The following is a 144,179-nucleotide window of genomic DNA, read 5'->3' as shown; positions in this document are numbered from 1 at the left end:
CTGATACATTGTATAATGAAACTAGAATAATTGAGCTACTTGTTCATTACAAAGCTCTCCAGCTGAATACCCTAAATTCTTCAGTGGCTGAGTGGGCTTGCAGTGAATTAACAACGTTCCTTTTAAAAAAAATAACTATTTTGAGGTAGTATACAATTACTTACAATAGAATTTTTTGTGAAGTGATACTAAATGTTTTTTTTTACTACAGTAAGGATCACACATTATTCGTTGTTGATAATGCCAGTGTAATTCAGAACAAGCGAAATGCTGGCCAAGGTGTTACACAGAAGTCCAGATGAGCTCCACTCTGGCCACTTTTCTCAGTTCCTGCCAGAGATCTTCCATGGTTCCCCTAACCTGCTGCCCCTGTCTCACAGACTCCTTGCCAGTTGCCTTGCCTGCACGTAACTGAAACACCAGTTTTCCCCCATGAGCTGGGAAGCCCCATAAAGGCAGAGACCATGTTGTATTAACATCCCTGCCCTCAAAAGCATATAGCAGAGTACTTCATCCATCGGAGGTTCTCAGGAATGTACTGTTGTTGGGTAGAGAGAGCTAGAATTAGGTGAGAGACTGGGGAATAAACCAAGTCCAAACTCAGAAAGACTGCTGCATCCTGCATCCCACTGGACGTGACTGAGGCAGTCCCCCCACCTTCTTCGCATTTCCTGGCAAGACTAAAGGGAGGGCCAGCCTAGTCAGAGCTGTCTCATCCCGTCTTGACTGGGCTTTAGGAAAGCTCGCCGTACCAGTCAATCACAAATTGGCAGCAAGGGGGTTTGGGGAGTGGAGAGAAGAGTGAGAAAAGAGAGAAGGGACACTGTGAAATGTGACCAGACCAACCAAGGACAGGCAGGCAGAAGCATGTTTCCAGGAGCATGGGAGCATTTGAAAGATCACAGGTTGCATTTGAGGACAACCAAGGAAAGACCCCTGGATTTCAAGAAGTTGCTCTATGACTTTTCAGTTGATTCCCAAGAAGTGAGGCTAGAAGCTAGACATATGGCAGGGAGGTAAGAGGGGCTGGGCTGGAGGAGGGGGATGGAGGTGGGGAGGAGAACAACAAAGACCACACATTTTCAGGGAGCAGGGGATAAAAGCTGGGGGGAGGGGAGCTGAAGGCTGGGGAGGGGGTGAACGCTGAGTTTTATTTTAGCAGCAACCCTCTGGGCAGCTGTTATGGCAGAAGAGGCCTTGAAAGAAAGAGTCTGAAGTTGGAAAGAAATAGAAAAGAATGGCTGTAGATTTGATATGCTTCTGTGGATCTCCCTGTCCCAAGATAAGATGGCACAGGCCCTTGATGGGATGGAAACCAGCCCTGTCACTTCTTTGCAGTGTGGACTGGTTGCTAAAAAAAACAAATGAATAAGTGGTGTGGATCCATTGACCATCAAAAGGACCCTGTCTCCTCTAAACTGGTGATCCCCGGGGCCCATCAGCCCAGGGACAGTGCCTTCCCTTGGTAAACTTCTTAAAACAAGGACATGGAGCTCAAGTCCATGTAAAGGACTGTCCTTTATGCTGAGATTATATTCATTTTTCATTTCTTTGGTTTTAAAATGTTCTTTTCTGAACATGAAACAATAATAGATCAGAGTTTGGGTTTTTCCCTCAGTGTCTTTATGTAGCAAAAGAAAAAAAATGCTGTTCTTTTCCGCCCCCCCCCCATTTTTGCCACCACCACCACCATTTATTTTTCATAGTCCTGTTTGTAAAATAAATTCTTGGGAACCATTGTTCTCAAACTAATATTTATATACCTCTAAAATATGGTACAATTATTTTCTAGGAAGTATTTCAAGAGTACCTGAGGAAAGACATTTAGGGTTTGGTCTCCCAGGTCAGTATTCACCACCTCATGCCTGTACCCCAGTTGAATTGTTTCCTACAGGGCTCACCTTGAAGATGAGTGGGAAATCAAATCTTTTCAACTCAACTATTTCCAAAAGGATCATGTGATGGCTCTTGTGTACACCTCCCTCCAGAGACACCAATGAACAGGTATGTGGTGGGAATGGAACCCCTGCCTCCCTGGGATCCAGACCTATAGACTTTGTCACCTAGTCTGGATTACTCTGAGGCCCTTATTAAGGGAGCAGATTTGCCCAAGGCCACACAACCAACTAGCAGCCGAGCCAAGACAAGAGAGGAGCCCAGTGTCCAAACCCCTAACCAGCCCTCTCTCATCTCCACCTGCTCCTAGCTCAGAATTATGGCAACCCCCTCTTGACTCCCAACATGCAAGCCTCAAGCCAAACAATGGCAGCCTTGACCCAGCATGCTATGCCTACCGGGTGGTACATGGAGTAGAATACCATTTTTTCCTTTGTAGTAATGGTTATTTGCCTCAAATGTTTAATGCCTTCCTGATTGTAGGATTCAGAGCTGCTACTGCAACCTGAATCCCCTCCAGGAGAGACCCAGGTGACACCCAGGGGTCACTTCAGAGTCCACCTCAGCCTCCACGATTTCAACAAGGCTTCCTGCAAATGCCTCCACTGCCCTGCTTCCTCCCTCACCTCATGATTCAGTGCCTACCCCCAAGGGTAGCATCCTATCTCTCATGAAGCAGATCTTACGGGAGTCCCAATTCTACCAATTGGCACAAAAATTCTCACAGTAGCCTGTGAGGCTGAAAGATCAGGAATTACAAACAAGAGAGCTTCTAGGGGCTGGCAGACCCAGCAGAGTCACCTCATACTGTGGCTGTAAGGGACATTGTGAAGGGGGCACCGTGGGGACACTAGAATAGGGGAGGACTTGGGCCACTCTGAGGAATGGGGGAAGGATCCCAGGAAAGCTTCACAGAGAAGACATTTGAGCTGGGCCTTGAAGAATGAGTTAGAGGCAGAGAGAGGACTTTTCAAATCTAACTCCCTTTGCCATAGAACCAACTCAGGCCAGAGAGCAAAGCAGCAGTACAGAGGAGACTAGCATTAAGAGCCAAGGAGGACTCACTAGCCAGGATGCAGCTACTGTTTGGAGTGGTGTAGAACCGAGTGGTGCTTCCTTACTGGTTTGGGTTATGCCCCACTTGACAAAATAAAGTCATCTGCCCACTGACTACAAACTAGGATTTAATGCCCAAATGCCATTAATGTTACTCTGTATTTTTTGGCTTATTTTTTTTAAGAGTTTGTGGAATAATTTAAAGTTTCATTGAGCCCATGATATGAAAAGGATAATAAATCAGCATTTTAACTATTATATTGGCAAGTTTGACAAGTTATATGGACATCTCACTACCACTTATGCCCTTGGGTAATGACATAACCACTTTGTGGTGAGAGTTATGAGGTGTGTCATGTGTGTTTTCATATGTATCACGGAAATTAACAAAGAAATCCAGAAATAGGTTCTTTGTGGAAAGAGCATTCACGTGGGATTCAGGAAGACTTGGCTCCTTTCCCCAGCTTGGCTCCTGGCACTAAGTATCTCATCTCTAACTACCATCCACTTCACTTTCTCATCTGTAGACAGGAAGCAGTTGCCTAGCGAGGGGAAAAATGGAATAGATGGTTTCTAAGGACTCTTGCAGCTCTGCCATTTCCAGATGAAATTCAAGGGATTCCTGTATCGAACAGTTGTCCAGAACATTCCTTTTCATGCCTATAAATCTTGTGTAATGTTTGCTTCTGAAACCCTGAAACCTTACATTCTCAGGAACCCTTAGCTTTAGTAGTTTGCCGACTCAAAAATTGCTCATCTGTTAATGCTTTAGCTGCTGCTGAGAAAGAGTCAGCAGAGCTGGGGAAGGGAGAAGAAGGAGCTGGAACCAAGGCAAAGAATAACCTCTGGGATAATGAAGCACTGCTTTTCCTCAAATTAGAAAATGAGGCCTGAGCTGACTGCAAATGTGAGCTTGTTCATACAGCTAGCAAGAAGCTAGGAAGCGAGGTGGCTGGGGCCAGGCCCCATCTGCCATCTCCGGGACCTTCTACCAACACAGGGGGCCCTTCCTCCTAAGCCCCCATGCATTCTTTTCCATTGTGGGTGGCATCTTCTGTCTGGTGGCGCCTGGGGTTCTTGCCATCACCAGGGCTTCCTTTTGATCCCTGGTTTACATGGCTTTCGGTTGAGCAAATAAACATATACTTGCCCCTGCCCCCAGCAAGACAAAGGCACTTCATTCACAGAAGCTGTTACCCAGCTGACAGATGTTCTGGCCTCTTTGCCCTGCAGCCAGGCATACTGCTGACCCCAAAGGTGAAAGGCTCTGTCACTCATTCTCATCCTCCGGTTGGCCAGTCACTAGCCAGGATCATACAAGAATTTTGATATTTCTCTTTCCTCTCATCTTCTGCCTCCACAGCTCTTAGTGACTCTTAGGACAGAGCTGATCCCAAAGTGGCCTTTGATCAGGTCAGCTGGGGCCTGGAAAAGTGGGCCATGTGATCAGGGTTGCCCTGCCATAGCTGCTCAAATCCTACAACCACAGACCTGACTGTGCCTCTGGAAAGACAAGGTCATGAGAAGTCCTTTCAGGGCACTCCCCCATGCGAAGAGGCAGAGAGCAACAAGCAGCCCCTTTGTAGGAATGTAAGGGCTAAGAAAAGAAGTGCCACCCTTCTGGCTGATCCTGACTTTGGGGCTCAGCAGTCTTCCTTTCACTTGTAGTTTACAGCCTAACAGGGACAACAAGACCTTCACTAACATGCTCTTCAGCTTTTAGAGTTTAGGGGCGTGCCCAACCAAATGGTCACTGAGCCTAGAGGAGGGGACATTGACTTCCAACAGGATACTCATGGAAGGTTCTACGGAGGTGGTGATATTTGAGCTGGGCCAGAGGAGAGGTAGGATTTTACTGGGCAGAAATGGAGATGGGAGGGCTCTCATTTATGCAGCTGCCTCTGTGTGAAGGCAGGAGAATGCAGAGCCAATCTGAGCATCAGGGAGCGTGGAGAAGCAGCCACTGGGGCAGGGCAGACCATGCCACCACAAAGTCACTCCTTCACTTTGTCAGTCAGCCTACCTGGAGTCCTGAGCCCATTTTGAGTAACACTCCTTAGACCCTTTTCTTCATAGACATTCACAAACAGGACTTTGAGGGGGAAGTGACCCCTAAGGAGTCAAAGGCATCTCCGTGATCTCAACTCAATTTACTCCTTTCTCTTGGCTTTTTTGGCAATCATTCCAACAAATGTCTGGAATCTTCCAACATTTTTCTACCTAAGTTACTCAATCCTCTGTGTTTTACCCCACCACAGCTAACAAAAAGGGTTACAAAGAGGCTATTAACTTGTCATTTAGAGCTAAGACTTTCCAGAAATCACTTTAGTGCTTTTCAAAGTCACCTCCAGGGTGCAAAAGAAAGAGGTGTGAGTCACCTGTGACAGTACTGAGTAAAACCGCCCCCTTGCTCCCCTGCCAATAGGCAAGGCAGAGAGTTTCAAGAAATAAGACCCTAAAGAGCCTGCTCCAACCAGATCTGCCAGGCCTGCAGCTCTTGAACCTCCTGTGCCAGAGTGCTGCAGAGTCTGAGCAGGAACACCACCAAGCTCCTCCTCTACCCCAGCCCTACCCTGGGAATCAGCTTATGCTTTTCCCTCCTACAAGGAACTGTTTTCCCCTCAAGTTACATCCATCTTCTGTGCCTTTTTAGTGGATCAGATGATCAGGGACCTCTGCTAGTACAACTGCTCTTTATTTGTTCAAAAAATATAATAAGGCAGACATTCCCTTTAAGAAAATCATCAGCCCTAGAAACAGTCAACAGTAGTAGAGGACTGACTGAATCGGATACCAGTATGATTGAAGGCCAGCAAAGTGTTATCAGAGAAATAGCAGGAAGGAGAAAGAGGCGAAGAGAAGTGAACAGAAAGCTAAGAAAGGAAACCATCTCCCTAAGGAAGATAATGCAGACAGGGTCGGCAGGGAGTGTTGGGGGCGGGGGGAGAGGTGCCTGTCAGAAGAGAAATCAGATCCAAAGAGACCTGCCACATTAAGGGTTGGAGAGACACTTTGCTTGAGCTTGGAATGGGCATGGAGAAGCTGGACACTGGAGGCAACCTACAAGGCAGACAGAGTCTGGAAAGACTGAGGAATATCAACATGGGGAAATCCCCAAAGACAATACCTCACATTGAACTTAGCCACATTTTGTCCCTTAATTCTCACTCCACTAGGGCAGACCCTGAGCATACATCTGAGAGGGCACAAAGCTTTCTTTCCAAATTAGGTCAGTTCAATCTTTCTGGTCCTGAGCTGACCAGAGGCAGGAGTCACCTCATTCTGGATGCAGGGACTACACCTCCAAGGCCAAGGCCCCTCCCGCCAAGCTTGGCTTATAAAAGGTCAAGCAGAGAATGGATGTTCCCTTCCTGCTCCTGAGGGTTCTCATGATCAGGGCCAGCCACCAGCCTGCAGGCTGACGTACTCTGGCTGACCCACCATGCCTTCCTTCCTTCCTTTTCTTATCTGGCCATCCAAGACATGCTACTACTTTCTCAGGCCTGAGTCTTCTGCTCTTCATACTTTGATTGACTAGACCTGATTTATCTGCCAGTTTTTTTTCCAAAAAGTATCACTGGGTTGGCTTCATCTTTCCAAGGCTAGGGTTACTGCTGGCTAAATTCAGCCTACTGCGAATGAGTAGAATCCTGGGAAAATACTGATTATATTTACACTTAAAAATAGAAGTCCAAAGGGTATGATGCCACCAAAGATTAAGAAAAAATTGTTCTTGAAATTTGTACAAGTATTTTAAAAAGAGTAAAATTTGTATAATGATTTCCCTGCCAAAGAAAAATGTTCACAGGATTCCTTCTGTAATCTCCAAAAAATGGTAGAGCTACAATGCTAAAACAGCAACAAGTGGAAAAAGGAGAACTAGGTTCAATATTGAAAGTGTAGACTCCTTAAATATATTTCCCCTTTTGTCTTTGTATTATCTTTTGCCCCTTCTTGAGCATTTGTTGTTGTTGTTCACATAAAGGAACACATTGCTATCTCCTCCCCACCCTGGGTCAGGTCCATTCCTTTCTCCCTTCTATCTGCCTACAGACTCTTCAAAACATGTGCCCATACTGTTTCTTCTGGCAGACATGAACTAAAACATTGGCCTGACATGTTTGCAAATTCAAGTTAACAGTCCTGAGCATCTTCACTCTTTGGGGTCCCACCTCCCATTCTACTGTGAAGCATCATTGCTCACTTGAGGGCATTCACTGATGGAAAGACCTTGCCTAGGCCCAAAGGTGTGTCATTGGCATCCCTTCCAAATCACACACTCATAGAATAATGGGGCTGAGAGTCAGCCTAACCATCCATGGAGAGCACTTGTTATTCCAACACTGAGTTCTCAGCTTTTAACCATTACTCCCTATAAACAACATCCTAGTTTCATCTGATTGATATTGGGCAAAATGTTAAATCAGGCAAAGTGTCATCCTTGGTGTCCTGTAAGTAGAGAATATGCCGAGCCTCCTTGGTCTCTCTCTCACCTTTCTCTAGCTATCTGCCCTACAGATCACAGTCCTGGGTGAAGGTGTCCATCACCATAACTAGCACCACCTCCAATCTCTGCCTGTGGGAAGTTCCCTCTCATCCCCCTAGGTCCAGCTCAAATGCGACATCCTCTGGCAGGCCTTCCTTGATGTCCAGCCTGCACCTTTCTCTCTTCTGACGCCCCACGCCTCTTGGAATAGCCTTTGCTCTGGTACTTGGCACCTAATACCACTAGATAGTAAGCTCCTCGAGGGCAGGATCCATGTCTGATTCATCTCTGGGTCCCCTGCCGGGCTGAGCCCGGTACACCCTCTCCAAAGCATGCAGAAACAAGCAAGAAAGGAGTGAGCCTCTAACCATGGCACAGTGTGTTCTGCCTGGGAGAATGGGCCTGTAGTCTGCCTCTTCCTAAGGTTGGTCCTTCCTCTTCCCTCCCCTTCTCAGTCCCAGCCATTCCTGAAGGACCTCTCTTCTTCACTGTCTTCAGCCAACTGTCACTGTGGGACAGAATCCTCTGGGAAGGCTTCAGCTGTTAACAGCTTAGAATGTTGTTGTTCCCAGAAGTCCCTGCACTGAACTGGGGATGGGGGAGAGGAGAGTCAAAGGAGGTAAGGGTGTGAACTTTCATTCCCCAATGACAAGTGCTCCTGTTAGAGGATTTAGGCATGACAGGCTGGGCAAGGGAGGAATTTGGGGGCTTGAGAGGGCTGTTTCTTAACACCCTTTCAATCATAGTCCTTTAGTATTCTGAGCTACTTTCCTTCTTCTACCTGTGTTCCTTTTAAAAAGATAAATGTCTTGGCATGAAGCAGCCCTTAAATAAAGAGTAATCATTCTTAGCATTGTCATTACTGATAAAATAAGAACATCAACAATATAGACCTATAAAAACACATACACATGAGTTCTTGGAGGTGCCACATTGGAGATGCAGATGGATTTTGTTAGGCAGAGTTTCTGAAAGGAAGGAGTTTTGAATCATCTCCCTCCCTGGTGGTGGAAACAATCTGAGCAAAGACAAGGAGGTGAAAACATCAGGCTGTGTGCGCACAGGAATTGGTCAATGTCTGAAGAGAGGGGCCTTCTTACAGATTGACGAGTGGAGCAGGTTAGATAGCAGGAGGCAGTGGGAGGGGAAAGGCCAAGTTGAAGGGAAACATGACAAATTCAACTAGGAGTTGCAGTTGCATGTGCTGGTGAGTCAGTAAGAAGAAATGTCCCCCAGGATCCTGAAGATCCCAGGCTGAGAGTGGAGAACTGGGGCCTGGGGTCACAGGTGTGAATGGATCTTGCAAAGCAGCGAGAGTGAGGGAAAGGGCAGGGTGCAGGATGCAGTGGGGTCACCACGTGAAAACTGTTGGAGGGGGAGGGGCGAACCTTTCAACCTCACCAACTGCAGCAGAAAAGTCCCGAAATAGAAGGCCAGGGAGGAAGACATAGGATGGAGGAAGAGAAGGTCATTAGAAATCTGAAGTATGCCGGAAAGGTAACTTTAAAAAAAAAAATATTAACATTGTCTTTATTTGTTATTTATAAAATTAACATCTTTACTGTATTTCTGGATTGGAAGATATATTGAGGGCTTGAAAAATGTTGGGTTGAAGTTCCTACTTAGCCCTATCTCTGGTGCTGGATTTGCAAAAGTGCATCCTTGTCTTAGGGGTGTTGTGGGAGTGATTGTTTTCTCTCTGTTAACCTCCCTTTAACTGCCAGTTAGTAAATCTTGCCAAATAAAATCAGCTTTACAGGAGTTCCTGTTGTGGCTCAGCGGTAACAAATCCAACTAGTATGCATAACGACACAAGTTCGATCCCTGGCCTCGCTCAATAGGTTAACGATTCAGTGTTGCTGTGAACTCTGGTGTAGGTGGCAGACAAAGCTCAGATCCCATGTTGCTGTGGCTGTGGCGTAGTCTGGCAGCTCTAGCTCTGATTTGACCCCTAGCCTGGGAACATCCATATGCCACATGTTCAGTCCTAAAAAGCAAAATCAAATCAAATCAATTCTAATCAAATCACCTTTATATAGTTTGTGCTTCTCCTCCATCATCACTAAGCTAACAGTTTTTTTAACCTTTTTTTGGGGGGTGGGGGGGCTCACCCATGGCATACAGAAGTTCCCAGGTTAGGGGTCGAATCGAAGCTACAGCTGTCTGCCTACACCACAGCCACAGCAAGCAGGATCCAAGCCATGTCTGCGACCTACACCACAGCTCACGGCAACACCAGATACTTATCCCACTGATCAAGGCCAGGGATCGAACCCACGTCTCATGGATACTAGTTGGGTTCATGACTGCTGAGCCACGACAGGAACCCCCTGAGCTAACAATTACTGCCAACTCTCAAAGGGAGACAGTTGTCCTTTCTAGGAGTAAAACTCTCTCCCTATCTTTTCCCAATCCAAGTCATGTTAATAATGATTTTTAGTGGATAATGAGATTATGAGGAATGTTTGTTTTCTTTATATTTTATATATTTTCAAAATATTACTTTGATAGTTCATTTGTTTTCTTTTGGGTTTTTTTTTTGGCTAATTTTTTTTTTTTTTTTTTTTTTTGCCTTTTCTAGGGCCGCTTCCCTCAGCATATGGAGGTTCCCAGGCTAGGGGTCGAATCGGAGCTGTAGCCATCAGTCTACACCAGAGCCATAGCAACAAGGGATCTGAGCCTCATCTGCAACCTACACCACAGCTCACGGCAACGCCAGATCCTTAACCCACTGAGCAAGGCCAGGGATCGAACCCTCAACCTCATGGTTCCTAGTCGGATTTGTTAACCGCTGCACCACGATGGGAACTCTGCTAATTTTTTTATTATAGTTGATTTATGGTGTTGTGTCAATTTTTGCTATATGGCATAGTGATCTAGTCATTCATGTTTATACATTCCCTTCTCATATTGTCTTCCATCATGGTCTATCCCTAAAGACTGGATAGAGTTCCCTGTGCTGTACAGTAGGACCTCAGTGCTTAGCATAGAGATTCTCATTTGTTTTGTTATGAAGGAAGATAAGTAGATTAGATGCAATTGGAGTTATCACTGTTAGAAAGTCTTCCAAGAGAATCCCCATAAGCCATAAAATTCCCTGTGTCTCCTCCAAGAGAAAATTCTCAGCATAATATTTAAGGTTTTAAACTTATTTGTTGAAAGATTCATGGACATAAACTTTGCAAGGTAAGATTCAGGGTTACACTTCAAAAGAGTTTACTACCTCTCTTCCTTTCCAGGTAGGATATTAGCCATGAGTATGATGCACTTCAGTGCATTGTAGGAAAATGTGATTTTGGAAGATTCCTAAGAATAGAACTGTAAGGGCATGACTATGTCATATGACTATGAGAAACTCAGCTAGCAATGGAGAAACGTCATATAATTAGGACAATCTCAAAACCAGTTTAAGCCACTGCAAACCTAACACATGAACACAAGGTGCTGCTCACTGGCCTCCACTGCTGCCCTCACACCCCCACACTCTGGGACAGCTGATGACTCCCTCTGTGTCCCCACTACTCTCTGCTTGCCTGCTGCTGGGTTTTCCATTCACTGATCCAACCTTTGCTGAGCACCTGGTATGTGTCCTTCATGTGCTTTGGCCCTAAGATGACAGAAATGGATGTGACAGTTCCCTGCCCTGAAGAGACTTATAAGCTGAGAGAAGAGGCACTTGTGCCAAGGTCACAGTATGACATACTGCTGCAGTCATAGGGACACATCCTGGGGGTTAGGGGGCACAGTTCCCAACTCTGCTTGGGTAAAGGCATTGGGGAAGAAATAAGGGAAGAGGGTCACAGAGAAGGGTACAATTATATTGATTCACCAGGCACACTGAAGAACCAGAGAGGAAAGCCAGGGGGCCACATCAAGGGAAAGGCTTGGGAATGATAGTTATCAGGGACCTATTCTGTCAAAATGTTAAATGGAAGCCTGAACCCCATTGACCTGGGTCATGCAGGAGAGAGATGGTAGGTAGAACTCTAGGATGGCCCCCAAGATTGTAGCCCCCTGGGGCACCTGTCTGTACAATCCCCCACCCCTTGGGATGAGTAGGACTTGTGAATATGATGTCATTTCACTTTCACGATTGTTATCTTATATTGCAAAAGGGATCTTGTAAACCAAATCAATGAATCTATTAAACTGACTTTGAGTTAACTTCAAAGGGAGTTACTCTGGGTGGGCCTGAACTAATCAGGTGAACTCGTTAAAAGAGTCCAGGCTTTTGCAGAAGTCAGAATGATTTCAAGCCACAGAGATGCTCCTCTCTTGGCCTTGAAGAAGCAGTCTACCCTGTTGTGGAGAGAGCCACATGACAGGGTATGGCAGGTGGCCTCTAGGAGCTGGAGTTGAATTTAACGAGCAGTGAGCTTGGCAGAGAACCCTAAGCCTCAGATGAGATTGCAGCCCCAGCCAAGACCTTGATTTCAGTCTGAGAAGAGGACCAGCCAACTCATACCTGGACTCCAGACACATGTGAGATAAATTCATGTGGTTTTAAGCCACTGTTTGTGATAGTCTGTGATATAGCGATAGAAAACTAGAACATCAGTAAAGGATAGCATAAATGTTGAGGGCAGAGGATGATGTAAGATCTGCAGTCCTGTGAGAATCGTGAGAGGTGCTGCAATATGAAGTCAAGCAAAGAAGTCTTGCCCTCCTCCTAAGGATCCTCACAGATTAAATCTATGTCTTTCCTTCTCGAGAGGAACACCCAGGTGAGTGGTGCTGGCTCTGAGTTCTCTTGCCCCACAAGAGAATTCAGAGATGAAATGTATACCCTCAGGAGGCATCAACAGCGAGTTTCAATCAAAATCAAATACTTCACTTTTGTCCTATGAAACTTGGAAATTTTCTTCCCTGAAATTTAGTTATTTCCTAGAACTTTCTTTCATGTTGTTACTTGCTACCAAAGGCACAACAACAGGCTCTACCATTTTGTGGTGCATTTACAATTATTTCAGTATATTAAAAATAAAAGCACAGCCATTTTATTTTTCCCCCGGACGAGCCAATATTTGGTTTTTATTTCTTCTTTAAAATAAAAATTTGAAGAGTCACACCAGTTTCTTTTGAACTGGTGAATCATTTCGATGTTTGAATCATTTTAAAGGATTCAGAGGGACTATTTCTTTCATATTGGAAATAACTAGAGGTTTTATAATATGCACAGGAAGGGCAAATAGCTTTGAAAAGAAAACCCTCCTTCTCTTTTTCTTCTACCATCTCAAGAGCCCTAAGTCTCCACTAAAAATAATAAAACGTTTTTAATGACAAAGCTATCTTTAAATGAAATTTCAAAGCTCTAATAGATTGTGCAATAGAAAAGTATATGTCACAATGCTGCTGTCACGTCCATATGTGGAAACCAATTACAGACATAGTAATACAGAATAATTATATGCAGCATGAGGGGTCCAGACAGAGCTGTAATTGCAGAGGAGGGGGAAATTGCCTAAAGACCATGTGACTAGCCTTCAGCCCATTTTTGAAGGAAGGATAATCTCCTACCAGTGATGAGGATTGAGAAGGGGAGGGCTGGGATGGGGGCAGGAAGAAGTTGGGAAGGTGGGAGGAGTCTAGGCATATTTGTGTAGCAATAAGTGAACTGGATGTATTGAAAGTAGAATTCACAGCAGGAAGTAGAGGTGTTTGGGAAAGCAAGCAGCTGTGGAAGGTTCTGATTACTGATTCTGGGAATTCCAGTCATGGCTCAGTGGAAACAAATCTGACTAGCATCCCTGAGGACACAGGTTCAATTCCTGGCCTCGTTCAGTGGGTTGAGGATCTGGTGTTGCTGTGAGCTGCAGTGTAGGTGGCAGATGTGTCTCAGATCTGGCATTGCTGTGGCTGTGGCCTAGGCCAACAGCCACAGCTCCAATTTGACCCCTCGCTTGGGAATCTCCATATGCCGTGGGTGTGGCCCTAAAAAGACAAAAAATAAAATTAAACAAAAAATTGATTACTGAGTCTGGACCTCTCCTGTATGCGATGGAAAGCCACTAAAGTCTTTTGGATCCAGCGAAAACAATGTTTCATGAAGATCCACTGTTGGTTGTGTTTGTCTGGATTGGTGGCAGGGAGCCTATTGGGAGTTTGCAGTGAAAGTGATAAGGACTGAGCAAGGCAGTGGCAAGGAGAGGTGGAGATGGCATTCAAAATGTAATACACACAAAAAATCAAAAGGATATGGTGCGCTCCTCTGGGGAATCTACTGACGTCACAAGCCTTCAAAGATTTGGCTGGGATCCTGTTTATTTGGTGGAGACAAGTGGTATCAGGCAACCTTCCTTTCTCTTTGCAGAGAAATATATATGGGCTTAATGTGACATTTTTACAGAATTAGCTCATGACTAATTGCGAACTTCAGAGACGAAAAATTTGTCACTTCTGGGACAGAGCATTGTAATGGTGTGAAAGGCTGCTTGCTCTGAGGCAAGTGTAAGGCAACTTTTAAAGTTGTTCTTTGGGTGCAAATTGATGCTGAGAGATGCTGCTCCAGCCCTAAGTTTCCATAGACTTCCACATATCTTCTTATTTAGTGCCCCACTAGGCTGTCAGTTTCCGGGTTGCCTCAGTTTCCTCCTCGAGAAATGAGTGTGATTAGCCCTTATGCTAACCTCATTTTCACCCTTGATATTTTGACATTGTTCTTGCCTCCATTCTTCAGCAGTCATGAAACGGAGCAGTCACCCACTGCCTCAGATGTGGATCTAGTGAATGAAGGAAATGGAGACACTAAGGGTAAGAGCTAAGTATCTACTGAGCACCCACGGTGTATCAGGTCCCCAGCTAGAAACTAATGGATGGAAAGTGCTTAGAACAGTGCCTGGTACAGTTGGGGTTCAAGCAATGTTCATTTCCTTTCTCCCTGTGATTAAATTAGAGAGAGGGCATGATATGGTGAGAGAAAAGGAGCCAGAAGGGAGACTGGCAAGGAGAAGCCATGTCTGGAGTGTGACCTGAAGCTTCCCCCGACCCTCCTGGAGCAGGAGGAGAAGCTGCCTCTCTCCTCTCACTTAGGAAGGAGAGATGCCTTCCACCTCTGCATGGAGGCCTGCAGGAGCCTAGGACAGATGACCCTGCTCCTCTTCTGCTTCTGAATAATTGCTTTCAGTCCTCTATCCCCACATCACCCTCCCAGTCAGAGGAGAAGGTGTCTTGGAAAATGATCCCTCCCTTACCTAAGCTTTTCTTCCTTTGCCTCATGGTCAGTTTCTGACTATTTTTTTTTAGAGAGGGACATTAACACTTGCTCGGCTTTGTAGTGGACTTCTTTCTCTCTTGGGAGCGTCCAGATCCCATTGGCAGGGGCAGGGGCAGGGTCTCTTTTCCCCAAAATCATCCTCAAAATTTTGCACTTGTTACACAGAAGACTGCTGTGGCTGTAGTGGTATGAGAAGGGAGTATAGTCAGACCCCAAAATCTCAGACACTGGTACAGTGGGGAAAACAGAATCCATACTCAGGAGACACAGACTCTAGTCTTGTTTTGCTCTTAAAACCTTGAGAAAATCATACCGTCCTTTGAGTCTTAGTCTCCTTGTCTATCACCTAGGAATCGCAAAGCTTATCACATTGGAGTGGATAAGCAATGAGATCCTGCTGTATAACACAGGGAACTATATCTGATCACTTATGTTGGAACATGATGGAGAATAATGCGAGAAAAAGAATGTGTGTGTGTGTGTGAGAGAGAGAGAGACTGGGTCACTTTGCTGTACAGCAGAAATCGACAGAATATGGTAAATCAACTATAATAGAAAAAATAAAAATCTTAAAAAAAAACAGCTTATCACAAAAGCTTACTGCATTGTGGTGAGGATGGCAAGATAACTGATACACAGAGCACCCTTGCTGACTTATGACACATACTTGTGCTAGTTAAATGGCTGACTCCTATTCTTCCTCCCACCTTTTCTCTTCTTTCCCATTTCAACACTTCTGGCCTTTCTTTGATGTAAAAAGGGAAGGTTAAGTGCTGTCAAAGTGAAAAGGAAGAAGAGGTGGGCTGAGGGAGACAGTTTTTCTTCCTTGTGAAGGATTATCTTCTTCTTCCCATCCCCCCCACCAGCTTTTTTTCCTTCATTTTAGGGCCGCACCTGCAGCTTATGCAAGTTCCTGGGCTAGGAGTTGAATCAAGATCTGCAGCTGCCAGCTGAAGCCACAGCCACACCAACATGGGATCCGAGCCACATCTGAGACCTACGCCACAGCTTACTGCAATGCCAGATCCTTAACCCACTGAGTGCAGCCAGGAATTGAACCCAAGTCCTCACGGACACTATGTTGGGTTCTCAACCCGATGAGTCACAATGAGGACTCCCCATTCTTATTTCTTAAAATACCAGATATCCATCTTTTTTCCAGTTCAAGTGCTTCTCTGGACACTCTCCAATATCTTCACTTCCCTTTTGAGTTCTGGAACCCAAAACCAGACTGTTCTCTAAGACTATATATAGTAGGCAAGCAGACTGCTACACAGAGTAATCTCTGGCATTTTGTAGAGTTCACAAAACTAGAACTAGTATGTTACACACTGTTTGGAAGAAGTGCTTTGTTGTTGGTTCCTCCCACAGGAGAGAGGCAATTAAAGATGCTTTTTGCAAATGCAAAGCGCTAGAATTGGGCTGGAAAATGCTCTCTGACAATGTGTTGTGGCTCCGGAGCTCACAAGAGGCCTTGAGAAAGATTTCAAGCTGGGGTCCTAAATTTCTAGCCCAAATTCCTTTTATTCCACTGGATATGAGCTCCTTGAGAGCAGGGACATGTTTGGCTGTTTTTGTACCCTGAGAATATAGTACACGGGGCAAAGAGTATTTTTGCTGAGTGAATATATCAAGCATCTACCCAAATAAGGTAGAAAACTTGGAGACATAGACTCCTGGGAGCTGGCGTCACCAGACCAGGGGATATAGGATCCCCAAATATAGGCTCCTCACTGCTGCCAGTGAGACTTAGAGGGGAGCTCCAACCAAAAGAGAAGAATTCCAGTTATGTTGCTAGATTATGGTTCCAATCAAATGGAGGAGGCACGCTGCACTATATCTCTCTTACTGATTACAACTACACACTGAAGAAAATGCAAAAAAAAAAAAAAAATCAACTAAGGACTCTGAAAAAAACAAAAGCAGAAGGTTGGGGAAAGAAAACATGCTGAATGACCAATATGGTAGCAAGTTTCCTGGAATTTTTCTCCTGGTTTTGACCTGTCCATGACTGCTGTACAGGGTCTTGAAACTGCATAGCAACAGTCATGGATAGCAACAACTCCAAGAAACAGCCGATTTTTCTGGCCAAATGACCGGGAAAAGCGGACCCTGCATGCTAGAGAGTATAAAAAAAAACCTGCTCTTTTTTCTCATATTTTTTCTCCTTTAGCTCAGCCTCAAGTCCAGATGCAGCCCTAAAACTGTAGTGCCACGACCATGCTAGCAGCTCAGGTACCTAAAGTCCGAGAGAAAACCTAGACCTCAGGATAGAGGAACTCAGATAAGTTCACTCAGATAAGACATAAATTTACATGAACTTACTATTATGTAAAGGGTGCAAGGGTAGTCCTCATTTTTCCCTCTTGTCACTTTGTCCTGAGGGCAGACAGTGGCATAAAACTTTATGACATTATCAGTGGCTACAACTCTGAGAAAGACTGCTGTCTTTCTAGCCAAAAGACCAAGAAAAGGGGCTCCTGAGAACTGAAGAATGTGAGGGACAACCTGCAGATGAAAGCCTGGGAAAATGCTATCGTATGTGAGAATCAACACAAGCCCTGGGCTTACCTACCAGGTGCATACAGCTTGGAGCACACCTAAACAGCAAAGACTCTGAAAACTGAACTGACAATGGAACTACTGCCTTCAGAAGGTGAGACTGAATTTGAGGTCTGAACTTAACTGATGTGCTTGCATGCTAAAGCAAAACAAAAAATCAATATGTTCTGATTTTAAAAAGACCTAGAGTCTCGTAACATGAAAATGTCTAGGTTACAATTTAAAATTACCCAACCTGATAAGAAGCAGAAAAATCTGATCATTTATCAAGGAAAAGACAAGATAATATTGGAATTACTAGAAAAAAATATTTTAAGGAAGTGATTATAACCAGCCTTCATTAAAAGTAAACATTTTTAAGGGGGTGTGCCCACAGCATGCGTAAGTTCCTGGGCAAGGGTTCAAACCCACTTCACAGCAGAGACCTGGCCACAGCAGTGATAATCCCGGATTCTTAACCCACTGAGCCACCAGGAAACTCCAAAACACTCTTGAAAGATAGAACTTCTCCATAAAAACACAAAAAAAATATTTTTTAAAAATGGAAAGACCCAAATGGAAATTTTAGAATTGTAGAAATACAGTATCTGAGAAAAAAAATTTACTAGATAGGCTTAATAGCAAAATGCAAATAATAGAAGAAAGAGTTAACAGCAGAGTTCCCATCGTGGCTCAGTAGGTTAAGAATCCAGCTAGTATCCATGAGGATGCAGGTTTGATCCCTGGCCTCACTCAGTGGGTTAAGGATTGGGCGTTGCCATGAGCTGTGGTGTAGGTCTCAGATGTCGCTTGGATCCCACGTTGCTATGGCTGTAGTGTAAGCTGGCAGCTGCAGTTCCGATTCAGTCTCTAGCCTGGGAATTTCCATATGCTGCAGGTGCGGCCCTAAAAAGAAAAGAAAGAAGAAAAAAAGCAACAGAAAGTAGCCAATCCGAAGAACAGAGGAAATGTTTGAAAAATAATGAGTAGTGCCTCAAGGGATATGTGGGAAGATATGAGATGGTCTAACATTCATACCACTGGAGTTCTTAAGAGAGAGGAAAGAGAGATTGATAGAGAAAAATATTTCAAAAAAGAATAGCTGAAGATTTCCCAAATTTGGTGCAAGGCATAAATTTACGGATTCGCATAACTCCTCAAATCCCAAACTCGATAAACTCAAAGAAACCTGAACTTAACATCCCACCCCTTCCCATTTTACTCCAGTGCCCTCCTCATCTGCCTCATCCCTAGAGACATCTGAGTGTTTGACCTGGGGTAATGGAAGGAGCACAAGGATACAAGACAGATACCTGGGGATTAATCCTGGCTCTGACTCTAGTGTGAGACCCAGGAAGAACTAGTTCCCCTGCCTGGGGCTCAGTTCCTTATCTGGAAAATATCAGGGTTGAGCTACTAATTTCCCTTCCAGCACTAAGATATCACCCATTATCCGTTCTCATGCATACTTTTTTCTGTTAACATTATTGGAGTTCTCCTGTGGCACAGCAGTTAAGGATCTAGCATTGTCACTGCAGTGGCTTGGTTTGCTGCTATGACGCTAGTTCAGCCCCTTGCCCAGGAACTTTCACATGACATGGGCATAGCCAAAAGAAAAAAAAAAAAGATTATTTATCAAAACCTAATGCTATGAAACAAGAGATCATTTTCCTGCCAAGAGTCTGGCACCCTTTGTAATGATGCAAGTGACTGAAATGGAGATGCTCACAGAACAGAAACAAAAATGGAGTTTCAGAGCAACCTGAATGGAGGTCAGCTTTCCCTAAGCAGCTTCTTAACCGAGACTTGAAAGCATTGTAGGAAACCTGGAGTTCATTGCAACAGAAAGGAAGCTCTGCAGAAAACTTTCACTCTAATGCACTTCCAAGTTTATATTTTTGAGCTGCTAAGGAATGGAATGGAATGCCACCACTGCCTCAGATTCCTAGTGTGACATCAAGTCCGACGCAGTAATTACCACTTATATAGCATCTTAGAGTTAACAGAGAAGTTTTCATTTCACACATTTTCTCATTTCATCCTTCCAACTACATTCTCTGAGGAAGAGGAGAGCAATTACCTCCTGTTTTCTCAAAGAACACAGTCTGAGAGAGGTTTTGAATTTTATCCCAGACCATCCACCACTATGCTGGAGACAGTGTCCACTCTTCTGCATCCAATTCTGTCCTCCCCTCCCACCATCAAGAACCAGAGGCCCTGGGCAATGCCAGAACCAAGCTGTGAGGTAGAGCTACCGGGCCTGAAGCCAGTTACCCCACTTTAGAAGGGCAGGATGTAGTAGATTAGGTCCTCTCAGCTCATTCCTCCCAAGGGGAACAGTGTTGAGAGTTGGCTCCAAGATGCTCTGTCCCTTTCCCATTCCCTCATTGGCCTCTAGCCAGGCTGCTTGGCTGGAGAGGCTCTCTGCTATTAGATACAGAGAGTTCATCATCCCCACACCCTGCATAGGAAGGCTTTGTTGAAATTGTCTTTCCTCCTCTCCCTTCAGCGCTTGTGAATGTGCTACTTGGCTTTAAGTCAAGTAGGCTTGGGGGGGGTGGGTGATTGCTTCTTCAGGTTACCACTGAGGGGCTTTGAGGGGCTTTGAAGTGCTTTGCTGCATGGCCCCCACATCTGCTTCCAGCCGGCTCTCCTCTCTACCAAGGAATTTCTGTCGCTTCCCTTTCCTGCACATTTATTCAGCCTCCACACTGCATTGATGTGCCCAGAGGTCATCTTTCCCTCTCTGCATGAGCCATTTTCGGCTCATTTATTCACACTTTGCCCCTTCATTTTCAAGAAAAATACAAAGTAGTCTTTTTGAGTGTGATAACTCTGAGTCATTGCATCCTGTCATCATTTCAGAACAAAAAGAAGTCAAGAGGTGGGTGGGTTCATTTCATCTGGAAAGGCAGTAGGCCTTCTCTTCTTTGTTTTGCCCTTAATGACTCATTCAACCTGAATCAAAGCTGAATAGTCTTGGCCTTGGAACAGGAGGAGGCTGGGGATAGAGGGAGCAGAATGTAAGTATAACATAAGCTGGGGCCTTGGGCCCAAATCCGGGAACCACATCCATGAAGCATGAAGTGAGCAGAAGTGACTGAGAAAATAGATTGTCGGATGTGCCATGTGATGCCCTCGCTCATCTATGGTCCTGGTTCTTCCCTCAAAATCTCCCATGAGAGGTTTGCAAAAGGATGGGGCACATGACTGCACTGTAACTATTTCCCTGAATCACTGTGCTTTCCTACCTGTGCATTGGAGTCTTGATTAGGGAAAGGAAGTTTGACCCTCATCCAGCTTGGGTATCTAGAGAGGTGAGAGAGGAGACTTTTTGGTGACTGCCTTAGGTCTGGATCCCTCCTCTGCCATTTCCTGGCTATGTGACCTTGGAATAAGTACTTTAATCTCTGTTTTCTCTTTTGTAAAAAAAAAGGAATAGTAGTACTTATCCTGATGAATCTCGTGAGGATACAGTCGTAACCTCTGCAAAGTGCCAAACAATAATGCCTGTTGAAATCGTTATCTCCCGGATATCCCTGACTCACATATAGGGTGTGTAAGACAGTGTGCAGGTTGGTTTGGTGGCCTTGTATAGTCATTTAATCTCCCTCAGTTTTTTCCTTTGGTAAAATGGGGTAACATATGCTTTGCAAGAGAATTTTGAGCATTATAAATGATGGCATGAAGAATTCAGCACAGCTCCAGGCCATTGTGGCTCCTTAAGTGGTGCTACTGGTCAATTAGAGATTATAATTATTTACTTCAGGGATCGCTGTCATGGGCCAGTACCCCTAGAAAGGGGTCTCTGACACGACTGCAGCTGTCCTCAGATCAGAGCCAGTGCCAGAGGCTGGAGTAGGACCAAATCAGGAGGTCCCAGAGGGTTTTGAGCCACAAAGGCAGGACCAAGGTGTTGTCAGCTGAAGCTAGTTCCCAGAGGTGTGGGGCAAGGTGCCCAGATAGGGCATGGCACCTGGCAGGACACTTGCCCCCCAAGGTCAGAAAAGCTGATCCACACACCCCCTTATACAGCTGTGTCTTCCACAGTCTTGGGCTCAAGAAGACTTCCTAATTGGTTCCACAGGCCTCATTCACAATGCCGGCTACTAGGCAGGGTTCTGAAGAGGTCTAGAAAGAGTGAAGCAACACCCCAGGACAGTAGCTCTCAACATGGGGGTCTGGGTTGCTGTAAAAACCCACAAGCATAATAGCATTCCTTTGGGGAAAGGAGGGCCTTTTCTCTTTTTCCTGGTGGAACCTGGGATCTGTGGAGTTTTAATCATACTGGGCTATCTAGTGGTCCACAGATCTCTTTGATGTTCCAACACAAAGAACTCTGTACCACTCTGAAAAAGCAATGAGACTCATCTCCCTAGTCCCTCCCTCTGACAAAAGTTTTAGTTGCACCCATGAAGACCATCTCTTTGTGACTCTGCTAGGAAAACCACAACCAAACTCTCTTCTAAAAAAAAATCACACACTGTTTTGCCTGAGTACTCTTACTTGCATCGTTTAGCCTGTAATGTCCTTTCTATTCACCAGAATCCTACCCATACACAAGACCCAACTCCAGCCCCAACTCTTCCAGGAAGCCCTCTAAAATCTTTCTAGCTCATGGATTATCCCTTCATGAAGACACGCGGTCATGATACCATTTTCTTTCTGGGTAGCTCTTATTTCCTGGCTTTGTTTGTTAGCATCTGTCTTTGTTATTTTAACTTTTTTCTCTGTGAAATGTTGGTTTCCTCTGTCTTTCTAATTTCTTGCTTCCAACTAATCACCAAAAACTGTTGGTTGTGCCTCTCAGAGATATCTCAAATCCATCAACTTCTGTCTATGTCTCAAGGCCATTTTCTGGTTCAGGCCACCATCACTGCAAAGCCTTCTAAATGGTTTCCCCACATCTAGACCTACCCCTCCAATCCATTCTCCATCCTGAGGCTAGAGGACTCCTTCTAAAATAAAAATACACCTCAAGCACTTTATCCCACTGGCCTCTAGATAAACTCTCCAATAGGCCTTTCCAAGTCCTTCACTTACTGGTCCCTGCCCACCTTTCCAGTCAAATTTCTCAACATGCCCCACCCAGCACATCCACCGCCATCACTGAGGCCTGTCCCACTCTTGTTGTGATAAAGCCTCATCAACTCTTCACACACAGCCCCTTAGACATTTTATCTGAAATAGTCTTCCTTTCCATCCTCAGTGCCCTTCACACATCATTCCCTTGGCTTACACATCCCCAGTCTTCAAGTCTCCAATGTTAGCTCACCCACTAAGCCTGCCCCCCCCCCCCGCCCCGCACACACTAAGACCCCAGTTTAGGTGACAGATCTGGAGTGCCTTGTCCCCTCCCCATCATCATGTAGTTGCCTGTTTATTGGTCTCTGTCCTCCACTAGTCTATATGCAATTTCAGAGCATGAACCATATCTGCACAGTTTCCTGTCATATCCCCAGTGCTGGGTCCAGTATCTACCTTTAGTAGATGCTCAAGAAATAATTTTTTTTTCCTTTTTAGGGCCATATACATGGCATATGGAGGTTCCCAGGCTAGGGGTTCAACTGGGACTGTAGCTGCTAGCCCCATACCACATCCACAGCAATGTGGGATCCAAGCCACATCTGCACCCTACACCACAGCTCATGGCAATGCTGGATCCTTAACCCACTGAGCAAGGCCAGGGATCAAACCTGTGTCCTCATGGATACTTGTCACATCTGTTTCCTGTGAGCCATGATGGGAATTCCAAGAAAGAATTTTTCAATGAATGAATGAATGAAAAGAAGAATGAATCTGTACATCCACATCTTCAAGGGCAGCAACCATTTCTTAACGCTTCTCTTTAGGACCTCATTCAGGACACTATACATTCTTGGTACAAAGAAAAGGAGGTAATTATTTGCTGTGCACAAAAAAACCCTCATTATTTAAATAGCATGCTCCTCTTTTTCTTGATGTTCCCCTCTCTCCATTTAGAAGGCTTTTTGAACTGCACACTAGCAGGAATGCAGCTGACAACATGATAACCTAGATTTGCCTACAAGGGTGCTGGATGAGCAGCATCCCCATCCAGGATTGGGGAACCCACAGAGTTCAAGGCTTCCTGAGCCTGAATGGGCCACTCCTCACAGAGGAGCAGGAAAATCCTTGAAAGGGTCCAGAAGCTCAAGTTCTATTCCTGGCTCCTTATTAGTCAGCTATGGGACAATGGGCAAATCACTTAGCCTCTCTGGAGTTCTGCTTCCTCATTGGTAAAATGTGGCAAGGGGGAAGGGCCAAGAATGTATCTTTACTTGTAGCTCTGAGTTATCATTCTATGAAAAAACATTCCCACCAGAGGTGAAGAAGAATCAGGCTATTTCCAACCTAAAGATCAGGATGCCCGTACCAATTCAAAGAAGGTAAGCGTTTTGTAATCATAATCTCATCTATTATATGAGGCTTTAACCTTGGTAGTAAGCTTTCAGAATTTTTATTATTTTAATAACTATGGCAGAGGCAACCATATGGGTTTGTCAGTATCTATGCTTCCCCTCTTCCCTGTCAGTTTTATTAGAAATAACAATACGCCCAGTTAAAAACTATTATCCCCAGCTAGAATGATCATGTGACTGAGTTCTAACCAATAAGATAATATTGTAGAAGTCACTTGTAGGGTCCTGGAAGCCTCCCTAAAGGGAGAGAAGACATTTTTTGTACTCTTTCTTCCCTTCTTTCTTCTGGCTGAATGAGAATACCATGTCTGGAAATTGGCAGCCATGGTGTACCATGAATTAATGTGCAAAGAATGGTGGAGCCACAGGACAGAAGAATGGGTCCCTGATAACCTGCAGCCACCGTCCACTGGGCTACTTCTGTTGGACTTCTTTGCCATGAGAGAAAAATAATTTCTATCATATTTAAGCTACTATTATTTTCATTTTCCTGTCACATACAAACAAACCTAATTCTAATTGATAAAATAATCATCTAGTTTATGCAAGACCCTGTGCTAAATGCTGTAGGGGATGCAAAGATATATAAGATTTAGACACGAAACCTGGGCAAGAAGCTTCTGTCTAGGTATGAAGGAAAGGACAGGTTTTGGTTAGCAGGGCCATGGGGGCATGAAGAGGATTTACAGGAGATGAGACCAGGGAATATGATGGAAGGAGTTCGAACACCAGGCTAATGAGGTTGAATTTGATCCCGTGACAGACCAACAGAGCAGATAACCTTGCCCCCAATTTGCAAATAGTGAAATTCGTGCCTAGCTTAAAGGACTTGTCCAAGGTCACCTAGCCAGGGGGTGACAGAGCCAGTCTCAATTCTTTTGACACTTGGTCCAGTGTCATCCCCCAGTTCTATTCTGCCTCTGAAATAATGTGGGGCAGAAAGAGTAGGAATAGAGGTTTTCCACTTTGACATATGCAGGGAATCAGTTGGTGTACCCCTCCCGTCACCCCTAAACTTCCAACAGGAAGCTTTGGGGATTGCAAAAAATCTGGAATTCAGACCTACCTTTAAGTCGGAGGACCCTCCCTGGGCCCCCTACTTAGCCACCCCCATGAGGTTGTGTGGCCAGGGTACACCCTTGCTGCATAATAGGTACCAAGGGTCAGGCACAGTGCTACATACTCTACATACATATCTAATTTACTGTCCCCAATGGTGAACAAAAGTTATAGTACCCAACCCTGTTTTACAGATGAGGAAACAGAGGCTCAGGAGTTCCCTTTGTTGCTCAGCAGTTAATGAACCCAACTAGTATCCATGAGGATGCGGGTTCAATCCCTGGCCTTGCTCAGTGGGTTAAGGATCTGGCGTTGCCATGAACTGTGGTGTAGGTCACAGATGCGGCTCAGATCCTGCACTGCTGTGTCTGTGATATAGGCCAGCAGCTGTAGCTCCCAGTTGACCCCTAGCCTAGGAACTTCCATATGTCATGGGTATGGCCCTAAAAAGCACAAAACAAACAAAGGCTCAAAGAAATATAGCCAGTGTTGCTCAGTTGATGGCAAAGTTGAGGTAAAAAGACATGTTCAACTCCATAGACCTGTTCTCAGCCCCACGTTCTAACATTTTCCTAATCCCTGCCAAGGCATGGAACAGTCTCCTGTCCTGCTCAGGCTCTAAGGACTTACATTTGACATGACCGGTACCAAGGATCTCCTGCCAGTTTCCAGCTGTGTTCATTCTGCCTGCAGCCAGAGACAGCATGTCATCCAGGAGTCACACAACCCATGTTCTGCACATGACCATGTATGAGTAAGGGATCTCCTGAGTAGAGAATGGGCCCACAGATGCCCAGAGCTCTGAGACCTCAGGCCTCCCAAGGGTCTGAATCTTGGTTGGTCATGGGGCAGGAATATCAGAATCCTCCCCTTCTTGGTTCTAGAGTTCACAGATTCCAGTGAGCTGTTTCATGGGATCAGGGACACTCCATTCTTTGTATCCTTCCTGTGCCTGTCATGGTTAGAATGCATTTGTTCTGGTTCTCACTGACATTCATTCAATAAACAGTTGGTCCACTGGAACTGAATCTCCTATTGTTGCCGGCATTTGGAAAGTTGAGTGTCATTTTGCTGGTCATACATTGTGTATCTTTCCAGTAATATGGCATGTCCAGTATTCAGACATGAACCACATGTCTAGCTTTCTTCTGGATATTCCACAAGAAACACCCTGAGATGTAGCCTGCAGAGCTGAAGGTGATAGATGAATCTCAGTCCCTCTGCATTCATTGCCCAAGTACAAAGGGCCAAGCACTTTGTCAGTCTTTGTCCTGGGCTGTCCCCAGGTCACCCAATTCTTTTCTTACACAACCTCCCTCCCCCCTGGCCAAATAGTCGCTGTTTCTTTCCAAGCTCCACCAAGGTTCTCATCCCTATACCCTCTCCCCTAATCAGGCCAAAGATGGAATATGCTCGCCTTATTATAACTAGATATATCAGGTATAGCCTAAGTGTAGTAGATTTTAATAGTTATTAATAGAATAACATTCATTTCCTTATAACACTGTAATCAGCATTATTGTTCTCAGATACACCACTTCAAGTATCTGAAATCACACATGAAAGTAATTTAAAAATTATTCCTAATAAAGTTTTCTGAAGATAATAAGCAGATTCTATCAGATGCCAAAAGCACATGCAATTCTCAAACATTTTCACACATTTGTAGCATGGTAAAAATATCTCACCAGAGCGAGCCAGTCCCCATAACCCATCATTTGTCACCAATAAATAACAGCTATTTAAGCAGTTGGAGCCACATGATTTCAAAAGCTCATTGCTTCACTGGCTGCAGCAGTTTCAAGAAACTCATGCCGTCAGTGTTTCATATAGAGCAATACCTTGCTTTTATACATTCTCCCTAGAAAGAATAAAGCAGCTGGTGGGCACAAAAGGATTTTGAAACACTATACCTCACTATACATGTTCTAGATGTTCTTTTAGGCAGGCAGCAATAGAGGTTGGCCAAAGTCATGCTGGGCTCTGAATAAAGCTGTGTGATCTCAAGTAGATCAACAGTCTCCCAACATGAGGTTTTTCATCTGTAAAATGAAAATGATAATAATGCCTCCCTACTGTGAAGTTAAAATGAAATCAGGGATGAGAAATCTCTTATAGACCGTGAGACAACACCCAGGCATTAGTCATTTTTTCACACATTTACTTTTTATAGAAAGAAAACTTGATGAATTCTATTATATTTATAGTTGTACAACCATCATCACAACCCAGTTTTACAACATTTTCATACCAAACACCCAGCCCATCCCTATCACCCCCTAGCCTGTGTCCTTTAGTAGCCGTAATTTTTTCAAAGTCTATGAGTCAGTTTCTGTTCTGCAAAGTTTATTGTATCCTTTTTTTAGATTCCACATATAAGTGATAGCATATGATGTTTGTGTCTCACCATCTGACTGACTTCACTTAGCATGATAATTTCTTTTTGTTTTTTAGCATGATAATTTATAAGCCCATCCATATTGCTGCCAATGCCATTATATCATTCCTTTTTATGATTGAGTAATATTCCATTGTGTATATGTATCACATCTTCTTTATCCACTCCTCTGTCAATGGACATATGGTTGCTTCCATATCTTGACTATTGTATATAGTGCTGCAGTGAGCATTGGAGTATGTGTATCTTTTCGAGTCACGGTTTTCTCTGGATAGATGCCCAGGAATGGGATTGTAGGATCAAATGGTAATTCTATTTTTAGTTTTTGAGGAACCTCCATACAGTTTTCCATAGCAGTCGTACCAATTTACATTCCCACCAACAGTGTAAGAGGGTTCCCTTTTCTCCACACTTTATGCAGCATTTATTCTTTTGGAGAGTTTGATGATGGCCGTTCTGGCTGATGTAAGTAGTACGTCATAGTAGTTCTGATTTGCATTTCTCTAATAATTAATGATGTTGAACTTCTTTCATGTGGGTTTTTTTTTTTTTTTTTTTTTTTTTGCCATTTGTATGTAGTCTTTGGAGAATTGTCTGTTTAGATCTTCTGCCCATTTTTCGATGGGGTTGTCTGGGTTTTGTTTTTTTTTTTTTTTTGATGTTGAGCTGCAGGAGATGTTTATATATTTTGGAGATTAATCCCTAGTCAGTTGCTTCATTTGAAAATATTTTCTCCAATTCTGTGGGTTGTCTTTTCATTTTGTTTAGGGTTTCCTTTGCTGTGCAAAAACTTTTAAGTTTAATTAAGTCCCATTTGTTTATTTTTGTTTTTATTGTCATTACTCTAGGAGGTGAATCTGAGAAGATATTGCTAAACTTTATGTCAGAGAGTGTTAGGCCTATGTTTTCCTCTAAGAGTTTTAGAGTATCTGGTCTTATATTTAGGTCTTTAATCCATTTTGAGTTTATTTTTGTGTATGGTGTTAGGGAGTGTTCTAATTTCATTCTTTTGTGTGTAGCTGTCCAATTTTCCCAGTACCACTTATTGATGGAACTGTCTTTTCTCCATTGTATATTCCTGCCTTTGTCATATATTAGTTGACCATAGGTGCCTGGGTTTAATTCTAGGTTCTCTATCATGTTCCAATGACCTGTATTTCTATTTTTGTGCTAGTGCTATATTGTTTTGATGACTGTAGCTTTATAGTATAGTCTAAGGTCAGTAGCCCTGATTCCTTCAGCTCCATTTTTCTTTCTCAGGATGGCTTTGGATATTCTGGGTCTTCTGTGCTTCCATACAAACTTTAAAATATTTGTTTTAGTTCTATGAAAAAACGTCCTTGGTAATTTGATAGGGATTGCATTGAATATGTAGATTGCCTTGGTGGTATAGTCATTTTGACAATATTGGTTCTTCCAATCCAAGAGCATGGTATATCTTTCCATCTATTTGTGTCATCTTTGATTTCTTTCATCAGTGTCGTATAGATTTCAGAGTACAGGTCTTTTTTTTCTAGGTAGGTTTATTCCTAGGTATTTTATTCTTTTTGATATGATGGTAAATTGGATTGTTTCACTAATTTCTCTTTCTGATCTTTCATTGTTAATATATAGAAATGCAATCAATTTCTGGGTATTAACTTTGTATCATGCAACTTCACCCTATTCATTGATGAGCTCTAACAGTTTTCTGATAGCATCTTTAGAATTTTCTAGGTATAATATCATGTCATCTGCAAACAGTGATAGTTTTTCTTCTTCCTTTCCAATATGGGTTCCTTTTATTTCTTTTTCTTCTCTGATTGCTGTGGCTAGGACTTCCAAAACCGTATTGAATAGTAGTGGCGAGAGCAGACATCCTTGTCTTGTGCCTGATCTTAGTGGCAATTCTTTCATTGTTTCACCACTGAGAATGACATTAGCCATGGGTTTGTCATATGTGGCCTTAATTATGTTGAGATAATTTCACCATTGAGAATGATGTGCTCACTTTCTGGAGGGTTTTTATCAGAAATGAGTGTTGGATTTTGTCAAAAGCTTTTTCTGCATCTATTGAGAGGATCATATTTTGTATTCTTCAGTTTGTTAATGTGGTGTTTCACACTGATTGATTTGCAAATATTGAAAAATCTTTGCATCCCCGGTATAAATGCCACTTGGACATGGTGTACGATCCTTTTAATGTATTGCTGGATACCATTTGCTAGTATTTTGTTGAGGATTTTTGCATTTATGTTCATCAGTGATATTGGCCTGAAATGTTCTCTTTTTTTTTTTTTTGTGGTATCTTTGGTTTGGTATCAGGGTGATGATGGCCTTATAAAATGAGTTTGGGAGTGTTCCTTCCTCTGAAAATTTTTAGAATTGTTTCAGAAGGATAGGTGTTAGTTCTTCTCTAAATGTTTGATAGAATTCACCTGCGAAAACATCTGGTCCTGGACTTCTGTTAGAAAAAAAAAAATTTGTGTGTCTTTTTAGGTCTGCACCTGCAGCGTATGGAGGTTCCTGGGCTAGGGATTGAATCAGAGCTGTAGCTGCTAGCTGAAAAAAATCTGCTGATAACCTTATCAGGGTTCCCTTGTATGTTATTTTTTTTCTTTTTTTTCTTTTCTTTTTTTTTTTTTTTTTTGTCTTTTTGCCATTTCTTGGGCCACTTCCACGGCATATGGAGGTTGCCAGGCTAGGGGTCCAATCAGAGCTGTGGCTGCCAGCCTATGCCAGAGCCACAGCAACATGGGATCCGAGCCATGTCTGTGACCTACACCACAGCTCACAGCAACACCAGATCGTTAACCCACTGAGCAAGGCCAGGGATCAAACCCGCAACCTCATGGTTCCTAGTCGGATTCGTTAACCACTGCGCCATGACGGGAACTCCTGTTATTTTTTTTTCTTTTCTCTAGCTGCTTTCAGTATTTTCTCTTTGTCTTTAATTTTGGTCAGTTTGATTAATATGTGTCCTGGGTGTTCCTCCTTAGGTTTATTTTATTTGGTATTTGTTGTGCTTCTTGGATTTGAGTGAGTGACTCCTTTTCCATGTCAGTGAAGTTTTCAGATATTAGCTCTTCAAATATTTTCTCTTGCCCTTTCTTTCTTCTCCTTCTGGTACCCCTATAATACAGATGTTGATGCATTTAATGTCATCCCAGAGTTCTCTTAGGCTGTCTTCATTTCTTTTCAATCATTTTTCTCTTTTCTGTTCCTCATCAGTGATTTCCACTAGTCTGTCTTCCTATATTATTCTTTTTCTGCCTCCTGTATTCTGTTCTTGGTTGCTTCTAGTGAATTTTTTATTTCAGTTATTGTATTTTGTATTTCTGCTTGCTTAATCCTTAAATCTTCTATTTCTTTCCTCAGTGTTTCTTTTAATTTACCAATCTTTGCCTTCATTTCCAAGATTTTGAACCGTCTTTACTATCATTACTCTAAAGTCTTTTTCATGGAGGTTGGTAATCTCCAGATCACTTAGCTGTTTTTCTGTTTGTTTGTTTTTTGTTTTCTTGTTCCCTTATCTGAGTCATAATTCTCTGCCCTTTCGTTTTGTATAGATTTTTGGTGTGGTCTCCTTTTTGCAGATAATAGTGTTGTAGCCTCTTTTGCATCTGATGTCTGCCCCCCACCACCACCCCTGCCCCACTTTGTGGCTGAAGCTGGTGTGGGGGCTTGCTGCAGGCTTCCTGATGGGAGAGACTGGTGCCTGCCCACTGATAGGTGGAGCTGATTCTTATCCCTCTAGTGGGTGGGGCTTTGCCTCTGGGTGTGATTAGAGGTTGCTGTGTGCCTGGGGAAGGGGTCTTTAGGCATCTCGTTTACTGATGGATGGGGGTGTGTTCCCTCCTGGTTTGTTGTTTGGCCTGGGGCCTCTCAGGCCTGATGGGTGGGGCCAGATTTTTCCAAAATTGCTACCTCTAGAGGAGTTCATGCTGACTATTCCCAAGACCTTTGTCTCCAATGTCCTTCCCCCACAATGAGCCACAGTCACCCTGTTTATCCAAGAGATCCTCCATGAACCACAGACAGATCTGGCCCAGATTCCTATGGTGTCTCCACTTTGCCTTGGGACCCAGTGCACCTGAAAGCCTGTGTGCACCTTTAAAGAATGGAGTCTCTGTTTCCCCCAGTCCTGTAGAGCTCCTGTGCACAAGCTCTGCTGGTCCTCAACACCAAATGCTCCATGGGGGCTCCTTCTCCCAAGGCCAGATCCCTAGGCATGGGAACCTGATGTGGGGCTCAGTACTCTCACACCCATGGGTGAGCCTCTGCACTATAGTTACTTTCCAGTCTGTTGGCCTCCCACCAGTGGGTGTGGGGTTCCTTATATCATGTAATTGCCCCTCCTACCATCTTGATGTGTCCTCCTCTTTGTCTTCTGGAGTAGGATATCTTTTTTGATAGTTTGCATTCTATTTTGTTGAAGGTTGTTACACGGTTGTAATTTTGCTGTGTTTATGAGAGAAGGTGAGCTCAATTCCTTCTACTCCACCATTTTAATCCCACCTCTCCTTCACACATTTACTTTCAATCTTCAAGATGCTAGGAGCTAGATATTGTCATTTCCTCTTATAGACGTGGAGACTCAAGTGAATAAACCCTGTGAGGGCATGAGGTCCAAACCCAGACTTCCCTGTCCAACGCTCTTTTCCCTCTGTGTGAGGGCACAACCCACAGCCCCATCCTTGCTCACCATTGTGTCATGAGCCATTGACTTTAAGTCTGGGAGCATATCAGTTGTAAAGAGCCACATTTTGAGGGAGGAGGGACCAAAGGAAGCTGGTCAAGCCCCTGAGGACTCACTGGCCAAGAGCCCTGCCCCCAGGCCCAGTGCCTGACTTCCCCCAGTACAAATGTGTTTGCCAGGCCTTTGGGGAGTACCTGCCTCCACCCTAGCCCTGGGCTGAGTAAGCACTGGGGCAAGCAGCTGGGATTCAGTGGCACCACCCTGAAGAGCCTTGTTATCTGGCTGAGGCAAGAACTTAGAGACACAGGTAAGCAGAAATCCAACATAAAATGGCACATGATCATGGGCCAAGTGAGTTGGGAAGACAGAATGACATTCCCAGAGGCTCTGCTTGGGAACACTGGCAATTACTCAGGCTCTCTGTGGCCCCAACCAGCCGAGAAACTCCTCAGTTTGTGGAGACATGGCATCTGCCTCATCCCTCTCTTTCCTCAACCCCACTCCTGAGGTCCCTCAGCCCTATCCCTTCTTGACCCCGAAGTTGTCTCCCTCACTGGTCTACAGGCTCCAGAAGGTCAGAGAGCCGACAGTTCCATTGCCAGACTCTCCAGACCTGATCCAGAGTCAGTCCTCAGTGAACATGTACTGAGTTGAGCAGACATAAACAGAGAAGATGGATAGCACTAGGAACTCATTCTCTGGCCCTGGAAGCCCATGAACTAGCGTGCAGGTCAGTGGGACCCTGTCCTGGGCAGGGGGAGGTCTAGGCCCTCGTATAGAGGAGCTCCCTAGAAGAAAAGAAAGGGAAATCCATCAACATCCTGTGAACTACATTAGGAGAAATGCTGTTTAGAAAAGAAACTCAATCAATGAAATTCCAGAGAGTAGCACCTAAGCCAGGGAGCATGCTCCTCCCTTGTGCCAGAAGTGAGAAGGTGGAGCTGCATGCAGCCCCATTCCAATGCCTCTATCTGTGTGGCCTTCCCACACTGAGTGCCAGGGCAGCTTCCTAGACTGAGCAGAGAGGTGCAACCACCTTCCTGTCTCCTTGATTTGCAGGGTGGAGCTCATCCGTGAGTTTTAAGTGCCCTGGCCTTTACGGAGGAAGGTAGACTGATTGCCAGGCAGCATTCTTATCCTGATCTGCTGAGAACAGGAACAGGCTTTCTATGAAATGTGCAGCCATTTACCTTATTTAGAAGCACCAAAGGAAAATTAATATACTACATTATGCAAATGCCTCTCTTTTTTTGTATACTGTATTTACAGAAAGGAACTGCTTTGGTGTTTACAGAGAAGTCTGTTGTAAGAGTTCATTGCTGCTGCTGCTTCTGCTGCTCATCACCCAAGCAGGAAAAGCAAACTGGAAATACTCAAATGTCAGTAACCCACCAAATCACTTAAAAATATATCCTAGCCCCCCTTCGGTTGTCATATTTTTAAAGTCTAGGAAGAATAGAGAACTTTCTGAGGAGAACTTGTCATAATCTAAAGCTCGACAGCATGTTTTCCACCTTCTCTACCCAAACTCCTTCACCTTAACTTAGCAAGTACATTCAGTTTTGGAGGAAACTAACTCACTGTGTGGCCTTGGGCAAATCCCTGAAAGCAGGACCTCTACGTTTTTTTTCCACTGTGGAGCCCCTTTCAGTTCCATGAGTCCATAAACCTGTGATGTCATTAGGAAACAATGCAATCCCTAGAATTATAGGTCTGCAGGGAACACAACCCACTTCTGGCTGAATTGTTCCTAAACTGCTGCTTACATAGAGGTTCCAAACTTGCAAGCCTCAGTAATGTCTCCAAAGAATTCAGTGTTTTCTTCAGTACCAAATGACTGCTGGAACCACAAGGGCCCTGAACAGGCCTTAGCTGGCCCAGTAAAAAGAAGGAAACTGACCTTCTACTCTCTTTCTAAGCTTTCTGTTCCAGTGGCCTCCTGGGCTACCTGCTCTGGACTCTTCCCCGCAGCCCCACCACCTCAGAGTCCAGGCCCTTGGGTAGCCCGCAGTGGCCTGCCATGCCTGGCTTGTCTAGCTCTCTCCTCCCCTGCCTGCCGAGAAGCTCCTTCTATAGGGTCCACACTCAGGTGGGAAGAACCCAACTAATGCACCCTTGGGCTTAATGCTTCCTCGGGAATTAAAATTCAGATGTCTCATAGGAGAAATAAAGCCATTACATTCCTACAAAAATTAATTTTAAAGAGTGCAGCCAGAGGCATCAGAGATGAACCAAGAGAGGGAGACGTTTTTGTGGCATGGGAGACTTCCAAGGCCAGATTTCTGAATTTGGGTTTCGCTCTACCCTTTCTTAAAACAAAACAAAACAAAACAAAATCTGTTCTCCTGGGAAATTTATTTACTTAACCACTCCAAAATCCAGTCCAATTTTTATGACTATAAAATGGCTCTGGAGTCTCTGACCTACCCCCACAAGATCATGTGAAAAGCCTTGCAAACTGTGTAGCTCAGCACAGACCTGCCTGTCCACACCCTGCACCAGCTCCTCTGCCAGTGTGTCTGGAAGCAGCCTCTAAGTGGGCTCTGTCTCAGCTCTCAACTCAGAAGCCCTGCAGAAAAGACAGATGTGGGGGGTTGCGGGGGAGAGACCAGTGCTTTCCTTCCAGCCTTCCCCACACCTCCTCCCCTCCCCACCTCCTAATCTCTGCAGGGATTCTGCATGTTGTTTTTATGTGTGGATCCTTGCGCTCTAGAGAAAGCACTCCAAATCTCTGAAGCCCACAGGCTGAATTTCACCATGGGCAGCATTTATGACACCATCTGTAACAGGACCCCAGGAGACTGCAGGGCAGAAAGGTAGAGGGTCTGTGTCATGGATAAAACCAAGAGACAGGGGGGATCTGATTTGCTTTTTTTTTTCCCACGGTACAGCAAGGGGATCAAGTTATCCTTACATGTATACATTTTTTCCCCCACCCTTTGTTCTGTTGCAACATGAGTATCTAGACATAGTTCTCAATGCTATTCAGCAGGATCTCCTTGTAAATCTATTCTAAGCTGTATCTGATAACCCCAAACCCCCAATCCCTTCCACTCCCTTCCCCTCCCATCAGGCAGCCACAAGTCTATTTTCCAAGTCCATGATTTTCTTTTCTGTGGAGATGTTCATTTGTGCTGGATATTAGATTCCAGTTATAAGTGATATCATATGGTGTTTGTCTTTGTCTTTCTGGCTCATTTCACTCAGTATGACATTCTCTAGTTCCATCCATGTTGCTGCAAATGGCATTATGTCATTCTTTTTTATGGCTGAGTAGTATTCCATTGTGTATATATACCACTTCTTCCTAATCCAATCATCTGTTGATGGACATTTGGGTTGTTTCCATGTCCTGGCTCTTGTGAATAGTGCTGCAATGAACATGCGGGTGCATGTGTCTCTTTTAAGTAGAGTTTTGTCCGGATAGATGCCCAAGAGTGGGATTGCGGGGTCATATGGAAGTTCTATGTATAGATTTCTAAGGTATTTCCAAACTGTTCTCCATAGTGGCTGTACCAGTTTACATTCCCACCAGCAGTGCAGGAGGGTTCCCTTTTCTCCACAACCCCTCCAGCACTTGTTATTAATGATGGCCTTTCTGACTGGTGTGAGGTGGTATCTCATGGTAGTTTTGATTTGCATTTCTCTTATAATCAGCGATGTTGAACATTTTCTCATGTGTTTGTTGGCCATCTGTATATCTTCCTTGGAGAACAGTCTATTCAGGTCTTTTGCCCATTTTTCCATTGATTGATTGGCTTTTTTGCTGTTGGGTTGTATAAGTTGCTTGTATATTCTAGAGATTAAGTGCTTGTCCATTGCATCATTTGAAACGATTTTCTCCCATTCTGTAAGTTGTCTTTTGTTTTCTTTTGGGTTTTCTTTGCTGTGCAAAAGCTTTTCAGTTTGATTAGGTCCCATGGGTTTATTTTTGCTCTAATTTCTATTGCTTTGGGAGACTGCCCTGAGAAAATATTCATGATGTTGATGTCAGAGAGTGTTTTGCCTATGTTTTCTTCTAGGAGTTGGATGGTGTCCTGTCGTATATTTAAGTCTTTCAGCCATTTGGAGTTTATTTTTGTGAGGGTGTGAGGGTGTGTTCTAGTTTCCTTGCTTTGCATGCAGCTGTCCAGGTTTCCCAGCAATGCTTGCTGAATAGACTTTCTTTTTCCCATTTTATGTTCTTGCCTCCCTTGTCAAAGATTAATTGACCATAGGTGTCAGGGTTTATTTCCGGGTTCTCTATTCTGTTCCATTGGTCTGTCTGTCTGTTTGGATACCAGTACCACACTGTTTTGATGACTGTGGCTTTGTAGTATTTCTTGAAGGCTGGGAGAGTTATGCCTCCTGCTTGGTTTTTGTTTCTCAGGATTGCTTAGGCGATTCTGGGTCTTTTGTTGTTCTATATAAATGTTTGGATTGTTTGTTCTAGTTCTGTGAAAAATGTCATGGGTAATTTGATAGGGATTGCATTGAATCTGTAGATTGCTTTGGGTAGTATGGCCATTTTTACAATGTTGATTTTCCCAATCCAGGAACATGGAATATCTTTCCATTTCTTTACATCTTCTTTGATTTCTTTGATTAAAGTTTTATAGTTCTCGGCATATAGGTCCTTTACCTCCTTGGTCAGGTGTATTCCGAGGTATTTGATTTTGTGAGGTGCAATTTTAAAAGGTATCGTATTTTTGTATTCCTTTTCTAATGTTTCATTGCTGGTATACAGAAATGCCACTGACTTCTGAATGTTAATCTTATATCCTGCTACTTTGCTGAATTTATGAATCAGTTCAAGTAGTTTTGGGGTTGAGTCCTTAGGGTTTTCTAGGTATAGTATCATGTCATCTGCATACAGTGACAGTTTTATCTCTTCTCTTCCTATATGGATGCCTTTTATTTCTTTTGTTTGTCTAATTGCTGTGACTAGGACTTCCAAAACTATGCTGAAGAGCAGTAGTGAGAGTGGGCATCCCTGTCTTGTTCCAGATTTGAGTGAGAAGGCTTTCAGTTTTTCCCCATTGAGTGTTATATTTGCCGTGGGTTTATCATAAATGGCTTTATGTTCAGGAATGTTCCCTCTGTACCCACTTTGGTGAGGGTCTTGATCATGAATGGATGTTGAACTTTGTCAAATGCTTTTTCTGTGTCTATTGATATGATCATATGATTTTTGACGTTTCTTTTGTTAATGTGGTGTATGACGTTGATTGATTTGCATATGTTGAACCATCCTTGTGAACCTGGGATGAACCCTACCTGGTCATGGTGTATGATTTTTTTGATATGTTGTTGGATTCGGTTGGCTAAGATTTTGTTGAGAATTTTTGCATCTATATTCATCAAAGATATTGGCCGATAGTTTTCTTTTTTGGTGTTATCTCTGTCTGGTTTTGGAATGAGGGTGATGGTGGCCTCATAGAATGTCTTTGGGAGTATTCCTTCTTCTTCAACCTTTTGAAAGAGTTTGAGGATGGGCACCAGTTCCTCTTTATATGTTTGATAGAATTCACCTGTGAAGCCATCTGGTCCTGGACTTTTATTTGTAGGGAGTGTTTTTATGACATCTTCAATTTCATTTCTAGTGATCGATCTATTCAGTTGGTCTGTGTCTTCTTGATTCAGTTTTGGCAGGCTGTAAGATTCTAGAAAATTGTCCATTTCTTTAAGATTGTCAAATTTGTTGGCATATAGTTGTTCACACTATTCTCTTATGTTTTTTTGTATTTCTGCAGTATCTGTTGTGATTTCTCCTTTTTCATTTATAATTTTGGTTATCTGAGTTCTTTCTCTCCTCTTTTTAGTGAGTCTGGCCAGTGGTTTGTCAATTTTGTTTACCTTTTCAAAGAACCAGCTCTTAGTTTTATTAATTTTTTCTGTTGTTTTTTGAATCTCTATTTTATTGATTTCTTCTTTGATCTTTATAATTTCCTTCCTTCTGCTGACTTTAAGACTTTTTTGTTCTTCTTTTTCCAATTCGTTTAGGTGGAGGGTTAAGTTGTCAATTTGGGATCTTTCTTCTTTTTTGAGAAAGGCCTGTATCACTATAAATTTCCCTCTGAGCACTGCTTTTGCAACCATCCCATAGATTTTGAGAGGTTGTGTCTTCATTATCATTTGTTTCAAGGTAGTTTTTAATTTCCTTCTTGAGTTCCTCATTGACCCATTGGTTTTTCAGTAGCATGTTGTTTAGTCTCCATGGAGTAGGTTTTTTCTCATTTCTTTTCCCATGGTTGATTTCTAATTCCATGGCATTGTGGTCAGAGAAGATACTTGAGATAATTTCTATGCTCCTAAATTGTTGAGGTTAGCTTTGTGTCCCACTGTGTGGTCGATTCTTGAGAATATTCCATGTGCACTTGAGAAGAATGTGTATTCTGATTTTTTTGGATGTAGTGTCCTGAAGATATCAATTAAGTCTAACTTTTCTATTGTTTCCTTTAGGATCTCTGTTGCTTTATTGGTTTTCTGTCTAGAGGATCTGTCCATTGGTGTGAGGGGGTATTAAAGTCTTCTACTATGATTGTATTCCCATCAATTTCTTCCTTTATGTCTGTTAATATTTGTTGTATGTATCTGGGTGCTCCTGTATTTGGGGTATATATGTTGACGATAGTAACATCCTCTCCTTGGCTGGATCCCTTTATCATTAAATAGTGTCCTTCTTTGTCTTTCTTTATGTCTTTTGTTTTAAAGTCTATTTTGTCTGATATGAGTGTTGCAACTCCTGCTTTCCTGTCATGTCTATTGGCATGAAATGTTTTTTCCCACCCTTTCACTTTCAATCTATATGTATCCTTTGTCCTAAGGTGAGTTTCTTGTAGGCAGGAGATTGAAGGTTTTTGCCTTTTTATCCACTCAGCCACTCTGTGTCTTTTGATTAGGGCATTCAGTCCATTGACATTTAAGGTGATAATTGATGATTATTTATTGCCATTTTGAACCTCGTGTTCCAGTTGATTCTATGGTTCTCCATTCTTGCTTTCTTTTTTTTTTTTTTTTTTGGTTGGATGGTCTCCAGTTATTATCTGCTTTTTTTTTTTTTTCTTTTTTTGCGAATGCAATGTTTGGTTTTGGCTTGTGGTTGTCCTGTTTTTTAAGTATGCTAATGCCTTCCTATAATTCTGTGTTTTAGCCTGATGGTCCTATAGGTTCAAACACTTCATTACTATATTAAAATTAAGAAGAGAAACAAGCAAACAAAGAAACAAACAAAAAGGGTCTATTTATTTCCTAACATCCCTTGCCCACATTTTACGATTTTGATGACTCTTTTTTTTTCTCTTTAATTTGATTTTGTTTGCAACATGTTCACGATTAAATCTATATGCTGGCTTATTTGAGTGACTGCTCTCTGATTGTGGTTTCCTCAATACTAGTTCTTCCTCTTTTTTTTTTTTTTTTCTTTTTCCTCCCTTTCTTTCCTTCCTTTCTTTTTGGTTTAGAGAAGACCTTTCAGTATTTCTTTTAGCCTGGGTTTTGTATTGCTCTATTCTTCTAGCTTTTGTTTGTTGGAAAAAATTTTTATTTCTCCCTCTATTTTATTTTATTTTATTTTTTTATTTTATTTTTTTGTCTTTTTGCTATTTCTTTGGGCCGCACCGGCGGCATATGGAGGTTCCTAGGCTAGGGGTTGAATCGGAGCTGTAGCCACTGGCCTACACCAGAGCCACAGCAACATGGGATCCGAGCTGCATCTGCAACCTACACCACAGCTCACGGCAACGCCGGATCCTTAACCCACTGAGCAAGGGCAGGGACCGAACCCACCACCTCATGGTTCCTAGTCGGATTTGTTAACCACTGCACCACGACCAGAACTCCTATTTCTCCCTCTATTTTAAATGATATTCTTGCTGGATAGAGTATTCTAGGTTGAATATTTTTTTCCTTTTAGCACTTTAAATATCTCTTGCCATTCCCTCCTGGCCTGTAGTGTTTCTGTAGAGAAATCAGCTGATAATCTTATGGGGGTTCCCTTATAGGTAACACTCTGCTTTTCTCTTGCTGCCTTTAGGATCCTCTCTTTATCACTAACTTTTGCCATTTTTATTATGATGTGTCTTGGTGTGGGTCTATTTGGGTTCAACTTGTTTGGGGCCCTCTGTGCTTCCTGTACCTTGAACTCAGTATCCTTTAGATTTGGGAAGTTTCCAGTGATAATTTCTTCAAATATATTTTCCATTCCCTTATCTTTTTCTACTCCTGGAATTCCTATTATGTGTAGATTGGCCCGCTTTATATTATCCCATAGGTCTCTTATATTGCTTTCATGTTTTTTGATTTGGTTTTCTGTCTGCTGATCTGATTGGGTTATTTCCATTATTCTATCTTCCATATCACTGATTCGTTTTTCTGCATTATTCATTCTGGTTTTTACTGCCCTTAGTTCTGTTTGTATCTCTGCAAATGAATTTTCTAGTTTTTCTTGGCTCCTCCTTATATTTTCTAGTTCCTTTCTGAGGGTGTCTGCATTACTGTTCATATCTTCTCTTAATTCCTTCAGTATTTTCACTATTTCTCTTTTGAACTCCAGGTCGTCAGACTACAGAGATCTGTTTCATTGTTGACTGTTTTAGGTGAGTTCTCCTGTTGGTTTAACTGTGGGTGGTTTCTCAGCTTCTTCATCTTGCTTTTTGTTTTCTTTTTCCTGGTGGAGTTGCACCCTCTGTTGCCGGGCAGTGTTTGCCTTGTCACTGCTGTGGAATATTTACTGAGGGCTGGTGTTGTTGGTCAGTCTTTTTTGAGGCAGTGTGGCTTTTCTGGAGTGTTGGTGGGGCTAACAGGGTCTCTTTGAAAAAAAGGAGGACTTCCTGAGGGCAGATAGGACTGGGAGGTCCACACCACGATGGGAGCAGATTTCATTCAGCTGGGCAGAGCTTGCTCTGGTGTTTTGGGGCTGTGGGGCTCTTGCAGAGTGCTGGCAGTGCTGGGCAGCTGTTCTGCAGGAGTGCAGCACCCCCCAAGGGCTGCAATAGCTATCTGGGTCACTGAGAACCCAAGAGGCTCTTCCCCAGGGCAGCCCAACTCAGAAGGACTGTCTGAGAATGTAGGCAGATATTTTAATGGCATGGCCAAGCTTGTTCTAGCTTTTCTGGGCTGCAGCGGCTCCTGTAGGGAGCTGGCAGTCCTGTGCAGCTGTTCTGTGGGAGTGCGGCACCCCCCAAGGGCTGGAGTGGCTAGCTGGGCTGCTTCGAACCCAAGAGGCTCTTCCCCAGGGCAGCCCGACTCGGAAGGACTGTCCAAGAATTAGGCAGATCTTTTCATGGCCCGGCCAAGCTTGTTCTAGCTTTTCTGGGCTGCAGGCCTTTTCCCAGGGGCTGGCAGTGTTTGGTGCTGCTCTGCAGGGGTGTAGCCCCTCCAAAGGGCAGGCAGGCCAGGGCAGGGACAGCCCCTGTGGTGGTAGGCTTCAGGCAATTGTTGAGGCCAGCCCTCCCAGATGGCAGGCAGCTCCAGGTCCAGCGTGTGCGTAAGGGGTGGTGGGGGTGGGGGGAGGGGATGCACTGGGAGGCACAGCTTTCTGATAGCTAGCTGGCCAGTAAGCTCACTCTGGCGTGGGGAGTATTCTATGGGGACCCACCCCTTCTTCTCTCCCCTCCCCAACACTGGCACAGACCCGGCTCTTTTCCCAGGTTCCCTCTGATGTGGTTTTCCACTTCCCCGCCCTTAGTGTATTGCTCCCTCCCCCTGTGACGCTCTATTTTCTAGCCTCCCAGACAGTCTCCACTCCACCCTGCCCCCCAGCCCTTTCCCGGGGACTAACCTCTGGAGCCGAGGTCTCGGTGCCCAGCCCCAACCCAGGCGCCTCAATTTTTGGTGACTGTGCCTGTAGTTCAGATGATCTGTTCGGTTCTCACTCTGCTTTTCAGAACTCCAACTTACTGCTACACTCTTCTCTGCATCTGGAGATTCCCCCAGTTTGGTTGATCTTTCTGTCGTTGAGTAGGTGACTTTCCAGGATGTGGGATCCCTTTCTCCGCAGTTCCCTTTCAGGAGTGCCCATCCCACTCAGATTCACCTTCTTTCACTCTCCTCTTTTCTCTTGTTTTACCTAGTAATGTCACAAAATTCTTGCCATTATTGGAGTTTAGGTTCTTCTGCCAGCGATTGGTTGCTGTTCTGTGCGAGTTGTTTATCCTGTAGATGTGGGGTTTTTTTGTTGTGTTTGTGGGAGAGGGCGAGCGTGTCCCCCTACTCTTCCACCATCTTACCTCCTCTCCTCTGATTTGCTTTTTAAACCTACACAAAAATGTGGCCTTTCTGACCTGATTCACAGCATCTCTTAGTCCCCTCAAAGACTAGGCAGCGTGATGACAAGATGGTACTATTTTAAAACCCAGCAGCCCATGGAATGGGGCTCTTCTCACATCCTCCCCTTAGTCAGAGGACAGCCCTCCAACCCTCAACACGATGGACAATCTCCTTATTTAAATGTGTTTCTCAGAACTTCCCAAGATTAATATTTATGAAGTCATAAACACTATGCTGGCAACTATTCTGGCTACTCCTAATTACCGTTAGGCTCAGATGATGACAATGTGCTCCCATATAAGTTTGAAAATTATTCTAAAAATGCCATCAGAAACAAGAGTGGATAAAACAAAACCAATTCATAGGACACTTGAACATTGTAAAGAGAGGGACCGTTGTGTTTACTAAGCCCCAGTGTGATGATGTAAAGCATGCCAAGGGACAAGGTCACACACTGATCAGAGATGGAGTAGAACCTGGTTCTACTGGTTGAGAAGTAAAATAATATAAACTAAAAGGTAATTCGGAACCAAACAGATAAAAGGCAAATTCAAAGCTGTTTTAAAACTATACGCAGATTTAAATCCAACTAACAAATGAACATGGGGAAATTAAATGAGAATAGACATAAGTGGAAAATGTAAATTTCAAACAATATTAACTGGAAATCCATTTCAGGTGTCCACTAATCTCAAGTTTTTACTGCCAGCTATACAGATCCTAGTCAGTCATAAATCTGGGGAAGTGATTATAGTGGGAAAACAAAGGTCATTAGGCAAAACTACAACAAAATGCTGGGGCTTGTCTTTGACCCATACTGAGGTCAGAAGTGGATCTATAACCTCATTTTTGGTGAAAATGACCAGAAAGAATAAACAAAGAAAGAAACCAGTTCTTTCTCTCCTTCCCACAAAGGAAATAAAATACCAGTAAACAAGAAAAACAAAGTAATTAAGAGAATTCCTGAGCCCAAATAAACGGTCCCAGTTTGAATGGGGTGGGTACCCAAACCAAGCTGCGGCAGGGCAAGGCCCTTATGGTGGTTCTGAAAAGAACGCCGAGGACAGATGCCCTGTGGGTGGTTGTGGCTGGCAGAGTAGAGAGGTTGTGAGCACTGAGAAGCCTTGGAAGAAAAGTTCCATTGTAAGAACCTTCAGCTTAAAGATATTCCCCTCCTCCACCCATCTGCTTTCTCTGCTCTGTCTCCTTGGGCTAACAAATGGAGCACGGCTCTCATGCTCATCCAACAAATAACTAAGCACCCCCACCCCACATCCTCTCAGTTTGATTAAGGCAGGTGTGCAAATCAGGTTACTATGGGGTAAGGCCCTGTTTTACCGAACACTGTCAGCTCAATGCATTATATAGCTAGCACCTCCCAGCCGTGGCTTCCAAGAGGCCAGAAGCAATGCACATACAGGGAAATGAAGGAAGAAAAGTGTATCTCAATATTTAAGTCAAATGTCCAGAACTCCTGGAGAAGTAATGTGACTATATCAAAACTAATGGTGACATGATATGGACCTTATGGTAAAAAAAAAATTCTTGCTGGGACAATTCTCCACTACAATAAAGTATAAAATGTGGCTCAAGTTTAAATATTATACTGGTAAATCCCACGGATATAGATTTTCACACATTTTAAAATCAGAATTATCTAAAGTTTTGCAAAGTACTTAAAGAAAGGAACAGTGTACCTATGGCAGCGTTGTTTTCCAAACTCAAAGCCTGGGACCTTGGGAAGAGCCAGTGTAATGAGGGTCTTTAAAGCCTAAGCAGCTTCAGCTTCATGGTATATGTGCCTCTACCAACACATCACTGTGTAATTCCTTTAAATGGTTGTTTACTGCATTTCATTGACTCGTAGACTTAACCTGGCAATATGAACTTGTTTATCCATGGCCATATAGCTAGTTGGTGGAAAAGTTAGGGATCACATTGATCTCTTGAATCCAAATACAGAGCTATGTTCCTTTCATGCACTGCACCTCCAGCTACTTTGTATACACTCCTAATCATCCAAAAACGGCTGAGATTTTTGGTTTCAGGCAGTCAATAAAAGGTCTTACTTATCTAGCATCTCAAAAAAAATAAACACTTCTAACTTTGAGAAGTAAAATAACCTAGGATTTAGTCCAGCCCTAAATGGAAGCTGGCAGGTGATACATGGTGCCATATGTCATGCTGGTGACAGCCCAGATCTCTCCTGCTTGAGCTCATTGCTGTTCTCCATTCCTTCCAGAATCAGGTGCCAGGGCTAATTAAATTCCTGATTAAAGTCCAAGGCACCACTAGAGGTTTAGCTGGTGAGCTGGCTGGTTAGAAAGCACAAAACAGTTCCTTCTATTTGATTTCCAGACACTGGGATTAAATTAGCAGAGCTAGCCAAGAGTCCCTCTACACCATGCATCCTTTCACTTATTCACTCATTCATTCATTTGACATTCTTAATGAGCACCTTAGGATACAGGACACCTCAATCTCTCCCCTCAAGGAATTTACAGTCCATTTGAGGAGCTAGGAAATGAATGCATGAAATAAAGATGGAACAAGTTTGGGCAGATCAAGGGAAGGGAGAAAGAGGTTCCTTGAGTTGGAGGTGATCTAGGTGGCCTTCAAGGAGGAGGCAGAGCCTATAAGCTCCTGGAAGAAACTAGGCAGGAATCTTCTTGATCCTTCCATCCCTTGGTTAAACAAATATCTCAGTGACACTAGGAGTAGGAGATATCAGTCACTTGCCAAGGGATTTGTTAATTTCTGAAGTTACTCCAAAGTGAAAGATTAAGTTATTAGGGGCCCAGTCTCCTCACAATATAGTCCCCTTGGGGCCAGGCCTGGGAGTGACAGACAGATGGCCATTTCTCAGAGACACAGGCTCTCTTGGAATAGTGGCTCTCAGTCACATTAATCCCAATGCTCTTTTTATAACAAATCACTTGTAACTCTCCCTTTGTTATGCTCAAGTGAAAAACATAGATAATGCAATTTGCCTATGCAAAAAATTTCCCCTCTAAAATCTATAATTTTTTAAAAAGTAAAATAATTCACTGCATTATAATCAAAGAACAAGGAAAAGCATTGTATAGTAAAATAATTATTATGTCAATACCTGGAAAAAAGTGTGCACAGCTACACTGGAAGACCTAATGAGTAGCTGAATGTCTGCCCCTACGTGCAGAATGACCATGGGTGTGATACATATAAATGCTCAAAGATTTAAGTGTATTTTAAGGACCATTTAACTACTGTGATTGGCATCACCATTCATAATATTTTCCAGAATGGTGAACAACGCTCAATAAAATTCTGCACAGAATGTACCCCTCTCACTCAATTTTACACTCCTGAAAAATTCAATGTACATTATAATTGCAAAAAAAATTCTTTTTGTTTATATGTAATATGGAATTGAATGCTAGACCCAGATAATTATGAACAGGATTTTCACAGACAGGAACAGCCAATGGGACATTTGAAAGTCATGTGAGACAGTCCTGTGTGGTGTGTACTGTGCTGACCACTGTAATTCTGCCCATGTCCACTAAGTGCCAGTGGCACTACCACTCTCATCATTGTGACAAATGACTCCATAAATTTCCAGAAACACTTCTTAAGAGGTGGAACCACTCTCTCTGGGAAGCCTAAATTAGAAGGCAGAGATCTGAGGATGTTGTGGGGGTTGGGGGTGGCAGGTCTTCCAACAGCTGGAGTCACCTGCTCACTCTATTACCCCCTGTTACAGTTAATTTTATTGTCATCTTGATCAGGCCACAGGGGTCCCCAGCTACTTGGCCAAGCATTCTGGGTGATTCTTTGAGTGTGTTTTAAGATGAGATTAACATTTAAATTGTCAAGCAGAGTAAAGTAGATTGCCCTCCCTAATGTGGGTAGGCCTCATCCAGTTGAAGGCCTGAATAGGGCAAAAAGGCTGACCTTCCTATCTGACTGCCTTCAAACTGGGAAACTGGTTTTTTCCTCTTTAGGCGTTGAATGGAAACATGGGCTTTTCCTGGGTTTCAAGTCTGCTGTCATTCAGACTGGAACCAACCATCAGCTGTTCTGGGTCTCCAGGTTGCCAACACCCTGCACATCTTGTCAGCCTTCATAATACCGTGAGCCAATTCTTTATAATAAATCTGTGAGTGTGTGTGTGTGTGTGTGTGAGAGAGAGAGACATATAGAGACTATGTATATTATCTATACTTATCTGTATGTACATCCGATTGATTGTTTCTCTGAAAGGCCCTAATACACTTCCACACAGGTCTGAGTCATGTCCTGCCTCCTGCCTTCTGGACCTCCATTCCAGGATGCTGGGCTCTTGCCATCACAGCCCATAGTCCACATTAACATACCCTGAAGCATTATGTCAGGAGGCTCCAGCTTTAGCACACAGGACCCCACCACAAACTCATCATGAACCAGGCAACAGCAAACAGGAAGGGGAGAGGATGTCAACTACACAAGCTTTAGAACTGACTGGCCTCTGGAACTTTTGCCCCTTTTCAGTATCTACTTGGACATTCAGGCTTGGAGCCTCTTATGGAACAGAGAGGACCCTTTGGGGAAGACATCGGTATTATAGTGCTCCCCCAGGAAGGTCAAGAAGGCCAGGGCCAAAGGCAGGGAAATTTTACAGGGTAAGCAGAAGTAGAGAACCCCCTTCAAATACCACCTGGGGTGGAGAAAGCTTCTCAAAGGAGCACCCTCTCTCACTGGACAGAGGGGGTGGTGATCTGAAATTTTATCAGTTCCCCTTCAGTGAGTGAATCCTATAGTCAGGATGGGAGACCTCAGAAAGAAACCACAGCAAAGGTATTTCATTTTATCAGGTATTCACTTACTCATTCAAAAATACATTGAATATCTACTGCATGCCAGGCATGCATTAAATTCTGAGAATATAATGATGAGCAAGAGGTGGGCCTATGCTTAAGGAGCTCACTGCCTGACAGGAAGATAGACAGGTAAAAAGGCAATTATAAAATAATGGAAGGGGGAGTTCCTGGTGTGGCTCAGCAATAATGAACCCAACTAGTATCCCTGAGGATTCAGGTTTGATCCCTGGTCTTGTTCAGTGGGTTAGGGATCTGGCATTGCCATGAGCTGTGGTCTAGGTTGCTGATGCAGCCCAGATCCAGCACTGCTGTGGCTGTGGTGTAGGCTGGCAGCTGTAGCTCTGATTAGGCCCCTAGCCTGGGAACTTCCATATGCTGTGGGTGTGGCCCTAAAAATACAAAAAATAAAAATAAAAAATAAAAATAAAATGATGGCAGGTACACCATGATGGGTAAGCACAATTGCAGTAGGCGCACATAGTTAGGGCGGCCCTCCTTGGGAGGTGGGATCATGGGTGAGGAAAGCTCCCAGAGGGGACACCAGAGGACAGTTGAGGTGTTTTTTTTTCATCGAAGTATAGTTGACATAAAATATTATGTTAGATTCAGATATAAAACATAGTGACTGAGTATTTGTATACATTATGAAATGATCACCACTGAGAGTCTAGTTACCATCTGTCACCATATTACAATATTTTTGACATATTCTCTATGCTGTGCATTACGTCCCCATAACTTATTTTATTACTTGGAGTTCCCATCATGGCACAGTGGTTAATGAATCCGACTAGGAACCATGAGGTTGCGGGTTCGATCCCTGGCCTTGCTCAGTGGGTTGATGATCTGGAGTTGCTGTGAGCTGTGGTGTAGGTCGCAAACACAGGTCAGATCCCACGTTGCTGTGGTTCTGGTGTAGGCCAGTGACTGCAGCTCCAATTCAACCCCTAGCCTGGGAACCTCCATATGCCGCAGGAGCTGCCCTAGAAAAGGCAAAAAGACCAAAAAAAAAAAACTTATTTTATTACTTTACGTTTGTATGTCATAATCCCCTTTATCTATTTTACCCATCTTTCACTCCCTTTCCCTCTAGCAACCACCCACTAGTTTGTTCTCTGTATCTGTGAGTCTGTTTCTGTTTTATGTTTGTTCTTTTGATTTGTTTTTTTAGGTTCCATATATAAGTGATATTATTTGCATCTCTCTGACTTATTTTACTTAGTATAATTTTGAAGAATAAATTATTGGGCAGATAGAGAAGGGAAGAAGGGAAAAACAGCCATAGAGATGAGTGTGGCAATGGCAGGAAGCAGAGAAGGAGCAAATACCTCCTAGAAGCTTAAGAAGGAATATAAGGCACAATGTGGAATGGTGAGATCGGGTCAGTAAGAATAGGCAGGGGTCAGATCATGGAGAGTCCTGTGTGAACCATTCCAACAAGCTTGGTTTTTACTCTGAAAGCAGTAGGAAACAATGGAAATATCTTAAGCAAAGAAGTGACATGATCAGATTTTTTTGATCACTCAGACTGAAGAGTCAAATTTAGGTACATAAACAAGCAGACTGGGAGCAGGAAGAGCACTAGGGAAAGTGCTGCAGTGATCTAGCTGAGGCGTGATGGGGACCCAAATTAAGGCACAGTGCAGGGAGGAAGGAAGGGAGTATAAAGAATATCAAGCAGGGGAAGGATTTGTGTACACACTCGCGCACACATACACACACACATGCATATATGCACAGGCACAGTTGATCAACAAAATATGAATGCAAAATCTTGCTAACACTAATACATCAATGAAAAGTAAGATGATATGGTACTCTCTTCCATCAACTTGGTAAGGGATATTGTTTCATCTTGCTTTGATTTTAGGGAATACAGGAGCAGGCAGCTTGAGGAAAGGTTGGATATATTGAGTTTGAGCTTCCTGTGGACCTCCAAGTGGAGCCCTTTGGTCTTTGGCCCTGTCAGTTTAGAGCTCAAAAGCCTAGGCTACTGAGTTTGGGAGTCCTCCATGGTAGGTGGTGCTCAGAAGCTTGGGAGGTAGATGAAATCACTGAGAGAGTCTATAGAAAGGCTGTGGGGCAAAACCCAGGAGAATACTGGCCATCGAAGTGAAGAGAGGTTGAAAAGCAACTGAGAAGGAATGGTCAGAGAAGGAGGAGGAAAACCGGAAGAAGGTACTGTCATGAAAGCCAAGCAAGGAAGGAGTGTCAAGAAGGAAGGAGGGATGAAAATTGCCAAAGGTTGCAAAGAGGTCAAACAAGACTGAACTTATAGGCTGAAAAATACATATTGTATTTAGCAAACAGGTCATCAGTGACTTTTTCTTTTATTTCACTTAACATTTATTATTTATTTCATCCCCCACCCCCATTTCTTTTGTATTAATTATTAAGCTTAAGTTGCCATCCAGTTCTTTTATTTTCCTTGTTAACTTAGGAGCTCTACTCTTCCATTCTACCAGCTTCCTCCTCCTTTTTGTCACCCATAGTCAGACCGATTATATGAGAATAAGTGTCCAACTATTTCCTCCATATTCTCTATTTTCTTGCTGTTCTTCCTCCACTGCAGGATGAAATCTTTAGAATGCTTTCACTTCCCACTCTCACACAGCAATATGAGACCTGAGGAAAACTTTTACTTCCCCTCTTTCTCCTTTAGTACTTTTGGTTCCAGGCTATTATTAACATTTCCCTTGAAATAAGTCCCTTCTATATTAAGCACAGTCCTATTACACAGTCCTAGATGGTCTATTATTATCCATCCAAATGTAACTAATTATATATTATACAGATCCTTGTTTGTCATTATTTTTCCTTTTCATTCTCCCTCCATCCTGAAGCCTTTAAGCTGATTCATTCATTGTTTGGTTAGATCTTTTCTTAATATCTTTTGCCCTGATAAAGATGTGGGTCACATGTCCTTTGAATCCTTGCATATCTTCAAAGATATTTCTATCACTCTGACAGGAGAGTAAGTCTTTGCTACAGGATTCTTAGTACACTTTTTTTGTTTTTATTTTTTTCTTTTTCTGGTAATCTTCACATGATTCACTTCAGTCTTCTCTACTTCAAGTGTTACAGAAAAAGATGATGCCCCAATGATACTTCTTCCTCTGTAAGTAACTTGTACTTTCTTTTTGGAAGAGTGTAAGATTTTTTTTTTATTCTTAGACTTCAGGAATTTACCAAGCTATGACTCATTTGCCTTGCCCAGAACTTGCTCAAACCTTCCAGTCCTCAGACTCATGCCTTTTACTTAGCTTGGAAATTTTACTTCCTATTACTTAAGTGCTACCTCTTTTCCATCTACTTAATTTCTCTGCAGAGCATATCTTCTAGTTCAGAAAGTCTTTTTGTGCTCCACTGCAGTCTTTACATCCTAATCTTATTTTTTTAAGTTATTTTTGTTCCCTGTTGGCTTGATTTCATGAAAGCCTCTTCTAAGATATTTCTGTGTTCCTTAGATATTATGGTAGTCTTTTCTTTTGTCTGCTTCCTGGGCTCAATTACCAGTCACTAGGGTACCTTAAGAGGGAGCAGACCCGTAAGTGGTGGGTATTAGTCCCCTTATCAAGGCTGCAGAAGGAAGATTCTCATTTCCCAGCTTTCTCACATCTCCTAATCTAGGAATAAAGATAAACAGTGCACCTGTACAATTCCTCTCCCTTTCATCCAGCCAGGTCCCTTTGCCCAGGATACCTACTGGTGCCAGTTATTGGTGCCTTCTTTTGATCACAGAAGAAGGAAAAGTTTAGATATCGGTTGCTTACCTGCCCAGCTTTAATAAAACATCATGATTCCACTCTCAGAGTGATGACTGAGATGGTTACCAGGGTAGGAAAACCTGGCCCCTCCTTCCCCCTACAGACACACCAATTCAGCAATGATTCATGGACAAATTCCCTCAGAAATACAGAAACCAAATGAAGGTCTCATTCACCCCAAGATGATACTAAGCCAGATTTGTAGAAGCTAGTAGGGAAAATCAGGACATCTTTTTGCTAGAATTGCTATCCCCAGCATAGCGCCATATGATCAAGCAGAGAAACCCAACCTCCCAGTTTCTTCCACGGAAGAAAAGAGTTGATTCACATTTGCAGTGCCCTGACTTTTCCAAGGGGGCCTCCCAGAGAACTTGCTTCTATCTTATCAGTCTTGGAGCTCTGATGGGTCCAGCACAGTCTAGCCAGCCATGTAGGGGAGAACAAAGACAGTCACATGGACACCATGGCTTCTCTCCTCTACTCTTCACAGAGCAAGAAGACAAAAACCATAGCCACCTCTTCTCCTTGACAAGGGAAAGTGTTGGCCTAGCCTTCTAATAACACTACTTTTCTGTGGAATTCATAAAGGACTCACTTCTGACTTGCTTATCTTAGAATACTGATGTGACCTGGCAAATCTAGCCACCTGGGGGCTAGTGAAAACAGAGACAGAGATTTGGGCTGGCAGTCACAATAGTACCCTTTCATGATTCAGCAGAGAGAAAGCAGATTTAAAAAACTGAGTTCTCAGATTCTCACTAGAAATGGAAAATGCTGGATAGGATGTCCAATGACCCTAGACACCTGGTAACTGCAAGGAACAAAGGAAGTGGGCCGGATTAGCACGAAGACTAAGAGACCCTTAGAATTGCTTCCCAGGCTAACTGGTGGGAGTCTTCTCCTGTAAAAGGCCAGTCTATGAAGAATGAGAGAGGTGGCTGCTTTGTCTAATACACAGACAATTCAGAGAGTCAAGGGAAATAAAAAATCAGGCAAAGATATGCCAAACAAAGGAACAAGATAAATCTAAAAAGAAAAAAATCTTCCCAAATGAAGTGGAGTTATATTATCTGTAAGACAGAGAATTTAAAAAAAAAGAAACTGTCATAAGGATGCGTACTGGGGTCAAGAGAACAATGCAGGGACAAAATGATAATTCCAACAAAGTTATAGAAAATATTTTTAGAAGGACTAAACAGAAATCATGACACTAAAAAAGGCAATAAAAAGAAAACTTCACTAGAGGAGTTAAAGAGTTGACTAGATTAAATAGAAGAAGGGATCAGTGAACTCACAGGTAAGTCATTGAAAATTATTTGGTTAAAGAAGCAAAAAAAGAATGAAAAAGAATATAGAAAGCTTTAGGGATGTATGCAACAGCATCAAATAGACCAATATGTGCATTGTGAGAACCCCAGAAATAGAAAACAGAGGAGACCAGAAAGCTTATTAAAAGAAGTAATGGCTGGACACTTCCTAAATGTGGGGAAGGAAATGGACATCCAGACCCAAGAAGCTCAAAGAATACCAAATAAGGAGTTCCCATTGGGTTTCAGTGGGTTACGAACTCAGCTAGTATCTACGAAGATGCGGGTTTAGTCCTTAGTCTCATTCAGTGGGTTAAGGATCTGGCATTGCCATGAGCTGTGGTATACATCACAGATATGGCTTGGATCTTGCATTGCTGTGGTTGTGGCATAGGCCAGCAGCTGAAGCTCTGATTTGACCCCTAGCCTGGAAACTTCCATATGCCACAGGTGTACCCTAAAAAGAAAAGAAAAAGAATATGAAATATGATGAACCACACAAAAAAACACATTGAGACAAATTATAATCAAACTGTCAAAAGTCAAACACAAGGAGAGAATTGTAAAAGCAGCAAGAGAAAAGAAACTTGTAACATACAAGGGAGCCACCATAAAAGCAATAAGTGATTTCTCAACAGAAACCTTGCAGTCCAGAAGAAAATTGTATGACATATTTACTTGGAATGATACTATAACTGATACTATACCTGACAAAACTGTCCTTCAAAAATTAAGGAAATACCTAGAAAATCCTAAAAACTCTACCAGAAAACTGTTAGACCTCATCAATGAATTTGGTAGAGTTGCAGGGTACAAAATCAATACATGGAAATCAACTGCATTTCTATATACTAACAATGAAAAAAAGAGAAATTAAGGAAACCATATCACTTATCATCACATCAAAATGAATAAAATACCTAGGAATAAACCTACCTAAAAAGACAAAAGACCTGTACTCTGAAAACTGTGAGATTCTGATAAAAGAATCAACAACAACACAAATAGATGAAAGATATCCATGCTCTTGGATTGGAAGAATCAATATATTAAAAAATGACAGTACTACCTAAGGAAATCTACAGATTCAATGCAATCCCTATCAAATTGCCAATGACATTCTTTACAGAACTAGAACAAATATTTTAAAATTTGTATGGAAAGACAAAAGACCTGGTATAGCCAAACAATATTGAAAAGAAAAAACAGAACTGGAGGAATCAGGTGCCCTGGTTTCAGACTATGCTACAAAGCTACAATCATCAAAACAGTATGGTACTGGCACAAAAACAGAAATATAGATCAATGGAACAGGATAGAAAGCCCAGAAAGAAACCCAAGCTCCTATGCTCAGCTAATCTCTGACAAAGGAGACAAGAACATACAATGGAAAAAATATAGTCTCTTCGATAAATGGTGCTAGAAAAATTGGACAGCCACATGTAAGAGAATGAAATTAGAACAGTTTCTAACAGCATACACAAAAATAAACTCAAAATGGATTAAAGACCTAAATGTAAGGCCAGATACTATAAAACTCCTAGAGGAAAACATAGGCAGAACACTCTTTGACATAAATCACAGCAACATCTTGTTTGATCCACCTCCTAGAATAATGACAATAGAGACAAAAATAAACCAATGGGACCTAATTAAACTCAAAGCAGAGCAAAGGAAACCATTAAAAAAGTGAAAAGACAACCCACAAATGGGAGAAAATATTTTCAAATGATTCAACTAACAAGGTTTAATCTCCAGAATAAACAAACAACTCACACAACTCAACAACAACAAAAAAAAGTTGAAAAATGGGTAGATGATCTAAATAGACATTTCTGCAAAGAGGAAATACAGATAGCCAATGGGCACATGAAAAAATGCTCAACATCACTAATTATTAGAGAAATGAAAATCAAAACTACAATGAGGTGCCACTTCACACTGGTCAGAATGGACACCATTAGCAAGTCAACAAATAACAAATGCTGGAGAGGATGTGGAGAAAAGGGTACCCTCCTACATCATTAGTGGGGATTAAACTAGTACAACCACTATGGAAACAGTATGGAGGTACCTCAGAAAACTAAATATAGAACCAGCAATCCCACTCCTGGGCATATATCCAGACAAAATTTTAATTCAAAAAGATACATGCATCCCTATGTTCATAGCATCACTATTCACAATAGCCAAGACATGGAAACAACCTAAATGTCTATCAATAGATGAATGGATTAAGAAGATAATGGTACATATATACAATGGAATATTGTTAAGCCATAAAAAAGGACAAAATAATGCCATTTGCAGCAACATGGATGGAACTAGAGACTCTTATATTAAGTGAAATAAGTCAAAAAGAGATAGACAAACAACATGTTATATCACTTATATGTGGAGTTCGAAATATGGTATAAATGATCTATCTACAAAACAGAAAGAGACCATGGACATGGAGGGCAGACTTGTGTTTTCCAGGGGGAGGGGGGATAGAGAGGTACTGACAGGGAGTTTGGGCTGGTAGGTGCAGACAGTTACATTTAGAATGGAAGGGTGATGGGAACTGCATCCCATCACTTGGGTAAGAACCTGATGGAAAATGGAAAAAAAAATGAGTGTGTATGGGTGGCTGGGTCACTTTGCTGTACAGCAGAAATTGAAAGAACATTGTAAACCAACTATACTTTCATTAAAAAAAAATTTAGAACTGAAGGAAAGATAATATCCAGACAAACAAAAGCTGAGGGAGTTCATCACCACTAGACCAAGCTCACAAGAAATGCTGAAGGAGTGCTTTAGTTTGAACTACAAGGGCACCAAGCAGCAACACAACAGTATAGAAAGTATGAAATTTTTGGTAAAGGTAAATAAACAAATGCAGAATTATGTATTACCATAATTACGGTAGATAAACTATTTTTGATTCTAATATAAAAGTGAAAAGACAAAAGTACTAAACATAACTGTAACTTAAAAATATGTTAAAAGATACAAAATCTGAATAGATGTAAATTATGACATTAGTAACATAAGGGGAGGGCCAGAGAAGTTAAAGTGTAGAGCTTTGTATGTGATTAAATTTATCAGCTTAAAATAGGCTGTTATAACTATGAGATATTTTACGTAAGCCTCATGGTTAACTATAGACACAAAAAAAGAAAAAGAAATCGTCATATCAATATGGAAAATCAACAAAATACAAAGTAAGACAGCAAGCAGAAAGACAGACAAGAAAGATTTACAAGACTAACAGAAAACATTTAACAATATGTCCATAGTAAACCCTTTTCTATAAATAATTACCTTAAATGTATATAGATCAAACTCCTCAATCAAAAGACATGGAGTGGCTAGATGGATAACAAAACAAGACAAAACTATATGCTATATTCAGGAAACTCAGTTTGATTTAAGGACACTCATAAGCTGAAAATGAAGAGATTGTAAAAGATATTCCATGCAAATGGTAACCAAAGGAGAGCAGAGATGGCTACGATTTTATCAGGAAAAAAAAAAAAAAAACCTTTAAGGCAAAAACTTTTGCAAGAGACAAAGAAAGATATTATATAAAAACAAAAGGGTCAATCTACCTGGAAGATATAACAATATATAGATACATATATATGCACCCCAAATCAGAGCACTTCAACAAATAAGTGAACATCAACAGAAATGAAGGGAAGACTAAACAGCAATAGAAAAATAGAATATTTCAATAGCACAATTTCAAGAATGTATAGAAAATTCAGACAGAAGATTGATAAGAAAACATGCCATTCATAGCAACATGGATAGAACTAGATATTCTCACACTAGGTGAAGTAAGTCAGAAAGAGAAAGATAAATGACAAATATCATATAATATCACTTATACATGGAATCTAAAATATGGCACAAATGAACCTAAATATAGAACAGAAACAAACTCATGGACATAGAGAATAGATTTGTGGTTGCCAAAGGGGAAGGGGATGAGTGGGATGGACTGGGATTTTGGGCTTAGTAGATGCAAACTATTGCATTTTGGAGTGGATAAGCAATGAGGTCCTGCTGTATAGTACAGGGAACTATATCCAATTACTTGTGATGGAACATAATGGAAATAAAATATGAAAAAAAGAATGTATATATAGATAGATATATGTAAAACTGGGTCACTTTGCTGTAGAGTAGAAATTGACACACCATTGAAAATAAACTATAATAAAAAAAATTTTTAGAAGGAAACATGAGATTTGAACAATGCTATAGACCAAAGGAACCTAATAGATATACACAGAACATTCTGCCCCATATCAGAAGAACGGCACATTCTTCTCAAGTACACATGGAACTTTCTCCAGGATAGATGACACATTAGGTCACAAAACAAATCTTAACAAATTTAAAAGTATTATCTTTTCTGACCACAATGGAATGAAACTAGAAATCAATACCAGAAGGAATATTGGAAGATTCACAAACGTGTGGAAATTAAACACACTCTTGAACCAAAGCTAGTTCAAAAAAAGATACGAAACAAAATTAGAAAAATACCTCAAGACAAACAAAAACAAAATACAACATACCAAAATATATGGACTGTAGCAAAAGCAATATTAAGAAGGAAGTTTACTTAGATAAATGCCAACACCAAAAATGAAGAAAGATCTCTCAAATAAATAACCTAACTTTATACTCAAGAAAAAAAAGAACAAGGCCAAAGTTAGCAAAAGGATGGAGCTAACAAAGATTAGAGCAGAAATAAATAGAGTATAGAAAATCATTAGAAAAAAATGAAACTAAGTTGGTTCTTTGAAAAGATGAAAACTGATAAACCCTAAGCTAGACTAAGAAAAAAAGAAGACTCAAATAAATAAAATCAGTAATGAAAGAGAAGACATTACCACTCATGCCACAGAAATAAAAGGATCAGAGACTGCTGTGAACAATTATACATCAACAAATTGGATAACCTAGAAGAAATTAAGTTTCTAGAAACATATAATCTACCAAGACTGAAACATGAAGATATAGAGAATAGGAACAGACCTGTAACATATAGAAATTGAATCAATAATCAAAAAACTTCCCAACAAAGAAAAACCTAGGACCAGATGGCTTCACTGGTGAATTCTACCAAACATTTAAAGTAGTATTAATGCTGATCCTTCTCAGAGTCTTCCAAAAGATTGAAAAGGAAGGAGCACTTCCACACTCATTTTATGAGGCCAGTATGACCCTGATACCAAAGGCAAAGACAAATACATATCCCCACAAAAAAACACTGAAAGCCAATATCCCTGGTAAATATAGATACAAAAATCCTTGACAAAATACCAGCAAATTGAATCCAACAGCACATTAAAAGAATCATATACCATAACTGTGTGGAATTTATCTCTGGGTTGCAAAGATTTTTCAACATATAGAAATTAATGTGATTAGTTAATGTGGTCAACAAAAGAAAGGGTTAAAAATCACATGATTGTCACAACAGATACAAAAAAATGTTTGACAGAGTCAATAGTCTTTCATGAAAAAACCTCTCGACACACTAAGAATAGCATAAAAGTCCCTCAGTATAATTAAAGCAATGTAATTAAAGCAAAACAACTAACATCATATTCAATAGTGAAGACCTGAAGCTTTTCCTCTAAGATCAGGAACAAGACAAGGATGCCTACTTCTACCACTTTTATTCAACGTCTACTGGAAGTCCTATCCAGAGCAAATAAGAAATAAAAAGAAACAAAAGGCATACAAAATGGAAAGTAAAGTTGTCCTTGTTTGCAGAAACATGATTTTATAAATAGAAAAAACCAAAGACTCCATAAAAAAAACTGTTAGAACTAATAAATTCAGTAAAATTGCAAGATACAAAATCAGTTGTGTTTCTATAAACCAACAACAATCTGAAAAAGGAATTGTGAAAACAACTCCTTTACAATAGCACCCAAAATAATAAAATACTTGTGAATAAATTTAACTAAGGGAGTAAAAGAATTACATGCTGAAAACTACAAAACTGACAAAAGAAATCAAAGGAAATATACTCAAATGGAAAGAGAGTCTGTGGTCATGGATCAGAAAACTAAATATTGTTAAAATATTAACACTACTCACTAGAGATTAAACGCAGTCCCTATCAAAATACCAATGGTAATTTTTACAGAAATAGAATAAACAATTCTGAAATTGATACAGACAAACAAAAGACCATGAATAGCCAAATTAGCCTTTAGAAAGAAGAAAAAAGCTGAAGGCATCACACTTCTGATTTCAACATACATTACAAAACTATAGTAATCGAAACAGCATGGTATTGGCATAAAGACAGACATACAGACAATGGGCCAGAAAGAGAACCCGAGGAGATTTCTGCACTTCCATGTTCATTATAGCTCTATTCACAATAATCAAGATGTGAAAACAACCAAAACGCCCATCAAAATATGGACAAAGAAAATGTGGTATATACATACAAGGAACAAAATACAGCCTATAAAAAAAGAAAGAAATTTTGAAATATGAGACAACATGAATGAGCTTTGAGACAACATCATAAGTGTATGATTTCATTTATGTGAGGTATCTAAAATAGTCAAATTCATAAAATCAAAAAGTAAAATGGTGGTTACCAGGGACTGGGTGGAAGAGGAAATGGAAAATTACTAATCAAAGGATATAGTGATTGGAGTTCCCATTGTGGCTCGTGGTAATGAACCAGATTAGTATCCATGAGGACGCAGGTTCCATCACTCAGTGGGTTAAGCATCTGGTGTTGCCATGAGCTGTGGTGTAGACCGGCAACTGCAGCTCCAATCTGACCCCTAGGCTGGGAACTTCCATATACCATGGGTGAGGCCCCAAAAAACAAAGAAAAAGAAAAAATAAGAAAAGGACACAATGATTTAGTTAAATAAGATGAATACATTCTGGAGATCTGCTGTACAACATTGTACCTATAGTCAACAATACTGTATCATATGCCTAAAATTTTGTAAAGCTAGTAGATCTCAGGTTAAGTGTTTTTACCACAATAAAGTAAAATGCTTTTAAAAGAAAGAAGGTAAGGAGTTCCCGTCATGGCGCAATGGAAGCGAATCCAACTAGGAACCATGAGGCTGTGGGTTCAATCCCTGGCCTCGCTCAGTGGGTTAAGGATCTGGCGTTACCATGAGCTGTGGTGTAGGTCACAGATGCAGCTCAGATCTGGCATTGCTGTGGCTGTGGTGTAGGCCGGCAGCTCTAGCTCCAATTAGACCCCTAGCCCAGGAACCTCCATATCCTCCATATGCCCTGTGGTTGTGGCCCTAAAAAGACAAAAAAAAAAAAGAAAGAGAGAAGGTAAAATGACACCCAAGAATAATTCATTCCTAATTGTTTTGTAAGACTGAGAAAAAGAGAGAGAAAGGGATAGGAGAGATATAGCCCAACCTCATAGCTGTGTACACCTCTTAACAAAAGAAGAGGGAGTCATCTCAGTCAGTCTGTAGTCTGACCTGCACTTCCCCTGGCTGGGAGCAGTCCTGCAATGCCTGGCTACAGTCCCTTCACTCTGAAGATGGAGTGACATCTTCTCCAGTCTTGATATTGGCAGGAATCTCTTTTGGTCCCTCCCACTTAGCCTCTGGAGAGATGAGGCCTGCCATTCTGGCTTCTGACCCCGGGAAGGAAAGGTCTTAGGCTCTCAGGCCCCTAGTTCAGCTTTTTTTTCAGGTTCCCTCTTCATCTCTGAAATGCAGAGAACAGTTCCACTGCGTAGTCTCCAGGAAATCTGCTCTCTGTGAACCCTCCATAAATACTGGACTGGGGACTTGCTTCCTCTCCGTTGTAAAGCTCACACACTTCCGCATTCAGTGCTTGCCCCACCTTTGTTTTTAAGTCTTGGAGTCAAGTTCTGCTCTAAGCCCTTTTCGATTTCATCAGATTGAATCCTTTCCCACCCTATTTTTCTACTTCCTTTCCATCATCTTGGAAGTTCCTGACTGGCCAAGATTTAGGCCAAGAAGTTCCCCATTTTCAGTGAAGAGGGTATGGATAAATTTTGGTGAGGTTTCAACAGGATGATCTTAGGCAAGTCACTTACATACCTGACCAGAGCCTTATGTTTCCATCTGTGCAGCGATTGTAAGACTTAATCCTGCTCACTTTACAGGCCTATTATAGGTCTCAAATGACATGAGAAAGTACTTTGAAAATTGAAGTTCTCTACATATGTAAAGCTTTGTTTTGTCCTTGCAAGAATAGCAGTTCAAGTTTCTTAAGTGAGGATCAGTATCAATTTACGTCCATGGATTTAGCCATTTCAAAGCCACTCACAGAACTTCTCTACATATTTTCCTTCAGCTTCTGAAAACAGCTGTTTTTTTTCAGCTGTGCCCATAGCATATGGAAGTTCCCAGACCAGATACTGAACCTATACCACAGCAGTGACCTGAGCCACTGCAGTGACAATACCAGATCTTTAACATGCTGTACCACAAGGGAACTCCTGAAAACACTTACTTATTTACTGAAAGGCCATAACTCTGGGTGAGAAAGACAGACTTCCCTCTACAGTCCACCAGGGTTACAATTTAGAGTCTCCTAATGTTGGAATTTGCAGATCTATCTGTGTCACTACTCAGGCAGTTGATGTGGCAGACAAGGAGACTTGTTCTATATGCCCCATCAAGGAAGGACTTGCTTCAGGGAGTGAGGTCAAGGTGTGCCTCGCTTCAAGAGCTGCCTGGCCCAAGGCCACACCTACCTCAGGGCAGCTCACATCTTCCCCATGACACAGAGAGACTAGGGTGAATGCCCGGTCATTCTGGCTTGAACAGGAGCCTGATGGGCAATACTCAGTCTAGAGTGTCCCAGAGGGCTGGCCGAGGTTTGGTAGGACTGTGCTGAGTTGGACTTCTTTCCAATCCTGATTCCTCACTCTTTCCTTCATAGGTGTTGATCCCTAATAAATATCTTGGACCTAAGCTGCATCTCAGCATCTGCTGGAAGGAACCCAATCTGTGACAATTGACCACTATGTGCTAAAAGGGCAGGATAGGATGGTCAGGAGCCAGTGGCGGGTTGGGGAGGGGTAATGTTTACTGCAGACACACAAAGGAAGCAAAGGAATCACAGAAGAGATATAGGGAAAATTTGAAATAGCACTTCTGTGTAACCTTGGACAGCTCCAAACCTAACAGTGATTGGGCTTCTCAGAGGTCTAAGAAAACATAACTATGATAGGTGGAAATCTATGACTTGCTCAACTTAGACCAAAATCTCATTAGGGAAGTAATATCATCTAACCTTTTTCCCAACCTTAAGGATAACCTGATTTGGTGGTCTCAGCCTGAAGCACCAAAGGCTGACTTCTCAGAAAATACCTGTTGGGTATTACACAAAACCCTCAGCTAGTGTCAAGATTAGCCAAATCATCTAAATGTTTGTCATGGTTCTATTTTTCAACTACCTTTGAATGTGCAGTGAAAGAAAAAGTGGTATTTTCTAGAACTCAATATTTTCTATTTTTTTTTTTTTTTTTTTTTTTTTTTTTTTTTTTTTTTTTTTTTTTTTGTCTTTTTGCCATTTCTTGGGCCGCTCTCACGGCATATGGAGGTTCCCAGGCTAGGGGTCTTATCGGAGCTGTAGCCACTGGCCTACACCATAGCCACAGCAACTCGGGATCCGAGCCGCGTCTGCGACCTACACCACAGCTCACGGCAACGCCGGATCTTTAACCCACTGAGCAAGGGCAGGGATCGAACCCGCAACCTCATGTTTCCTAGTCGGATTCGTTAACCACTGCGCCACCACGGGAACTCCAATATTTTCTTATTTCATTTGGAAAAGTGGGTTTAAAGGCTGAGATTCAGCCTGATGGGGTTCAGAGATCATGTAGTTTCTTTAGCAGCAGGAGCCACTGCAAACCCTACAGTGAAAGGTAACCTTTGGAAATGAATCTCTGTCATCTGTCATCCACTAACCCAACCCAGACACACACACATACAAGCACACACACTTTTAAACCCTCACTCCACGAGGGCTCCCCAATTCCTCTTGCAATAAACACCCCAGCCCTACCAGGTCCCACCCTCAGAGTCTGGCCCCTAACTCAGTCTCCAGCCTCATTTCACTCCCTTTCCTCCTTGTTTCCAGTGCTCTCCATGCTGCAGCCACGTTGGCCTTCTTATGACTCCTCATATCGGCCATGGTACCTCCTTCCATGGGGCCTCACACATGCCGACCCCTCTGCCTACAACACTCTCAGCCCCACTGTCACCTAGTTAACAATGACTCATCTTTAGATTCCAACTCAAGCACCACCAGTTCGTCTGGGAAGCCTCCCCTGACTCCACATTCCACACCCAGGACAGATTCCTCAGTGAAGCAGTCACACAGAATCACACTCCTTTTTTTCAGGGCATCTATCTCCTTGTCTCATTTAGAATTATACCCTTACATCTGTGATTCCTTGGCTAATTTCTCTCTCCCCACTTAGACTGTAGACTTCAGGAAGAAGGAATGGTGTCTGGGTTTGCTCTCCATCTTTCCTAACTCCCAGCATTGGTCTTGGCAGATAGTAAACACCCAATTTGTTGAATAAGTGGATAAATGAATGGTTGAACGAATGAATGAACGAACAAGGAAAATGAGAGAATTTCTAACTTTGGTTGGGTCGCTTGAAGTATCTTGGGGTTAAAATGTAGAAATGGGGGGTTAAAGCCATAGGTAACTGGGTGGAAGATAGATGTACATGCTGGCAACTGTTAGCAAGACTTCCTCCCTAACCAGTGGCAAAGAGGAAGGGTAGGGCTGGGGAGGCAGTGGAGCACCATCAGAATTCATGGCCAAACTTTGAACCAAAATACCCTAGTGCCAGGTGTCAGAGTAAATGAAAATTATTCACTTCACAATCAGGAGAAAATGCCATGGAATTAAAGTTGGACTATATTCTTAAATTGGATTTATTCTCCAGGTCCCTAAAGTTAACCAGCTAGATTCATTTTGTAAGGACCATTCTATTTAGCCTTTGGAAATGAAGCATTCACCTTTTAATGGAAAAACTACTTCTCATTGTAAAGGTAGCACATGAAGTTCTTGGCTTCTTTGGTCTCCAGAAAAGGAAACTCAGATATCTCCCCATGTTCTCACTGAATCTTCAACCCCCTATGTCAACAAAGCAGATCAGATTAATAGCTAAATTTATTTGTTAATAAGTAGAATTGCCAGCTCATCCAAAGAATACTAGGCAGTGCAGCCTACATAGATGTATCTACCTCTCAAAAAGTCCGGGAGGTTTAGGAAGCCGGAGATTGAAGGGCCCCATGTAACCAATCTCAGAGCCACTGTATTCAGACAAGAGGCCAAGTTTACCCCCCACTCCAAGTTCTGTTCCTGAAAAGGCACTGGCAATCATTGCATCAAATATTCCTATGTGGCACAAGCCCCTGCTGTGATGGACACAGTGAAGAGGACCCCTTTCCTTAGACATACTACAACTGAGCTAAGGAAACAAGATCTAAGAGTTCCCATTGTGGCTCAGTGGTTAACAAATCCGACCAGCATCCATGAGGACACGGGTTCAATCCCTGGCCTCCCTCAGTAGGTTAAGGATCTAGCATTGCCATGAGCTGTGGTGTAGGTTGCAGACACGGCTCGTATCTGATGTTGCTGTGGCTGTGGTGTAGGCCAGTGGCTACAGCTCCATTTGACCGGTAGCCTGGGAACCTTCATATGCCTCAGGTGCAACCCTAAAAAGACAAAAGACAAAAAAACAAAACAAAAACAAGATCTAAAGTAAGAGGGTGGCCAACAGCACAAGGCACCGTATATGGGTATCTGACTCAATTTCGTTAGGAAAGCATGCAGGGCGCTGGCGCCAAGAGCAGCGCCACGGTGGCCAGGGCACCGTGCAGACCCCATTCTGCGCCTGGATGGCCTTGCTCCTCCAGCCATGCTCTGTGCACCAGGCAATGCTGGACCGCTTTCTGCCAGGGCAGCCTTTATATGCCACAGGCAAGCCGTGGGCTGCTGGCAGCACCGTGCCTCACGCCGTCCTTTAGCCAGGCTGGCAGGGCAGATTGGAGACAGTGGTGGTGGCCTCCGAGCAGCCCAGAGGGACAAGCTGAGGATGAGCTGGCTTTCCCTTTGCCCCTTCCCTGCCCATCTTTTGGCCTCAGTGCAATTATCTCAGGCACCCCATCCATCCCACTGTCCATGACTTTTGGCCCTGTATCCCAAGAGGGGCAGCATCTTGGCCTAAGGTTGCCAGATAAAACCTGGCTGGTTCCACGAGGAACTGGAACTTCATTTGTTCTACTGGCTGTGGGCTCTGAACCAGAAGGGGTAGGGATGTGTGTGTCAGACTACACTCGCTCTCCTGAGCATCAGGCAGATAGCCTTAGAAGGAAGGTGGGGCCTGTTCTGCGGCATAAGCAGAGTTTCATTCTTAAGCCCTGCCATCACTACACACCCCATTTCACATAGCCATGCCCTCACCACACAGACTTTTGTTCATTCATTTGTTCATTGAAAACATAATTACTGAATGGCCATTTTAAGCCAGGAACTATGCTAGGTGTTACAAGAGACAGGATTAAACAAGATGTGGCCTCTAACCTCAGGAGCTGTATACTCTGTTGTTATGGTGGGCACTGGTAACAGATGGTCAGGCAATAGTAACTGTAATGAATGTTAGGTTAAAGAGGAGCTCAGGAGGCTGGCTCCATGGGACTCCAGCTGCTCACACTGCAAGTTGCTTGTCTTATTCATTTCTGTACCTCCAACATTACTGTACACACAAAATGCTCAGTAAGTTTTTTCTGAGTTAAATGAAGATCGTACTGGGGCTGACTTCCAACTCTGTTTTTCTGTGGATTCCCCCCATTGGTCTTAAGCTTAACAATTATCATCCTAATCCAAGATGGAAAGAAATGTGTGTACATGGCAATTCTTCAAATAGGTCATATTTGGAATGAACTGAATGAAGTTGTATCACCTCCATCCACTTCTAGACATCATATTCCCATAGTTGAGGTCCTTCATGAACCACTTTGGGCCTTCATGTTTTCCTGATTCCTCATCATGGATGCTCTTTTAAGAATATGCAAGTTGGTCAATGTTCTGATTAAAATTCAGGGATCCAGACCCTGACACAGAACCTTGACAGCTCCAGCTGGCTCAGTGGCAGGGAGCCACCGTCTCTGAAATAATGGGCTGTGGAAACAGCAATCTTGGTTTCTAGTTGCCCCCAGGGAGGGAGACCCATTCCAGAGAAAACTGAGAAAGACAGAGTGAAGAGATCCTCTGAAGAGACTGAGAAGTGACTCTGCAATGTGTGTGTTGGGTGGGGGTGGGCAGCAGGGAGGACAGTGGTCCTTGAGGCACAGCAAGCATGTGAGCGAACAAGAAATGGAGGGACAGGAGGCATGAGGGAACTGCCCCCTCAAGTAAGACAGCCTAAGTAAGGTCCAGAAGGGTCCTGGCCAGAGTCCCAAACCTTCACCCAGAAAGCACCTCAGAATTGGTCCAGAAAGGTCTTGGGACATGTTCCAAGCCCCCGGCTGGGTAGCAGCAGGATGGGGTAAGAACCAGGTCCCTGATTTCCACTCTGGCGTTTTACTCTCATCCCCCTGCTGCCTCCCAGATATGGATCTCATCAGAGAGTTCTTGGCCTGTCACATCCTGAAAATCTCCCTTCACAAATGACTCCTGTTTGCCATGCAGGACCGGGCTTTTCTGGTTCTGATGTATGGCTTTTTTAACTCTCCGTTGCCAGCTGTTTCCTGTCTCTAGCTATCCCCTTCCTGGGAAAGATTGAGTGGGGTCTTCAGTGACCACATGAAACCTTGTGACCCTAGAGAGGAATTATAGGCAGCCTGGACCCAGCCCAGCAGCAAACCTCCCAGAGACAGTGGGCACATGCCTTGGCATCTGGGCATGCTATCTTTTTCTCCAGAGAGGGCAGTGGGGGTAGGGGGAGGAGTGGGTGGAATCCAGCGATTTCTCAGGCCATAAGAATTCCTGCTCTCCCCCTCAGTCTGACCCTCATTCTGCCCGTCTGGGCCACGGCAGTGCCCACGGGCAGGGCAGCCGGGAAAAGGAAGGAGAAGCGGGTTTGCTGGTTTGCCTAGCTAGGCACCGGGAGCGTGAGCTCTGCCGGCCCCTCCTCCGCCTGTCCCTCTGGGCTGCTCAGGCGCCACCACTACTGTCCCCAACCCGCCCTGCCAGCCTGGCCAAAGGACGGCATGACTCACGGCGCTGCCAGCAACCCACGGCTTGCCCGCGGCATATAAAGGCTGCCCTGGCGGGAAGCGATCCAGCATTGCCTGGCGCGCAGAGCATGGCTGGAGGCGCGGAGCAAGGTCGCCGAGGCGCGGAATGGGGTCTGCGCGGCGCCCTGGCCGCCGTGGCGCTGCTCTCTGCGCTCAATGCTGCGGGCACGGTGTTTGCGCTGTGCCAGTGGCGCGAGTTGAGCGCGGCGCTGCGGGCTCTAGAGGTGCAGCGAGGCCGGGAGCTGCGTGAGGACAGCGCCCTGCGCGCTTTCCTAACGGAGTTGAGTCACGCGCCACGCCAGGCTCCCGCGCCTCCCCCAGACCCTGCGATTGCTGCGCGCAACAAGCGCAGTCACGGAGGGGAGCCCGCCCAGCACATCCGCACAGAGAGCCATGACATGCTGATGATGATGACCTACTCCATGGTGCCGGTAGGCGAGGCTCCGCTCCTGGTGGCGCCCCCCACCGGGGCGGGCAGTGTACAGTTTGGGAAGAGAGTCCCAGAGGCCCTCTCCTCCCCTGGCCAGATGGCAGGGTGCCATGGGTAGAAGCCCTGGGTGTGAGCATGCTGGGGAGGTCACCTTGGCAAGCACCTTAGCCTTCTGGGGTCAATTTCCTCATCTATTAAATGGGTGAGGGGGTGAAGGCATAAGTCTTCCACCTCTGACGTCGTTTAGGCTGCAGATAAATGAGGATAGTATGCAGTGTTTTTAAGAGTCTACTTCCTAACCTTGGATGTAAGTTTTTATCTCCTGGTGTGATAGGAGCCACAGCTGGCCCCCAGACTCTGCCTGTGCAATTCATAGGGGTCCCCTGAGAGCATGGAGGTGCCATTTCTGAAAGAGCGCAGGCTTCTTCAATAAAGGGATTCTTTCCCTGGCATAATCTAGTGGTCTGCCTTTTCACCTGGTTTTGGCTCATCCCCAGGAGACTGCTGACCTAATGGTCTCCGTTGAGTGAAAACAATCAGCCTCGATTTTACCTACCCCCTAGGATCTTTTTGCTGAGAAACTTAATTCTTGGGTGTAAAGTGGTTACAAGTGGGAGAAATCAACCCAGAGCAATTTTCTTAAAATGCAATGTAAGAGCTAAGTAAGTTTCGTTATATAAGCTCCAAGTAGTCTATGGAACTTCAGACAATGTCAGTGTGTACCCTCACAGGTGCATACATCTAGGGCGAGTCAATGGATTTTCATTGCACTCCCCCCAAAAGTTTTAGGAAACACTGCTCTGAAGTCTTTAAAGTAAAACCTCAAAAATCTTTTTTTCTAATTTTAACTTTCTTCGCTTTTGCTGATCTTAACTCAGTAATTAGCTAACAATTACATTTAGATCACATTGCAGTTTCCCATTCCATTTCATTAGCCATTACAACTGCTGTGGTCTTACGTCACTTTAAAATTACAAAGATTTCAGTTCTGTCACCTTATGTCAGGTGTGAGCCATACTTCCTAGGTATTTGAAGACAAATCCACTTAAACCTGTTATCAGAAGCTTTTAAATATCTTACATGAGCTGAAGTGCTTTTAAAACTACATGGAAATAATACACACTTTAAACACATCTTTTGAGAAAGGTCACATTTTTCAATTCCTGGATTCATTTTTTTATCCATGTTACTCATTTAAAAATCTGAGCCCAAGCAAAAAAATTCACAAAAGATCTCTGTAAAATGAAGAACTCTCCTTAGGAGAACTCTTTCTCTTGTCTCTCCACCATGCATTTTGAGGGATTTTTGAAACCATCTGAGAAAGATGCATCTGAACATCAACATTTTATACTTTTAAATCTGCTTTTAAGGTAGAGGCTCATATATTCAAATTGCAGTCTCTTCTGTCACTAACCCAAGAAAACACAGACTCATTTCTGTGTCAATATGAAAGCTAGATTTAACTACCACACCTGCTCTATTGCAGGTCAGAGAGCAGAAACATGACATTCATCAGACTGAGAAGTTCTTATAGATTATCCCCAACTCATCCCGAACTTGCAGTATATGTGCTTTGACCTCTTGGAGCCACTGAAGGACTTTCCATGCAGACCAGGAGAGAGGAACCCTCATGTTCCTCCTGGGAGTAGTTCTCAAACAGTAGGCTTGGGAATCAAGTGGGAAGACATTAAAAATACAGATCCCAGGGCCTCACCCTCAGATCTATAGAATCATAATCTCTAGAACTGGCTTCCTTAAGAAGCTTTCTGAGCCCCATTCCCCCACCCTCCCAACCCCTTGGTGAGTTTGATGTAGGTGGTCCAGGTGCCACACTTTAAGAAATACTCCTCTAGACCACTGCTTCTCTATCTTTAATGTGCACATGAATATCTTGGGGATCTTGTTAAAAATGCAGATTCTGATTCAGAAGGTCTAAGCTGGAGCCTGAGATTCTGTATTTGTAACCAGCTCCTACTGACATCTTTGCTGCTAGTCTAGAACCATGCCCATTCTGGAGCAGTAGTTGCACATTCAAATCATCTGGGGAGTGTAAGCGTGGCTGAAGCCTAGTGCCCACCTCTAGAGATTCTGAATTAATTGTTAGGGGTTCACCCTGGGAGTAGGTGCCCACTCATCAACAGGAAGGACCTTGGCATGCCTTCTTGACCACAGTCAGCTGTGTTAAGCATCTCACTCTCACCAAGTCCCCCATGAGGTCTCTGATTGAGGCAGAGGGACCAGCTTATTTGGGGAAAATACTTTTACTCAATTTTAGCAGCGTTCTTACCACTCACCTTTGCAGATTTTTTTCATCTTTCTCTCTATTTTTCTCAGAATAAAAAAATTATTCACATGAGGAAACAATTTTTAAAAAGAACTTTCTTGGGGGCACCTTGACTAGAAAAGTTGCTAAGAGAACTATTTAGTATACAGCGAGGAGACCATTGTGCCCACTTCTTAAGGTTGAAGTCTATGCCTTCCCCTGCCTTTTTATACAGCACCAGTAGGTATGAGGATGAAATCAGAGGTCCCCCCACGGAGGTCTCATGTCCTTAGAGATCTAGGACAAAGTAAATTGTATGCAGACTAACTTTCAGCATTTCAAAAAGTCTTCCAAAATGGCTCATTTATCCAAGATGAGCCTCCTCAAGCCAATTGATACTTCAAAGTTCTGTTCTTTTAGCTGAAAGTACATCAACTCAGCATGGTAATTCTGGTTAGCACATTCTGACCAGAAATTTAAGACTTTGTTAAAAGGGGAGCATAACTGATTAGTACTTAAGTACATGGAGTTCCCCTCATGGCACAGCGGAAATCAATCTGACTAGGAACCATGAGGTTGTGGGTTCAATCCCTGGCCTGCTCAGCAGGTTAAGGATCTGGCGTTGCTGTGAGCTGTGGTGTAGGTCGGAGACGGCTCGGATCTGACTTTACGGTGGCTTTGGCGTAGGCTGGCAGCCATGGCTCCAATTAGACCCCTAGCCTGGGAACCTCCACATGTGGCAGGTGCAGTCCTAAAAAGACAAAAAACAAAAACAAAAACAAAAACAAAAAACCCTCAAAAAATACCTAATTGGTACTTAAGTACAATTAGCTTAGTACAGCCAAACACATTAAATCTTTAAAGTAAGTAGGTGCTTTGGATAAAAGTAATAGAAGGGGCCCTGGGTACAACTGAGCTAGATCAGTAACAGGAACCCATCTGCCAAGAGCTCCTGCAGGAGATGCTGCTTTTGTTTAGTCTCCACTCCCTCCCCATCCCTCTTCTCACTCCTCCTCACTTTAGCTGCTCTCTCACATCCCCTTCGTCGTCTCACCCTTATTGATGTTCTGATAGTTTTTATCATCCTCCCTAAAATCTTGGGTCAAGCACCCAGTAGGAAAAATATTTTACTTCTCATAATGTGTGCCTTACCAAGCTCTAAATGGATCAAGGATTTACATTAAAAAAAATGAAACTCTAAAATTGCTAGAAGAAAATATAAATTTATTTTTAATCTTGGAATAAGGAATACTTTTCTTCCAAACTGACTCAAAAGCCAGAAGCATACAATAAATAAATAAATTTAACCACATTCACACACACAGCAATAACAAAATGGCATGGCAAGCAACAACAAAAACAAACGCACCATAAATAAAGGCAAAAGATAAATGACAAACTGGAAAGAAATACTTGCAGCTCATATCATACATAAAGGACTAATTTTCTGAATATATATGGCAGTTCTAGAAGTTGATTTAACAAGAAAACAAGAACTTAATAGGGAAATCTGCAACAGAAATAGGAATCCCATAGGACTGTGGAACAGATAGTTTTCAGGAAAAGAAACACAAATTTCCCTTAAACATGTAGGAAAAGAAATCTTGATTTAAAAATGCAAATCACAACTGCTCTGAAATATAACACCTGTCAGAATGACAAAACTCCAACAGTTTGACAATACATTCTGTGGGGGAAGCTGAAGAGAAATAGATATGCCCTCACATTGCTGTTTGGAGTGCAAAATGGAAGGCAATTTGTCAATACCTAAAAAAATTACAAATATATTTACCCTCTGACCCAGGAATCTCGCTTGTGGGAATTTATCCTGCACAGCAGATTTTGTCACCTTCGAAATGACATATGCTCATAGTTATTCATTGCAGAATATTTCTAAAAGCAAAAGACTATTAGCCTATGTCCATCAATACAGGACTAGTTAAATAAACTGATCTACACACCCATTGGGACACTAGGTAGCTGTAAAACAAGAGTGAGTAAATTCCCTATGTTCTGCTATTGGAACAATCCCCAGGATATAAGTGGCAAGATAAGGCAGATAAATATATTTTTTTTCATATATACATTTATTTATATACATATATTTTTATATATGCACATATATATTGTGTTTATATATAAATATATAGTATTTGTATATATACATTTATACATTTATATACATTTACACATTTATATATTATGTTTATATATTTATATATTTATTTATATATTGTATTTATATACATACATATATTTATATATATATTATATTACCTTGTGTAAGAAAGAAGGGGAAAAAATAAATGAAATTAACAAAAGTGCTTACCTAGAAAGGATGGGGATAAGGTGGGAATGAGCCTTTCACTGCATAGCTGTGTGCATTATTTGCCTTTAAACTATGTGATTGTGTTACTATTATAATGAGTGAAAAGCCGCTAAGCATAAGATTACCTGGCAGCTGCCACTGGGCTAGGGGGCCATAGGGCACAGTCGAGACTGTGCCAACCCAAGGTTAATGTTCTCTCTTTAAAGGGGAGGCTTTTGCTGATAGTTGCCGTACAAGAACGAGAGCCCAATGTGCCTGATCTTTTGATTTTGTCAAGAGAAGTAACAAATCTGGCTTTTTATGTGGAATCTCTTGGCTTTTAAGTATTGACAAAAATTCCTAAAAAATGTTTTTTAATTGGCTGACAGTGTGCTAACCAAACAACACTCACATTGTTAAGGGCCATGTTAAGACTTGCAGGCTTGGTTTGCAGCAGGCTCATCTCACAATCATGTGTGGTTTTGAACAAAAATGGCTTTATTTAGTTCCACCACAATCCTGCCCCCACCACTGATTCCCCAGCCTGATTCTGAAAGGCTAATAGTATCTCTGCCATTGTTACCATTATTGTTGGTTGAGTGGAGATGGTTTTTTGCATTTGGTTTGGTTTGTGTTTCATTTTGTTTTGCTTTTGGCTATTTCTAAACATCAACTCCACCTTCCCTGGTTGGAGATTTCTTATCACTGCAGCTTTTCAAAATATGTGCTCCAATTCTGAGGGTCGTTCTCAAGGAGAAAACTCCAGCTGTGTTAAGCAGTCATGTGTTGTAGCAAACAGAGCTTTTTTCTTTTTTTTTTTTTGCATATGGAAATTCCCAGGCTAGGGGTCGAATTGGAGCTGCAGCTGAGGGCCTAAGCCACAGGCACAGCAAAGTGGGATCCTTAACCTATGGAGCAAACTACAACCACAGCTCACTGCAACGCTGGATTCTTAACCCACTGAGCAAGGCCAGGGATCAAACCTGCATCCTCATGATCCCTAGTCAGGTTCGTTAACTGCTGAGCCACAATGGGAAATCCAAACAGAGCTTTTCTTGATGAATGCTATGAGGTACACTTGTATGGATCTATATATTATATCATTTACAAGGAACAAAAACCATACTACCTGTAGTCATAGCTCCTGTTTGCAAAGAGTCTATTGAAGACCCTAATGGGCTGTGGCAGCGATACCTGCCCTCCCTTGGACTGGGTCACTTCCATGATGTAAAAGCTTAGCATTTAGACCAGGTGTTAACAAACTAAGGGCTAAGATCAAATCAAGCCTGCCACTTGGTTTTGTGCAGCCTATGACTTAAGAATGACTTTTACATTTATAAATGGTTAGGAAAAAAATCAGAAGAGGTGTAATATTTCATGACACATGAACATTATATGAAATTCAAGTTTCAGTAACCATAATCAAGTTTTATATCCATGCCCACTTGTTTATGTATTGTCTGTGGCTGCTGTCACATGACAACCACAGAACTGAGTAGTTGCACCAGAGACCAGATGGCCCACAGAACCTAAAATATTTTCGTCTTGTCCTTTTACAGAAAAAGTTTTCCAAGCCCTCATTTAGGCAGTGGTCCCTGGGAATGGCCAGTAGGGATTTATTCCTTTGGAGAGCTAAGCTACTAAATCAGGGTTGTTCTAACCTAGAGTTAACCCTGGGGTTTAAGACCTCTTCCAAGGAAACAGAGTCCAGGACAGACCTGACCTGAGAGTATGGTTTCACTTTGGAGGGATGCTGTTGAGCTGAGATGGCCCCTAAGCCTTGCTCCTTCTAGGCTGACTTCGCAAATCAAGAGCAGTCAGTGTTAGACAGCTTTTAATCACTGACTTAACCCCATATCTAGGCCTTGTTTCACACCCCATCTATTTTCTTCACTTGAGAAACTTTATCCCACTAGGTGCTGTTGTATGCAGTGGGCTCTGATGAGAGCTCAGAGGCCTTATACAGCAAAACTAAAAAGACAGGGCATAAAAGTAATGCCAAGTCTGGGTTTCCGTGGCCTTCCTCAAAGCAGGAGGAGCGCTTGGGATGTCACACCTGACACTGTGGGGTCAGTTTGCACATCACAGCCATTGCCAGACATCATTTAAGGGTAGGAGAGTACTTGAAGCTACATCTCTGCAGAGACTGTGTCTGGTATTGGTACTGTGAACCCACCTATAAACCTCACTCCCACATCAGGTCATGATGGTCTGTGAGGAGGGCAAGAGAGAGCTGGCCCCAGAGCTACATCCTTCAGGCACTTTCTTCACTAACTCGTATTTTGCACACATGGAAATAAAATAATCAGTGTAGATGTATAGCTGTGATTCTCTAAGGACTTACGTAAGAAATAAGTAGGTCCAGACTGAACATCTGGACCCATGGAGACAAGGAATTTGTGTTGACCACATGAATAGCATTCAACTGTTTGGACCTGCTCTCAGATCCTAGAGCTATTCAAAAGCTTCTAGTCTTTTCTAGCCAAAGCAGTCGAGGTGGAAGCAGCAGGAACAAGACTTGAAAGCCTTTATAGCTTAAGGATGGATCTTCTGGGCCTGGTGAATTGTCCACTCTCATCTTTATTTGCTATTTCCCTGCCCTTCCTTCAACCTTCACTATCTATCACTGTTCCAGGGATAAATTGAAAATTTACTTTTGGCCATGTTCCTCCCATCCCAGAAAAGTGCCATTCCACTCTAGGGAGAGAGCAGAATCCCTCAGATCTGCCTATTATTTTGTTCTGCTCAGTAGATGCCAGGCTGAGAGATTCTTGGGCAGAGGGCCCTTTCTGGGTGAATTCCAGGACAGTTTTGCCAGTCATGAGCCTTCCTGTGCCAAGGGGCTGTTCATCCTTCTCAGTGCCCTTGTCTCAGGATCTCTCTTTGACTGGTCCAGATTCACCTCCACATGGTGCTGCCGCCACCTTCAGCCCTATGTGCTTGCCCTTAACTTGAGCTGGGATTCCTTCTTCACTTGGGTTCCCAGCTGTATTCTCTCTACCTTAGCTTCCCTGAGGTATGTTGTAACGGTGAGCAGAGTGGACCTGAGAGTCAGACAGATTCACATTCCGGGCCCACAGCTTGGTAGCTGGGTGACCTTGGACAAGTCTTTTAACTTCTCCAAGTCTCAGTTTCCTCCTCCGTAAGACAGATAATAGTATGCACCTCATCAGGTTGTTAGGAGGTTTAATGGAAATGAGGGAAGTAAACTACTGTGCCTGGTATACTCAGATTTCTAGTAGTGGTCTTTGTTGCTGTTACTGAGATTAATCGCTGTTATTTTATGAGGCAGCCCTCCATGTCCCATGCCCTCAGCATCTTGTTTCTAGATTTACTCTTTAATCTCCATTTCCTTCAGAATGCAAAGTTCTCTGTTTTTTTATCAGCTGCTGTTTCAAGATAATATTTAGCCTCTTGAAGCCTAGATTGGCATCACAGCAACCTAAATCACCTTGTCATTGAAAACAAAACAGGATTAGCCTTGATATGGCAACAGGGCTTCTATAGTAGTCCATGCTTTCTGGGACCTCGCAGCTTCTACAGTAATTCATGCTTTCTGGGACCCCTTCTTCATGGCCACTTATTACGAGGTTTGACACCCACTAAGAGAGTCATCTTCATCCCCTTCTGATCGGCATAGCTATTCTTAACTTCCGTTGATTCCTGTTAGTGGCAGTCCATAAAAAAGTTTTGGATGCCTTCATTTGGAAAATTGACAACATGTGAATAGAAGGTAAAGCAAAAAACTTTCTAATAAAGGAGAACAATTTATTTCTTAGGGGTCTCAAGTTCTCCAGGATATGGGAACCTTTGTTGCAACTATCAAAACAGTCTTTTTAAAAAAAGCTATTAGAGTATAGTTGACTACAATGTTATACTAGTTTTGGGTGTACAGCAAAGTGAATCAGTTATGCATATATACATATACATATATACACATATATGTATATATATCCATTATTTCTTCCCATGTAGGTTATTGTAAACTATTGAGTAGATTTCCCTGTGTCAAAACAGTCTTTAGATCTGATAGAACATACTTTATATGGAAAAAAAAAATTTTTTCCCTTTACATTCTTCAAACTCTCCTTCCCTCCTCCTGAAAAAAAAAAAATCCTTGGCCAAATCTAGCTGACATTCAAGCTTAATTTACATGCATTTTATCTACAGACTAAAGGTCATGTTGTGTAAAATGAGCTGAAGCTTTTAGGTTGTGATTCTGCTGCAAAGGGAACATTTTTCTGCCTATCAGTTGCTTTTTTATGAAGCTCTTTGGATTTTAACAGCTCTATATTTTAAATAGATATAATTTACTTCTAGTATAATTAAAGTTCAAGACACAATTTTCTTTATTGAAAGAGAGAGTTAAAACAGCAATGCCCACTAAAGATAATTTAAAATGCAATTTGTGGAATTTGTTCTGAATGCAGTAGATAGAGTAACCCCTTCATCCTGGCACTTGGAAAGTTTCTTGTGCTCACCAAAGTGCCAGGAACTTTAGTGACCCTGCCTAGGCTGTGTATAGAAACTACAAAGTACTTGGAAATGTGTTTTGGATAACTGTACCCAAGCTAAAACAATGAACTAGCAACTGCAAAATATTTCCCCAGTTTTTCAGTAACTTAGTGTTATTGGAATCCGGAATCCTTTCACTAGAAGGTGGAAAATGCCCTATAGGCAACACTTGAGGACCTTGGAATCCATCCCTCTGGACCTTAGAAAAATCCTTTATAGTGAACATCAGGATAGTGAAGAAGAGAGAAAATCAATCTTCACTAAAGTGATGAAGGAAGACTTCATGGAGGAGACAGAAGTTGAATGTGCAATGTGGGGTTGGTGAGATTTGAGCAGACAAGGAGGGAAAAATCATTCCAAGTGCAGGTAGTAACTTGAGCCAAGGTCGAGGGACAAGAATGATCATGGTATAAGGCTGGAAGAGCAAGAAGCTTTCCTGCATTGGGGAGTTTGGGCTGTGGGAGAGGAACTAAGTTTGGCTAGCTGAAAGAGAGAGCATGAGATTTCTACGTCTGAGAAGTTGAGAATGAATCTGATGGGCAGTTGGAAGAATTGAGGGGGCAGACATGAAGAAGGACTGCATAGGAGAGAGATGAGAGGCATAGGGGAGAGGAAGAAGGTTAGAAAGTTATTGCCTTAGTCCAGGCAAGGAATTATTCTCTCTGGCATCAGAAATGGAGAAGATCTATATCCTAGAAAAAAACAAGAAATAAGAATGAATTGACCTTGTTAACTAATTGGATATAAAAAAGAGAAAGGAGCCATGTGGTCCAGATCCATCCAAGAATGATGGCATCATGGACAGAATTGAGGAGACACTGAAATGGATTAGTTTAGAAGTGGGGATGCTGAACTTGCTTTGAAATTAAATATGAGAAGAAAAGAGAAGAAAAAGAAAACTGAGAAATAAAAGTGTATTCAGGGAAAGAACACATTGCTTTTAAGAAGAACTGTCTCTTCTCCATGAGAGAGGTCTTTACAAATCTAAAAAGTAAAAGACCTCAAAGCCTTCATAATGAGTGCCAGAATCATATTATGTGTTTACTTCTAGCTCTCCTATTAGTTGTGGGACCTTTGACAGATCAGTTAACCTCTCTGCATCTCAGCTTCCTTATCTTTAAGAAGGCAATGATAGTAGTATCTACCTTTGGTGTTATCATAAGGATTCAATTCAATAATCCATGTGAAGTCCTTAGCATGGTGCCTAGAACTCAGCATATGTTAGCTTGTTGTTGCCAGTATTTAGTATTTCTCAAATTCTTTTTTTCTGTGCTTCAGGGAATTTTGAAGTCTTCTTTTTTTTTTTTTTTTTTGCCTTTTTGAGGGCCACACCCATGGCATATGGAGGTTCCCAGGCTAGGAGGCTAATCAGAGCTACACCAATCAGCCACAGCAATGCCAGATTGGAGCTGCATCTGTGACCTACACCACAGCTCACGGCAACACTGGATCCTTAACCCACTGAGCGAGGCCAGAGATCAAACCTGCAACCTCATGGTTCCTGGTCGGATTCATTTCAGCTATGCCACAACAGGAACTCCCGAAGCCTTCCAATAAAAACTATGAAGAGTGAATCAACAGGACTTGCCAGAGAAAGGGCAAATTCTAGGATAACTCCAAGGTTTGAAATCTTGAGTGATAAAGGAAACTCACAGACCTCTAGAAAGAATGTTGTTTCCCAGATAAATATTCTTCTGGTTCAGGAGATGTGTGTGTGTGTGTGTATGTGTGTGTGTGTGTGTATGGATATGTGTATAAACACACACACCAGGTATTTAGAGAACTTAATTATACTAAGCATAGTTTGCAAATATTTTTATTCATGTTCAAGGTGAACTTATACATTCATTCTTTCATTGACCAAATCTTTTTCACCTTGTAGGAATAGTATGTTTGAGAAACCAATAGTTTCATCCAGCCAGTGTTCTGATGCTAACAGCATCAACAGTTGTTTTGTGGGTAAGCGTCTCACCCTCGAGGACCTCCTCTAAATGTGTTCTGGACTAACCACTTAGAGCTATTCCCTGTGTGGAGGGAGGAGGGGGCCAAGCAGGGAGTAGGTTGACAAAACATCCTCACAAATGTTTTTGCTATGTACAAAGAATGCCAAAGGGCAGAGTTTGGGATAATGGATTAATTCTTTGTCCATTCCCCCAATACTGGATGAGGTACTTAACTGTGGTTTATGTATACTTTTCTGACTGTAAGGTGAAGATAAGAATGCTTACATAAAAATAGAAAATTACCTGAGGATGCTTGTTGAAGGGAACAATGTGAACACAAAATATTTTTATTAAGAGTAAGTGAAAGATTATTCCAGCAGTACTCCTATTTCAGAAAACTCCATTAGAGGCCTGGGAGAGACAAGTGATTCTTAGCTCACTTTCAGAACACTCATTTCTTCCACCCCTAACCTCTTCTGCATTTATTGTCTGTATCACAAAAACAAAACTCTGTTTGTGTACAGTTTTGGTCTCTAATTTGTCACCTTTAGTCTTGTCTCTTTAAATATATCTCACCACTCTGCTACACCTCTAGTGAGGTATTTGATGACTACATCCTCATAGATGAATGCATCTACAACTCTCGGGCAAATGTAGACCAAGGTGTGTGCCAGTTTATGAATCTAGTTTCTTTATATACTGAGAGTTTGGGAGGTGTGTTGTTCTGAAGTATTTTTAAAGCCCTTCCTAGGAATTCATGCTACCCATCCCATAGGAGTTGGTGTCAAGTATTGGTAAGACTGAGTTAACAGGCCTGCTCTACCTGTCAGACATTCCTTCATTCATTTGACATGCAGTTACTGAGCACCTACTATGTCACAGGCACTACCATGGGTGCACATGGATCAGTTTGAACAAACCATACAAATCCCTGTCCTCTTGAGATTTATGTTATGGAGGAGAGGGGCAGACAAGAGCCAAAGTAAATAAGTAAATTATCTACAATATTAGATGATAAGAGCTATGAAGAACAATAAAGCAGGTTGAGGGTTAGGGAGCAGAAAAGGAAAGATGCAACTCAAAGTCTTGTGGGTAAGAAAGGCCTCACTGAGAAGGTGACATTTGAGCAAAAACTTGAAGGAGGCAGGGGAGGGAACCATTTGGAAATCTAGGGAAGGGCCGTTCAGGCAGAGAGAATAGCAAGCACCAAGGCCGCAAGATGGGAGAGTGCTCAAAGAGCACAAGGAACAGCAAGGAGCCTGGAACAGAGGGAACAGGAGGGAGCAGTTCAGAAAGATAACTGGGGGGAGGAGGGACAAGAGGACCAGTTCACGTAGGGGCCTTGCAGGGCTGTTATAAAGACATCGGACTTATGAGGAGTCTTTGGAGGATTTTAGCAGAGGAGTGACATGATCTGACCTGCCTTTTCAAAGAATCACTGTAATGGGACTAGACTCTGAGTGGGGGGAAGGTGGGCAGTGGTAGCAAGAAGCCATTTATTTAGCTATCACAGTGAAAGGGGAGAGTGGCTGAGGCCAGGGTGGTAGCACTAGAAAGATAAGTGGACAGTGTCTAGGTGTCTGCTGGTCGAGCTGATGGAATGTGCCAACAGCTTAAGCATGAGGTGGAAGGGAGAAAAATAAGTTAAATTACTTCAAGGTTAGTGGCCAAGCATTGGAAAGACAGAACTGCCATTCACTGATATAGAAGAACTGCAGATGGAACAATTTTGAGGGAAATATCAGGAGTTCAACTGGGGCATGTTAACATTGAGATTTCCATTAGATGTTCAAGTGAAGATGTTGAAGAAGCAGCTGAATACAAGTCTGGGAGGGAGGAAATCCCAATTAGAGGTGTACCCAGGAAACAGTGGAGATGCTGAGCATGAAAATATTCATTACCTTGACACAGGGAGGCTCTAAACAAGAGTCTATCTATTCCTTTTTAAACCCAGATTATTTTACTTAAAACTTATATAAGCAACCAAATTAAATTAACTACCTGTCAAGCTTCTTGCACCCAGATTGTCTTAGCTTTGTAAAACCAGTTTATCAAGTATTTGTTAATGAATAAATAGGTACTTCTAAGTCAGTCAGAAATATCTTGGAAAGACATTTCCAAGAAAATTTTCAGGAACTAGGTAATAAGTAAGTCAATATAACAATGGCTAAGTGCCTGTTCTGGGCAATATGGGTGTACACTGCGGGTGATAGGAAAAACAAAAAAAGAACCCTCAAGGATTGTCGGAAGGAAAAGATAAATCCTCAAGCACTTAAGACACAGAGCAAAGGATAATAGGATCATAAAAGAAGTAAAAATAAAATCTAGTGGGCAATCAGGAAAGGCTTCAAGAAGGAGGTAGCATTTTTGCTGATCCTTGAGAGATGGGCAGGGCTTCAGAGAGGGAAGGGATTTTGAATAGCATGTAGTTTGTTTTAGTTAGAGCATGATATAGCTAGATGTAAAAATTCTAAAAAGTCTTCCTTCATTCTTGAAAATTATTTCAAATTAGATTTAAGAATCTTTTCCTGCTAATACCTGAAAGATATCACCCCACCATCATTTCATTTGTTTGTTTGCAATGTGTAGCCTACTGTTTTTGTGCTTGTTCCTCTCAATGGATTGTATCTTTTTTTGCTCTAAGATTTACCTGCCTCTAAGATTTACCATTTAGTGCATATTTTAAGCAGTTTTATTATATGTCTTAGTGTCACTTTCTTTGTGTTTCTTTTGCTTGTGTTGAGCTTATTGGAAATATTGGGTTATACTTCTTGGGAAAATTGGGAATTCCTGTTGTGGCACAGCAGAAACGAATCCAGCTCCGATTTGGCATTGCCATCGCTGTGGTGTAGGCCAGCAGCTATAGCTCTGATTCAACCCCCTAGCCTAGGAACCTCTGTATGGGGGAGGCGTGGCCCTAAAAAGCAAAAAATAAATAAATAAATAAATAAATAAATAAATAAATAAATAAATAAATAAATAAATAAATAAAATTGGGAAATTTTTCTGCCGTAATTTCTTCAAATATTTTTCTGCCTACCTGCCAGCCAAGGTCTCTAATTACACATATATTGGGCTACTTTATGTTTTCCACAGCTCACTGATGATCTATTCTCTTTTTAAGTCTTTCTCCAGTATTCCAATTTGGCTGTTTCTATTGCTATGTCTTCAAATTCACCAATCTTTCTTCTACTCTTAGTTCCATTCACTGTACTTTTTTTTTCCTTTTCTTTTAGGGCTGAACCCGTGGCATATGGAAGTTCCCAGGCTAGGGGTCAAGTCGGAGCTTTGGCTGCAGGCCTACTGCAAGATACAGCAACATGCGAGCTGGGCTACATCTGAAACCCACACCACGGTTCACAGCAATCCGGGATCCTTAACCCACTGAGCGAGGCCAGGGTTCTAACCTGCTTCCTCTTGGGTACTGGTCGGGTTCGTTACCACTGAGACACAATAGAAACTACCCATTCAGTGTACTCTCATCTCAGATATTATAAATTTCATTTCTAGAAGTTTGAATTGGTATTTTCATATTTTTTTAGTTTCTATTTAACATGTTCAATCTTGCCTCTAATTTCTTGAATGTTTAGAATACAGTTAAAATCAACTGTTTTATTGTCTTTGTATACTAATTCCTTCTTTTATGTCATTTCTGAGTGGGTTTCAATTTCTTGATTTTTTTCTTCATTGTGGGTAGTGTTTTCTTCCTTCTTTACAGGCCTATTAATTTTTTATTGGATGGTGAATTTTACCTTGTTGGTGCTTTAGGTCAACTAAGCACATTTTAATTATTAAGGGGGGAAAGCACACAGCCTTAGGTAAGTTCCACAGGACAGACCATCCCAGAAGCTATACATTCTGACCTAATGCTGAAAAGATCCTACTCTCTAGCACTCGAATAAGGAATTAAAGGCAACACAAAAAGAACAGAAGATAAATATAGTTTGAATCCAGGATGCTCAAGAAGGGAAAGTGGCCATTTCTCTTTCCTGCTAAGGGATGAATTGACTAATTCACAGCTTATTATACAGAAAGCTATGGGCTATGTGTGGAGGTTATAAAAATAAACAAGAGGAATTACCATTGTGGTTCAGTGGAAATGAGTCCAATTAGGAACCATGAGGTTTCAGGTTCGATCCCTGGCCTTACTCGGTAGGTTAAGCATCGGGGGCTGCCATGAGCTGTGGTGTAGGTCACAGATGTGGCTCAGATCTGACACTGCTGTGGCTGTGGTGCAGGCCAGCAGCTGTAGCTCCGATTAGACCCCCTAGCCTGGGAACCTCCATATGCCATGGGTGTGGCCCTAAAAAGCAAAGTGAAAATAATAATAATAATAATAATAATAGAATTAAGAATTAAAAAAATAAAAGTAAACAAGGTATATACCTTCCCTGCCTTCACATGCTTCAAATGCAATTAGTGGGGAACAAATAATCAACTAGGCAATGACATGAGTGCCTTGATGGGAGAAGTGAGGGGTGCTGTGGGACAACATTGGAACATCTCCATTCTGAGACAGGAGGAGAAACTTTCTGGGAAAGCGATACCAGAGCTACAACTAGGAGAATGAGTAGAGTTTTGCAACTTTTTTTTTGATTATTGTTTCCATTGTAGTAACTTAGAAAATACAGAAAGGTACAAAGACTCTAATTTTAAATTTATTTTGCATGTTAAGGAGTTAACAGAGTGGAGTTCCTGTTGTGGTTCAGTGGTTAATGAATTCAACTTGGAACCATGAGGTTGCCAGTTCTATACCTGGCCTTGCTCAGTGGGTTAAGGATCTGGCATTGCTGTGAGTTGTGGTGTAGGTTGCAGATGTGGCTTCAATCCTGAGTTGCCGGCTATGGTGTAGGCCAGCGGCTACAGCTCCGATTGGACCCCTACCCTGGGAACCTCCATATGCTGCAGGTGCAGCCCTAGGGGAAAAAAAAAAAAAGATAAAAGACAAAAAATAAATAAATCAATTAATTAATTAATTAACAGAGCATAGTGACATATGAAAAAGTTACCCTGTGATCCTATTTTTTTTTTTTTAATGCTGGAGAATCATCAGAAAGAAACCAAAAAGGTCCCCAACCTCTAGTCAGAACTCTGCTCTCAAGGTCTCAGCTTGTAGGGAGTTTTCTGGGAGATGGAAGAAGAAAGGGAGAAATCACAGAAACTGGAAGATGCTGGAACAGGCCCTAGTTGATGGTACATGGTATAACTTCTCCAAGTGTGGGTAGGAGTCATCTGCATCAAAAAAGCCTGGGAGCATCTGTTTTAAAATGCTGATATCTGGGGTACACACTAGATCTCCTGAGTCAGCACCAATGAAGGCTGAGGTTGAGAATCTGTATGTAAATTACTCTCTAGGAGATTTTCTTTTTTTAATTTAATTTCATTGATTTACAATGTCGTGTTAATTTCTATTGTACAGCAAAGTGATTCAGCCATACCTGCACACATATCCATTCCCATAGAGGCTATCACAAACCATCAAGTAGATTTCCCTGTGTTATACAGTAGGTCTCTGCTAATCATCCATTCAATATACCACAGTGTGCATAAGCCATTCCCCAAACTCCAATCTATCCCTTTGGTAACCATTGTTTGTTTTTGAAGTCTATGAGTCTGTTTCTGTTTTGTAAATAAGTTCATTGGTACTCTTTAAAATCCCACATGTAAGTGATATCATGTGATATTTGTCTTTCTCTGTCTGATTTACTGCATTAATATAATCTCTAGATCCATACCTGTTGCTACAAATGGCATTATTTCAATATTTTATGGCTGAGTAATATTCCATTGTGTATATGTACCACATCTTTACCCATTCCTCTATCAATGGACATTTAGGTTACTTCCATGTCTTAGTATTGTAAATAGTGCTTCAGTAAACATTGGGATGTATATATCTTTTTGAATTATTGTTTTATCCAGATATCTGCCCAAGAGTGGGATTGCCAGATCACATGGTAGTTCTATATTTAGTTTTTTAAGGAATCTCCATACTGTTTTCTACAGTGGTTGTACCAATTTACATTCTTACAAATAGTGTAGGAGGGTTCCCTTTTCTCCACATCCTCTCTAGCATTTATTGTTTGTAGACTTTTTGATGACTGATGTGATGTAGTCATGAGTCAACCTTATTGTGGTTTTGATTTGCATTTCTCTAATAATTAGCAAAGTTGAGCATCTTTTCATGTGCTTTTTAGCCATCTGTCTTCTTTACAGAAATCTCTATTTAGATCTTCTGCCATTTTTCGATGTTTTTTTTTTTTTTTAATTGAGCTGCATGAGAGGGTTGTGTATTTTGGAGATTAATCCCTTGCTGGTTGCTTTATCTGCAAAGATTTTCTCCCATTCTGCGGTTTGTCTTTTAGTCTTTTGATGGTTTCTTGTACTTTGCAAAAGCCTTTAAGTTTATTAGGTCCCATTTGTTTATTTTCATTACTCTAGGAAGTAGATATAAAATATATTAACTGCAGTTTAGGTAAAAGAGGGATCTGTTTATGTTTTCCCCTAAGAGTTTTATAGTATCTGGTCTTACACTTAGGTCTTCAATCCATTTTTAGTTTATTTTTGTGTATGGTGTTAGAGAATATTCTAATTTTATTCTTTTCCATGTAGCTGTCCAGTTTTCCCAGCACCACTTATTGAAGAGACTGTCTTTTTTCCATTGTATATTCTTGCCTCCTTTGTCAAAGATTAATTGACCATAGGTGCATGGGTTTCTTTCTGGGTCTTTTATCTTGTTCCATTGATCTATATTTCTGTTTTTGTGCCAGTACCATACTGTTTTGATGACTATCTAGGTAATTCTAATACAACTTAAATTTGAGAATCACTAGCCTGGAATTAAGCCATATTGGATGGAAAAAGGCATTAGAAGCTTGGTAGGTTAAAGTTTAAAAGAGGAAGGCCCAGGAGAGTGTTCAAAACAGAGGCATAGGAAGATCCTGAACCTACCTCCACCCACGGATACAACAGATCTACAACTCCATATGGAATAAATTACTCTGAAAGGCACATGAAAACTGAATGAACAGAGTGTCCACAACAAAGGGTAAAAGAACAACATCAAGACAAATAAGAGGAACAGAAATATGGTCATGCCAAGGAAAACTCCACACACTAGCCATGGAGATCCACATTTAAGACGTATCACAAAAGTAGGGATTTTTTTCCTGAGGAGCAAGGGATTTGAGATCCACATCAGGCACACCAACCCTTAGATCATGCACAGGAGAGACAGGCAGTCAAAATACCTGGCTTTGGAAGCTCCCTTGTGGTGCAGCATTACCACAGCTGTGGTGCAGGTCACAACTGCAGCACAGGTTTGGTACCTAGACCAGGAACTTCCAGATGCGGCAAAATAAATAAAAACAAAACAAAAAACACCTGGCTTTGAAAACCAAAAGGAAATATTTCCAGGAAAATTATAGAACCACGGGGAACAGAAAACCCCCTCTTAAGGAGCTTGTGCACATACTCACTCGACCTGAAAACCAGCACAAAAACACCAGATTGAAAAGTACAGGATCAGTAGGTGAAGAGGACCCACTTACTAATCTTAAAGCATCTGACAAAGAGGTGGAACTAGTTAGAATACTCCTTCAGGAATGAGACACTGGCAAGAGCCATTTTTGTGATCTCAGGCTACCTTGCTAAAGCCAGCATTGGCAGGTACCATTTTGGAAATTTCTATATAACCTCTTAGCACCACCAAGAGCACTGCCTGCCTCTGTGCCTCAGCCAGACCTCACAGCCAGATGTGCGCTAACTCATCTATCAGCACCTAGAAACCACCATGGCCAGGACACTCAGCCGTGTCAAAAGCCAACTCCACCCATCAACACACTGTAGCCACCACAGCCAGGCTCCACAACCATTCTTGGGGCCAACTCAACCCACTAGCACACCACAGGAACAGCCACAGCCTTGAAACAAAAAGAGGACACATGCAGCCCACATCGGGGACACCTCTGATTACCTGGCACTGAGGCAGGTTTGTACTCCTGAGCCCCACAGAGCATCTCCTATATAAGGCCACCTCTTCAAAGCTGAAAAGGGTAGCTGATTTACCTAATCCAAAAAAACCCCAAAAAACAAAACAAAAAAAACCAAAAAACCACACACAGAAAATAAGGCAAATTGAGTAGACAGAATATGTTCCAATTAAAGGATCAAGACAAAAATCTCAAAAAAGGAATTAAATGAAATGGAGATAAGCAATATGCCTGATAAAGTGTTCAAAACAATGATCATAAAGATGCACACTGGACTCAGGAGAACAATGGACAAACACAGTGAGATCTTAAACAAAGAGATAGAAAATATAAGAAAATAACAAGCTAGTGCTATAAATGAACTGAAAAAATATACTAGAGGGGTTCAATACCTGATTGGATGAGGTAGAGGCACAAATCAATGAACTGGAAGATAAAGCAGTGGAAATATCTAATTGTTTCTTCCAAACAGAACAGCAAAATGAAAACATAATTTTAAGAAGTGAAGAATACCCTGCAGGCCCTTTGAGACAAAATCAAGTGGAATAACATTTGCATTATATGGGTTCCAGAAGGAGAAGAGAGAGAAAATCCAGAAAAATCATTTGAAGAAGTTTAAGCAAGGAGATAAAAGACCTGTATATTGAAAACTACAAGACATTACTGAAAGAAATTGAAGACAAATAAGTGGAAAGATATTTCATGCTCATAGATTGGAATGATTAATGTTACAATATCCATACTACCCAAAACAATCTACAGATTCAATGCAGTCCATGTCAAAAATATCAATGGCATTTTTCACAGAACTGGAATAATTCTAACATCTGTGTGGATCCACAAAAGACCCTGGATAGCCAAAACAATCTTGAGAAAGGACAACAAATCTGGAAGTATCACACTCCCTGATATATTTTACTTTACTAATACTGGCACAAAAACAGATACAGTGGTGGAACAGAATTAAGAACACAGAGATAAACCCACACATATATGGACAATCAATGTATGACAAACAAGCAGAGGATATATAATGGAGAAAGACAGTCTCTTCAATAAATACTGCTGTGAAAACTGGACAGCCATGTGCAAAAAACATGAAACTAGACCACTGTCTTTCACCATACACAAAAATTAACTCTAAATGGATTAAATACGTGATCATAAGACCTGAAACCATAAACATTACTGGAAGAAAGCATGGGCAGTAACCTTATTGACATCACTCTTAGCTGTGTTTTTATGGCTCTGACTTCAAAAGCAAGAAAACAAAGGAAAAATAAACAAATGGGACCAAAAAAGTTTCTGCACAGCAAATGAAACCATTAACGAAATGAAGAACAATCTATTAAATGCAAATCATTATATTAATTTCAAATTATATATCTGATTTCCACAATACATAAAGAACTCCTACAACTCAACAATAAAACAACCTGATGTAAGAAATGGACAAAAGACCTAAACAGACGTTTTTTCCAAAGAATGTACACAGATGGCCAACAGATACATGAAAAAATGTTCAACATCACTAGTTATCAGGGAAATGCAAATCAAAACCACAATGAGATGTTACCTCACACCTGTTAGAATGGCTATTATTGAAAATACAGGGAATAACAAATCTTGGAGAGGATGTGAAGAAATAGGAACCCTCATGCACTGTTGCTAGGAATGTACATTTGAGCAGCCACTACAGAAATCAGTGTGGAGATTCCTCAAAAAATTAAAAATAGAATTACCCTATGACCCAGCTAGCTACTCCACTTCTGGTTATTTATCCAAAGAACATAAGAAACACTGATTTGAAAGGATATATGCACCCCTATGTTTATTGCAGCATTATTTGCAATTGCCAAGATATGGAAACAGCCTAAGTGCCCACCAATGAATGGATAAAGAAAAATGTTACACACACACACACACACACACACACACACACACTGGAATACTACTCAGTCTTAAAAAGAATGAAATCATGCTATTTGTGACAACATAGATGGACCTTAAGAGTATTAGGCTAAGTGAAATTAGCCAGATAGAGAAAGACAAATATCATATGATTTCACTTAAACCTTTTAAAAAAAATCCAACCAGCAAACAAAATAAAAGCAAACTCATAGGTACAGAGAAGAGATTAGTGATTACCAGAGGGAAAATGCATTGGAGGGTTGGGTTAAGGGGGTCAACTGTGTGCTAATGGATGGTGACTGGACTTATGATTACTCTCTACTGCATGCAGATATTGAATTATAATATTGTATACCTGAAATTTAAATAGTTTTTAAAGAAAGAATTGAGTTGTATTATAGGATAATAAACAATTAAATAAATAAGCAGGATCCAACCCCAGGATAGGTTGTATCCCTAACATCAGGAAGGGGGGCTGCAGGTGTTTCATTATGGTGAGGAAGAATATTTTTTCATATATTTATTGGTGATTTGAAATGTTTTCATTGTGTGAGATTTGTTAATGTTTTAGCTCATTTCTTTATTTGATTTTTAAAATCTTTTTCTTTTTTTTTTTTTTTTTGTCTTTTTGTCATTGTTGTTGTTGTTGTTGTTGTTATTGTTGCTATTTCTTGGGCCGCTCCTGCGGCATATGGAGGTTCCCGGGCTAGGGGTTGAATGGGAGCTGTAGCCACCGGCCTACGCCAGAGCCACAGCAACGCGGGATCCGAGCCGCGTCTGCAACCTACACCACAGCTCACGGCAACGCCGGATCGTTAACCCACTGAGCAAGGGCAGGGATCGAACCCGCAACCTCATGGTTCCCAGTCGGATTTGTTAACCACTGCGCCACGACGGGAACTCCCAAAAAATCTTTTTCTTACTAATTTATAAATACTTTTTATATAGGAAGGCTATTCACTTTTTATATATTACACATGTTGCAATTTTTTTCCCTTAATAATGATTTTTACTAATATATGGCACAAGTGAACCTATCTACCAAAAAGAAACAAACTCGTGGACACGGAGAGCAGACTTGTGGTTGCCAAGAAGGAAGGGGAAGGGAGTGGGAGGGACTGGGAGTTTGGGGTCAATAGATGCCAACTATTGTATTTGGAATGGATAAGCAATGAGATTCTGCTGTATGGCCCAAGGAACTATATCTGATCACTTGTGATGGAACACGATGGAGGATAATGTGAAAAAAGAGAATGTATACATAGATAGATAGATAGATAGATAGATAGATAGATAGATAGATAGATAGATAACTGGGTTACTTTGCTACAACTGACAGAGCATTGTAAGTCAAGTATAATAAAAATTTTTAAATAATAATAACATAATAATAATGATTTTAACATTTACTGAGAACCTAAAACTTGCCAGACCCTGTGCTAGGAGCTTTGGGTATGTGTGTCAAAAAGGTCCTTATCCTCATAACAACTTTATGAGGTAGTTGCTGTTACTATCATTATTATTATTATCATTCCCATTTTACAGACAGGTCACTGACGCTTAGAGAGGTAAAGCATCCTGTTGAAGGTCAAAGAGCCAGTGAGTGACAAAATTGGCACTCATATTAGACTTAGCCATGTCTGACTCCTGAAACCCATTCAGTCTCAATCTGAGACTCCTGCTCTGTGGAGGCCAAGCTGCACCCCCATCCTAATCTACTTAGCAAAGCAAGAGAAGCTGGGGAAAACCATGCTTTCTCCATGGTGTGGCATTTTCATTGACGTTTGAAACTCCTTTTCTTTCAGCACCCCAGGCTCTGCCTGGCTGACCCAGCCCTAAGCTGTCCAGGGTGCAGAGCTCATGAAGGTGCCTCTGCTTAGAAGAGTGTGAAAGTTTTTCCCCCAGACTAGGGACACATCCATGGTTTCTGGTTCTGCAGTGATCTTGATGTGAGCAGAAGAGGGACAGCTATGTCTTAGAGACCCTAAAATAACAACCGTAGCATCTCCAAGCTCCTGTTTTCTAGAAATTAGTGGAGTGTTTGCCAAAATACAATTATCCTAAGCAGATGGGCATAGAGAGAAGCAGGTAATTATATACTAATCAGTTCCCATAAACTGCTGGTCAGAAAGAAATAATATCTTTGATTAAAAAGCACATTCCCTCCCAGTTGAGTGAATAATCAATAATGAAATTGTTCTCATGTGGCCATTGGGTGAGACTGCTGAACCCTAACCACTTGATGTAGATCACCAGAACGTTATCCCTTTGGAGAAAGAATTCGGCAAAGAGACTGAAGGTATAGTGAGGCAATTGTTTATTTAAAGAGATCCGAGATCCGAGAGGGAAGTTAGGTGCAGAGAAAGCGAAGGCACAGGTGGCCTGAGGGGGTAAGGGGTGGAGAGAGAGAGAGAAAGAGACACAGAGAGAAAGCCAGAGAGGAAGAGTGCAGCATGTGCTTTGGAGGTGGTTTAAATCACTCCTATGGGAGCAGTCCTGCCAGGCTTCCCCTGGCCAATCATCTTGCTTGTCTGGCTGTGGCCTGACTCAGAGCCCTGCCCTCAGGATGGATTCTGGCACAGGGGTCTCTGAGAAGTCAACAGGATGTACTGTGGTCTGATGCCCCTCCTGTCTCTGACCTCCAGGAGCCTTTCTGCCAGTGCATAGTTCCAGAGGTCTCCTTGACCTCAAGAATGAGAAATAGATGTTCTCTCTCTTTTACGCAAGCCGGATGCAGCTTTTATCTTGAAGTTATCTGTCTACAAGGAACAGATTGCAGTTGCTCCGCATGGGACCCATCTAATCCCCTGCTTCAAATCTCCCCTGAGAGACGTGAACCTTCAATAAATCTTTATTGGGGAGATGAAGAGTGACAGTCTATCTTCTGTAGCTTCTGCAGGCTGGCATGGGACTCACAGACCTTACCTAACTGGAGCCACAGAACTCTCACTCTGTCTTGTCAAGGGGTCCCAGGGTGACTCCTGCTGTTATTCAGGCAATATGTTTTGAGGGGTGGCTTGAATCCCTACAACACTATTATCCTGTTAGGAAAACTGTTATAATCTGGAAGAGACAATCAAGAAGATTAAAAAGTCGAGGCCAAAGATCAGTAAAAGAACTGGTGTAACTAGGGGCCCAAGCAGGCCCCTACTTGGGTTTGGTAACATTTTTAATTATAGTGCAGATAGAGTCAGTGTTTAGGTTACACTGTCCAAAGGAATGGAGCCACTGGCATGGCCATATATATGCATATTTTTTATATTAGTCCAGATATATCTCTCTATATATTTTTTTTTCTATTAGTTCAGTGTTACTGATGAAAATGTAAGAGACCCAGTTAGAGATAGTTGGAGGAATGACAACCTGAATGTTTATAGACAAAACACATCTCATTTCTTTATAGGAGAATAAACGTGAAACCCACTTTGGACCTGGCATTTCTAGGAGACTTGCAGTCAGGTAACTAGTTGTGTAGTCTTATCTTAGTAGGTTTTAAAGTTTGATGTGGTAATAATACATAAACAACAGGAGCAATCTGTCATTATACATTTGTCTCCTCTTTTTGTTAATGTACAAGATGAGACCTTGAAAATGTAAAGTTGCAGCTGTCAGCTAATGCTGCTTTGAGAAGGCTGGTGTCATCAAGTAGAACCTTAAGTTCTTAGCGAAGCAAGGACTTGTCTAAAATTACACTCATAATGTTATCTTGAACCATAGCTACTCCATTTTGCCTTTCAATTTCACTTCTCTCCTTAATGGCCTAAGCAGATGTCACTGTTAATGACTTCAGTGCTTTTTTAGATTTTAGAAGATGTAAGAATTTGGGTTTATAAAATTCCTTTCCTGAAAATATCTCTCTGCCTGAAGACTGTTCTGCCAGGTTTTTCTCAGAGCACAGAGGGCCTTATTTCTGATGTCTACCCTGAACTCCTTTCAGGGAGTGTTGAAGTTCAGCAGTTTCAGCAGCTCAAGGTTTAATCTTTGTAGAGGCAGATGGCAAGTGCCAGTCTCCAGTTCACAGGGTTCCCCCATGGTCATAAATTCAGCCATAGCTTTTGGGAAGCATTTCATGACCATTTCATCCCAAGGTGCTAGGAATGCTCATTCCTAGTTCTGGTGAAGATTTCATTTACAGCCACTCAATATGCTATGACTGGATTAGGCCTTATTAATGATATCCAAAAGTCTTGGACCACCTGTCTAACTAGTCTCTTATGGTCCAGGAATATTTTCCCTCTTGTTTTATTTTCCCATATCTAGTGTTACACTAAAATGATAACTGTGTATCATTTTATCAGAGACTTAGTTAAACACTTGCCAATGCATGAAATTACAATTTTGTAAAAACAGTTAGTAAAAAGTAATATAGCTAGCCATATCAGTAGTCATAAGTAAGAATATGAGTCAAGAGCTTTTACCAAGCACAGCCCAGTATATCCCTATTCAGTGGGCTTAGTCTATTCCTCATCTTTTTTTTTTTTTTTTTTTTTTGTCTTTTTAGCTATTTCTTGGGCCGCTCCCGAGGCATATGGAGGTTCCCAGGCTAGGGGTCGAATTGGAGCTGTAGCCACCGGCCTACGCCAGAGCCACAGCAACGAGGGATCCGAGCCGCGTCTGCAACCTACACCACAGCTCACGGCAATGCCGGATCATTAACCCACTGAGCAAGAGCAGGGACTGAACCCACAACCTCATGGTTCCTAGTCGGATTCGTTAACCACTGCGCCATGACGGGAACTCCTCTATTCCTCATCTTTAAAGGAAATTATATACTGGCCTTATCTGTAATAATATCAATAGTATCCTGGGAGTTCCCATGATGACTCAGCAGTTAACGAACCCGACTAGCATCCATGAGGGTGCAGGTTCAATCCTTGGCCTTGCTCAGTGGGTTAAAGATCTGTCATTGCCATGAGCTGTGGTGTAGGTCGCAGGCGTGGCTCAGATCCTGTGTTGCTGTGGCTGTGGCATAGGCTGGCAGCTACAGCTCGTATTCAACCCCTAGCCTGGGAACCTACATATGCCATGGGTGTGGCCCTAAAAAGACAAAAGGACAGAAAAAAATAGTGGCCTGAACAGTGTTATAATTTTTTTCCCATGGAATAAATCCCTAAAGGCCCAACTAATAAGAGTCTTGGAGGGGAGAAACTCACCATGGTAAATCAGAAGTACCAGATGCATGTAATTGACCACAAACCCAGCAATTGGATTGGTTTTTAAAATTCACATAAGATCATGCCCTTGATAGAAAAACATTTGACTCATGTATAAAAGTAAAAGAAACCAAGGATAAAATAAATAACCATAGTGGTCAGGTCTAGCAGTCTCAGGATAGCTGTCTAGCTGATGTAGTCTTTTTGTCCTGGCATTGGTTTGTTTTTGGTTTTGTTTTTGTTTTTTCTTATTAGAGCCTTGTTTTAAGGGAATTTGAAGTCAGTAATTCTCTCTGTAAGCCAGTCCAAAGTAGAGGCCCTTCTTAAATGAGAAATATAAATTTAAGATTTAATTTTCGGAGTTCCTGTCATAGTGCAGTGGAAACGAATCCGAACTAGGAACCATGAGGTTGCAGGTTTGATCCCTGGCATTGCTTAGTGGGTTAAGGATCTGGCGTTGCCATAAGCTGTGGTGTAGGTCGCAGAAGTGGCTTGGATCCTACATTGCTATGGCTCTGGTGTAGGCTGGCGCTACAGCTCCAATTGGACCCTTAACCTGGGAACCTCTACATGCCATGGGTGTGGCCCTAAAAAGACAAGAGAAGAAGAAAACAAAAAAAGATTTTATTTTCTTCAGTCTCCTTGTTCATGAGGCACTTAAGAATACCTGATAATGAAAACTTTTATCAGGAGTTCCCGTTGTGGCACAATGAAAACGAGCCTGACTAGTATCCATGAGGATGCAGGTTTAATCCCTGACCTCATTCAGTGGGTTAAGGACAGTGCATCACCATGAGCTGTGGTGTAGGTCACAGACATGGCTCAGATCCTGCATTGCTGTGGCTGTGGTACAGGCCAGCAGCTGTAGCTCCAATTCGACCCCTACCCTGGAAACGTCCATATGCTGTGGATGCAGCCCTAAAAAGCAAAAAGAAAAGAAAAGAAGGAAGGAAGGAAGGAAGGAAGGAAGGAAGGAAGGAAGGAAGGAAGGAAGGAAGGAAGGAAGAGGGAGGAACCTATCTACCCTGGAGACAGCCCTTTAAATGATACTTTTTCCAGTATGTATAGTTCTCTGGTTAACATGGGATATCTGATTTTCACCTAGAGATAGATTACAGCAATCAGCTTCAAAAACAAGTTTAGAATATTTTCTTAATAATTCAAACTTTATAATGATGTAACATAGCAGCAAAGAACTATTTGAGAAGTGAGTTTTAGACAGTAAACACTAACCTCAATAAACAAAACTAGAATATGTACCAAAACAATATTTTTCCTTAAAATTAGCTTCATTTTTTTCTTTACCAAATATAACCAAATTAGGATTGTAGAAATTATACCCCAAATGGAAACCACATTTTCTAACCATTTCTTTTTGATTATTGGATTTGCCAGGGAGCTGGGAAGAACCAAGCGGCCATCTTGGATTTCCCATAACCCTGACTGTTTAATGTACAGCTATCGTTTACTCTCTCAACTTCTGTGATTTAGGAGCAGACAGACCTTAGTCATGCTCCAAGGGCATCAGGATGGCAAAAGTCTGACAAGGAGGGGTTAATTGTTTGTTTGTTGAAGTAGAAAATGTACTTTATCTACATGTGCCAGTATCTTTACAGATTTTGTTTTTACCTTTCATTTGACAATATTTCCCTTGTAATTTAATCTACCAAATAGTCCTAGAAGGTTCAATAATTTTTCTGAGATGCCTCAAAAACTCCTGGTCAAATAGAATCATAGATTATTGTTAAATAATACTTATTCATTCAACCAAAGTAACGAGAGATATCAAAAGCAAATACAGATTACTTAAAGACAAAGAAATCCACACAATCTGTTATCAAAAGCAGCATTTCAAGAAAACTTTCTTTTAACAGAGACCAAATCCAAATTCTGTACCAGCTTGCTTTCTTTTCCCTTAATAAAATGCAATCCACTCCTTCTTTACTGAAAACATACATCCTACTTTCCTTAAGTAACCATGAACTGTCTTTTATATGAGACCTCTGTGGATTCCTAAACATAAATACCAGTAATTTCTTTAAAAGCATGTATTTTCTTATAGAAAATACCTTAGTGTGGCACCAAACATATTAATAGTTCTAAATATGTACGTTTCTCTGTTAAATGAAGCCAATGTTCAGTTAATTCATTAATGTTTCAGTATCTTTTTTACTTGGAAATTATGCTTCCATCATTTAACTTAATTTAGCAGGACTCTAAATTTGGTGATTTTCACATTACCAAATATCTGGAAGGATCATTCTTAAGTAGATATTCCTACAACAATTATTCCTAAATAATTCATCCAAAAGGTCTTATACTTTATCATACCAAGTTATGTTTCATGCTAACAAATTTGGAACAGGTCTTATTTAACCTCTAGTATAACCTAGGTACAATAAAGGTATTATACTTAATATCGATGACTCTTTAAAGACATGTCTATAATTAGATCAGCAAACTCTAATACCAGGCAATAACTTAATACTGAATATTTCCCAGTTCACGTGAACCTAAAATTAATTCTGGCCAGTTACCTTCTATATTTTGAGAATTTATATAAACCTTTAATTTTCTTTAAGCCAATTAAATAGAGCTCTTTTATTAATGAGTTTTGGCGATGCCATACATCTACAGTATACATATAGATAGGTGCAACATGTGAAACAGAGTCCTCAACGTTCCCATTCTGAAGTTTTGGCTGTGAAATCAGGTACCACTATGTAAAACCCATCAGTTACAAAAAAGAGACTGGATTCAAGTTGGGATTCTGGCAGGTGGAACATATCAAATTCTCCTGTCTAAATGGCTAAACCCTTTCTACTAATATTTATGAAAAGAGACATAGGATTTCTATTTGTCTCTGAGAAGTCAACCTCCAAATTGTACCCCTTTTCCTAAAATTTGCATTAAAAAAAAAAGAAAAAGAAGAAGATGGGGAGATAAGGATTCCAAAAGACCAGATAGAATATTTGCATCTCAAAGACACAGGCAAATTCTTCTTGGGATGATTTTGTTCCCTTAAAACCAGAAAAAAAATTTTTTTTTCCCCTCACAAGCCTTTTAAGTAGAGGAGGATTAGGGAGTGGTAAAAGGATTGGTGATTTTGGGATTAGTTCCAGAGATAGGTATTGTGGACCAGGTTTGGAACCTCGATATTTCACATTCATGGTCTACTGAGGCGTCTGTTTTAGCTCCATATTCAATCTATTCCTTTCTCCTGAGCATGTTTTTGTTCTCTTGAGGTCAGGATTTGAAAAAAAAATTTTATGAAGCCAAGTTTGTTTGGTTGTTGTAGTTTTGGTTTTTTTTAACTATATATATACACAAAAGAACCAATTTTGGGATTTCAAAAATTTCATCTCAATTTTCTCAGGAGTCCGAAGAGTACTGTTGGCCACACAGAATTTTAGCCTATTATCAGGGGCAGACTGGCTGATAAAACATCCCAGCAGGGACTGTCCCTCTGCAGTGGTGGGGTCTTAGGATGATCAGAAGAATCAGGGGGTATAGGGGAACTTGCAGGAGAAGGGAAGATTGGTTTTTTCCAAGTCGGGAGGTTGAGAAGATAGTTTATAATGTTGGAATGGTTTTCTGATTCTCTAGGGTTTTTGATTAGCAGAGCTGCAATAGTGCAGGATTTTGGTAAAGGACCATGAAGGTCTGAGCAAAGGAAACCTCACTCCATTTTCCCTGATTTTTGTCAGAGATGTCTAACTGTAGGAGGGTCTTAAAGCTGAGGCTTCTCTTTTCTGGCCAGGCTTCATTGCCCTCAAGTTCGTATTGGGGCCAGGTGGTATTGAAAAAGGAAATGAGCTTTTTTCCCCCCTTTTATAGAATCTAGAGAAAGCTTGCCCCAGTGACTTTGAATGCACCAGAGAGAATGGAGGGAGTGTTTCCCAGGAGAGTGCTCCTGTAACAAGACAAGCGCTAGGGTTAGGAGATCCCATGGGGGCTCCCTGAGACAGGACTGGTTCTAAGCATCCCAATCCACCTAGTCCCATCCACCCTAGCCACAGTGGAGCCAGCCAGCTCCCCCACACGTGGCAGCCCTGCTGGCCCTAGCGTCCTGGGGCCCATGTCCTATCCTGCTGTCCATGGTACCCAGGATGAGCGACCTTCCTGAAGATTTCTTTATATATTCTATAGATTAATCCCTGCATTCCAGGGTATGTTCCCCAGAATGTAAATCCTCAGAGTTCTAGGACCTTTTTTAAGTCCCAGATTTCTTTCTGATCTGAAAAACAGGCATTGGCCAGAAAGGGAGATGGTTAGTGAAAAAATCTCTCCTTGCCTTTCCCTTTTGTGGGTGTCAGTTCAGGGCCTTGGCACAACCCTTCTCCCTGCCCCTTCCCAAGGGCACTCTGTCCAGAAAGTTGCAGGCTGGGTGCAGGGACGGGAGTGGGGTGGCAGCCAAGGTGAAGGCACCCTATCCATACCTGGCGATTGTGCCCTGGGAGTCTTGACAAGAAAGTGAGGCAGAGAACTAGAGAGAGAAAGAGTGAAAGTCAGTGGCCTCAAGTCGCAGCTGGACGGGGCTGGTGGTTTACCTTGAATTCCCGGGTTTCAGCACCATAAATGTTCTCAGGTGGCTGTTGGGTGAGAATGATGAACCCTAACCGCTTGATGTAGATCACCAGAACGTTATCCCTTTGGAGAAAGAATTCGGCAAAGGGACTGAAGGTATAGTGAGGCAATTGTTTATTTAAAGAGATAAGAGGGAAAGGACAGGTATGGAGAAAGCAAAGGCACAGGCAGGCTGGTTGGGGTGGGTGGAGAGGGAGAGAAAGCCAGAGAGGAAGAGTGCAGCATGTGCTTTGGAGGTGGTTTAAATCACTCCTATGGGAGCAGTCCTGCCAGGCTTCCCCTGGCCAATCATCTTGCTTGTCTGGCTGTGGCCTGACTCAGAGCCCTGCCCTCAGGATGGATTCTGGCACAGGGGTCTCTGAGAAGTCAACAGGATGTACTGTGGTCTGATGCCCCTCCTGTCTCTGACCTCCAGGAGCCTTTCTGCCAGTGCATAGTTCCAGAGGTCTCCTTGACCTCAAGAATGAGAAATAGATGTTCTCTCTCTTTTACGCAAGCCGGATGCAGCTTTTATCTTGAAGTTATCTGTCTACAAGGAACAGATTGCAGTTGCTCCGCCTGGGACCCATCTATCTCCTCCTTCAAAGTGTTTATTGAGTATCTACTATGTGCTTAATGCCATTCTAATGCTGGGAAAGGGACCAGATGAGTGAATGGGGCCTACAGGAATAGGATGGAACAGTCCCTTCCAAAGGAGCCTATGTGGTGGAGGAGCCAGAACGACACAGATATATGGTGATGCTCCTGGGCTGTAAAGGGGGCTATCAGTGGGACTGGAGGTCTTTGGAGAAGGCTGGGCAGGATTTAGCTAGGCTCTGAGGCTACCAGTTTGCACTGACAGGAGCACTCATCGTCCAGGTCATTGGTGTGGGATGGCCAAAGTTTGCTCTCTTGAGCTAACAGGTACCTGGACCTGATCTTCCTGCAGGGCTGCGGGAAGAAGGCTGTGCCTTAGGATTTCACCCCCATACAAAGCAAACCCCACATTCCTGTTGAGGTTTACAGATTGTCATCACCACATCTTGGTCCCAGTGTGAATTCCTGCCTTTCATAGGGACGAGTCCAGGGTAGCTGACTCCAGCTTCAGACCCAATGAGGGATTCCTCCAGCACCTGTGGTCTAACCCTTAGCAGCTGGGCCACCACATTTATAGCTCAATCACAGGCTGATTATCAGTTCCCTGGAGCTCTTTCTAAAGGATCATTTGCATGCACATAATAACAGCAATTTGCATAATTAAGGAGATTCCTAAAGGGTATTCAGTTATCTAAAAAAGATGGAATTTACAGTACTGAATAGGTCAGATCTGAAAGATGTCATGGAATTTAAAGTATTTCTCCAAGCAAACCAGAACTTGTACTTGGGGAACTTCAGAGAAGCCATGGCAAGACATTATTTTAGCAACGCCCAAGCTGGTGATGGCCGTCAGGTTTGCTCTCTTACTTTTTCATGAATCAGTTCTGAGAGTAAAAGGGGAGAGGAAGGGAGTTCAAGAGGGCAGCCAGCCAACCACTTGCGGTTTTGTGTTCTGATGAGCAGTGGCAGTGCACTGCATTTAGCGCTATTCATTCTGATGAGCAAGAAACATTTTTGATTAAAACTTTCATGTTTGTGCAGAAGACATTCCTTGAAATGATGCATATTCAACTAGTAAAAATCTAATATCTTGTTCACATTCAAAGTAAACTGAAGCAAAAATTTGCATTTCCTGTTCCAGACAATTCCTTTTGGAAAGACTGAGGGGTATGAAAAAGGAGATATGGAGGAAAATAGAACCTGCTCTGGAATTCAGCTGGGGAAGCCCGGGCTAGCTACTTCACTTGGTTTCTCTGGACCTCAGCTTTCTCATCCCTCCTCCCCTGACTTTGGGTCTCCATATGCCTCTCCATCTCTGCCCTCAATCCCTGCCTTGGAAGTAGAGTTTGAAATCTGTCTGGTCCAGCACTCTCATTTTAACAGATAAATAACAAAGGCCAACTCCACCCCAGTTAATGCAGGGTAGCTCCATTTTAATTTTTTTCATATTTGGGGGTTTGGCAATTTATGTGGGGAAAAAAATCTTATGACTAATGAACAATTTGAAAATCGCTAAACAACTCTTCTAGTTCATTCCATGTTTATTGTCCAAAAGCAACGGAGATTTGTCCAAGTTGTTCCAAATGGTGGGGCTAATTGTGAAGACATGATATTTGGATTTCCAGAGAAAGCTGAGTCATTAGACCCATCTTTGGGGTTCACAAAATGCTTACATGCTCTCTTTTCTCTCTCTTTGAATTACTAAAAACAGCAAAGTAAAAATTACCTATTATCACCACATATCTTTTTTTTTCTTTTCTTTTCTTTTTAGAGCCGCACCCGCACGTCATATGGAAGTTCCCAGGCCAGGGGTCAAATGGGAGCTGCAGCTGCCAGCCTATGCCACAGCCATAGCAACAGGGGTTCTGAGTCTGCACCACAGCTCACGGCAATGCCAGATCCTTAACCCATTGAGGGAGGCCTAGTATTAAACCCACATCTTCATGAATACTAGTTGGGTTCGTAACCCTCTGAGCCACAACGGGAACTCCTCCACATATCTTTAAAACAATATAACCAAAGAAGTTCCTGCTGTGGCTCTACGGGATCAGTGGCATCTTGGGAGCACTGGGACACAGGTTCAGCCCCCAGCCCTGCACAATGGGTTAAGGATCCAGTGTTGCCACAGCTGCAGCTTAGGTTGCAGCTGCAGTTTAGGTCACAGCTGCAACTCAGATCTGATCCTTGGCCTGGGCACTCCCTATGCTGTAGGGCAGCCAAAAAAGAGAAAGAAAAAAAAAATACAAGTATATATATAAACTAAGAAATGAAAATCCCCCTTTTATCTCCTAGTTTCAATTTCCAGAAGGAAAAAAAAATCCCAGTTAATGGTTTGGTTCCTGAGCCTCCCAACTTTTCTCTGCACTTATCCAGACATATCTAAATATTCTTTCTGAAAAGCTGCATTGTGTTATGTCATTGGGCCTTCACCTTGCTTTTATCACTCAACAGTATGCCAAGGTCATCTTTTCCAGATTAGTACATATAGATCTACCCCATTCCTTCTCATCTGTTTAACAAATACCTCACGATGATCATTTAGATTGCTCTTGTGCTTTTGCCAGCACAAACAATGTTGCAATGAGCATTCTTGTCCAGATATCCTTGTATAATCTTCTTACAAGTGAGATCGAGATGCCCAATTTATAGTATTTTCTTTCTCATAGTCCCCTTTTTATGTCCCCTTTTTAGTCTAAACTAAAGCCAGCTCAAGCCATCTGAAGCCAGATTAGGAAGAAGTCCATTATTTTTCTCCAGGGGCCCCTTTCTTGCCCAGAAATTTCCTAAGATCCCCTGGTTCTACTAATCCAGTGAGACCAGTTCTGTGTTCATAGAGAAAACCAGAAGGTCTGGTCAGGCCACTAATGGGACCCATCTTGGCTATCTTTTCTCCCATTGACGCCCTATGCTGTCAAAGCTGAAAACAAGTCCCCCACATGGGGACTTGTTTTGTGTTATATCCTTGTCCATTGCTGCATCAACCTTCTCACTAGGGAGATGACCCTGTTTCACCTGTAGTATTTCTTTTGGGAAGATAGCCACCTCCTCAGTGGTGTGCTGATCCAGGGGGCACTAAGCCTAAGCTCTCTGGAGATACCATTGTTTATGTGACACTTGGGCCACTGCTCCCACAAAATATGTCCTTCGTGTGTCCCAGTGTGACTGGGTTGGGAGGGACTTGCACCACAGCCATAGACCTTTTTCTGCACCTCACCCACCCTCTTCCCAACACCACTGGATTCTCACTTCACAGTCCCAGGTTAGCAATTCTTTGTTGCCTTCTCTCAAGACGAGCTCTCCTTTGGAGACCATTGATGTACTTCCCTACCCGAATGCTATATCCCCAGCAGAAGAGTTCTAGCTCTGGAACCAGGCACTGCTCTGTGCACAAGGAATACAGACAAAACAGCAAGTTCTGGAGTTCCCATCGTGGCGCAGTGGTTAACGAATCCGTCTAGGAACCATGAGGTTGTGGGTTCGGTCCCTGCTCTTGCTCAGTGGGTTAACGATCCGGCGTTGCCATGAGCTGTGGTGTAGGTTGCAGATGCGGCTCGGTTCCCGCGTTGCTATGGCTCTGGCATAGGCCAGTGGCTACAGCTCCGATTCAACCCCTAGCCTGGGAACCTCCGTATGCCACGGGAGCGGCCCAAAGAAATAGCTAAAAAGACAAAAAAAAAAAAAAAAAACCCAGCAAGTTCTGCTCTCAAAATGTTTGCATTCTTTGGGGAACAGGGGCAGGTAATAGACAAATGCATACATAAACAAAATTATATCAGATAATAATAAGTACCACAAAGACAGAAAGCCAGGTGAGGTGATAGGGACTGGCTGCCAGGTCTACTGTCATTGTGAGAATCAGGGAAAGCCTTCCTGATGAAGTGACACTTGAACCAAGAATTCAGTGAAGATGTAGGCACAGCAAAGACCAGCCTTATGGCCAGTGTGACTGGAACATAGTGATGGGGGAGAAAGGCAGGAAGTGGCCTCGAGAGGGGACAGGGCCATGTCCTAGATGATCCTGCCTGATAGCACTGCTAAGACAATGAGCTCTAAGACCTCTTCCAGCTTCACCATTCTCAAATCCTAAATCAAGATCTAGGATTTGATCATTATTAGAATCAGAAAAAAATCGTTATTATCAGAAGAAGAAAATATTTCTGGCTTTCTTAAGGGCCACAAATTTCCATACCATGTTTTACCTTGATACAATCATAGATAGCCCACATTTGTTAAAAAAAAAAAAAAAAAAAAAAAAAAGCCAAGTGAAGATTAGCATAATTTAAATTAATCTAAATTAACTTATAGCATGTAAATGAAGCCAAAAGATCCGGAAATGAAAGCTCCTTCTTCACCATTTTTTTTTTCAGGAGCTGTGCCAACCCCAGACCAGTGATAAGCATAAAAGAGAAAGGTTAATTTTCCCTGTTGATGCTTCTGTTGTTTCCAACTACTCCTTTCTGCTGTAATCCCCCAGGCAACAAATGAAGCATTGTGAAGTCTTTAATGGTCCTCTCAATGGACAATTATACATTTTTTAGGATGATAAAAGTTTGTAGTGCAGTTGATTACATTAATTTATGGAAATGATTGAAAGCGGTGAATCATAATTTCTTCTGTCTGGTTTCACTGGGATAATCATCAGAGCCATAATAGAAAGTGCAATAGACCTGAAGTCAGGAAACCTGGAGTTGAGCCCAGCTCTTCCACCAACAAGCTGTGTGTCCTTGAATAAACACGTCACTTCACAAAGCCTTTCTGTTCTTATCTGTGCAAAAGGGAGGGTCCCTTCCATTATCTGTAATGGAAGATAAAATGAGGAAAATAGTGTGTGTGTAAATATACAGCAGAAATTGACTCAACACTGTAAATCAAACTATACCCTAATAAAAAATAAATTTGAAAAAAAAATAAAAAGGAAAAAAAAGGGAGAGTCCCACTGCCCAATATACTTCAGCTCAGAGACTTGTTGGGGCTTGGGAGGGAGGGCTTTATAACAGCTCTTTATATACAAGCCTTCTGCAGTTACTTTTCTAAGTTCGTGTTTCTCCTTTGTTATGGCTATAGTATTTTACCTCATGCAGAAATTTTTTAATGAGTCAAATTTATAACATTCTTCCTGTCTATAGTATGCAGAAACATTCTGTAAGAGCATTCTAAGAAAGATTCTTTCTCCAATGCCATTATAAATATTTTTCCCAAGGTTTCTTTCAGTATTTTCACTAGTGTGTTTTTAACTTTTAAATTTTTGATTAATGTTGGTCAACTAATCTTTTTAGCTTAAGGAGTGGAATAGGGATCCATCTTTTTTTTTCCCCCAGATGTCAGTCCAGCTCTCTCAGCTCCATTCCCCGACAAATAAGGTTTCTTCCCTCAGTTTTGAAATGCTACATTATTTGGGTCAAAAATTGTTCTATCTATAAATTAAAAATTCTTGGATGGGAAACAGATAAATTAACTAAGTCATTCCTGGTACATTTAAAGAACCGTCAAAATAGCAGCATAAATAGGAGTTCTCATCATGGCTCAGCAGTTAACGAACCTGCCTAGCATCCATGAGGATACAGGTTCGATCCCTGGCCTTGCTCAGTGGGTTAAGAATCGGCATTGTTGTGAGCTGTGGTGTAGGTTGCAGACACAGCTCAGATCCTGCACTGCTGTGGCTGTGACGTAAGCTGGTGGCTATAGCTCCGACTGGACCTCTAGCCTGGGAAGCTCCACATGCCGTGGTTGTGGCCCTAAAAAGACAAAAAAAAAAAAATGGTAGCATAAATAGAATATGCCTATCACATTCTAGGCCCTGTTGTACGTGTATTGCATGTATTCACTCATTTATCCACATAACCATGCTGTAAGTAAGGTAGATACTGTTAGCTCCATTCACAGACAAGGACACTGTAGCATGGAGAGGTTAATCACATCCTTGTGAATGGCAAAGCCATGATTTGAATACAAGCACTTTGACTTCAGGATTCATGCTTCTATCCACATTCTCTGCTGCCTCCATGAAATAGGAAACACTTTTTTGGGTGCTTCCTACATGCCAGGCACTGTTCTAAGAACCTCACATATCATAATTTCACTTAAGCTTCATTACAAGTCTAATAAATAAGTATTACCCTTAGCCCCATTTTACAGATGAGCAAACTGAGGCAGAGTATAACCAGAAGACAGAAAGTGAGGGGGGGAATGGTGTGAGATGAGGCCAGAAAGTGAAGGAGGAATTTTGCTCTATCTTTAGAGCAGCAAGGAATCATGGAAGTGTTTGAATCAGGGCCAACCTCATCAGATTTGGGTTTTGTGAAGCTCATCAGGAGCAGCATGGAAAATGGATGGGGGAAGGAATGTAAAGTGATGTGTGGGAAGCAGGTGTCAGGCTGGCACCATGGTGCAGTGACCATGCACACCAGGTAGCCATCCAGTGGCAAGGAGGCAATGAAAATTATTGCTCTAGGAGCAATTTCCATGTGCCAGACATATAATTTCAAAGCAGCTACTCACATAATCTACATTTTCAGAGGAAACTAAAATGTCACAGAGTTAAGTACCTTACGCAGATAGTGTTTTCTTCTGACTGCTAAACTGACCAGCCCTCTTTACTCAGACTAACAGATTGAGCCCTTCAGACCCTAGAGGGCTAGCTTGGATTTAGATTTGGCAATTCCTTCCCCATCCTCTGTCTTCTCAGAGTTTGATGGAAATCAAGGAGATTCTGTTGGCGATGTTGACAGATGAGCTGCTGATATAAAAATTTTTATATCTTTTAAGATTTCTTTTCAGTTTTAGGTTAATTTTTCCTTGGACTTCTGCATATTCTCTTGAAATTATTCTGTGTAATAGCTTTCTGAATTTTTACAATTGCTTTCTGCTTGTCTGAAAAAAAGGGCAAGTTCAGGGTCAACTGCCTACCATGCTGCTATTAACTGCCCTCTCTCCCTGCAGATCCGAGTGATGGTGGACCTGTGCAACAGCACCAGGGGGATCTGCTTGACAGGTAGGCTGGCCTGGCGCTGACCAAGAGCAGCTAACATGGGGAACACTTGGTGGCCCAAAGGGCCAAGAGCAGAATGAAACACCTAGGAACACTTTAGGTTATAAAAATACAAGTTAGTTTACCTTTACCAGTTGTTTTAATGGGTGGAAAATCAATAGTAATATAATTTTGAAAAATAGACAAATACCATATGATATTACTTATATCTGAAATCTAATATATGGCACAAATAAACTTTTCCACAGAAAAGAAACTCATGGACTTGGAGAACAGACTTGTGGTTGCCAAGGGGGATGGGGCGGGATTGGGATGGTCTGGGAATCTGGGGTTAATAGATGCAAACTATTGCGTTTGGAGTGCATAAGCAATGAGATCCTGCTGTGTAGCACTGCAAACTATAGTCACTTTTGATGGAGCATGATGGAGGATAATGTGAGGAAAAGAATGTATACATGTATGTGTGACTGGGTCATTTTGCTGTACAGTAGAAAACTGACAGAACATTGTAAACCAACTATAATGGAAAAAATAAAAATCATTTAAAAAATCATATTTTCAGTATTGCCATAGAAATATAACCATGGAAAATAACTAGGTCTTGAGTAATTACAAATGTGTGGTATCTTGAACTGAAGACATAAATGTTTTCCTTATTTCCATGTGTTTTTGTTTTTTTGTTTTTTTGTTTTTTTTGTCTTTTTTGTCTTTTTGCCTTTTCTTGGGCCGCTCCCGTGGCATATGTAGGTTCCCAGGCGAGGGGTCCAATCAGAGCTGTAGCCACCCGCCTACGCCAGAGCCACAGCAACGTGGGATCCGAAGCGTGTCTGTGACCTACACCACAGCTCACGGCAACGCCGGATCGTTAACCCACTGAGCAAGGGCAGGGACCGAACCCGCAACCTCACGGTTCCTAGTCGGATTCGTTAACCACTGGGCCACGACGGGAACTCCCCCATGTGTTTTTTAAAAGGGGGAAAAAAGAGAGAGAGAGAGGGAGGGAGGATGGAGGAAGGAAGGGGACCTTGCTAAGTAGTAGAGATCTCCTACCAGACATAATTATTTTCCTATATCTTATATATATAGCTCGAATGGGAAGCTCTAGATACAAACTGCTAATTAGCCAAGGAAACACATTTTATAAATAGTGCCCTGTATGGTGCCTACTGTGTGCTGGGAGGGATTGAAGTTTGACCTCACCACCCACCCCATGGCTCAGTGCACCAAGGACAAATAAAAAGGACAAAGAGAATAAACCTCAAGGCACATCACACCTTAGAACCTGGAATGGCTGATGGATAGGCAGAGGAAGAGGGGAGTGATTTGATGTGGTTATAGCAGAATCTAACAGCAACTGGCCTCTCATCTGAGAGGAAGCACACCTGCCTCCCACCTTCAAAAGCTCACATGGGGGACACATGTGCTGGCCAAAGGGCCAGGGACAGAATAAATATCTAGGAACACTTTAAGTTATAAAAATACACATTGGTTTACTTTTTACCATATGGTTTTAATAGGCTGAAAACCAATTATAATATAATTATGGAAAATAATAATATTTTCAGTATTGCCATAGCAATATTATGCCCATGGGTCTTGGGTAATTAGAAATGTGTGGTACCTTGAACTGAAGCCAGTCACCCAATTTATTGCCCTCTGCTCACACCAGGCACTAACCAGGCCCAAGGATGGGCCTACAGAGCCTGATTTCAGACATGGCATTTCCTATCTCTTTGAAAAGGGTGTTGGATTCTGAAGACACAAAGGGAAATTATTTTTGCATTAAAAGTCTATGTTGGGAGTTCCCGTCGTGGCGCAGTGGTTAACGAATCCGACTAGGAACCATGAGGTTGCGGGTTCGATCCCTGCCCTTGCTCAGTGGGTTAACGATCTGGCGTTGCCGTGAGCTGTGGTGTAGGTTGCAGACACAGCTCGGATCCTGCATTGCTGTGGCTCTGGCATAGGCCAGTGGCTACAGCTCTGATTCGACCCCTCGCCTGGGAACCTCCATATGCCACGGGAGTGGCCCAAGAAATAGCAAGAAGACAAAAAAAAAAAAAAAAAAAAGTCTACGTTGGAGAGGTCCAGATCAAGATGGCAGAGTAGGAAGATCTTGAGCTCACTTCCTCCCACAGACACACCAAAACTACAACTACTCACAGAAAAACTATCTCTGAGAACAATCTGAAAGCTAGCAGAGCAGATTTTCTAAACTAAGGACAGGAAGAAAAGGATTCATTGAGATGAGCAGGAGGGGCAGAGACACAGAATAGTTAGAACCCACACCCCCAGTGCAGCGACCCACAGGCATAAGGGGGTGTCACAACTGCAGAGGCTCCCACCTGAGGAGCAAGGGGTACAAGCCCCACATCAAGCCTCCCAGCCTGGTAGACCTTCACTTGGAAGATGAGTCTCCACAACACCTGGCTTTGAAAACCAGTGGAGCTTATGTCCAGGAGAGCTGGAGGGCCATGGGACACTGAGACTCTGCTCCTGAAGGGCTTGCACACAAACTCACTCACTCTGACTCCCAGCACAGAGGCAGCAGCTTGAAAAGTGTCCAAGTCATATGAGAAGGAGATTTATTGACTAATTTGGGGGCATGTGCTGGAGGGTCAGAGATCAGGAGGAACTTTCTCTGGGGACTGAAGTTCAGACAGGCACAATTTCTATCCCTCTCCATCAACCTGATTAACACTGTATACCCCACCCCAGTGTTGCCCTGAGGACACACTCCAGCCAGTCCCTCCAAAGTTCTTCCTTGCATGCCCCATCTGGTGGGTGGCCCTGGCTGGTACCAGCACCCCTCCAAAGTGACTCCCACTCCAGGGGCACAGCCTGGTACAACAGAACACCCACAATAGCTATAGCCCGGCCTCACAGCTTGTTACACAGAGGCCAGACCCACAAATCAGCATGCCCATAACAATCATGCCCAACCACAACAGGAGGGTGCACATAGCCCACACAGAGTACCCCCTGGAGCACCTACCTGGTTCTAATGACAAGGGGGATTCCACCACTGAGCCTCACAGGACACCTTCTACACAAGGCCACTCTTTCAAGACCAGGAGATGTAGCTTACATACCTAACACATAGAAACAAACATGGAGAGTTAGGCAAAGGAATACCTTCCAAACAAAAAAATAAAAACATCAGAAAAGGAACTAAATTGTTTAGCAATAAGCAGTTTACAAGATCGAGTTCAAAGTAATTGTCATAAAGATGCCCACCCATTTGAGAGAACAATTGATGAACTCAGAACTTCAGCAAAAAGGAAAAAAAAATATAAAAAAGACCCAATCAGAACTGAATAATACAATAACTGAATTAGAAAATATGCTAGAGTAGATCAATAACAGATTAAGAATGCAGACCAGATCAGCAATCTGGAAGACAGGATAGTGGAAATCACCTAATCAGAACAGCAAAAAGAAAAAAGAAATTTTAAAAGTGAGGTAGTTTAAGGGACTTCTGAGTCGAGGGTACTAATATTTGCATTACAGGAGTCCCAGAAGAAGAAAACAAGAAAAGGGACAAAAAGTCTACCTGAAGACTTAATGTCTGAAAACTTTCCTAACTTGGCGAAGGAAACAGAGAATCCTCAAAAAGATGACCCCAAAGATGTGTGGACTAAAACACATAATTAAAGTGTCAGAAGTTAGAGAGAGAATCTTAAAAGCAGCAAGGGAAAAAAAAAAAAAAAAAAAAACTAGTTGTATACAAATGAACTCCCACAAGACTATCAGTTGATTTTTTCAGCAGAAACTTTAAAGACCAGAAAAGAGTATCATGATATATTCAAAGTACTGAAAGGAAAAAACTTACAACTAAGACTATTTTACCCAGTAAGGTGATCATTCAGAGTTGAAGGAGACAAAGAATTTCTCAGACAAGAAAAAGTTTTTAAAGGAGTTCATTACCACTATACAGGCCTTAAAAGAAATGGTAAAGGGACTTCTTTAAATGGAAAAGAAAAGGTTATAACTAGCATTTTAAAAATTATGAAAGAAAAAAAAAATCTCAATGGTAAAATCAAACAAATGATAAAGGTAGAGAGAGGATCAATCACCTCTAAAGGTAGTGTTAAGTTTAATAGCAAAAGTAGGAGTTCCCATTGTGGCACAGCAGAAACAAATCCAACTAGGAACCATGAGATTTTGGGTTTGATCCCTGGCCTCACTCAGTAGGTTAAGGATCCAGTGTTGCCATGAGCTATGGTGTAGGTTGCAGATGCAGCTTGGATCTGGCATTACTGTGGCTGTGGCATAGGCCAGCAGCTGTAGCTCCTATTCAGCCCCTAGCCTGGGAACGTCCATGTGCCATGGGTGCGGTCCTAAAAAAGCAAATTAATTAATTAATTAAAAGCAAAAGTAAAATAATCTATATATAAAACAGTTAAATGATACACAAAGAAAAAAATGAAAGATACAAAATATAATGTCAAAAACATAAAATGAAGGGAAGTGGAGAAAAATGTATTGATTTTAGAATGCACTAAAACTAACTGACCATAAACTTAAAATAGACTTTTATATATGTAAGTTGTTATATATGAACCTCTAAGGTGGTAAAAGACCTATACTTAGAAAACTGTAAGACACTGATGAAAGAAATTAAAGATGACACAAACAGATGGAAAGGTATATTGTATTCATGAACTGGAAGAATTAACATCATTAAAATGACCATATTACTCAGTGCAATCTAGAGTTAATGCAATCCCTAACAAAATGCCAATGACATTTTCACAGAAGTGAAACAAATAATCCTTAAATGTGTATAGAACCATAAAAGACCCAAATAGCCAAAACAGTTTTAAGAAAGAACAAAAAAACTCTCTGATTTCAAACTATATTACAAAGATATAGTAATCAAAACTATATACGTAGATCAGTGGAACAGAATAGAGAGCCCAGAAATAAACTCATGCCTTTATAATCAATTAATTTATGGTAAAGGGCCCAAAAATAGTGGAGGAAAGACAGTCTCCCCAACAAATGGTATTGAGGAAACTTACACCATATGCAAAATTAAACTCAAAATGGATTAAATACTTAAATGTAAGCCCTGAATCCATAAAACTCCTAGAAGAGAAAATTGGCAGCATGCTATTTGACATCAGTCTTGGCAATATTTTTCTTTGTATTTGTCTCCTCAGGCAAGGGCCAACAAAAGCAAAAATAAACAAGTGGGACTAGGAGTTCAAATTGTGGTGCAGTAGAAATGAATCCGACTAGGAACCATGAGGATGTGGGTTCAATCCCTGGCCTCGCTCAGTGTGTTAAGGGTCCAGCATTGCCGTGAGCTGTGGTATAGGTCACAGACGCAGCTCAGATCCTGCATTGCTGTGGCTGTGGTGTAGGCTGGCAACTGTAGCTCCGATTTGACCCCTACCCTGGGAACCTCCATATGCCCTGGGTGACGCCCTAAAAAGCAAAAAAAAGAAAAAAGAAAAAAAAGAAGTGGGAGTACATAAAACTAAAAATCTTTTGCACAGTGAAGGAAACCATCAACAGAATGAAAAGGCAACCAAAAATGGGAAATGATATTTGCTAGTGATGTACCTGATAAGGAGTTAATATCCAAAATATATCAAAAAAAAAACCCCAAGTAATTCCAAGGAAGACATACCGATGACCAACAGACACATGAATGTTCAATATCACTAATCATCAGCAAAATGAAAATCAAAACCACAATGAGATATTACCCCACTCCTATCAGAAGGGCTATCATCAAAATAACAACTAAAAACAAGTGTCAAGGAGGTACAGAAAAGGGAACCCTCAGGCACTGTTGGTGTGAATGTAAAGTGGTGCAGCCACTGTGGAAAACAGTATTGGGTTTCCTAAAAAAATTAAAAATTGAATTATGGTATGATCCAACAATTCCACTTCTGGGTATTTATCAGAACAAAAACTAACCAGAAAAGATATATGCACCCCTATGTTCATTGCAGCTTTTTTTTTTACAGTAACCAAAATATGAAAGCAATCTAAGTGCCCATTGATAGATGCATGGGTAATAAGACATGGTGTTTATATACAATGGAATACCTCTTAGCCATTAAAATAGAATGAAATTTTGCCATTTTCAGCAAAGTGGTTGGACTTAGAGTGTATTATATTAAGCGAAATAAGTCAGACAAAGACAAATATTGTATGATTTCACTTACATGTGGTATCTAAAAATCAACACAACAAAACAGAAACAGATTTGCAGATACAGAGAACAAACAGGTGGTTGCCAGAGACGAGGGGGTTGAGGTATAAGTGAAATAGGTAAGGGAGGTTAAGGGGTACAAATTTCCAGTCATAAAATAAATAAATCATGGGGCTGTAATGTCCAGCATAGGGCATGTAGTCAGTATTATTGCAGTAACTTTGTGTGGTGACAGATGGCTCTAGTCTTATCATGGTGATCAATTTGTCATGTATATAAATGGTGAATCACTATGTAGTACCCCCTGAAACTAATATAATATTGTATGTCAACTATATTTCAATTTAAAAAAAGAAAAATCCTTTTATGAAGTAAATGTGCAGCTCTCATGGAATTTAAAGATAACCACAAGACTTTGAAGCCATCTGAAGTTTTTGTTGGGTCTCCTCAGTCTATGGTTGCAGACTCTGGGGAGGCCCCAGAGAAACCCTGCACAGTGTGCACTGTGTTGTAAGAAACTTCTGAAACATTCTCCCCAGTATTAGAAGTTCCATGTGTTTGCAGAATGACCAAACCTGTGACTTATGTAAGTGATTAATGGGCGTGGTGGGCTGGTAGGAAAGATGATTCCTTGAGGAAACCGGAGTCCAAGCCTGACACTTGTTCTCTTAGTGTAACCTCAGAGCGAAAAGCTGTAATCCTGTGGCTTCTTAGAAAATGCTAATTGAATTACTCAAGTCACATTTCAACCCTCACATAAAATTAAATATCTTCAGAACAGCCTGGTCCTTTTTTCTGAAACTCTTGTGGCTTAAGCACCTTTCTTCCATCTCTGGAAGTCCTTTTTCAATGATCCCGAGAGTGACAGTAATGAGCGCTAGAGAAATGCTCAAATGGATGGAATTAGAGGCACAAAAGCCCTATTGAGAGGCACCCGAAAAGCCTCTTCCTTTTTGATTTTTATGGTGGTAGAATGAGAGCCAGGCTGTTCAGTGAATGTGGGCTGAAGCTACTGAGATCACTTAGGGGAGATTGGCAGGATTGCATCTGTGCTGGAAATGGGTTAGGGAGGTTATTCTTTGGCACCTAAAAAAGCTTCTCAAAAGCCAGCCTCTTCTTTTTTCATGCCAGCTTGAAATTGGGCCTTCTTTTCTACAGAAAGCTCTTCAATTAAAACTTAGGTGTGAAAAGCACAAGTTGTAAGGCAAGGTGGTAACTTGGGAGAGGCCAAGCCCCCTGGATTGGGAATGGGGAGGTGACAGGACCCAGGACTGAAATGGGCAAATTCAGGGGTGGAAGGCAGAGAGCCTTGGTCCAGAGACCCCAGAGGATGCCTTCAGGAAGGGTTGCCAGGACGGACCCTGGCCTTGGGGCCTAAGAACAAGATCTAGCTCTGCACTGGATTCATCTTTGTGAAAGCATGTGCTTATGATTTGAGGCTAATCCAGCTGTGACCATGAAACCCCATTCCTCTTCCTTTTCTAGGACTCAGGCACCAAGGTCACTCCCAAGGGAAGAGAAGAGGAACAAAGAATGGCACTGAGTGCTTTAAAGCGCCAGGCCTAGAAGTACCTCACTGCCCCCTTCCCCCACCCCCACCATGGAAGGAAGGCTGGGAATGCAGTCTCTCTGTGGGCCCCCAAAGAGGACAATGATACCGAGTTTGGTGAACACAAATCTTGCTTCATGAGATACAAGGATATCTCACAGACAGACTAAGAGGGCAGGGGAGGCAGCCAGGCCCCAGGGAGCTGGAACCAGAAACTGGAAAGCCACCAGGAACCCACATAGCTCCTCTCTCAGCCTTTCTGACTCTCTAGCAGACAGCCATTCACTCACTTCTACTTCTTTCTCCTTCATTTTCTTCTGTCTGCAGACTGATATTTTTCACTGTGCATGGCCATCCACGGACCTCTAGTTGACACAAGTAGGAGCGCTGTGGTTCAACTTCAGAGTGTGAGGAGGAGAAAAAAAATCTAAGTGGCTCAGCTCCTATCAAGCATTCACTTAATTCTAATCAACTTGAGCGAGGAATGTGGGATGGGATAGTCGGAGTCATTTGCAGAGCCCAGCACAAAATGATAATGAAGCAGGAAAAAGGCTTTTTCCTTTCTTCTAGTCTCTTTCTTGAGTTGCTCTGATGGGGCTTTTTATTTGCTACTTAATGTCATATTCCCTAAGGCATGGGATACTTACTGACTGAGTACAGACCCTCGTGGATATGGGAGCCCCACCCTGTGACTAAAGCATGCAGAGCACCTGCCCAACCCTAGCCTTCCTTGCATGGAAGTGGGTCCCACCAGGGTGGAAAGTGGGAGTAGTCACTAATGGGACAGGGAGTGAGGAGGACTCATCAGGGGCATGGGAACAGGCAGGGGAAAACCTGTCCTGGGTAGGCAGAGGTGGGGGAGAGGGGTACAGGACGACATGCAAACCAAGACTCCAAGCCCCTGGGATATACTCCACTGTCCCATCAGTCTTCACCTACAAAACACAAATTCAAAGATAAAATGGTTAAGAATTTCTAGATTGCAACCTCAGAGCATTTAAACCCAAACAGAGAATCCCCTTTCATAGTGTGGACCCCTGTGTAAATGCACTGGTGGCTCAGGAAACAGCTCTGCATACTGTATTAACATGAACGCAACTGTCCATCTGTGTTCCTAGACAGTCTGTTATTCCAGAAGAGAAGTGTCAGGAGCTGAAAAAAACATCCTGAAAGGCGGTTTTCTAAATGGCCAGTTGGCACACCTTATTTGACACTTGACATTATTATAATAATGCATATTTGGGGCTTCTTCTGGAAGTAAGGGCCCTTGGGCAGCTCAGGTGGCAGCTCAGGGACATTGGGACAGTCACCATCACTGTAGCCCTCTGCTCCTGAGCACCTTGGAACTGTTTGTCATCCTCTATATTCTGAAATCCTCTTCTCCATGAGCTTCCAGGCATGGTGCCAGATGGATTCCCGCCTCCAATTTCAGATCATTCTCTCTGGTTCCTGGTGCGTCTTCGTCACCTGCCTCCCTCCAGATGGGGCGTGTCCTCCTCCCTACATCCCCAGATTTGGCTCAGACATTTCAATCTTACCTTAGGGCTAGCAGTTCCCAATCTTTCTAGGGTCAAGAACCCCTTTAAGGGTAGCAACTGATTCTTTTCCCAGAAAATGTTTGCATCAGATTGGGGGAGACTTAGGACCACCTGCATCCAGTCACCTGTGGTGCTCAGTAAAAATGCAACTTCCTGAGTCTCTAAATCCATATTGCATCCGAATCTCCAGGTAGGGCGCAGGTATCAGCATTTTTACAAGGATTCCAGTTGATTCTGTGAACTCAAATGACTAAGAACTGCAGCTCTCAGGTGTCAGTGGACCTCAGGTCAATGTCAGGAAACCCTAATCTAAATACTTCATCATAGTGACACCCTTGGCAATAGCTAATGTGTCCTCAGTGATACAGCTCCAGCCAGGACCTCTTTCCAACACTCCACTGCATGGAAATGGTTACTGGACTGTCCTCAGGACTCTTGAAACCTACTATATACAGTTGACTCTTGCTTGTTTACCTTTTTCTATCAATCTGCCGATCTGAATTCGGCTCCATCTTCTGTCAGGACTGCTGGTTGATTGATTTCCTCTGGCAGCTGTCAGAGGGCCACATCACCCCCTTACCAGGGTGTGTGTGCGCCATCTGGTGGCTAGCTGACCACACTGACTTCTGGCTACACGGACCTCTGAAAATGTAGTGTCATCTTCAGCAACACGTTTTTGCCCGAAGCATACTTTCAAACACTTAGCCTTACAGAAGTCTTCATGTTTGTTAAATAGCCTCATCAATATCCAGATTCCAGGTCATCCAAGAGGCCTCCTCTTTTGCCTCCCATTCAATTGGACATGGAGTCCTGCTCGAAATACCTCCTGAGTCTCTGGCTCCTTCTAGGACTTTGCAGTCACCAACCATATTTATCTATGCCCTTGTCCCAAATTTTAACTACAAAGATCCTCTGGGTGTTTTCTCCTGCCCCCTTCCTCCCCTTTCTCTCTCTCATTATCTAGTTCCATTCAATTTCCATCTACATGGAGGATCTCAAAGGCACGCTGATTTCAGTGTCATCCCTCTGCTTAAGACTGTACTGTAGCTCCCACTGCCTTGCAGATACCATCCACACCCCTCCACTTGGCCTTCAAGTGCAGCTGCCCCCACCCCTCCACCAAGTACTTCTTCAGTCTCACCTCTGCATACTCCAGTCCTCACCCCTGCAGCCATCTAAAGCCCATGTGTCTTCAGAGTCACAGCTCAAGGATTACCCTCTCAGAAGGCCTTCTCTGATGGCCCTCCTGGCACCCCTGTGGGGTTTGCTTCTCTAGCTCCCTCATAGCTCATTGTGGCATCCAAATATCTGCCTTCCCCAGGTAGGCTGTGAATGCAACAAAGACCAAGACTTCTACTTATTCATAAGAAGTGTTTAGTAAATGCTGGTTTTCTGAAAAATCACAGGCTTGGATTTTTAGAAAGATCTATCCACCCCAATATTGGTGATCATTATATGTGGTCCAGAGAAACTGAAGACCCTGATCTACTCATGTGACAACCTCACTGCCTTGTCTGAGTGTTTAAATAATTGACACCAAGACCCTATTTGTGGAAGCAAAATTTTTAAGTTATGTGTAAATGATTCACCTGAACCCCATAGATCCTCAGGTAGTTACACACTAAGAAAGGTATTCATGGAGTTCCCGTCGTGGCGCAGTGGTTAACGAATCCGACTAGGAACCATGAGGTTGCGGGTTCGGTCCCTGCCCTTGCTCAGTGGGTTAAAGATCCCGGCGTTGCCGTGAGCTGTGGTGTAGGTTGCAGACGCGGCTCGGATCCTGCGTTGCTGTGGCTCTGGCGTAGGCCGGTGGCTACAGCTCCGATTCGACCCCTAGCCTGGGAACCTCCATATGCCGCGGAAGCGGCCCAAAGAAATAGCAAAAAAGACAAAAAAAAAAAAAAAAAAAAAAAAAAAAAAAAAAAAAAAAAAAAAAAGAAAGGTATTCATTACCTGAGCAAGGCCCTCAAGTTTTCTCAGGCTCTTTTGTGCAACAAAATAGAGACCCAGCAAACCAGCTTCTGCTCTCATTTCCCCTGGTAGCCTAGAGGAGACAGGCTGGCTGGTTGAGAGCACTTGGGGTTTCTCTCGGGACCACCAGATTGCAGCCCTGAAAAAACAGCACTTCTGTCTGCTGACACCTACCTGTGTCAGGGCTTCACAGTGCCCACCCGCATTGTCACCAAACCTCATTTAATGAAGTTGATCACTTGAGAGATGACTGATTTATGAATCTATACTAAAGCTCCTAAGAAGTTATTCTCGGTTCATTGGAACTTAAGCAAAAGCATTTTTGATTGGAAAAGGGGTCTTTGCTGAACTGTTAAAGCTCTTTGGGCAAAAATACAGAATTCTAAATAAAACAGATGGGGGTGGTTCCTTAGGGCCAGTCGATGTTTAGTCCAGTTTAAGAGAGGACAGTGGTCTTTGTTTTTTGGGTTGCAGTGCTGGCTTCACTTTCTTCCTTCGGTGGTTTATCATTTATTATTTTTTTTTCTGTTGTAGGACCACCTGGCCCAGCAGGTAAGAGCCCATGGATTTTCCAACTTCGAGGAGGAGGTATAGGTGGCTGGCTCCCCCGGATCCCTCAGAAGGGACTAAGGCAGAGAAAGGGAATAGTCTGGAGGCAGCCTTGACTATGACTGTGTCCCCCTGCTTCTCCCTACCCCAAGCACTAACTCTCCTGTTCCCTCCCACTTGAGAACCTGTATCACCATTTCCAACCTGTCACTGCTTCAGGCAGGGGCAGGGAAGATGGAGAAGGAAAGGGAGAAAGGGGAGAAGTTCTGAAAGAGGCATCAATGCCTGCCCAGTTTCACTGGCTAAAAGAAAGCATGCTAACTTCAGTGAAGGTTTTTTTAAATGTTCCCATTTCCCATGTTTTGATGCAGGACCTCCAGGAATTGGTGGGTTACCAGGACACAACGGATCGGATGGACAGCCTGGTCCCCAGGGCCCAAAAGGCGAAAAAGGAGCAAATGGAAAAAGAGGAAAAATGGGTATTTTGGCACTCTTCTGATTAATTTCCTTGTTGTTTGTCTTGATTGTTGCATTTTTGGATGAGCCAAAGCTGGTGCAGTGGATATAAAGTGCTCCTTTCCTAAATGTTCTTTCTCTGGTTGACCCATGCCTGGAAGCTGCTATGTTCTATGGAGGCAAGGGCCTTCTTTTTGGTCCAGCACTAATGAATGTTTACATGCAACTGGAGAAGCAGTGTGCTTGGGAACCGATGTCCACTCCTCTGCTTGCTCTGATGCAGACAGACAGATGGAAGGGGCCGGAGTGAGCAGCCCTGGGGAGGGGCACTCCATGGGCTATGAAGGCTGTCTGTGCTGGTGCCCCTGGTTCTTTCAAGGGTCAGTTCCTGCCTGGCCTCTTCCTGCCCAGCAAGCTTTTGTGTTTGCTTGAAAATCAGTTGGCTGATGTTGACCCCTAGGTTTTCCTGGCTCAAGGAGTAGCTAGAATGATTTGAGAAAAAGGCAGCATCCAGGCCTCCCTAGCTGACACTCGGGTCCTGTGGTCCCAGCCATCAGGGTCTCCTGGCCAGTGGTCACAGGGATGGTTATGAAGATGTGGCTGGCATCTCCAAGAGACCCCCTCTGCCCTGCTGTGAGCTGTGGCATTGCCACCACCCAAGCAAAGGCCTAGAAGCATCTGCATGTCAGATGTGTGAGGGAGAAGTGAGCGGCATGGGCCGGGGGGCTGGGGTGGAGAGAGTTCTGAGAGTTTCAGAGTGCCAGTCCTGGGAAGCCCAAGGAGAAGGCCAGGGCAGAGTCACCTGATGAGAGCTGGCATATGGCACAGTGGAGGCTCAGTGCAGGGGATAGAGACCCCTCAGGATGCTTCGAGGAAGGCCTGGCTCTCAGCCACCAGAAAGGGTGGATGCTCCGCTAACACTCCTATTCATTTTCAACCCTTTGGTTCTCCTACCCCCCAACTCACCTAGACAGGCTCCAGGCTAGAAGAATTACCAGAAAATGCTTCCAGACAACACTGTAACCCCTTCCAACATTTCACTTCTTATTCCCATAAGCAATTTAAGTGAGAGCCAGTGGAAAGGGACAGAATTGTTGAGGGGCTTTGGCACTTGGCAAAAGCCTCTGTGCCTGTGTTCCCAGGTAAGCCTCTTTGAAAATGGGCCCACACAGTTCATGTCAGCTCAGTCTGCAGAAAGCTGTAGTTACAGCTGGAATTGTGGAACAGAATGGACCTCCTGTGTCAGATAATAGCTGTAATTATAAGTGAACATCAGCATCAGTTCATGATGACCGTCCATGTTCAGACACTTGATTTATCCTGGGAAGACCCTAGAAATGTGATCCAATCCTGAGGATTCAGTAATAAGTATTATGAGGACCAAATATGAGGGTGAGGGACCACCATGCAGTACTGATCATGGGGCAGGAGAAACAGGTACTTTCCAAAAAGGTTTGAGACAGGAGTTCCCTTGTGGTGCAGCAGGTGAAGGATCTGGCATTGTCACTGCAGCAGCTAGGGTTTGATCCCTGGCTCAGGAACTATCACATGCCACATGATGGCAAAAAAACGAAAGATAAATCCCTAGCTTTGAAGAGATAAGCTTAGCATATGGCCCACAACCCAAAGACCCAATGAGGGCAGAAAAAAAGTTCACTTATCTCTGAAAGACATATTTATATAGCAGGTATCATTCTAGATGCTGGCGATTTTAAAAATGAAAAAGCTGCCATAATCTCTGCCCTCATGAGGCTGACAGTCTAGTCTGGGCAGATAACTGATTAACAAGAGAAATAAGTAGAATATATTGTCTGTTACATGGTGCTAAACGCTAAAGAGGAAAAACAGAGCAAGGGAGGTATGGGAATTTTGTGGGGTATGGTGGGACTGTAGATTTGGAGGCTAGGTGAGACCATCTGAGAAGGGACCTCTGAACAAACACCTGGAGAAGGGGAAAGTGTGAGTCACTGGGGCTGTGTGGGGAGAGCATTCCTGCAGAGCATGTAAGACCAGCATACCTGCAGACTCTGAGAGGCATCCGGGAAGCTGGGTGGCCAGACAGGATGAGAGGTGAACGTGGTCCAGGTGAAACCAGAGAGGTAACAAGGCCAAATCAGGTTGACCCTGGGCATTTTAAGAACTGGGGTTTGTACTCAGACACCTGCCCTTCAAGGCTCACCCTGGCAGCCACACAAGGGAGGCTGCAGGAGGGAAGGAAGGAAGCTATGAAAAGCCTAGCTCTGTGGATAGTTGTTGGAAGCATCACTTGACCCTCAGCCAGCTCAGACTTAAGGCTGGACCATCCAAATCCAGAGCAAGAGCTGTGCTTCCCCTCCTCTGCCCCCTTCCTGACCCCAGGATGGATTCCCACCCCACCCAGGGAGCAGGAGGAGGGAGCAGAGCTGGCAGGGCCACAGAAGGGGAATGGCTCTATCCTAGGTGCAATGAGAAGTCACAGAGAGTTTTCAAGTAGGAGAGTGACATGACATTTGCTTTTTTATAAACCCACTGCAGGAGTTCCCATCGTGGCACAATGGAAATGAGACTAGGAACCATGAGGTTGTGGGTTCGATCCCTGGCCTCACCCAGTGGGTTGGGGATCTGGCATTGCCATGAGCTGAAGTGTAGGTCGCAGATGCAGCTTGGATCCCGCATTGCTGTGGCTCTTGTGTAGGCCGGCAGCAACAACTCTGATTAGACCCCTAGCCTGGGAACCTCCATATGCCACAGGTATGGCCCTAAAAAGACAAAAGACAAAAAAAAATTTTTAATTAAAAAAAATAAAATAAAACCACTGCAGCTGCTGCACAGAGAACACACCAGAGCGAGCACAGGAGTGGTGACAGCAACAGGCAGAGAGGATGGCAGGTGGAGGGTATGGAAAGGCTGCTGGAACTGAGTGATGCTTGGGGTGAAGGCAGCAGTCCTTGGGGGAAGGTGGATATGGAGAAAGGGGGAGGGAACCACCAAGATGGGCTCTGAGGTTTTTGTCCAGCCTGATGGCTCTTCCCTGGAGTGGGGGAACCCCAGACCAACTCAGGTCCAGGAAGACAGTCACAGCTCAGCATGGGATGTGCCGAGTTTGAGATGCCTTGAAACCTCCAGGAGATGTCAGGGGCTCCTGGAGATGCAGGTCTGCAGTCAGAGGAGACCCCGGGGGCTAGAGTTATACATGGGGCCAGGGGTGATGGGCTGTGGCCCAAGCGTCTAGTGACCAAGTAGAGGGGGGTGAGTCAGTGAGTCAGCAAAGGAGGCCAAGGACAGACTGAGCAGCAGGAGGAATACCAGGAGAGGGTGGGAACACTCATCAGCAAACATTTGTTAAAAGAGTTCCAAGTGCTCCTGGGGAAACAAAATGATGCAACACTGATTGTGGAACATTCCTTCTTTGGTGGGGAGGCAAATATAAATAGTCAGCAATTATACATCTGTAATCACCACGCAAGATAGGTATTTGACGGAAAGAACAGCGTGTTATAAGCCACAGTGTTGAGAGTGAGAATCTGGAGGGAACGTCTGACGTCAGACCTGAGGGTTGAGGGCAAGGCAGAGAATGGCCCAGGTGGACTGCACATTCCCGCCCAGGCCCTGCCGGGCCAGCCGGAGGGGCTCATGAAGAATGTGACCTGCTGGGCCAGAGTCATGCCTGTGGAGAAGGAAGGCCATCATTTCAGCTGAGAAATCCAGCATCTTTAGCAGTTTGCCAGGCAGGGGTGGGAGAAGGGACAAGTGGGCATGCATTCCAGAGAGGGAACAACAAGTGCGATTTCCAGAAACAGGAAAAAGAGACCCGTGTTCCATAGCTAAGACTTGGTTAGGCTGGACTGTGCCCTCTAGCCATGACCCTACAAACAATAGTAAATAGCTGACATTTACCGTCAGGCACGCTACCAAGTCCTCTCTACACTTACCTCCTTTAGCGTTCACAACAACCCTCAAGAGATGGATATTTTTGTTAGCCACATCTTTCCCAGATGAAGAGTCCTACTCTTTTTGTTGTCTATAAACAAGTCAGGCCCACCCTTACCCCAGGGCCTTTGCCCTTGCCTCTGCCCTTCTTTTTTTTTTTTTTTTTTCTTTTGTCTTTTTGCCATTTCTTGGGCCGCTCCCGTGGCATATGGAGGTTCCCAGGCTAGGGGTCGAATCGGAGCTGTAGCCACCAGCCTACACCAGAGCCACAGCAACGCAGAATCGAAGCCGAGTCTGCGACCTATACCACAGGTCAAGGCAACACCAGATCCTTAACCCACTGAGCAAGGCCAGGGATCGAACGCGCAACCTCATGGTTCCTAGTCGGATTTGTTAACCACTGAGCTATGATGGAAACTCCCCTCTGCCCTACTTGTAGCTGGTCCTTCCCATGGTGCAGAGTCAGCTTTATATGTTGCTTCCTCTTTAAGACTGTCCCTGAGGAGTTCCTGTCATGGCTCAGTGGTTAAAAAACCCACCTAGGAACCATGAGGCTGAGGGTTCGATCCCTGGCCTCGCTCAGTGGTTTAAGGATCTGGCGTTGCCATGAGCTGTGGTGTAGGTCACAGACACAGCTCAGATTTGGTGTTGCTATGGCTGTGGCTTAGGCTCTGATTCAACCCCCTAGCCTGGGAACCTCCATATGCCATGGGTGTGGCCCTAAAAAAGAAGACTGCCCCTGACCTCTGTGTCTGGTCTCTGCCCTACCAACTCAGTCACATTCCCTATTCTCTTCCAAGATACATATCCCTCCCTGAAATTCTTTCCTGGTGTTGCTTGTGGATGTGCTGACGGTCTAACTCCGTAAAGAGAATGTGAGGTCTGTGAGAACTGGGCCATGTCTATTGTGCTTAGTCTCAACACCCAGCAAAGGAGGGCAATCAAGTCATTGTTGAACTAAGGGACGTAACGTGTTCAATGTCCAAAAGCTAATAAGTAGAGGAGGCAGGCCTTGAATCCAGGTCTCTCTGACTCCTGGACCCCTCCTCTTAAACATAACTACACTAAATTTCCAGGCTTGAAGAAAGACAAATACTGTATGATATCACTTATATGTGGAATCTAAAGTATTGCACAAATGAACCTATCCACAAAACAGAAACAGACTCACAGACATAGAGAATAGACTCATGGTTGCCAAGGGGGAGGGATTGGGATGGATGGGGAGTTTGAGGTTAGTAGATGCAAACTCTTACATTTTGAGTGGATAAACAACAAGTTTCTATGGTATAACACAGGGAAATATATCAAATCTCTTGTGGTAGACCATGCTGGAAGACAATATGAGGAAAAGAATGTGTGTAGATAGATAGATATAGATGTAATATATATAGATATATAAAAAACTGAATCACTTTGATGAACAGCAGAAATTGGCACAACATTTAAATCAACTATAATAAAAAACATTCTAGCCTCAGGTTGGGTCCAAGCTGTGAGAGTGGCATTCCTGGAGGTGCCACAGAGAGGAGCAGAGGGGAGGATGTCTGGGGCCTAATTGTTGAAGGAAAATGCTGAGTCTGATGCTGAGGTGGGGAAAGCATTACCCCTTCAGAGAGGCCCGCAGGACATGTGCAAGAACAGGCAGTTCAACAAGTAGTAATCTGTCAGGCAGACAGAATGGTCCCTGCTCTCTGGGCAGAGGGGAGCCCAGGAAAGGAGTTCCAGGAGCACCTGCCTTGAACCTGGACTGGCTCTGAGGCCTTGGGCAGGTGACTCTGTCATCAGGCCTTGGTCTCCTTATCTGTACATTAAGGAGGTTGGGTTCCAACAATTCTAATATGGTTTCCAGTTTTTAAATAGTCTGCTCTAATGTTTATGTCTTGTATACCCTACTATTTGGCATAGCTCTCAGCCAACTTACTGAGGCTCAGTAAATATGTGATGAACAAAGCATGAAGAATGAATGAAAGATTGAATGAGAAAAATAGAATGTAATTCCCATCCATAAGGGCTTACAGTCCAGTTGAAAGAGAAGAAGTAGTTTATACACAGCATGAATTCAATCATTGGTCATTCTAATATGAAGATGCTTTATACTACCCAGCCAGGGAATCCTGCCAGAAGAAAAATCTGAACTTTCCTGTGCAGATAATGAACAAATAGAATCCTGGGTAGAGGATGGATTGCCTGATAGAGCTAAGTGTAAAGGATGAGAGAGAGAGACGAGTGATCAACATTTTGGAAATAAGTGGAGGGGAGATGGAAAGCAGAGTGAGAACAGTAAGGCCAGGCTCAGAGAAACTGTTAGCGAGGCTCCCCTGTGTACAAGAAGGGGCTCAGGTGAGGCTGGGGTGGAGCTGGGACTTCAGCTCAGTGTCTATAGGAGGCAGCCAGGCTGTGGACTCTTGACAAAACCTAACGTGATGAAACCAGAGTTTAGAGCTCTAAGCCAGCAATTGTTTCTAGGAGATTGAAACATGAAGATCACCTTCAGTTTCTGAATTTAGGAATGCTAAGAAGAAAGGTGGAATAGCCCAGAGCCAGACCCTGAAGGCTTGGTTTGCAGCTCTCCCATTTACTAGCTGTGTGCCCATGGGCAAGTTATTTAATCACTCTTTGATTTATCTGAAAATGGGAACAATAAGACTGGCCTTATAGTGCCCTTAGGAAGGCTAGATTTATGTATTACTTGTAAATAGAATAAGGCCTGAGACATAGCATGTGCTATATTAACATCAGCTATTATTCTTTTTGTTATTTCTAAGAACAGGGAAGGAAATTTGAGTAGAATTGCCTGCATTTATTTTAGAACGCCAACTTAGATTTGGAGAGAAGAATTGGACGTTAAATAGACTTTAACATGAATTTTGCGACTAGCATCTTTTATGATGTTTGACATTCTGTGCCTCAAAACCAAGTATTTTCTTTCTGTCCATCTGCCTCTTACTTTCTCACTTAAGAGTTAATGCTTTGGTGTCTTCTCTAAAAAAACAAAAACATCTTCCTTATTCATCCCAGTCTTGGAACTGGGTTTTATGCAACACCCTCTGGCTCCCTTTCCTCTGCCTCAGTTTATGACAGATGGTCCTGCCAAAAATAAGGTGTCCTCCCTCACCCCCTGCAGTGAAGATGATGGCACTGACCCCAGTTGATCACACAACCCCACAGCTTAAGAAAAGCTGAAAGACAGCTTGTTTTGAGTGGGTACCACCAGGGAAGGAAAATAGCGAAAGCCCCATCCAGCACACAAGCTAAGCAAGCAGAATCTGGCCTTTCTCCTCTAGCAGAATGTGCTGACCCGATGCCTGCCAGGATCATGGGACAAATAATGTCAGGGTCCAGGCCACACAGTGAAATAGTGTCACCGTGCCCAGCTGAGTCTGGGCAAGGTAGAAAGTGCCACATTCTCAACTTCCTGTGGTGAAGGCAATGATGTGCCATATTCTTCTGACACACCACACCCAGTGCATGGCCAAGGCGGTTTCACCAACCAAGATGAGGGAAAACTTTGTGGAGGCAGCAAAGACTATACATAAACAAAATGCCCCCTTCCTTTTCTTATTGAAAACTTAAAAATGAGCATGCATACACAGCTGAGAGTCAGACTACATCCCTAAGCAAAGGTCCTTAATATCTTGAGCTTTAAATACCTGCCGCTATGTAGGCTGCATTTCAACAGCCATATTATAGCATGAGCATTTTCCTATTTCACACCTGGCCTTTATGAGAAAGCTGGGGGCGGGGGGTGGGGAAGGCATAAGAGGAAAGAATAAAAGAAAAGGAGAAATCAAATGATGGTTCAGAAAGGAGCTTTGTGACTAGAATAAATGCCTGAAAAAGAAAACCCTGAAGTAATTAGAAGATACCATTTCCCAGAGTTTTGCTGAATGTGGCTCTTGCGACACCTTTGGAAGGTATCAGTTATACTTGGCACACTGTGCTGACTGGACTCCATAGCAACGACCTTGTCTTCTGTGTCCTTCAGAAAATGTGCCAAATTGCCCATTTAAAATACTGACAAAAGAATATCCTCTTATGCAAAGGTCCTTGATTAAGGGCTCCTCTCAAGTCAGTGAATCACTTTCCAGCAAAATGTCCTGCTGACTTGCAGGCAGGGATGGCCCACAGTGCTGGGATTGCAGGGCTGTCATGAGACTCACAGTGAGTGTGTCCCACACAAAAGGCATGATTTGCCCCCCATGTGACTGGCTCCACAGCAGAGCCAGTGCCCACAATTCAGGGCCTTCCCCTGCTCTCCACTGTGTCCCCTCCTGCAAGACGCCCACCCAAAATTGCCCCCAGCAAAGGCAGGGAGCCCAGGGCATCTGACCTCCAGCTACAGCTGAATTGTGTGGTTCTCACTGAGATTTTTTTTAATGGTTGGCTGAAATCTAGCAAATGTTTCTTTGCTCTTTGCATTTTCTAACAGGTTAAGCATCTTTCATACACTGCTGCCTTCCTTCGGATGGTCTCTTTAGCGTCCCTTGAATACGGCAGAGCAGGAACCATTTTGAATACCTACTGCTCCCTCAGCATAAAGGAAAGATGCTAAGAGCTCCAGATGTCTGTTTTAAGGAACAATTCCCTTTGATAGCAGCACAGAATATTCCAGCCCATTTTTTGGCGTGATGTAATCTGACGCCTTCCTTGCTAAAAGGGCTTTTGAAGAGCCAATCAGTGGTATAGAGAGGCTTTCAGAGTTGGATAGGAGGTTAATCAATGTAACCTCTAAGGTCTTCTGGAATTCTGTGATTCTCTGGGGACGGTTATATTGGGATCCTTTGGGGCTGGTAGGAAGTTGGAGAGTAGAGTTCAGATTTGGTTTTAAATCTGAAAGGAGGACAATTGTGATAAATGCCAGAAGAATGACACCTGGAGAATGAGGATTGGCCAGGCTGATGGGGCTTGGGAGACTGGGCCGTCACTCAATCAGAACCTATAGGAAGGGGCTTGGGCTGGCAAGGTTATTAGAAACAGCAATAACTAAGCTCTCTTTGTTATAGAGGTTGAGAGAAACTGAAGTTTTGCACTAAATCCTGCCTCTTGCTCTTCTTTCTCTATTGAGCAAAATCTCCAGGAGGCTCTTGTCAAAATGAGCAAATGGTCCCTGTAATAGGGGGTCATATTAACTGATAACTTGGTACAGTATGAGGCAATTGTAACCTTTCACAGTATTAGGCAATCACGTTCCCACCGTGTCCCTAGGTGGTCATGAGTTCTAGCAGTTTTTTTATGGATTTTCTACATCAATAATCATGTCACCTGCAAATAGAGACAATTTTAATTCTTCCTTTCTATTTGTTTGCCTTTATTTCTTTTTCTTTGTGTTATTACAATGGCTAGGATCTCCAAAACACTGTAAAAAGTGATGAGAACAGATACTGTTGTCTTGTTTTAGATCTTAGGGGAAAATATGTAGTCTTTCATCATTAGGGATAATGTTAGCTGTAAGTTTTTCCATAGATGCCCTTTTTCAGATTGAGGAAATTTCCTTATATTCCTGGTTTGATGGAAAATAATTTTTTTGTGTCTTTTTAGGGCCACACCCACAGCATATGGAGGTTCCCAGGCTAAGGGTCGAATTGGAGCTGTAGCTCTGGCCTACACCACAGCCACAGCAATGCCAAGTCTGAACCACATCTGTGACCTATACCACAGCTCAGTGGCAATGCCAGATCCTTAACCCACTAAGCAAGGCCAGGGATCAAACCTGCATCCTCACGGATACTAGTCAGATTCATTTCCACTGAGCCACTACAGGAACTCCTGATGAAAATTTTTATTAAGGATGGACACTGACTTGTGTCACATTTCTTTTCTGCATGCATCAAGATGATCATATGATTTTTTCTTGCTTAAATTATTTATGCTGCCTTACATTGACTAAATGATTCAAATTTTGAACTCTATATACCAGCAGGCAGTTAAACTCCTTACTGTTCAGTTTAATCTTTTTAAAGCTTGTTTTTAAGCTTTGTTGTGATAGATCCACAGAGGTCTTGACTGTTGGACTAATTTAGCCTCACTACTAAGAAAAGACTTTCTAAGGATCCTAGCCAACATCCCTCCATTTTCTGAGATCTCTTTGCTTTGAATGGTGGGAATGAGGACCTTTTCCTATGCAGGCTCTGAAAGTTGTAGTGTGAATGGCTTGCTTTTTTTTTTTTTTTTTTTTTTTTTTTTTTGGTCTTTTGTCTTTTTAGGGGCACACCTGCAGCATATAGGGGTTCCCAGGATAGGGGTCTAATCAGAGCTACAACTGCTGGCCTACACCACAGCCACAGCAACACCAGATCCGAGCCACGTCTGCGACCTACACCACAGCTCACAGCAACACCAGATCCTTAACCCACTGAGCAAGGTCAAGGATCAAACCCGAAACCTCATGGGTCCTAGTCGGATTCATTTCCTCTGCGCCAAAGAAACTCCGTGAATGGCTTTCTATTCATTCTTTTTTTCTGCCTTGTAGAGTTTCACCCTGCACAGACTATTACTGAGCCAAAGACTCAAGGAAACTCCCCTGAAGTTCTCCAGAGCTCTTTCTACACAACCACCTCCTCTCTGGTATTCTGTCTCATGAATTCTAGCCACCTTCATACCCCTAAACACTAGTTTTTGTCTCCTCACCTCACTGAAATTCCTGGGCTTTGTTTGGGTTCCCCCCTTACCCCGTATGGCTGCCTGAGAACTACCTGCCAACAGTGAGCTGAGGCAATCATATTATACCTGTGGTTTGCTTCCTTTCTCCCAGGTGTTGGAATGTCATACTGCCCATAATTTGGGGATGAGATGATAACTGCATAGATCTTGACTGTTCCTAGCTGTGTGTGGTGGGACTGTAGTTCCTACAGTGATGCCTCCCCATGAGCAGAGACAGAGATTTCAACCATTACTTTTTTAAGATTTTTTAAGATTTTTTTAAGATTTTTATTTTTTCTATTATAGTTGATTTACAATGTTCTGTCAATTTCTGCTATACAGCAAAGTGACCCAGTCATACATACATACATATATATATATATATATATATACACATTCTTTTTCTCACACTATCCTTCATCATGTTCCATCACAAGTGACTAGATATAGTTCCATGTGCTATACAGCAGCATCTCATTGCTTATCCACTCCAAAGGTGATAGTTTCCATCTACTAACTCCAAACTCCCAGTCCATCCCACTCCCTCCCCCTCCCCCTTGGCAACCACAAGTCTGTTCTCCAAATCCATGAGTTTGTTTCTGTTCTGTAGATAGGTTCATTTGTGCCATATATTAGATTCCAGATATAAGTGATATCATATGATATTTGTGTTTCTCTTTTTGATTTGCTTCATTAAGAATGAGAGTCTCTAGTTCCATCCACCTTGCTGGAAATTGCATTATTTTGTTCTTTTTTATGGCTAAGTGGTATTCTGTTGCGTATATGTAATACATCTTCTGAATCCATTCATCCGTTGATGGACATTTAGATTGGTTCCATGCCTTGGCTAATGTGAATGGTGCTGCAATGAACATCAGGGTGTATGTATCTTTCTCAGTGAAAGTTTTGTCCAGACCTATGCCTAGGAGTGTCACCCATTACCCTTTGTTCACACTATCACCACACCTTGTAATGCCTGTCGTAAAGCAACTTTACCTGTTTTGATGTTTTGATTAAAAACATTTTGCATTGGAATATCACAGAAAAAGGCATTGTAGATAGGATGAAGATTTTTGCTGCTCAGTTGTAACCACTGTAGGGCTTAGTCCCAACTTCTAAAAAATGAGAGTAAGGATAACTGACCAGCCTACCACTCCAGCATGTTGTGAGAAATACACCAAATAATGCAGATGCCAGCACCTACTGTTACAGTGCCAAACCAACCCCTCAGACCTCAGAGTGCTCAGTCCTTCGTGCCCTGGGGGGAGGGTGTGGGGTTGGGGGGGTAGACTTCTGATTAGGCTTTGCCCTCTTTCTGCTCTTTCTCTGAGTGTCCCTCTTAGGTTCCCTCCTCTCTCCATTCACTTGGCCCAGCCAAATGTACCTGAAAAAATCCAACAGAGACACTTGGAAATACTGTTCTTTTATGAATTTATACCATGCTTCTGTCCTAAAATGGTCATGACATGTTAAAATTTTGTTTCTGAAGCTACTTCACCTTAAGAGTACAAAGTACAATATCACAAAGAAGTGTACCAGAATGTCCTGTACAATGGGCTAATGAATATTTTTTGTTCCTCAGGGCCACCTGGAGCCACAGGAACTCCTGGGGAAAAGGGAGATCCTGGTGAGCTGGGCTTGACTGGAAACGAGGGCCCAGTAGGGCAGAAGGGGGACAAGGGGGACAAGGGAGACGTGTCCAATGATGTGCTCCCTGCAGGTAAGGGTCTGGCACTCGGGCTCTCTCCCAGGGCAAATGGGCCTGGAAATTGGCCTGGTTTCTAGTACAAAGTCTGTTCTCTCCTTATCTGCCTTATGTGTCCATCTGTTTCACAGCATGTTTTAGAGCTCTGTGCTCTCAACGAGGAAACAATTGTGTGTGTGACCCCAACATTGGCGAGACCACATCTGAGATCTAAGCATAAGTAGTTGAGATAATGCAAGTTGAAATGTCATGAGTGGATGACATGGATAGAATTAGGATGAAGGGAGCTTCCTTTTGGCAAATATCTATGAAATCCAAAACAACCCAGAACAGCACAAGTAAGCAAGCTATCTGAGATGCCTCAGAGGACAATAGATGGAAAGCACAGGCATTTTCTTCAGAGTTGAGGTTGGGTCATCCTTAGGCCCATATCCTGACTTTTTTTTTTTTTTTTTTTTTTTTTTTTGTCTTTATAGGGCCTTACCTGCAGCATATGGAAGTACCTGGGCTAGGAGTCGAATCGGAGCTGCAGCTGCCAGCCTACGCCACAGCCACAGCAACGCAGGATCCAAGCGGCATCTGCGACCTACACCACAGCTCACCGCAGCGCCAGATCCTTAACCGACTGAGCAAGGCCAGGGATCAAACCCGTAACCTCATGGATACCAGTCGAGTTCATAACCTGCTGAGCCACAATGGGATTATCCTTTTTTTTTTTTTTTCTAAGACTTTTGACATAGAATTGAGGCAGATGTGGTTGCTGATCTTTTTCTGGTTTCCAGCCCAGGTTAAAAGCAGTTAATTGGTGTCTATTGAGGCACAGAAAGCCTCAGAAAGACAATTACATGGTGGAAAGAGAAGGTGACAGCTGAGGGTCATGGAAGAGGAAGAGGTTGAAAAATTTGAAAAGCACTGTACTTTGGAGACCATTTATACCATAAAAACATAACTATCCTGTTAATGCATTCAGTAAGCCATGTTCTGAATATCAGAGAATACCATTCATGAATTAGGGACTTTGCTAGTAGCTGGAAATAGGAGTATGCAAATGAGTAAGACATGATATCTCTCCTTAAAAAACTAGGATGATGGATGTTCAGAACAGTGACTCTGAATCAGTCACCTATCCATCTATTCAAAATGTATTGAGCACCTAGCATTTGCCAGGCACTGTACTAAGACCAAAGCATTAAGGAAAGATCAAATTATATTTAGCACGCTTTGTTTCACAAACAGGGAACTTACTATGCAAAATATATAAAAAAGTATTTTGACAAGATCATATATACATATATGTGAGTATACTTTGAAAATATAAGGTCATGTTATATACTTAGTTTATAGGGGAATACACATCCAGAAGACTGCACTCTCCTATACCACCAAACAAGTGAGGATGACCACAAACCATTCAGAAAAGTGTACCCCAATTCCAGAGGCCAGGCAGAGCTGAGGCTATGTCCCTGACCAGAGAGCAGAGAAGGAATAGGAGGGCTGGCTCATGTCTGCCCTGCCTACAGATCTCTGCCCCATCCCCAGTGGTCTTAGACCCACCCCTAGCCTCTGTGAGTCCTGCTCGCCCACTCTAAAGAGACCGAAAAGGCTTATAGGGTAGGGATGGTGAAGAGGCACCAGTCAGCCCAGGGAAGGACAATAACACCAAAGGGTTGAATATCCCAGCCTAGCACCATCCTTACCAAAGTTCCAGAACCACTGGTCCCTGCAAACAGCTATACCCACACTAGCCACCTAAAGCTAGAAGTGTGTGGGCATTCCACCTGCTAATGTGTAGGGAATCCAGCTGTCAGAGCATTCACCCCAGTGACCTCAGCGGATTCTCACAAGGCAGGACAGGGAGTGTGAGACTTAATCTGGAAATGAAAAAACAGTCTCAGAGGGTTAAGCTGCCTGCTCAAGGTCACACAGCTGGACAGGGGCTCCTGATCTCTGCTACCACATAGAACAGTGGTTCCCATACCTGGAAGCATCTTAGGAGGCTTGAAAAAGTACAGATGACAGCTTCCTCACCACTTTGATCTAACTGATCTGGGCCGAGGCCCAGGCATTAGAATTGTATTTAAGCTCCTTGGGTCTTTCTAATAAGCAGTCAGGGTTGAGCTACCAACATCAGCCAGTGAAAAGAGGATGAGCTTTGCAGTGAGACACACCTGAGGGTAAGTTCCAGCTCTATTCCAGTTGTGACCCGAGCAAAGCACTCACTGTCCCCAAGAGGCTGGTTGCTGAGGGGCTGCCTCATGGAGTGGTTGGGAAGAATGAAGGGGAGGAGATTTTTAAAGTTCTTGCACATAGTTGCATCTCTACACCTTCTACGGGTGCTCCCTCGACCTGTGTGAGCAGGTGCTGGAGGACAATTATATCTGGGAAGGGAGACTCAGCCAGCCTCCCTGGAGCTGCTCCTTTTCCCTTGTGTGAAACCCCTCTCTACTTATGGCTCTTTAATTAGCTCCCCCCTCCCTCTCTCTTTCTCCAGGTGCCAAAGGCGACCAAGGCCCACCTGGCCCACCAGGCCCCGCTGGGCCCCCAGGCCCTCCGGGTCCCCCAGGGCCCCCTGGAAGCAGAAGATCCAAAGGCCCTCGGCAGCCAAACATGTTCAACGGCCAGTGCCCAGGTCACCCACCCCTGTCCCAGGGAACCACCTCTTCAGTTAATGATCCCAGACTCTTGGGCTCCATCCAGGCTTTGTGACCAGACTTTCAAATAGAGGGATATTTTGCCCAAAGTGAATGTTCCCCCCTTGCAACAGGCTCCTAGGCGGCTAGAGCAGTCTGAGTGGAGATGAGGATGGGTAGCAGGTTTAGAAGTGGGCCTCCCACCTCCTTCCCTCATCCCTCTCCCTCCACTTATCACCAGACTATTCCTCATCCTCTCCAGACCTACATCCCTGGAGTGGGAAGGGCTTAACTGATGCTGGGGAGATGGAGACGAGAGGGATGTTCAGACTGGCTAACTCCCCAGTCCCACTGCCAAAACACCACAGTACCACCATCAGCACCACTAAGCTTTGACTGCTGACCTTGGTCCCAGCACAGGGCTAAGTGCTGAGTTTATTTAATTCTACAACTGTCCTATGAGATAGGAGTCATGTTCTCACCAATACATTGCCTGTCCACTGTCACTCAGTTAGTGAAAGAGCTAAGACTCAACCTCAGGTCTGTCTTCCTGTAAAGCCCCGCTTAGGGCACCTTCCTTTCAGAGACAGAAATTCACACACTGAGACTAAACCAACCAAGGGTAAAGGACACCTGATCACTGGCTTGCCTGGACAGCTTGTTCTTTGGTGAGGGGTGGCCACAGGGTTGAGAGCTGGGGAGAAATCAAGGCCCATATTAATGGGAAATCCTCCTAAGGTGGTGGCCAGGGTATATTCACCTATTATTCACCCTGAGAAGGCACAGCTTGATGCCTCCCTTCCTGGCAAACAGAGGAGGGTCCTGACTAAAGTTTCTTTCTCACTTGGTGTGGATTTCACTGCCACTTTCCTAAACAGTCTTCAGATCTGTTTGGTGCACTGTTCTTTCTGGAGGACACTTGGAGGGGTATACACCAGCTGTCAGAGTGCATGAGTCTGAGCTGTCAAAGATGTCACCTCCAGCCCACCACTCCCAGTAAACAGAGCCTCTCGATGATCCTATCCTGCAGTCAGCAGGCTGTCTAATCAACTTCCCCACCTGGGGTCATCCTTCATTAGCATCACCCCACCCCCACTATTAGCATCAAAACCCCCCCCCCCCCCCCCCGCCATTAGCACAGCACTTTGGTCAGCTTCCCTTGGAATGTGAACTGAGCCAGGAAGCTTCCCTGGAAAGGAGAGGTGGTCTGACCCTGCTTTGGTGGAATTCCAACTTTCTAGAGGTTCTGTGGGTGCCTGGAGAGGTGCTCACTGTGCCTGGCCGGCTACTGAGAGGCTGGTCAGCAGGGGTTAGGCTTCAGGGTGGTGAAAACTGCTTTACAGAAGAGGCCATTATCTTCCACTCCGCCTCCTAGAAACGAGTCCTCTTCACCAGGCATCCTGAATCAGAACTTGGCCCTCGCTCCTGCTCTAATTCCATTTCTTCAACCCCCAACCCCGACCCCCACCCCACAGTCCCCACAGCTTTAGGAGCAGGTGGGCACCACACAATTTAATGAGGGCCTTTTCTTCAGATTAAGAACTGGGAGGGTCTCTCTCTCCCTCTCTTGTGAGAAGCCCCAGTCCCTAAGCAGAAACTGCAGGTGAAATTCAGAGCAGCAGAGTTGCATGTGGGGGAATCCAACAGAGCCTGAGACTGCTCTTATCTCATCGGATGACAAAGGACTTCAGAGAGACACAGGCTCATCCAGCTAAAAGAAGATCAGAGACACTGATCTTATCTTACTGATAAAGAAACCTCTCTGGTTGACTCTCTGAGTTTCCCTAGTGACAGTGGAGTTGGTCCTTTCTATCTAGCAACCACAAAGTGATTTGAAATGCTCAGATTTTGCCAAGGGAAGTGAGCCTGGGCTTTCCTAGAAAGCCGGATTTGCATGGATCTGCCCCCAGGCTGGGGGTCCTTACCCCCCAACCAATCCACTCCTTCTGGTCTTTACACTGGCTGTATTCCTCCTTGCCTCCTGTCCTGCTTCTGCCACCACACAGCTGCCTCTCCACCAAAGGTCAGAATTAAGCCCATTTGCTAAGGGGAACAATGACAAGCCAAGGAGGATGAATTCCAGCTCAGATGTAATCTCAAACCCACTGTGACTCAGGCACCCCTTAAGGACTTGTGTCCCCAGGGCCTTCAAGCAGAGACAAGTGGGACATAAAGGTGAGGGGAGATCAAGTCTCTCTGGGCTGGGCTGTATTCTTCCTCTGCGATTCTGCTCCCTAGCTGTCCAGGAAAACAGGGTCAAGTGGGCCACTACATCAGGAGGCTGTGTGCACACTTCTCCCCATTAGATTCCCTGAAAGTGAAAATCCCTCCAGAAAAATGCAAACCATCACAGTGATCCCACCCACTCAGAGGAACCAGGAAGGCATCAGTAAGCCTCTTTTTCCGCTGTTGCTAGGGGCTTAGAAGGCTGACTCAGGCACCTTTCACTGACATCCTCTTGGGACTGTACTATCTTAGCAACTGCAGTCATGGAACGCTGATTGGAACTCACCAAGCAGGGGGAAATAATTGGAAATGTATGACTTGCTGCTTAGCAGCAAGCAAGCAAAAACTTTGGTGGGCCTATTTTAAGGGATATTCATGGGACTTAGGGGACTGGAGTCTGGAATGAGGTGGGGGAAAGCACCAGATGTAAGGTGATACAGATCTCACTTTGCCAACAGCGTTTGCTCTGATTATGTTGTTGTTGTTTTAGGTGAGACATGTGCTATACCCAATGATGATACCTTGATTGGAAAAGCCGATGAGAAAGTCAGCGAACACCATTCCCCACAAGCAGGTACAGAAACAAAGCATCCTGTTTTGAAATTCAGAAATCAGATGCCTTAAAGTCATAATTGGTGAATAACTTTCTCTTCTTCTGATAGAATCCCTGATCACATCCATTGGAAATCCAACACAAGTGTTAAAAGTTAAAGAGACATTTGGGACTTGGATAAGAGAGTCTGCTAATAAGAGTGACGAACGGATCTGGGTGACTGAACACTTTTCAGGTGCTCTCACTTGGTGGACGATCCATATCTGTGTTTCATCTTTCATCTGTTGCCTCCCCACAGGCCTGTCCTATTTCTGTGTCTGCTAACAGCTGTATCAGAATTGCTCTCTGCCTTAGAAGGCCCAAACGAGTGAGCAGAATGCTTTTCATGGTTGAGCACACTGCCTTGCCGTTCAGCTCACAGGGACGTGACTGAGGACACTCCTGGTGTAGCTTATCCAGTTTTTGGCAAAATCTCCAGAAGGAAACAAAGAGCGTTAGGACTGGTGGCCTTATAAACCCCAAAACCATAATGTGGAAGAAATGTCAGAGGCAAAGTCTTTTGCAAATTTTTTGCCATCTTTCTTTAAGGAGAGTACTTTGGGCCACCCTTCTCAGATATCTGTGAGCCGAAAGCCCAGGGGAGAGGGTGAAGTGCCATCTTTCAGGTCTGCTCCATCTGAGCCTGACCTTAGTCACACGTTCCCAAAGGGATGTGGTCAGGTGTTGCCAGTGGTGGGAGCAGTGGCTCCATTCCAGAAGAGACCAGCCATACCCGCTGGTCAGAGCAGTAGCTGAGTTACACAGCTTCATCTCATCAAGGCTTACTTGTCAGCTGGTAGTAATGCCCAGATGACCAGCTCAGAAGGATTCTGTGGCTCAAAAGGCAAGAGGAAGGTGGTGAGTTAGCCTGGCTGCCGTGGAGTGTATGAGGTGACCGCTCAAGAGCCAAGGCTTTGCTCTTCCCGATGTAGGCCTATGTTAGTCTGATAGAAAATTTTATACAATTTTATGGGAGGGGGTGACAATATTTTCCTGGGAGGAGCAAAGCCAACTCTGGCTACTGCATTTGAAAGATAGTTTAAGAATCCTTAGAAGAGAATCGGCCTTTGAGTTTGGGAGCCTGAGACTCTTGAAACTGAACAAGGGCCCTTACAGGACCTCTCACTCTTACCTTTTTCACCTTTTAACTTCCTCCCTCATCCCCAGCCTGTGACTGCCTTTTACTTGGCTTTCCTCCTGTAGGCATCAGGGTAAAGGAATTCGAAGACCAGCCCTCCCTACTGAATGGCAGCTACACGCTCATCCACCTCCCATATTACTTCCATGGCTGTGGGCACACTGTCTACAACAACTCTCTCTACTACCACAAAGGAGGCTCCAACACCATAGTGAGGTGAGTCCCATGGGACCCCACAGCCCCTTCTTACACACCCTAGACGGCACCTACTTTGTACGCCAGCTATGTAGGGAAGGGACTGTGGACGCTTCATCTTTATGTCCCCAGGGCCTGGCACACAGCCACAGGTCAGGCAGAGTTTTCTGACCAAATGAACCAAATGACAAGTGAGCCCCATATCTGGATTTCTTGCGGCTCTGGACATCAAGAGTGAGGTCAGAGCCAGAGAAAAAGAGGCCTGGAGTGATAAGGACTGCAGCTTTTTCAGCCTTTGGGAAAGGAAGCAGTGGAACCCAGAGCTCCCTCTGGTTGGAAGATCTCACATCCCAAAATCAGATTTGTTCTGAAAAACATGAGGTGTGAAGAATTTCACATCACAGCTGAGATCACTGAAGACGAGGGACTGCAATGCGAAGTCAGGGTCTCTGCCTTCAGATCGCTCTGTCATCCTGATGAGGCCCTTGTCAGGCTGGCTTCCCTGCTCCCTCCACTTTCCCATGGGGAGGGGAAGTGGCCACCCATGTAGTCAGTGCCCAGGTAGCAGCTGAGGCTTCCTGGATCAGCACAAGGACTACTGAAGGTTGTCTGCATGGCTCAAAAAGAAATCAGGTTCTGGGCTTTAGAGACAGAAGAGGGTCATCTTGGGCAAATCAAGAGAGCAGTGAACTCCATCAGGTTCTAAGTCTTCTGGCCTCAGATGAGAGACACCACCTCTGCTGACCTTCATGTCCTCATTAAAAATGCAAAGATGAGTATAGAGCTACCATATGATCCAACAATCCCACTCCTGGGCATATATCCAGACAAAACTACAATTCAAAAAGATACATGCACCCGTGTGTTCATAGTAGCACTATTCACAATAGCCAAGACATGGAAACAACCTAAATGTCCATCAACTGATGAATGGATCAAGAAGATGTGGTACATATATACAATGAAATACTACTCAGCCATAAAAAAAAATGAAATAATGCCATTGCAGTAACATGGATGCAACTAGAAACTCTCATACTAAGTGAAGTAAGGCAAAAAGAGAAAGACAAGTATGATGTCCCTTATGTGTGGAATCTAAAATATGGCACAGACAAACCTATCCACAAAACAGAAACAGACTCACAGACATAGAGAACAGACTTGGGCTTGCCAAGGAGAGCAGAGGAGAGAGTGGAATGGACTGGGAGCTTGGGATTAGTAGATGCAAACTATTACATTTGGAATGGATAAGCAATGAGGTCCTGCTGTATAGCACAGGGAACTATATCCAATCTCTTGATATAAGAAAGGGTATATAGGAGTTCCTATGGTGGCTCATTGGTTAACGAATCCGACTAGGAACCATGAGATTGTGGGTTTGATCCCTGGCCTTGCTTGGTGCATTAAGGATCTGGTGTTGCCGTGAGCTGTGGTGTAGGTCACAGACATGGCTTGGATCCTGAGTCGCTGTGGCCCTGGCATAAGCCAGCAGCTACAGCTCTGATTAGACCCCTAGCCTGGGAACCTCCATATGCTGCGGGAGTGACCCTAGAAAAAGGCAAAAAGATGAAAAAAAAGGGTGTGTATATATATATATATATATATATGTATATATATCTGTATATATGTATATATATATATGCGTATATATATATGTATATATATATGTGTGTGTATATATATATATGACTAGGTCACCTTACTATGCAGCAGACATTGGCGCAACAATGTAAATCAACTACAATTTAAAAAATGAGGAAAAATATGCATAGATGGGGAGTTCCCTGATGGCTTAGCAGATTGGGGATCCAGCATTGTCACTGGTGTCGCTCTGGTTACTGCTGTGGCTGGCCCAGGAACTTCCAATGCCACTCATGGCCAAAACAACAAAAAAAACCACATGTGAAAATGGACAAGAGCCTCTGATCGTCGTCCAGCTGTACCCCCATCTGAAAAAACGCATCCACTGGTACAAAGGCCTGCAGTGATGAGTGATGGTCCTCATCACTGCAAACTAGGGACAGAGATCTTGAAGGAGGACTGGGTCCCTTCTCTCTCTCCCTCCATGAGGTCCAGCATCAACAACCTTGTTGGCATTGCTGTGCTAGGTTCAGGTGGGGCCCGGCTTCCTAGGACACAGTGCAGTTAAACCAGCCATATCAGAAACACAGGTCAGCCGTGGCTGGAGGTGTCCCCTCCTACCCCTCACCCCCTCTACCAGGCTCCCCCACCACCTCAGCACCTCCCCAGCCACCTCATCTGAACAGAGTATTGTGCTAATAGAAAAAGACAACAAAAAATAAATACAAGTGCATAAAACAGTAAAAAAAGAAAAAGACAACAGGCCTGCCTCCTGTTCAGAAGCCCGCCCTCCGCAAAAACACTCCTTCCTGTGGCATTGCTTCTCATTCAATCCCATGTACACTATTCCCACCTGCTGTGTTTATATAGAACTGCTATCACATGGATGGTGTGAGGGGAATGTGGAGTAAATGAAACCCCAAAGGAGACTTGGCCACCCTAAGAAAGAGTATCTTCTAATGACCCTAAGCTTGCATGAGGCACTGGTTCGGAGACTTCATCCAGTTTCAGGCCACAGGCTGGAAGGAGAAGCAGAGAATTAGACCCTTTTTTGCTGGAAGAGACAAGTCTCATCAAGGAATGCAGCTTTAGATGCCAGTACAGGACCCAGTCGCAGTGCTAACTCCTAGGCATTCAGAAGGGGGAGAACCTCAGAGCCAAGATGCGTGAGCAGGGCCCTCTGAAGCCCTCACTCTTGTCTGGCTTCTTTTCAAACTTCAGGATTTCTTAATTGGCTTTTATCTCCTTGCTACCAGCAGCCTCACGTCCTTTGGGGTTCTGCCGCTGCTCAATGGTGCCCTCTAGTGTTTTCTTTTAGCCTAAATTGTCTGAATTTTCATTCCTACAGTTGATGTGATAGAATCCATTTTTGATATGATCTAGATGTGGAGTCTCCCAGATAAGACAGCCTCTGGAAGCTGAGGGTCATGGGGTTCCACACTGCGACTTCATTGATCCAGTCACTTACCAGACAAGAAAAATGACTTCACAGCTGTGACACTGCTGCTTTGCTTCTCAGCCACTGACTTCCTTCACTGAGACTGCTGTGAAATTTTTGTCTTAAAACGCCATCACAGAGTAGAGAGAGAACCCCGCCCAAACTTGGGCGTCAAAAGCCTGAGTTTAAACTCCAACTCTGCTACTTCTCCATATTCCCGGGCCAATTGCTTCCCTTTTCTCATTAGTAAAATGAAAGGACTGGACTAGATCATTTACGGCCCCTGGCAGCTCTGAGAGGGCATTTCAGGAGGTCAGCAAATATCTGAGGATCCGAGAGGTTAAAGAATTTTACCCAGGCCACATGGCTATTAGGTGACACCTCCATATTGTCACCATCATTTACATCCTGCTGCTCACAGCACTGTAAACGGATCAGTAGAATGAGCATGACCTGGGAACTTACTAGAAAGGCAGAATCCCAGGACCCACCCCACTTAATAGAGGAGCCTAAAAAAAACCCCTTGTCTACAAAAATGGTGACTCATATCTACTTTTTTACACATTTCAGATTTGAATTTGGCAAAGAAACATCCCAAACTCTGAAGCTTGAAAATGCCTTGTATTTCGATCGAAAATACCTCTTTGCAAATTCCAAGACATACTTCAATTTAGCTGTAGATGAAAAGGGCCTTTGGATTATCTACGCTTCTAGTATGGATGGCTCGAGCATCCTTGTGGCACAGCTGGATGAGAGGACTTTCTCTGTGGTACAGCACATCAACACCACATACCCCAAATCCAAGGCTGGCAACGCCTTCATTGCCCAAGGGATCCTCTACGTCACGGACACCAAAGATATGAGGGTAACCTTTGCCTTTGATTTGTTAGCAGGGAAACAGATCAATGCAAACTTCGATTTAAGAACTTCCCAGTCTGTTCTTGCCATGTTATCGTACAATATGAGAGACCAGCATCTATATTCATGGGAAGATGGCCATTTAATGCTTTATCCTGTACAGTTTTTGTCAGCTGTGTTGAACCAGTGATGGGACGTCTTCTGTTCCCCTCAGTAAATTTCAGATGTTCTCCGGTACCATGAGTATCCCAACAGAAAACTTATCTTTAAAGGCAGTCAGGTACTTAGCTGTCATAAACTCCTGATCTAGGTGTTTATATGGTTGGTGACTCTCCCGCCCTTTAATTTAGATTCCGTAGAGGAAAACAACAGATTGAAACTCACAATGGCTGAGACTTGTTGATTCCTCCACAAACCAGCTGGGCAAGTTCCCTCTCCCTCTTTAGGTCTTATTTTCCCCACTGGTACTGTGAAAGGCTGACTAAGATGATTGGTGAGATGTCCTCTGCCTGTAGGGAATTCTGTGATTCTTAGCTTTTGCTGCTCTCACAACTTTTATATATTTGGGATTTTTTTTTTTTTTTTCTTTGAGGGGGTTGGTTTTTTTGGCTTTTAGCCACATGCTGAGCAAATTTACCTCTGAGTTGATCAGCCTGAATGCCTGAGCAATGAATTCCTTAGTGCTGACATATTGGGTGCCTTGGAAGTTGCGCTGACCCTTTAAGGCTGTTGAAGTACGTTATTACCCCATAAGTTCTTATCATTCTCTCCCTCTGCACCTGCCACCACAGCACCAGAATGGCCATTATCCTCAGCTCCTGATTACCTCTCCAAGATTAGCAAAAGCCAGGAGCATATTTCCTAATGACCCTGAAACAGTCCCTTCCAGATTCCTGTCAATTTCTAATCATGCTGATTTCCTACCGTGGGTCATAACACTGACTCCTCAGGTCTTGTAGGCTTCTCCTGTCACAGCTTTGGATCTGCTATCATAGTATTGCATACTGTGTGAGGGGGCCTTAATTTGGTGAGGACCTCAGGAAGCACTTTGCAGTGTCAAAGAAGAGAGGCACCATTTTTTGGTTATTGTCTATAACAGGGATGAACAAACTATGGCCCTTGGGCCAAAGCCAGCCCATGGCCTGTTTTTATAAATAAAGTTTTATTCAACATAGTCATAGGCATTTGGTTATATATTATAGTCTGTGATTACCTTTGCTGTATACTGGCAGAGTTGAGCCACTGCAAGAAAGTTGAGTAGTGGCCCCAAAAGTCTAAAACATTTACTCTTTGGCCCCTTACAGTGAGAGTTTGCCAACCCCTGATCTAGAATATAAAGTGAGTCTGAGGAGTCCCTGGTGGCTCAGTGGGTTAAGGACCTGGCATTATCACTATACTGTAGCTCAGGTCACTGCTTTGGCAAGCATTCTATCCCTGGCCCAGGAACTTCCGCATGCCACAGGCACGGCCAAAAAAGTAAAGTAAGCCTGATTCTTGGAAGGGCTTATTCACCAGAACCTGTTATGTTTTGTTTTGTTCCAGTCTAAGAAGTGGTCATTTAAATGGATTGAGTTTTTGTTAGAGGCAAAGGATAAGAACAGCATAAGGTTAAGTGACCCTCCCAAAAAGCAATTAATAAACTGTTGTAGCCCTAATATCGTTTTAAAGAATGTAATCTGGCCCTTTGGATGCCAGGAGAAAATTTGCTCCATTTTATTTTTTTTATTTTTTAATGCAACTTTTTTTTATTTTAAATGTTTTTTTTTTCCATTATAGCTGATTTACAGTGTTCTATCAATTTTCTACTAATCTGCTCCATTTTAAATGCCATTCGATATGCATATTTTCTGACAACTCAGTTCTGCAAACCTTCAGCCTAGCACTGAGGTCAGGCAGGGCCAATGAAAATAGAGAGCAATCTGGAAAGTTTCTGGGATCCTGCAACCAGGAAAGGGACCTAGGGAAAATCTTATGTAAAGATTTTTCAGCAGTTGGCCCTCACCGAGTACGTGTATGTTGGTGAGGACTTCTGAAACCTTTTCACTGGGGCCAAATTGATTCTCAGTGGCCTTGAGTCCCGGTTTTATACCTGATTAGTAGAAGCATTTTAAAACTTAGGGGATATACAGATTTAAATGTTTAATTCTCCCAACCCCCTGAATAAACCTAGGCAGCTATTAGGGAATCTGCTGTTGTTGTGTTCTCAAAATAATGGGTGTTTGAAACTTTCCCCCCACTTATTAATTAGACTGTGTTGTATCATCACAGCTTTTTAAAAATACTCTTCAGATTCATGTCTTATAACAAAGTAAAATAGAGTCTCATGTTCAAATCAGTGTGTCTAATGAAAGTCTTTTAAAGTATTTAAAAATATGTGTTGCTGAATTCAGGGGACCAGAATATGAAAATAATTTCATAGTGATAGTTGTAATAGTAGTATATACAATACTAATTGTGTATATGGTAGCAACCAAAATTCTTGAAGAACCAGAAGTCATCTTCCTCCTGCACAGACTGCATTTTGGCTATGACTGTCTGATGACAAAGTATCTGAAGGAGAAGTTTATGATAGGGCTTTTCAGTTTTCAACCAGCTGCTGTGACCTGGTATATCACATCATTAAAAGCCATATTTCCAACCTGTAACCACAGATTCTAAATGATTCTGAATAATGAATTGTGGTGAATGTCTCTTTTTGGTTGTAATTTATTTAACTTGAGTCAATAAAAATAATCATTGCTGAATACAATCACAATTTGAAACAAGCGTACTGTTATTTTTACCACATGTTAATTTTCATGTAATATTTAAAAGAAAAAAAATAACAACCAAAAACTAACACTGTGGTAGAATTTTATTTATTACTCCTCTGTTCAAGCTCCCACAGTTTGGTAGCTCTTTCTGAATACTGAAAAATCGCCGATATGGACTGGGTTTTCTCTATAGGAAAACATGAAAAATGTAAAACTAGTAACTAAAACTAGATACTTATAAATGCAATGAAGATGTGCTCATTTATCGGCATAGGTAAGGCAACTAAAAAGGACATGAAGCTTTAGGCTAAAAATGAAAACAAACTTTTTAAATTGGATTTATGTGAATCAGGGCAACTCAACCCTCAGAGCCTCTGACTTATCCATAAAATGTGAAGAATAGTATTACCTACCTCCTTGGATTTTTCTATGTAAAATGAGAAATGTTCCAAAAATCATATGATTCTTGATAAATTATAATTGTTACTTTTGTACTTCATCCCTACAGGGAACCAGAATGATGCTGCTGTTCTCACAGCCTCATTCAAGGGCTGCAGAAATGGGTGAGGGGCACAGTGTTAACAGTTTCTATCTGCTGGTCTCTGACTTGGCAGTTAACACTTCTCATCACCAAAAATGGTCCCTTAATCATACAACAAATTTACAGTACAACTGCCCTCACACAATGAGAACAACAGTTCAAGGATCTGCTGCCTTGACTTAAAGAACTTCTTTATAACTTTTCCTAGAAGTGTCTCTGTTACTGGGAGGCCCAGACATGCACTGCTAATGACTTTCATCATTAAAATAATACAAAGCAAAAAAGAAAAGTCCATGAATAGTCTTGCCCCTTTAACGGGACCTTTCCGACCATGCCTGGAATGTTAACATATCCAATCTTATAGCCATAAGATTTAAAATAGAAATTACCTGTCTCACCACTTTTTCCTCCAAGCAGTCTGCCATGATCAGCCTCAAAAACTGAGCTACTGGAAAAGTGGTAGTTAAACTATTTTTCTAAAATCTAAAACACTCATCCTAGGAGTTCCCGGTGTGGCACAGGAGAAACAAATCCTACTAGGAACCATGAGATTGCAGGTCTGATCCCTGGCCTCGCTCAGTGGGTTAAGGATCCGGTATTGCTGTGCGCTGTGATGTAGGTCACAGATGCGGCTCGGACCCAGCGTTGCTGTGGCTGTGGTATAGGCCAGCAGCTGTAGCTCCAATTAGACCCCTAGCCAGGGGACCTACATATGCCCCTAAAAAGACAAAAGACGAAAAATAAATACATCAAATAAAATTGCAAAGTAAAAATCATTTTAAAATAACTAAATTCTGGAGTTCCCTGGTGGCTCAGGGGATTAAGGGTCCAGCGTTGTCACTGCTGTGGCTTAGGGGTCCAATACCTGGCCTGGAAATTTCTGCATGCCATGGCATGGCCAAATTAA

The 144,179-nt window shown here is 42.9% G+C and overlaps 1 protein-coding gene across 1 annotated transcript; it reads left to right on the top strand.

Annotated features, from left to right (window-relative positions):
• Nucleotides 66,091-142,733, top strand: GLDN (gliomedin). Its single transcript, XM_001926781.4, has 10 exons — nucleotides 66,091-66,601; nucleotides 104,787-104,838; nucleotides 116,594-116,611; nucleotides 116,980-117,087; nucleotides 129,198-129,335; nucleotides 131,812-131,949; nucleotides 134,667-134,750; nucleotides 134,839-134,964; nucleotides 135,972-136,122; nucleotides 139,691-142,733. Exons 1-10 carry the CDS (start codon nucleotides 66,239-66,241, stop codon nucleotides 140,166-140,168), a joined length of 1,656 nt encoding a protein of 551 aa, XP_001926816.1. The 5' UTR covers nucleotides 66,091-66,238; the 3' UTR covers nucleotides 140,169-142,733.

This window comes from Sus scrofa, chromosome 1, assembly GCF_000003025.6.
Source record: "Sus scrofa isolate TJ Tabasco breed Duroc chromosome 1, Sscrofa11.1, whole genome shotgun sequence".
Lineage (NCBI taxonomy): Eukaryota > Metazoa > Chordata > Mammalia > Artiodactyla > Suidae > Sus > Sus scrofa.
Note: the sequence above shows the minus strand (reverse complement) of the source record. Positions and strands in the feature narration are given on the sequence as shown.

Bases quoted from the DNA above. Each gene is read 5' to 3' on its own strand.
- GLDN (XM_001926781.4), top strand. From the start codon at position 66,239: ATGGCTGGAGGCGCGGAGCAAGGTCGCCGAGGCGCGGAATGGGGTCTG. The intron at 134,751-134,838 runs GTACAGAAACAA...TTCTTCTGATAG, and splicing joins ACACCATTCCCCACAAGCAG to AATCCCTGATCACATCCATT. The intron at 136,123-139,690 runs GTGAGTCCCATG...TACACATTTCAG, and splicing joins GGCTCCAACACCATAGTGAG to ATTTGAATTTGGCAAAGAAA.